The sequence below is a fragment of the Garra rufa genome, chromosome 15 (assembly GCF_049309525.1).
Source record: "Garra rufa chromosome 15, GarRuf1.0, whole genome shotgun sequence".
NCBI lineage: Eukaryota > Metazoa > Chordata > Actinopteri > Cypriniformes > Cyprinidae > Garra > Garra rufa.
Window position 1 is genome coordinate 2,783,696 of NC_133375.1, and position 135,989 is coordinate 2,919,684.

The following is a 135,989-nucleotide window of genomic DNA, read 5'->3' on the forward strand; positions in this document are numbered from 1 at the left end:
ATTAGGGGTGTGCGATACGACGATTTTTGATCATGGACGATTAAAATGTCTCCATGATCTGCTTTTGGAAAAATATCAAAGTCTTAATATACTGTACAACACAACAGATTCACTCACGGGACACTGCAGTTATTCACGATTACATAAGTATATTATTTGCACATGCTTTAAAGTTTTGCCGGTAAATGACGTTATTTTGTTTGCGCGCCGTTCTGGCGTGCGCTTCTTGAGTGCGTACACCTGAAGCATGTCCGCAAAAAGCCTGTCAAACAGCACCTGATTACTGTACTAATGCCACGTCCCAGACAACCCGTTACCTGTGTTTTTCCAACCTTCTACCAGTGAAAGTGCACTGGAACGGCAGTCAAACCCGTGACTTCCCACTCGTGAACTCGTACTAGATCGATGTTCTCCCAGTTACGAGTTCTGACGTAACATAGCCCCTGAAACAACAAAGTCAGCCCTAATGGGTGCGGTGTTTATGCAAGTGGCACACGGTGGAAAAATAGAGCTTAGGACAATATAACATTGCAATCAAATTAATAATAATAATAATAATATAAAAATAATAATAATTCATAAATGTGCCCAGGCAGTTTGCCGTGACTTGCCTGGAACGCTACAAAGTCGTGAGTCGTGGTTTGAAGTGGTGATTTACCAGTTCAAAAACCTGCCTGGAACGCAGCATAAGCTATCTTTCACGTCTGAATCACTAATACTCTCAAAACCACACAAGTATTACATATAAACCCAGTCGGTTATGTTTAAAGTCAAAGAAAACAGTTGAGAGAAAAACGGACGCGTGCAGCTCTTAAAGCGACAGAACTATACATGCACAAGGGACAGTTCACCAAAAAAATGACTCACTCACTTGTTATCCCAAACCTCTATTAATTTTTTTTCTTGTGCTGAATACAAAATAATAAATTTAGAAGAATGTGGATAACAGTACAGTAGCTGGTCCCCACTGACTTTGATAGTGGGAAAAAAATTTAATAAAATACTATGGAAGTAACTGGGGACCCAGCAACTGTTTGGTTACCCACATTCTTTAAAATAAGTTTTATGTTCAACATGTTTTATATTTAAAAAAAAAAATCGAGAGTGAGTAAAAGATGACAGAATTGTCCTTTTTGGGTGATGGTAGGCTAATAAAACACAAATCAAGGGAAATCACTCACTGCTCTTGACTGAAGAACTTTAATACAGTTGCTTAAGAGTCAGTGTATAATTTATGTATATAGTGTTTTATTTTTATATTTGTTAATTACATTTCTTGACTGCTACTACTTAATACACCCACTGTACCTGTTTAATTTGTATATTTTGTAACACTTTGTCCTTTTTTTTAATAACAAAGAATAAAATATTACAGATTTTTATCTTTGCTCAATTTGGCCTAAACATCTGCCATACTTTTTATTTTACATTTTGTTACCATGTAAGGCTTTGATTTTAAAATAGGGAAATTACTTTATTTAGTTAGCTGTACTGCTCAGACAACTTGCAAAATAGTAAAACCAATATGACAAAGAATTGTTATAAAATCATGATATTTCTGAAAAAATTGTGATCTGATATTTTTGCCGTATCACCCACCCCTAACCTGCATAGACAGCAACACAACTGACACGTTGAATGCTCAAAAAGGTGGTAAGAACATTGTTAAAATAGTCCATGTGACTATTTCAACCTTAATTTTATGATGTGAATGTGACACAGAACAGAATAAATTGTTGAATAAAGTCATTTTTGTCTGCTTTGTGCACAAATAGTATTTGCGTAGCTTTATAACATTACGGTTGAACCACTGATGTCACATGGACTATTTTAACAATGTCTTTACTGCCTTTCTGGCACTTGAAAGTGTCAGTTGTGTTGCTGTCTATGCAGGGTTCATCAAAAAAATCCTAAAGGATTCAGAACAAAAATGTACAGATAATGTACTCAGCCCTTGTCATCCAAGATGTTCATGTCTTTCTTTCTTCAGTCGTGAAGAAAAAGTTTTTTCAGGAAAACATTTCAAGATTTTTCTCCATATAATGGAATTCTATGGTGCCCCCGAGTTTGAACTTCCAAAAGCAGCTTAAATGCAGCTTCAAAGGACTAAACGATCCCAGCTGAGGAAGAAGGGTCTTATCTAGCATATTCTCAGTTATTTTCTAAGCAAATTGACAATTTAACCTCAAATGCTCATCTCGTCTCATCTCTGTGATGCGCATGCGTAGTCTGTGTGATCCGGGTCACACAGTTAGTATTGAAAACTTCAAAATTGTTTCACTAGATATAAAACCCTTCTTCCTTGGCTGGGATCGTTTAGAGTCCTTTGAAGCTGCATTTTGGAAGATCAAACTTGAGGGCACCATAGAAGTCCATTATATGGAGAGAAATCTTGAAATGTTTCAGTGTCTTTACAACTGAAGAAAGAAACGAACGTCTTGGATGACAAGGGGCTGAGTACATAATCTGTACATTTTTGCTCTGGAACTGAACTAATCCTTTAATTTGTGTTCCAAAGATGAACAAAGGTCTTATAGGTTTGGAACGACATGAGGGTGAGCAATTAATGACAGAATTTTCATTTTTAGGTGAACTATCCCTTTAAGCCCAAATTAATTCTAATCAAAACTGAAGTGCGCTTTACCATTTAGATGTCTTTTATTAATGTCATTTATCTGTAATCTGATCTGCTTTATGCGTCTCTTCTCAGCTGATGACACGGAAATCTCGTTTGACCCGGACGACGTCATTACCGGCATCGAGATGATTGATGAAGGCTGGTGGCGAGGATACGGTCCCGATGGGCATTTCGGCATGTTCCCAGCAAATTACGTGGAACTTGCCTAACGCAACTCAACATCGCCCCCCTCCCTCATCAGAGTCAGACTGAATTCATTCACCCCATGTAGATTTAAATCTCTGCTATATTTGATTTGAAAAGACTAAAACTAAAATCGTGGACCAAAAGAGTGATGATGATGTGACCAGGGGTATTCAAAGTCTGATGTTTCATACTGTATTGGTAGTTTCTGTTGTTGATTTTAAAATTTTATAAAACAATTGATTTAGTATGCAGGAAGACAGCCCAAAAGCAGGAGTGCTGGGAAACTTCATGGTTGAATTAAGTGCAAATATCCTTTTGAGACTGAACCTTTTCTTAGTGTTTTTGAAGACATTCCTTTTGAACATTTCAATGCTACTCATTATATTGTTTCAGAGATGTTTGGTGCAGGTGTTTGTAGTAGTCGGTCCTGTTTTGCCTTGGTTTTTGCCTTCTTTTCTCCACAAGACCGAGTGTGACTGCCTTGCTTTCTTGAGAAACAGCGCAGATGTTTTGCTGCAGTGGTTTGCTGAGGTCGGACTGAAATCGATCGATGGGATGAGTTTATTTGCTGTGTTCTATACGGCACGTGTTTCAAATCCAGAAAGCAGCTTGAGTCGTCGAATATTACGGTTCCTTTTAAGCTTGTATTGAGAACAGTGGGAAGTTACTTTGAGACCGCAGCTTTTCCCGTCTGCTCAGAAATGTGGAGAATATTGATACTGTGATTTTTAGGTTTCAGGGAGCCATCATTCTTTCATCATCTTGCCTTCGGGTCGCAGGTGGGATCTGGATTGTGTTTGGATGCGGAGGCTCAAAGAGAAAGATCACGTCAGGTTTATTTCGACCCGTGCATTTTTACCGTTCACACTCTTTACTGTCAGTGCTGTGCCAATATGAGAGCGAGGGGAGAAGTGTTTTTGAGGAAATGTTTGAGGTTTCATTTTGAACAAACTCGTGTGGGAAAACATCAAACATCTCCAAGTCATTCAGCAGTGGTGTAGTTCCTCTCAAGAGCTCATTGTGAATATCTAACAAGTCTGGACAACTATGTAACTTCACTTAAAAGAATAAATAAAGAGTTTTAAGACGGAGTGGAAGTTGATGCTTGGTGTTATTTGATATTCTTCCTATGCAAAACGATTGAAATTTCATGCTTTAAATTGGTCAAAAGTGACAGTAAACATATTTATAATGTCAGAAAAGATTGTTTTAAAATAAATACTGTTCTTTTGAACTATATATTCATGAAATAATCCTGAAAAAGAGTTTCAGTTTCTATGAAAATATTAAGCAGCACAAGGGGTCATGTGACACTGAAAATTTAGCTTTAACTAATTAAATATAATAAATTACATTTTAAATTATATTCAAATAGAAAACAGTTTTTTAAATGGTAAGAATCACAGTATTGCTGTTTTTACTGTATTTTTGATTAAATAATATAACTTGACTCACGTTTTGAGTTATTGCATTTTTCTTCAAGCATTTTAAATTATTTTAGAGTGATTTCACAACACGTCATCAATTGGCCATATTGACAGCACTGAACATGTTTTGCTGATTAATGCAGCTGAAAATTATTAATTATTGTCATGTTTGGGGCTTTACTAATCGTCTGACAAGGAAAAAACATTTAGAGTAATATAGACTGCCAGAAGTTATAGCAAATCAACTAGAAGAGTGCAAAAAACTGAGGAACAAAAGGCGTCTGTGGTTGGCCAAACTGAACCAGGATTTCCAGGACAAGAATCTTGACAACATTTGTGTTTGTTCTTATCATTTCCAGTCAGGTAGGTGAAATATTAGGCTTAATTAATACTGCTTGTATGTATCTTTACCACCTATTAACTTTAGTTTGTCAAAATATTGTGCCCTCTCCTGCTTACTAAGTCCTACTTTATATTATATACCAGTGTCTAAACCCTCTGTAGTGTTATTGTTATAGATTGTTTATATATATATATATATAATTATATATAATTTCAGGCTTGACTGTGTGTGTGTGTGTGTGTGTGTGTGTGTGTGTGTGTGTGTGTGTGTGTGTGTATATATATATATACACACACACACACACACAGTCAAGCCCGAAATTATTCATACCCTGGCAAATTCTGACTTAAAGTTACTTTTATTCAACCAGCAAGTTATTTTTCTGACTGGAAATGACACAGGCTTCTCCCACAAGATAATAAGGCGATTTACAAGAGGCATCATTGTGGAACAAAATATTTCTTGGCTTTTATTTCCATTTAAACAAAAAGTGGCATGTCTAAAAGTATTCATACCCTTTGTAAACTGTCACAGTCTATGAGAAAATCCAAAGTTCTATACCATTCCTAATAGTCCAATCTGTTCTAAAGCATCCTAATTACCCTGATTCATTGGGAACAGCTGTTTTAATCAACTCAGCAGGTGAAAAACAGAAGCTCTCTGCTGTTGGTTTGTGGACAGTCGTGGCTAAGACAAAGGAGCTCACTGAAGACCTGCGGCTGCGCATTGTGGCTGCTCACGAATCAGGAAAGGGCTATAAGACCATATCTAAATGTTTTGAAGTTCCAGTGGCTACAGTGCATAGTATTATTAAAAAATACAAGACGTTCCACACTGTGGAAAATCTCAGAGGACATGGTCGGAAGCCAAAAGTGACACCTGTGCTGGCCAGGAGGATAGTGAGAGAGGTAAAAAAAAAAAAAATCCAAGGATCACCACCAAGGCAGACAGTCCAACGGACACTGAACACCGCTGGGTTCCACGGACGCAGACCAAAGAGGACACCACTTCTCCAGATAAGGTACACAAAAGCCTGCTTGGCCTTTGCAAATGCTCATCTGGACAAAGGACAAGACTTCTGGTCATCTGTTTTATGGTCAGATGAAACAAATTTAGTTGTTTGGCCACAATGATGTAGCCTTCATTTGGCGTGGTAAAAAAGGAGAAGACTTCAACCCTAAGAACACCATCCCCACAGACAAACATGGTGGTGGGAACCTAATGTTTTGGGGGTGTTTTTCAGCCGGTGGACCAGGGAACCTAATTAGGGATGCACCGATCTGTATCGGCCGATCACTTGCACGTTTTGTCAGTAAAGCCGGTTCTGTAATCAGCGGTAAATGCCATCAGGTGCGTGATTTCACGTTGAGCCGTATATACTACACACAGCCGTTGTTCACTGACGAGCTGCGCACATTCACACTGATAATGAACATTGATTTGCGCAGCTCGTCGGTAAACAACGGCTGTGTGTAGTATATACGGCTCAACGTGAAATCACGCACCTGATGGCATTTACCTCTGATTACAGAACCGGCTTTACTGACAAAACGCGCAAGCATTATCGGCCGATTCTTATCGGTGCATCCCTAAACCTAATCACAGTAAACAGCAACATGAAAAAGGAGCAATACATCAAAATTCTCAACAACAACATCAGACAGTCTGCAGAGAAACTTGGCCTTAGGCACCAGTGGACATTTCAGCACAACAACGACCCAAAACACACAGCAAAAGTGGTGAAGAAATGGTTAGCAGACAAAAACATTAACGTTTTGCAGTGGCCCTCCCAGAGTCCTGACTTAAATCCAATTAAGAATCTGTGGAGGGAGCTAAAGATCAGGGTGATGGCAAGGAGACCCTCCAACCTGAAAGAGTTGGAGCTCATCGCTGAAGATGAATGGGCAAAAATACCAGTGGAGACGTGCAAAAAGCTGGTCAGCAATTATAGGAAGCGTTTGATTGCTGTAATAGCCAATAAAGGCTTTTCTATTGATAATTGAGAAGTGTATGAATAATTTTGGACATGCCACTTTTTGTTCAAATGTAAATAAAAGCTGAGTAATATTTTTTTCCCACAATGATGCCTCTTGTACATCGTCTTATTTTTTGGGAGAAGCCTGTGTCATTTCCGGTCCAAAAAAAAAAACTTGCTGGTTGAATAAAAGTAACTTTAAGTCAGCATTTGCCAGGGGTATGAATAATTTTGGGCTTGACTGTGTGTGTGTGTGTGTGTGTGTGTGTGTGTGTGTGTGTGTGTGTGTGTGTGTGTGTGTGTGTGTGTGTGTGTGTGTAAAACAGAGACAATAGATTTTCAGGTTAATTATATCAATAGCTTTAAAACAAGAAAGTAGGCTACATACAGGGCCATTTCCTCCGATGAGGCAAGAGGCAGTGTTGTGGAAAAAGGCATTGAGGCAATATTGGATGTGGGAAAAAATTGTAGGCAAATATATGATATTGAAAAAATATGATATTGAAAAAAGTGTATAAATCATTCGTTTTTCTAAAGAAACAAAGTCCAACTGCAACACCAGCAGGCAAAATTACAGTAAGAGTCCGCGCCTCTCTCAACTCCCCTGAGCCTTTTGAATTTTAACAGACCCGCTTCTATCGCAATATGACTGGATAAGACTGGTTATGTTCGGCTGTGATTGGTTCATACGATTAATCCCGCCTTTTGTGTTCGTGCTTCAGTTTGAATAAACAATGTACATTTATATATAGGCGTTAATGGGAAGACTAATTTGAATAGGAAAGTGAATAACTCCCACACTAGATATAACCACATTGTTACATCAAAATAAGACTTAAAACAGCCTGAAAACATAATCTGTGGGAGTTTTTTGTGAGTAGTCATCTTGGTGAAATTTAAAGTCAATCTCGGTGTCTGTGCCCAACATTTACTGAGCTTTGATTTCTGATGATCCGAAAAATTCAAAAAGAGTTAAAAGTTAACTATTAAAATGAATAGCTGAACATAAGTTCAAATAAAATATGTTTACTTAAAACAATTACTGCCTTGAGGTATTATGTTGGAATAAATATAAAGAATGCTTAAAAACACTAAACTGATGAGATTCATACTTGAGAAAATGTGACTGGGACGTGAATTTACATTTGACTTAAAAACGTTGAGGACTTCACCTCCTCATTTCAGAATATACCACAGAAGCAGTTTTGCATTGCTTTACAGTTTTTTCCACATTATTTTGCATTTGAAGGTAACACCTAATCAATACTAATTGTGTTCACTTTTACAGCGATAGTTCACGTGGTTCTAGCATCATTTGCTCACCCTCATGTTGTTCCAAACCCACATGACCATCTTTGTTCCGTGGAACACAAAAGGAGTTACTTTAAGTAATGCACTAAGTAAAATACAATAATATGATTGTTCTTTTCCATGCAGGTTCAGCAAATGGGCAGGGAAGCTTCCAAGCTTCAAAAAGCAGAAATAGTAAGTGAACTCTTAACTATCCAACACAAATTAGTCATTGAGGCATCTCAGATACACATCTTCCAGATCTTGAAAGTTGACACTGAAGGTCATTTACAATTCTGCGAATTCTCTGAAAACAGTTTCAGCTCTTGAAATTAATGGAAATTAAGCAATCTCAATTCTGGAAATGCAACTTCAGCTCACTTATTTTTTGGAAGGCGACAGCTTATGATGATAACTGTGGTCATGATATGTATTTCATATCCAGTGTAAACAAACACTCTTGGTTTGTTTTTCTCACCAATTTCGCCGTCATACATGACAAAAGCCACAAAAGGGTTGAGACCTGTGACCTGCATGTGTCACACTCACCGGGTTTCCTGGAATAAGCGAAATCAACATGGCCGTTTGGGGATTTTTTTTTTTTCTTCTTTAGCTTGATCACCCCCAGTTTCATTTTCAGAAGAAAAGAGACTGTACTTTTCCCCCTTCTTCAGAGATCACAATCTTCTTGTTTTTTTAACTGAAAGTCAGACTGATGTTGTAGATAACATTGAATCTATTCGCTATTAGTTTTTCCACCCATATTACTACTGTTACTTTAAGATTTGCTGAGAGGTAACTGCGGGATGTGATGTATTCTAGCACAATATTAACTTTATTTTGAAAAGGGAAGTAAGAAATGTCTTTGACGGAAAATATCGACTCACTTCTGCAAAAAAAGGGCAGCGGAAGTCTTTGCTGACCCACAGATAATGTTGGCAGTAGTTGATCGTCAGCTATATTTCCATCTGAGCACAGCTTTTTCTTTAAATAATTTTTGGAAAAACAGTTGTTTTTTTTTGTTTTTTTGTTTTCACAGGAAAAAGTTACAATATAGTTTCTAAAAATGTGTGATTTGTGACTTTTTAAAATGAATTCTGTCAGATATATTTTGTCAAAAGTAGTATTGGCTGCTTAAGGAAATGTATCGGTTTGTTTTGGGTTTGTGTTGAATTTTGGGAAATTTTTGATTTCTGAGAATTTCATGCTGAGAGAGGCGATTGTGTTCGTCCCATGAGACTTTGCAAGCAAATTTGTTCTCTGAACTGGAATACCTACTCAAAGTAAAACTCTTGACTGCAGTAATGTAACTTTTGAATCGAGTCACACAAACCACACGTAACATGAGTGCGTTCTGCGATACTCATTTGATTCCTAACATGAGCGTTATGATCTCTAGCCAATATCAGAATCATACCATCGATACTCTGATATCCCACATACGTGCAAATCTTCTCAGCGGTGAAGTATGCCTATATAAGGGAATACTTTGTAGTACATACTTCAGGCTTAAGCAAAAAATGTGTGCATACAGTAATGAAATGTATAAATAAATATGCATATGTAATTATGTACTGTAGACTAATATAGAAATCCATATCAGTCTCTTTAATCATACATAAATGTATAGTGTTTTTGGCTGTACTGTGATTGAAAAGATCATAACTTTTTTGATACACTGCCAGATCATTCATTTTTAAATGGAGGTTTAAAAAAAAAATTAAAAACTATTAAAAATGCAATTGAGCTGGGTATTTACCTTCATGAAGTTGCAAACAGTGAAATATTAAAATATCAGAAAGCTCCCGCTCAGTTTTACAAGTGAATCTTGTAAAAGGTCACATTTCCCCCCCAAAAAGATTAGATCAGATTTTACTTTTATTTTACTTAGTTTTGTTTCAAGAAAATATTTTTAAGACATTTAAGACTTTATAATTATTTGACATAACATTCATGAATATTTTGACATTATTTCATAAATATTTTTTCACAAAATATTTTTTTTTAAATGTCAAAAAATAAAGGCATCAGTTGTTATCATTATATATCAATACTTTAGAGGTTACACAGTATTTTCAGTTTGAATATATGAGAAGCAACGTTTTGCAGATGAGATTTGTATGGAATTTGTATGTGAAAAAATTGTTTTAAAATATTAAAAATAGTTTTTTATGGTGCCCGCCAGGGGACACCTTCGGTTCACTTATGTTTGTCGTGGCCACGACATATAAACTCGTGGGAACGTCATATAATGTTGTGGCCACGAGATATTAATTCGTGGGAACGTCATATTAACTTGTGGGAACGTCATATTATGTCGTGGCCACGAGATCATTTTGTCGAGGTAAGGACATCCTTATGTCGTGGCCACGAGATATTAATTCGTGGGAACGTCATATTAACTCGTGGGAACGTCATATTATGTCGTGGCCACGAGATCATTTTGTCGAGGTAAGGACATCCTTATGTCGTGGCCACGAGATATTAATTCGTGGGAACGTCATATTAACTCGTGGGAACGACATCCTTATTATATTAAACACAATATTAAATTATTATATTAACAATAGGCGATGCTGTCTGTGCGCGATGTAGAGAGCATTCAAAAGTTTATCATGAATAAATATTACAAAGTACATCAAATAAAATAGCCCTACAAGAAATATTTTATGCATCCCACAGTCTTGTCCATTAACTGATCCTATTTTTTCCGTAATATTTGTATTATTCGTTTATATTCGTTATTTCCCCCTTTGTTTCGATCTCTTTACTTAATTTTTTTTAATGTAATACTGTAAGGTTCTATGACTGGGGTTTGCACTGGAATGCAGTTTAAAGGTTGAATTTATCATCTATTGTAGCCTAATTTATTTAGTCTAATTAATAGACAAATATAGTGTTTCACTGAAGAGTGAATTATTCAAGTAGTTTAATTTATCGTCACACGTTGACATTCCTTCTATTAACTGATCGTCTTTTTTCCGTATTATTATATTATTAGCAGTAGTAGGCTAGTAGTATAATTTCTATTATGATTAGCCTATTATTATTGTATATATTTTAATTTTCGTTTATATTCGTTTTTACCCCTAATTTTGCTATCTTTACTTAACGTTCTATGTGCAAATGATTCGTTAAATGCTTGACATATAGGCTATGACTGATTTTTACTGTAATTTTAAAGTTTGAATTGAACATATATTTTATTTTGTTTCGTCTATATAGACTAGACTATATAATACTATGGTGTTTCATTGAGGAATGAATCATTCACGTAGCCTAGTTTCATTTATAAATAAAAACATTTTCGCTTATCGTCACACACGGGCAGGGGCGCCGCTAAGGGGGGGAAAGTTAGGACAAATCTAAGGGTCCACGCCATTTAGGGGCCCCAGAGATCTGCTTTTGTGTGGTAGGGGGGGCCCAACCTCATATTTTGTCATAGGGCCCAAAATTGCGAGCGGCGCCCCTGCACACGGGTGTAAATACAATCATAAAGTCAAAACTTAATTGGTAGCTACAATTGTCAGGCGTGAAAAAAAATATAGCCCTAACCAGTTATTAAAATAATAATAGCCTAATGATAATAATAATAATAATAAAAATAAATGATAAGTGACTTAGAGATATTTTTTATTTATTGTGTATCGCTTTATCTAAATTAAGTTTGTGTAGACTATATGTTATTTGCCATATATTTACAAATATTGTGAACGACAATTATGCCAATACAGTTTTGTTTTTATGATTGTGTGACCATAAACGATTTACAAATGAAACTAATGATTCACTCGTCAATAAAACACTATTTATATAGGTTATCTAGGTAATTAGACGAAATAAAATGAAATATATGTTAAATTCAACCTATAAACTGCATTCCAGTAAAAACCCCTGTCATATAGCATAATCAAAGCTTTACTGGCATGTCCAGCATTTACAGTATCATTTACATTAAGAACGCTAAGTAAAGAGATCGAAATAAAGGGGAAAATAACGAATATAAACGAATAATACAAATATTACGGAAAAAATAGGATCAGTTAATGGACAAGACTGAGGGATGCATAAAATATTTCTTGTAGGGATATTTTATTTGTAATATTTATTCATGATAAACTTTTGAATGCTCATACATCGCGCACAGACAGCATCGCCTATTGTTAATATAATAATTTAATATTGTATTAATTTCTATAATAATTGATACAATCATTTGTTAACTCAAAATAAAATATTAATAAACCTATCTAATCCTGGGTTACTATGGTCACGCAGGTTTGTTTATGTACTAAACTCGTGGCCATAAGGATGTCGTTCCCACAAGTTAATATGACGTTCCCACGAATTAATATCTCGTGGCCACGACATAATATCACGTTCCCACGAGTTTATATGTCGTGGCCACGACAAACATAAGTGAACCGAAGGTGTCCCCTGGCGGGCACCGTATTTTTTAAAGCAAAATATAATCTTTTTTTTCTATTAAATGTAATAATTATTTCTAGGTAAAACATGACTCATTTGATAAGTTTTGTGAAATTCATTCAATTCAAACATAAAAGATGTTTACAAATAGTCCACAAGACAAAATAATAGTTGAATTTATCAAATTAACTTGCTGTCTTTTTTTTTTTTTTTTGTGACAGTTGTTCATGCCTGCTTTTCTTCCTTAAAATCCTTCAGGTCCCTCAAATTCTTTGGTTTTTAGCATTTTTGTGTATTTGAACCCTTTCCAACAATAACTGTATGGTTTTGAGATCCATCTTTTCACACTGAGGACAACTGAGGGACTCATGTGCAACTATTACAGAAGGTTCAAACATGAAAAAAGGTTGCATTAAGAGGCAGGGGTGAAAACTTTGTAAATCTGAAGATCAGGGTAAATTTAACTTATTTTGTCTTCTGGGAAACATGTAAGTATTTTCTGTAGCCTCCAAAGGGCAGTACTAAATGAAAAAAAATGATATTTAGGGAAAATAAAAGAAAACTGTACACAACGCCATTCTTTTCAAAAGTTTTCACCCTCAAGCTCTTCATGCATGGTGTTTCCTTCTGAAGCATCAGTGAGTGTTTGAACCTTCTGTAATAGTTGCATATGAGTCCCTCAGTTGTCCTCAGTGTGAAAAGATGGATCTCAAAATCATACAGCCATTGTTGGAAAGGGTTCAAATACAAAAAAAATGCTGAAAAATTAAAGAATTTGTGGGATTTTTCTGTTCAGGACAAACAAGGGACTCATAAACAACTCACTAAACAAAACAAAACACAGCTGTGGATCATTCAGGTAACAACACAGTATTGAGAATCAAGTGTATGCAAACTTTTGAACAGGGTCATTTTTATAAATTCAACTATTATTTTCTCTTGTGGACTTTTATGTGAATATCCTTTTAAGGTCAGTCCAAAAAAAAAAAAAAACAATAACATTTTCATTGTATGATTCCTCTTATTTTGGTCAAATAATTAACATTGGAGGGATGTAAACTTTTGACTTCAGCTGTACCACTTTTTTTACCTTTTTTTTTATTATCTTGGCCTATCTTAACAGCAAGTTTTTTTTATGTTTTATCTTTCTTCTTTCATCTACGGTGAACTTTATTACGCTGTAAATGATTAAAATCAGATGAGCTGAAGTGGAGAAATCCGTTCTTCTGTTCCCAGGAGAATGAGTCAAATCAGCCTCCGTAGCTCTGGATCAATATGACCAACCCGTCACACTTCTTGTTAACTCTTAACGTCTTTTTCTCTGCTCGAGTGCCCCTCCACATCTCATTCTTTGTTGTTACCCCTCTTTCTGACTCTCTATCTCTCACTCTTTCTCTCTCTGACATGAATAAAGGGGGAATTTCTGTTGTCTGTAAATCTCTGATCTTCCACTCTCCTTCAAAGCTCTGACTCGAGTGTTTCTTCACTGACTCACCGATGTAAACGTTCATCTCAAACGTTCTTCTCTCATCACACTATCATCTGCCCACTCAACGTTTCACCTACGGGTTTAGATTCTAGTCACCCATCGTATAACGCCTCATACCCTTCACCCATTTAAGTACTGCAGGCTGGCCTGCATGTGATACTATAATACCATAATACATACAGTAGATCTGGACAGCGATGAGAGGTTTGTCTTTGTTCAGTTGCTGACTTGGATGTTTTGACAAAGCTGAGCGCTTTGAGCATGAGGAAAACTGTTAGTCAAGTCAATCCACTATAATGTACAACTGGGTTGCCAAATGAGAAAATATTTCCAAACTAGATTTTTCCATTTTCTGATGAAAATGTGAATGGTGCTTCCCCTAGAACACTTGCAGCAACGAAGCTAAAGTGATTTGTGCGGCTGCCAGGGCATTGCTTTGTTGCTGATGCTCTGGGTGGTTGTTGGGGTGTTGCTATTTGGTTTCCAGGGTGTTCAGTGTGGCCAGGGTATTACTGTGCAATCTCTAGAGTGTTCTAGATGGTTGCCAGGTTTATGTGGTTGCTAGAGTGTTCTGGGTGGTTGCCAAGGCATTGCTAAGCAGTTGCTAGAGTGTTCTAGTTGGTTGCCAGAATTATGTGATCGCTAGAGTGTTCTGAGTGGTTGCCTAGGTGTGGCTATGCGATATCCAGAGTGTTCTAGATGGTTGCCAGGGTTTTGTGATTGCTAGAGTGTTCTAGGTGGTTTCCAAGGCATTGCCATGAGATGTCTAGACTGTTCTGTGTGGTTGCCAAGGTTATGTGGTCATTAGAGTATTCTGGGTGGTTGCCAAGGTGTTGCTAAGAAATCTCTAGAGTGTTTTAATTGTTTCCAGGGTTATGCAATTGCTAGTGTGTTCTGGGTGGTTGCCTAGGTGTCGCTATGCAATATCTAGAATATTCTAGATGGTTGTCAGGGTTATGCAATTGCTAGAGTGTTCTGCATTAGTGATGCGCGGGTCGTCTCATAACCCGCGGGCCCCGCGGGTAACCCGCGGGTCGGGTTGGGGCGGGTAAAGAAATTGTCACTTTATTTGCGGGGCGGGTTGGGGCGGGTCATTAAAAAAAAAAAAATGTATATTGCGTGCAATTCCCTATAGCCTATATTACATATTTGGGAATATCTATTTTCATATTTTATTAAGTTCTTTAATAAGGTTATCAACACGTCACGTCACGAAAGCGCCAAGCAGCTCCCGCTGCCAGCCACAAGCGCATCAAGCGAACGCTCATTCGGCTCTGCAGGCCTGGTGCTATGCGTATTTAAATCTCCTCGGATGCGCATTATCCTGCATTAGCCAAAATCAAGACAGTCAACCACATCCAGTCATATGTGAATGAATGTAAATATTCGCTAAAAACACACAATAAAGACAGCAATGATGTAGTCAGGACCGTGGCGCCGGCTTGCTTTGATGGTGATTGCGCGTGATGCGTGCGCGCCCTAGTCATTTTAAACAGTTCATAATAACGAAAACAAATAAAAAGAAGCAGATTTTTATGATCAGAACTTCCTTAAACCAGTGAACCTGTAAACCTTTCAGTCCAAGGATCCAGTAAACGAATGCGTTCAAATAGAAAGTTCAAAACGATATTCATATATAAGCGTATACCCACTTTTTTTCCGGCACCACTAACGTGACACCACCGATTATCTTGTTATTAATATGATTTGATTTATGGTTCATATCCATAATCTTACAGTATGTTGTTGCCAGTTTAAAGGGCGATGTTTCCAAGCACTTTCGGGCAAAAAAAAAAGCTGTATTCATTTGCATTACAATGCATAGTATGTCTATTTAATGGTTGCGGGTGCGGGGCGGGGCGGGTTGTAAAAATAGACACAATAGTGCGGGGCGGGCTGGGGCGGGCCAAATAATTTCATAATTGCGGGACCCGCGGGTTGAAAAAAACCTCGACCCGCGCATCACTATTCTGCATGGTTTGCAAGGTGTTGCTTTGCAATATGTAGAGTGTTTTAGATGGTTGACAGGGTTATGTGATCACTATAATTTTCTGGGTGCTTGCCAAGGCACTGTTACACAATCTCTAGAGTGTTCTAAATAGTTGCCAGGGTTATGCAATATCTAGAGTGTTCTAAATGGTTGCCAGGGTTATGCAGCCCAGAGCCATATAAAAAGAGAGTTGCGACACTCCCATAGGCTTCCATAGGAACTGAGGAATGCGGAAGTAAAGCGTGTCATGGAGCGGTCAATAGTTCCAAACAACCAATAGCTCCTCCATTGAAGCCCATTCATTTCAGCGCTTCTCAAGCACAGTCGCAAGTATATTGAAGAAATTACTGCATTTCTTTACATTTTAACGCATCAGTTGACCTCTCGAAAAACTGGCCAATAGTGGTGTTTTATGAAGCGTGTTATAGTTAATGTTTATCGTTAAAAAATAAACAGTTAAACTGTAAATGCAGCTGGATAACGTGAGAAACACCGTAATAGCGACCATAACCAGATACTAGTTGTCATATTTTTATGTTTTTAGTCTTTCTGCAATCTTTCTCTCACTGTAGGAGGTTGAATGAGTTTCAGTAAAGACTGCATTCAAGAAACACGATAAAAATGTATGCTGAATGCAATTCGTTGCCTTGTGTTTTTTTAAAACATTATTTTCATCTTTTCTATTATGTTAAATGCCATTTTTGCTTGCCTTTTATAATATTCACTTATGTTGTATATTTGATTATCATAAAACAAGAGTAAATTACTTTTTTATTTATTTAACATTAAATCGTTAAATCGAAACATATAAAAAATGAGTGTTTGATTATGTCTAAATACACATGCAGATGTATTTAACCTTAAATATTACACTAACTGTAATATAAATACTATATTAGAAAATGTTATCTTTTAAATGGTCAGGATCATTATTGCACATATTAAGTACAAAAAAAACTCCTCAAAATATTTACTAAATAGAACTTAACTATATATATTACAGTTATTTAATTGAATAAAAGTTACACTTAAGGTGTTTGGTCACATTTGACTGCCAAAGAGTATGAGAACATATTAATTATGTCTCTTTATCACTCCCCAGAATAAAATGCGATTGTAAAGCGTATTCAGAGAAGTTATCAATACACAATCAATGCACATTATGTGTTAATAATTACTCGAAATTGCTGCAAATATAGTAAAACTGCTGTCTATCCTATTTAACTCCATTCAAACACATTGACAGCGCGGAGCTGTTTGGAACTATTGAGAGCTTCATGAACCACGTGACCGCGCGGCGGCGAGATCAAAGCGTGTCGCAACTCTCTTTTTATATGGCTCTGATGCAGCCCTAGAGTGTTCTGGGTGGTTTCCAAGGTGTTGCTATGCTATATCTAAGTGTTCTAGAGGGTTGCCAGGGTTATGCGATATCTAGAGTGTTCTAGATGGTTGTCAGGGTTATGTCATCAATAGAATGTTCTGAGTGGTTGCCAAGTTGTTGCTACACAATCTCTGGAGTGTTCTAAATGGTTGCCAGGGTTATGCAGCACTAAAGTGTTCTGTATGGTTTTCAAGGTGTTGCTTTGCAATATGTAGAGTGTTTTAGATGGTTGACAGGGTTATGTGATCACTATAATTTTCTGGGTGCTTGCCAAGGCACTGTTACACAATCTCTAGAGTGTTCTAAATAGTTGCAGGGGTTATGCAATATCTAGAGTGTTCTAAATGGTTGCCAGGGTTATGCAGCCCTAGAGTGTTCTGGGTGGTTTCCAAGGTGTTGCTACACAATCTCTGGAGTGTTCTAAATGGTTGCCAGGGTTATGCAGCACTAGAGTGTTCTGGATAGTTTCCAAGGTGTTGCTATGCGACATGCAGAGTGTTCTAGATGGTTGACAGGGTTATGTTATCACTAGAATGCTCTGATTCAGATCATCAGCTCATTAGAAGAAACTTCATGACAAATGAGAGATGCAAAGGACAAAGGAGAGATGCAAAATGTGCAGTTTTGGGGGGCCTCCAGGAACGTGGTTGGAAACCACTGTTCTAGATGGTCTGCCAGGGTAACGTTGTCACCAGACGGTTCTACGTTGGTTTCTAAGGCGTTGCCATGCAATCTCTAGAATGTTCTAGATGGTTGCAAAGGTTATGTTGTCACTAGTGTTCTGGGTGGTTGCCAAGGCATTGCTATGCAATCTCTAGAATGTTCTAGATGGTTGCCAGGGTTGTGCAATTACTAGAGTGTTCTGAGTGGTTGCCAGGGTAGTGTGTTTGTTAGAGTGTTCGGAGTGATTGCCAGGGTTGTGCGATTGCTAGAGCATTCTGAGTGCTTGCCAAGGCATTGCTATGCAATCTCTAGAGTGTTCTAAATTGTTGCCAGGGTTATATATGCTCTAAATGATTGCCAGAGTTATGCAATCGATGACCCTGGAAACCATTTACAACAACATAGAATACTCCAGAGATTGCATCACTATACTGTCATGACTGGTTGCCAAAGCGTTGCTATTTAATCTTTAGAATGCTTTAGAATCTAGAACATTCTAACGATTGCATAGAGTGTTCTAAATGATTGCTAGGTTATATGATCGCTAGAATGTTCTGGGTGGTTGCGTAGGTGTTGCTATGCAATATCCAGAGTGTTCAAGAAGGTTGTCAGGGTGATGCAATTGCTAGAGTGTTCTGGGTGATTGCCAAGGCATTGCTATGCAATCTCTAGATTGTTGTAAATGGTTTCCAGGGTTATGCATTTGCTAGAGTGATCGAAAAGGGTTGCCAGGTTATGTGATCGTTAGAATGTTTTGGTTAATTGCCAAGGTGTTGCTATGTGATCTCTAGAGTGTTCTAAATTGTTGCTAAATGATTGTAAAACTGTACAGCTCTGATTATATTCTCTTCCATAAATATGGGTTTTTGCCTGTTTAACCCTTACCAAATGAAAATCATAAATTTGGTCACTTAGCACACGTTTTATCAATATGCAGCATGACTAAGCTATCATTCATGAGATAGAAACTGTGCAGGTTAGGGATTTTTTCTAGCATAATCAACACTTATAGTGACAGAAATCACTAATAACCAACACTTACTAACATAACGGATGCCATATTACAGTAATTAACAGCAAATAGTGTAATATTTCCATGTTTCTTTAGTTTATTCAGTAGCGAGGTAGTCAAACGCATCTGTATCCGTCTGATCCAGAACAGCAGCTCTGACAAGCACCTGAGCTATTGTGAAACTCTGGTGTGATCTCAGACTGAGTAAACCCTGAACCTCTCAAATCGAATATGAAAAAACAAGTCATAAACTCCCTAATTTCCATTTCGTCTGATATCAACATAAGCAATTTCATACTCCCGAAAAGAAATTATCTTGGAGAGCCGTAAAGCACACCGGGTTATCGTGCACAGGCTGCGGTACTGTATGCACGCTTTCACTCCCAATAACAGGGAGGACGGATGTTTTGTCTAATATTTCACCTGAGAAACTCCCTCAGAGCGATTGGCTCTGGGCTGAAAACTGTTATTGTGACATTTAAAGGTTAAATATGGTTAAATGTCAGGGACTATGCGGGCAGGTGACAGAGGCCCCATCCATAAAACGACACATCCGAAACTTCGACTAGACTAGCAAGACTAGATCATGAGCGCACTAAGATATCATGCCGGTACATAACATTTGACAGCTTCAAAACAAAGACAGATTTTCACCATGGGGCTTTCCGGTGTTCTTTTTTATAGTTCATGTTCAGTATGTACAAAACATACGCACATGGTCAATTAATGACAAAACGATGGCTGTAATGGTGCTGTTCTGCATCTAGCGGGGCATTTCCCCACATTTTGACAGTAAAATTATATGTCTGTTGCGTCATGCTTAAAACACAATGTTCCTAAATCTTTTATTATTTTAACAATGGCCTCCACCTTTAATTCTCGCATTTTTCCTATCAAATATTTTCATTTGGAGAATATAGTTAATATGAGCATTCAATATTGATTACAGTAACTATGATTCCTGTAGTCTAAATGATGTAAACCATGTCTCTTTGCTAAAATTTTTAACATTCTAAATTTCATTCTATTTTGGAACCAAATGCCAGTTTATAGTTAATGTAGTGAACTTATATTTCCAGTTATTTGACAGAAAGATTTATATAATTTTTTCCTGTAATAACTTGGGTAATCAGACAGACATCCTTATGTGTTTAAATATAGCTTTATTGTTAAAACAGTAATTTAAACCAAGGGTCCAAGTGTATCTCCATCATAAACTAAAATAAAAAAACATTAAGTGCATTATGTTAAATAACTACTATTTTTTTATATGTTGCTTTGCACTACTCAGAATAGAATTAAATAAAATGGTAAAGAAGCAATTTTCATTTAGAATTAAATGATGTTGAATTAAATGTGCAATTTTAAAGTAGAAAAGCTAAAATAGTTTTTTCTTGTAAAACAATAATATGTTTTATTTACTACTTCAAAAGTATTCAGATTTTTCAGTTGTGTTCTTTTTGTATTTTCATGACTTCTCGTCTCCTTTTGCAGATGATGTGCACGGTTTTTGTTATGCTGAAATATAGTTCTGTCCCCTTTTTACAGTTTTTGAGGTTTTGCTTAGCACAATACATCTGTCCTGGTTACCATTTTCATAATAAATAGAAAGGGGAAAAACTGAGAACAGTACTTTCACCAGTGCTCTTCTGCGTCAGGGCAAACCCCTTTCTCGCGCGTTTCCAGTATGTGTCTGATGACAGCTTTTTAATCCAGCAATGTACGGGTGTTCGGCACTCTCAGAAATAAATGTACAAAAGCTGTCACTGGGACGGTACCTTTTCAAAAGCTTTTGTACCTACTAGATTTTAATATGTACATTTTAAATACTAACATGTTCCTATAAGGTACCGAAATGGACCCTTTAAGTGCAATGTGTATCTTATGAATAGAGTTTTAAACAAACAGACTTTTTACATTTCTTAGTTCTTAATCTTAAAGGAATAGGTCATACAAAATGTTTTTTTTTTTTACATTTACTCAGGTTTTTCAAGATGTAGAAGAGTTCGTTTGTACGTGGGAACACATTTGGAGATAGCATTACATCAATTGCTCTGCAGTGAATGGGTGCCGTCAGAATGAGAGTCCAAACAGGAGATAAAAACATCACAATAATCCACAAATTATCCACACCACTCCAGTCCATCAATTAATGTCTTGTGAAGTCAAAAGATGCATGTTTGTAAGAAACTAATCCATCATTAAGACATTTTTAACTTCAAACTATTGTTTCTGACTAAAATACATAAGTCCATAATCCATAATAATGCATCTTCCATTAAAAAAATGGTGCTTGATCTGTGCATATATCTTTCTCCTTTTTCACTATAAACAGCAATAATTTTTTATAGAGGACTCTATTTTGACTTTTACAAACACACAGCTTTTTGCTTCACGAGACATTAACTGATTGACTGGAGTGGTGTGAATTACTTATGGATTATTATGTTGTTTTTATCAGCTGTTTGGACTCTCATTTTGACGGCACCCATTCACTGTAGAGGATCTATTGGCAAGCAAGTGATGGAATGTTAATTTCTCCAAAACCAAGTTGTTCAGATGAAGAAACCAACTCATCTAGATCTTGGGTGACCTGAGGGTGAGTACATTTTCAGCAAATTTTTGGGTGAACTACTAATTAAATATAATCCACTATTAATGTTCAGCAGTGTATATACACATGCATCACTGGAGAATTCTGTCATTTATGTCTATTTAATTAACCTATACTGACAAAATTGTGGATCAACCAGAATATTCTGTTCAGAAGTGATGTTTGTCTTTGATTTTGTTTTCCTTTTCTTTTTCATGTTTCATATGTTTCTATCTGGTCTAAATTTGAAATAACTTTAATTTAGATTCAAAACCGTTGTTTAACTGAGAATATTGTAAATTGATAGATTTTAAAATTGAAAATCTGAGAGAAGATTAAAGATTCAGTACAAAACTGCAGTTAGACATACTGAAAACATATTAACGGAAACATCCACTCGAAGTCTGTAAACCAACTTGTTTAAAATGAAAACGTACTCTGTAAAAGAAAATCACTGACATTTACGGTAAAATACCGGCAGGTGTGGTTGCCAGAACTTTATCGTAAAAAGCATGGTAGCAACATTTTAGGTTTTACAGTCTTAACTTTAATTAACAGTATATACATATACATACATATATATATTAACGTATTTCATAAATCACTAAACCTTTGAAGTACTAATCTCTGTACCTTTGTAATACACTGTCAATCACCAAAAATAGATAGTGATGAAAATGCCACATGATGAACCAAAACTGAAAAGCAGCTTTTCCACAAGCTGAGGAGGGAAATACCTAAATATATAGTAGAAGGTGCACAGTGTCATTCAGTGAAATACTAAACACCATCACGGTAACACACATAATACTGAAATAAAGCATTCAATGTACACTTCTGAAAAGATTAAACTAAGAAGAAATGGTTATATTAATAAAAAAAAAAAATTTCACTGTAAATTATAGGGGAGTGTGGGGCACAACCTAACACTTTTTGACTTTCTCACTCAAAATCCATGTGGAGTTCAGAGTATGTTTTATCCCTTAAAATAATTTTACACTTGTCCCTTTGTTCCATAATTACAGCGTATACATCTTTTGTTATTTAACTCAAAAGAATGGAAGTGAAATGTGACAACATGCTCCATAGGTGAAAAATTTACTTCAGCCAGAAATGTACGATATATTTAAAAGAATTTTGAGTTTTGGTCCATTTTTCGCTCTATATAGTGTTGATATTGCAATTAGTAAATACTGTGAATTTGGTTATGCTAGCATGTGTGGAAATATTTAAAGCACAAGTTTTATAACTAACCCTGCATCAGTTTCTGCCCCACGCTCCTCTACAATGACTTTTCACTTCCAAAAAGCACTTTACTGTAAAATTACATGTAATAGTTACCCACCGTATAAAGTACAGAAACTTACTGTTAACCAATTAACTGTAGCATTTTTACATTTTTTTTTTTTCCTGTTAAAATCACGTAAATTGTCTTTGTCATGTGTTTCATTCAATCTTTGCCATTTCGAATTGCCATTAATGCAGCCATTAAAATAGTTACGTTTTTGGTTTTTAATGGCAAAGTGGCTATATTTCGTTTCATCTCTTTATTAAGTTAATTTAGATTTATATGTTTGTAACATTTTATGCTATCACTTGCATTCTTTTCTTAAAAACACTGGTAAATTTTGCTCATAAAGGTAAGAGTAATACATATTTTGGAACTGCAAAGGGTCTGCTTTTATTTGTGCTCACATAAAATATCAACAAAACGTTGTACTTTTGTAAAATAAAGAAAACAAACAGGATGCGCTTTCTGCCATCTCATCTTGAACAGGAGTGCTTCACAAAAATGAACCGAATCTCAGCAGATATATGCATGATAAATGTATATATAAAGTTTTAAATTACTACTTTAAAACAGAATAATTTAAAACGAAAATAAAAACTCTTTAATTATGTAATTCGTAAATATAGATTTCTCTCTAAAGGCACGGCCAATGAGGAGATGGCAAGTCAGGATCGTCAATTTCATCTTTGCGAGACAGAAAACACTAGTTTATTAATTTGGCACTATATTGCCAAAAGTATTGGGACACCCCCTTCTAATGAACAGGTTTGACAAATTTAGTCATTTCCATGAGTACAAATCTTAATGTTTAAGCAAATAATGATAGTCTAGGGAATTGTGTGCTTCTAATTTTCTGTGAAAACAACTCATGCATTTAAAAATTGTAATTCCATCTCTGTTGCAACCGTTTTGGAAGCGTCAAGAATGACTGTACTAGTGTTGCTTTCGTCAACGAAAATTATGACTAAATATGGTCGTCAACGAACCTTTATCACATGACGAAAACGAGACGAAACGAAACGAAAATGCTGGTCATGTGACGATGACTATAACAAAATGTATAATGCAATATCGTTGACGAATAAAAACGAGACTAAATGTGGTTTACAAAATAAAAACTATGCTAAAATGTCTCTTCATTTTCGGCGACGAAAACGAGACGAAACGAAATGTTATAACGTTAGATTGATGTGCGCATGCCCAGTAGCCAGAGCCTTATCCCTTCTAGCCTAAACCACAGGCGACGTCACTTTCTCAAGCCACACTCGCGGCTACAAACAAAGTTAGGTTTGACACAGAGAAAGGTTCGTCTTTGGGAGAAAAAGAAGAAACGACTCATACATTTTTTCATACTTTTTAGTAGTGATGGGAAAATTAAGCTTTCCAGCGCCAAAGCGTTCCCCTCAACTGGATCTAAAAAGCTTCATTACTCGAAGCTTTTCAACACGTTGTACACTAATGACATCTTGTGGTCAAAGGTGGAAAAAGTTTCTTTTGCGTCCCAGATGTCAAAGCGATTTTTGGACAGTTTCATAAAATGAATCAATGTGTGCTACGAAAACCATAAGAAATATTTTACTTACACAAATTAATTAATTGGTAAATAAACTTATAAAAGTACAAGCATGATTTGTGCAGCCATAGAGGATCAAATAAATTAAGGATATTGTTAAATTGACTAATATTATTAGAAGTGCTTTTGAAGCGGGAATTACTAGAAAATGAACATGCACAAAACTACACGTACATATTTATTCGTATTATGATTTATTCTTAATAAAGAAGTGAATGACACTTGAATCCTGTGCAAGGGGTTCGTGTTATTTGAATCAGAATACGAAGCAGTCAGTATTTATTTTATTTCAATTTATGTGTGTGTACTTCTAACATGTTTGGTAGGTAAAATAAATGTTGTAATTTCAAATTAGAGCTTCCATGTCTGGAATGGATGTATTCTTGAGCTTATAAGGTAAGGTTGAAATGGGTTTGGCTAAAAGAAAACATTGGTTTCGTCTATACTTCTACTTCTACTATTTTGACTGGGTTAAATAAAATTGCATTACTAAAAATAGACTAAAATACAATTTTCATTGACAAAAAATTGACTAAATGTCATCAGTTTTCGTCGACTAAAACTAGACTAAAATGTCATCAGTTTTCGTCGACTAAAACTAGACGAAAATAGTCATGGGTAATTCTGACTAAAATAAGACTAAAATGCTCAGACTTTTAGTCGACTAAAACTTGACTAGACTAAAAAGAATATGAACGTGACTAAAACTAATAAAAACTAAAAATGACAGCTTCACACAAAGACTAGACTAAAACTAAAATTAAAATCGGCCGCCAAAAACAACACTAGACTGTACCCATAGTTACAAGTCATTGGTGTTTGGTGATGAGTTTTTGGCTCAAAGTCTGCATTTAAAGTCACTCCAGAGGTGTTCAGTTGGGTTTAGGACTTTCTGCAGACCAGTCAAGTTCTTCTACACTGACTGAATCAATCATTTCTTTGTGAACCTTGCCTTCTACACAGAGGTATTGCCATGTTAGATTAGAAAAGGGTCCTGCCAAAGCTTTATGCTTAAACTTTACGATGTGTACCCATGGAAGTTACTACAGTAGTCAAACCTGTTCATTAGAACGGAGTTTCCCAATACTTTTGGCAAAATAGTGTTTCTTCTTACTATTTTCCCCCAAAACATTCATGGTAGGTTAATTATTTTTGCTGGGGTTTTGAGGCAAGCTTTAGTCTATTGCATGCATTTGAACAGGGAACTCTTCCAGCTGCGCAAACTAAATAAATAAGATAAATGGCATTATATTTTAAGAATAAAGTAAAAAAAAAATCATGTTATATTACGTAAAGCTAATGAGAAAATTCTACCAATTTTGCCAAACAAAGTCTGTGGCATCCAACCTGTCATTCTTTACAATTAATATTAAAAACAGCAATAAAACATAGGCTTGATTTATGACAACTGGCTGATTTCTGTGAATAATAATAAAACAATGCTGGCAAAGTCATATTGTTGGCTTTTCTGAGAGGCTAATGAAACGAATTAATCGATTTCATGAGATATTTTTTTTCAACATGCATTCAGATGTTTATCCACGTTTATTTCATGCTGCAAGGAGGCTATTTAAGAGGAAAAGATCATTGATTCACATGCCGCGTGAACTGAGGCGAATATAGCCTAGCTATCTCACCACAAATTAAAGCGCAATAACATATTTTTTGTTTGTCATAAAATCATTAAAATGACAGAATTAATGTGCTGAGACTTTGTGTTACAATAAAAGTATCAAAGCACAAAGCTTATTGCTATTATTGGATGGCTTGCGTGCTACAAATAGGATGATATCAGGTAAATTGGGACACTTTTTGGTTAATCGCTTGGGACACTAACAAAAAACCTTAGTTTTCTTATTATTAATAAGGACTGTTTTTAATATTTTTGTGTTGAATTGATGTAATAAGATGTAATTATTTAAGCCCTACAGGTTTGGAAACATTAGCTGCCCTACATGTTTTGAGCAGTGTTCAGGTAAAATGGGCCGGCTGATCAGCAAAAATGGGCCAGTCGAACTGCAAAGGGAAATAGAGACATTTCTGATAAAACATATTTAACATGGGTTATATCCAAACATGGGTTATGAATCATTATTTCTAAATGTACATTAGTATTTTATTGATTTATCAACCTTATTATTGAGAAGTAAGATTAATTATGTCAGGCCACTCACCTTGATTTTTTCTGGCGCGGTCTCAAAATGAGGCATTGCCTCTCCTCCCTTACCAACTAAACTTTGTCATTTAATAAAATTATTTGCTAAATGTCAATTACTGTTATGGCAACAGTTTGAAATTCTTTGAAGTCACTGGCTAATATTAACTTTTAAACAGATAAGACACTCAATCCTTTAAGGAACACACTTTTTTTTTTTGGAAATAGGCTCATTCTCGAACTCCCCCGAGTTAATATGTTGAGTTTTACCGTTTTGAAATCCATTCAGCCGTTCTCCTGTTCTGGCGATATTACTTTTAGCATAGCTTAGCATAGATCATTGAATCCTATTAGACCAATAGCATCGCGTTCAAAATGACCAATGAGTTTTGATATTTGTCCTAATTATAACTTGACTCTTTTGTAGGTATATCATGTACTAATACCAGTGGAAATGTAAAGCTGCGATTTTCTAGGCTGAATAATATAGGCGCAGTAAAATCACACAGGACATGTGCAAATGCTAACCTAACTGGGAAGTAATTTAATTTCAGGTGCTGTGTGATATTACTGCGCCTGAAATTAGTTCCCAGCTTAGCATTTGCACATGTGCTGCGTGATATTACTGCATCCGCTTCGTCCATATTAAGGCAACAAACTTCCTTGACCATTACGCCGAAATGGAAGTGTAGTTCCTAATCTTATCGGCCTAGAAAATCACAGCTTTTACATTTTCTGCTGGTATTAATACACGATATAACTACAGAAGAGTCAAGTTTTAAATAGGACAAATATCCAAACTCATTGGTCATTTTTGATCGCGATGCTATTGGTCTAATAGGATTCAATGATCTATGCTAAGCTATGCTAAAAGTGATATCGCCAGAACAGGAGAAAGGCTGAATGGATTTCAAAACGGTAAAACTCAACTTATTAACTCGGGGGGAGTTGGAGAATGAGCCTATCTCCAAACAAAGTGGATTGTTCCTTTAAATGGACCATTTTACCTGAAAGCTCAATTTGCCTGATATCACCCTAAAGGACTTGAAAACGTTAAATATAATTTTTTAAAGCACGATTTTTTTTTAATAAAAAATCTTTGAATATTCACATAACGTTATTTATTATAGAGAAATCAACAATAAGTAAAGTTAAATGAGTTGGAGCCCATAATGTTTGGAAGGGCCCATACAATTTATAGCATATGGGCCCTGGGCTGACTTGCTAGCCACTGTTCGAACCTTAGCCTAATTTAGGTGTAAATCTTTAGCCTAATTTAGGTTTAAAATTTAGGTTGCAGTGGAAATGATGCCATAACTGAGAGACATTGTAAAACGTCTAATAATTCTACTTTTTTCATATTTCAAAACTGAAACTCTGAGCGGAGATTAAAGATTCAGTACAAAACTAAAGTTAGACATACTGAAAACCTATTCACGAAAACCTGCACTTGAAGTCTGTAAACCAACTTGTTTAAAACGAAAACGTACCACTTCGAGAAGACTCAGAGTCCCATGGTTCCTGAGTGAGGAAGTTCTGTCGAAAGCGCGTGTCCAATGAGAGACAGAGCGCGCGAGCTCAGGAGCGCGTGCTGGAGAGCGAGCTGTCAATTACTGTTACACGAGACTGACAGACACACATCAATATACGCTCTCTTGATACTACAACCTGTGGACGACGGGCTTTTCTAAAATGGGTAAGCCATTATATTACTATGAATTGAGCGATAACTTTGTGATGCGTAAAACTAACATGCCTTCGCTGTCAAATAACGCTTTATATTAATGCTTTGAGTTTTTAAACAAGTCGAGTCTGTGTGAAATATTTTTCTTGACACTGAAAGTTTTCTTTGAAAACAAATGTAAAGAGCCCATTTTGATTTAAGATATAAATATTAGCTATAAATACTGTGATATCAGTAAATAAAGTGATGTTAGCACTTTTTACATTTTTGAAAGTTTTGAAAGTAACCATTTCTGAGTTATTAGTATTTCTTATCTCACTAGTCATAATTTTGGTTTTACTTGTTGTATATAATGAATAGTCAGAATAGCTATTGTATAATTCATACTAAGAAATCTTACTAAAAAAATAAAGGGATTACACTTATAATTAGGTATTGGAAGGAATTAATGTTAAGTGGCTTACCATAATAGCCATTGCTGTCATTTTTAGTAATTTGAGTGACAGTAATTAGGACTAGATATGAGTAACCATAACAGGTTTAGCTCTTTGAGGAAGTGGTTTAGAGAAATAGCAACACATTGCTGTTGAAGCGTAAAACCCCTCATCTGATACACTAACAGCAAACTGATGTGAATAGGCCAGATAAGCTTATTGACCGAACATCCCAAGACATTTCTGTTTAGGAAGCGTTATCAAATATCGTTGCTGATAACTTTCATTCCTTTGATGTACAAGTTTGTTTTGTGACATTATGACGCTATCGCAGGGTTGCATTGTGATGTTATCAGACATTAGGGCTTTATTTCTGAGACAGTCCAGGATATGACAAATTCGTGGTTTGAAAAGATCTTCTGATGTTTGCAGTGATGCTCAGTTGAAGAATACAATTGGGTTTATGTCCTCTAATCCCATCTGTCCCGTCCGGGGAAAAAAATAACACGGCAGCCAGAAACAATGCAGAAGTTGCTATCGCACCAGTGATAATATCAGTCGAACTTGTCACAATCTTTCTGCACTGTGGCTCAGAAGGGGAAGTAAAATAACAGAAGCCTGTTGAGTGCCCTGGCACAGGAAACGTCTGATCTCGAAAGCGAAGCGCTGCTGGATGTTACAGACTGAGATATGAGTGTAGAGAGCGGTGAGGAGGCTATGAGAAAGGGAAGTGGAGACTTTGAGGTAGAGGCTACCCAGAGCGAACCTATAATTCAGTGCTTGTGTGGTTTGTAAATAAGATGCTGTCAGGTGCCTGATGGTTACATTGTGCTGGTTCTATTCACACCAAATGCCTGAACAGTAGATGTCTTGATATGCTCGCCCAAGTGCGATTTTTGACCTGAAATTTGGCCACCGAAAGTTCAGTGTGATGGTAGTGTCCTCCCCTGCACCTTCTACAGAAATACAAAGCTTATAGAAATGCAATCACTGCACATTCAGGTCCACAATCCAGTTCATTAAAAACAAACAGCAGTGCTGAATTGGCTGAGCCAATGTATGAATGATAAAAGCTCATGAGATTAGTGAGTTTATACCAGATATAGATTTTATTATAATCAGAGGATGTATTAGAGTGTCAATTTTGTTAGACAGCTCACAAATGTTTATTTTTACATTCGAGCAGAGTATCACATAGCTGTGGTTTATGCATACAGACAGGAAGTAGTGTTGTAATCATGTGGTTTCATATTAGAATGTTCTCTCTCTTTCTTTCTTTCTTTCTTTCATACACACCCAGTTAATTCAATACTTGATTCAAAACTTCAGTTTATAAAGCAGATCTTGGGTAAACAGAGAGCGTTGCTTTGCTCATGCTAAATTAGCTGCCGATTTTGATATTTAATGTCATTGGGATTCCCAAAATGACTGGGGCGATATTCTTTCAAAGGGTACTAATATTTTCACTTTGGGTACAAATGTGCACTTTTAATGCAATATTATATACCTCTAATATATACAATAAGGTAAAGTGACAGTTTAACCAAAAATATAAGTTCTGTCATCATTTATTGGGCCTCTTGTTTTTCCACACCTGTTTGACTTTCTTTATTCTGTTGAATGCTAAAACAAGACATTTTGAGTTCTGTGGTGTTATTGTTAACTAAAACACAAATAAATATAGATTTTGGGTAATTGATATAAAGCTGAAATACAATCAAACATTTACTTGAAAGCTAGAATTGTTGTATTGTTATCTCATTTTGTCATGAGCCAAAGAACTGAAATTGCTAAAACTGAAATAAAAATTCTGTGTATCTATATGGAGAACCCTAAGAACTAAAAGAAGTGACAAAAACACAACAAAATGGCTAAAAAAAATCAAAACACTGTCACTGGGATGATACCCTTTCAAAAGGTACTAATATTTTCACTTTAGGTACAAACATGTACTTTTAATGCACTATTATGTACCTCTCTAAGGTACTAATATGTGCCATTTAGGGTAAATAAGATACAAAGATGTACCTTTTAGCTTGTGTAGGTATTGACAGTGTTGAGGGATGTTTATGTTGATAAAACTCATAACTCAAAAAATCATAATTTATCCACCCTCTTGTTTTTCCAAACCTGTCTGATATTTTGTCTTAGGTTGAATGCTAAAAAGACATTTTAAGTTCTGTGGTGTTATTGTTAACTAAAATGCAAACAATTATAGATTTTCGGTACTTGATATAAAGCTGAAAATACAATAAAATGTAAATATTAGATGGAAAATATAAACTTGAAATCTAGAATTGTTGTCACATTGTGGCTAAAATGAGACAAGACAAGACGTATTTCTTTTGACTAAGAACTAATATAAGTGACAAAAACATAACAAAAACCCTCAAAAACTGTCCCTAGGGTAATACCCTTTTTAAAATGTACTAATATTTTCACTTTAGGTACAAATATTTACTTTTAATGCACTATTATATACCTCTAAAGTACTAATATGTACCATTTAGGGTAAATAAGGTACAAAGATGTACCTTTTAGCTTTTGTAGGTATTGACAGAGTTGTAACTTTATTTCCTAAGCGTGTAGAGGCAAGGGATGTTTATGTAGATTTAATAAGTGTCAATACTGTTGTTAAAGGGACAGTTTAACTAAAAATGGAAATTCTGTCATCATTTATTTGCCTTCTTTTTTCTTTTCCAAACCGGTTTGATTTTCTTTCTTCTTTTGAATGCTAAAACAAGACATTTTGAGTTATGTGGTGTTATTGCCAACAAAAACTCAAACAATTATAGATTGTCAGAATTTGATATAAAGCTGAAATACTATAATATATAAATATTAGATAAAAAAACGTAAATTAAAAAAACTTGAAATCTAGAAATGTTGTCTTGGCAGTACTGAAATTACTAAATTACTATTCTGAAATAAAATAAAAAAAAATCAAATATCTATATAGAAAACTAATACAGTCAAACCAAAACTTATTTAGATATAATTTTAGATATTTTTTTACTAGTGGGTGTAGGACACTGTAGTTCATTTATGTAAATGAGGATAGCAAAATAAAGTAAAATGTGACATATTATACCCAAAAATTCTTTATACAGTGGACTACCAATAAAATTGATACTAATTTTGGACCAAAAAAATATTTAGACACTTTGACCTGACCATGAAAAAAAAAGGGAAAAAATCCTGAAAACTAATAAAAGTGAAAAAGCATGTAGCAAAATTGTTCAAACTTAAACTAAAAAATAAAAGCAAAACTGAAAATATAAAAATTAAACCTTTACAAAATACTTTAATAGTGTATAGTTAAACTTAATACTAAAATAACATTGAGGAATGGTTCAGCAGTTTTTACCAATACAATAAGTCAGCACAGCCCAAAACAACATTGGTTTTCATTTAATTTTCATTGTGTGTTTAGAACGAAATCAGGGTGAATAAATGATGACAGAATTTGCATAACAATTTCTATAAACTCTCTTATAAGTAATACTGTATTAACCCAATTGTTTTCCGAAGCATGTTGGAAATTCAAGTTCAAGTTTCTCTGGAAAAGTCAGCATTAATAAAAAGTTTTTAGATATCCTATTTAGATATCTGCTTCAACATCGACCACTGAAAAACTCAATTGGCTGAGCACCAGTAGACAGTTTCTTTTGATGTATATACATGTTTACACCTTCATTTGTGTGTAACTAGTACGCTGTTGTGGCTTTGTTGTAGTGTTGGACCCTCGAGGAGAGGTCGATGTTGGAGAAGGCGAACTAGAAGACTCTGAAAAGAAACAGCTGGAGCTGAGTTCACCAAACCAGGTTAGACAAAAAAAAAAAAATCACTCAATACTCATCCTCATGTCATTCCAAGCCTGTATTGTGTGGAAGTAGACATTGTTGAGAACACGTTTCATTAGTTCAGTTTACCAGAGGATATATCATATGATTTCAGTCATACTGACTATTTTTATGGTGGTCATTCTGTGGCAAAAGCTACGTAACACTTCTCAAAATTTCTGCTTTTGTGTTCCTCTGAAAAGGGTTTAAAGTGAACCAAGTACATGATGACAGAATTTGTATTATTTTGCGTGAACTGTCCTTTTAAGGCGAGACACTGCAGGTGTATAGGGTAAAAAATTAACTAATAGCTATCACCTTGCGTACCCAGTTGATTGATTGCATTGATAATTGCAAACATTTTTTGTATTACAAGTTTTCTAAAATCTTTTTAAATATGCAAATGAGACATTATTTAATCAAATATGTGCATACATTTCTAGTACAAAAATCTAAACACTGGACTTTTTTTTTGCCATATTAGAGTCAAATGTTTTTACAGATGGGATTTTGGGTATCTCATATTGTCACTCCATAATTCAGAAAAAAACAGACTTATTTTGGGGGGAATAAAATTAAATTTTTACCATTTTGGGGGAATAAAATGTTGTATAAAATCAAGCAAATTGCATATGAACATATCCCTCTGTAAAAACATTCAGAATATAGACAGCAATAAAAATGTAACGTTTGGTGTGTGTAAGTGTTACTGAAGTGGAGATTTTTGGCTCAGTGTAGGAGAAAAACTAATTTTGAGAAAACGGCCTTTAAAAATATGAATTGTAATTGAAATCTATTGACACAAATAGATAAAGTGCTATAAAAGAAACACTTAATAGTGTCTTTCGGGTGTTTTCTTTCCACTAGTCTGAAAAAACACTTTCTGAAACACCAAAAAGCCCAAAATCTCAAACTTGACAGGTGCATGAAAAAACAGTGTTTTTGCCTACAGTGTCTCCCCTTAAGGCATGATTATGGATCATCTCTCAAAACTGTAAACGTGAATTTGAATTTGTATGTAGTTTATGTAAATTTCACAACTGATTCTCCTAATGTGGCTGAAGTGCAAATTTAGCTTGTAAAAATAACATTTCACTTCCCCTTTCGATCTAATGACTGTTGCCAAATTGATTTCTGGTATTATTGCAGTATTTCGGTTACGGAGAATGCTGATGTCAGTAACAGTAGTTAGTCACATGAGACATGACAAGCGTTACCCTTGTGGTTAGATAGTCCATTAGACTTTCATTTTGCAAGAAAAAACTTTTTGTTCTCTGATGTGTGCTGAAAAAAATCCGTATTCCAGTATATTTACATGCATTGACTCAACAGCCTCTGGTCTCATTTATTTCGGTTACAGTTTTCGTTTCTTCATTTCGGCAGTGCGTCAGAATAACAAGTGAATGAGTGAGTTTTGAGTGTCGCATTGGTGAAACAGTCATTTCTTTATGATACGCATATAAACAATCACAGATGGCTTTTTTCTCTCACACTTCTGGTAATTGAAAACAGCGTTTGTATGCTAGTGCAAAGATGCATCATATTTCCAGGGTGGCGTCAGAAGTTGAAAGCAATGTGGTTTTGGTGGCGAGCGCTGGCCATGCCACTGCGTCTTCATCAGCATGTATAAACTCTCAGTTTGAGAGTGTTATTGACACGTCCGCTGCAGACGAACCCACGCACTTTTCCGAAATTTGAATGAGGTGGAAATTTGAGAGCTGCAGAAAGTCTCTCACACTGGGGTCTGTGCTACTTTTAGCCGCAGTTCGAGAGGGACGGGGGCACTGTTCTCAACACATAAAAAGCCCTTCCTGTTTGAAACTCAAAGGTAGCGTTTAAGAGCTAAGCTCTTCCCTATTGTGGTCTTGATATGACTGTATTAAATTATACGAGTATTCTTTTGTTTTTGTCACATATCAAGTGGCCTAGGAAAGCATGCTTCAAGCATTTTACTATGCTTAACATCTCTTCTTTGATTCAATTTCATTCGACAATGCACGAAATGGCTGTGTGATACCATTCCAAACCGATTTCTGAAAAAATACCACCTTCGTTTTTCTCAAAAACTGATTTTTCTTGATTAACAGATATTCAAATATTTATTCCAAGAACTAGTGCTAACAATCTATTCCTCAAAGCTGCTTATCAGTGTTGTCAATATAACAGGAAGTGTTTGGGTAGATGGCAATCAGATAAAACCGTAAATGAAATTTCAGTGAAGATGACTCAATTCAGGACAGAATGGAGCTCAGCACCACCCATAGAGCTGAAGACGTGATATTTTTTCTCTGTTGTATTTACGCTTGAGGCGAGGGAAAGAATGAATCAGAGTCTTTGAGATTGCCCCAGCTTTTGGGCCTACATGTGTGATATTATTCCCTTCAGAGGAGAGAGATATAAACTCAGGCCTGAACGTTTACTCATTTCAGTACAGTGAAAAAGGGCCTTCTTATCTTCTATATTACTCAGAGGCTAGAATAAAGTTCTATATGCACAATATTAGTCATTGTAGAGGCCTTATTCTGGGAAGAAGTTACCCTCTCTGAGGAACTCTATTCAGTGTGAAACTGAACATTGCTTTGGCAGCAAACGGCTGAGATCAACCACCAAAGTCATCAAATGGAAATCCAAAGCTTTCTGTGCGTAGTCACTGGGGAATTTCTCTTTGCGAGCTGTTACAAATTGTTTTTGTCTTTTTACCTTTTTGGCGGGCGAATGTGATTTAACCAAACGGTGTTTCCAACAAATTGTTTCCACAAACAATTAAGCCTGCTACAAAACCTGCTGAAACCAGTCTAAGCTTAGCTGAGAAGTCCCGAAACCAAGCAAACAGACCAAGTCACCTACACTACTTTATGCTAGGGGCATTTCCTCTGAGGAGGCAAGGGAGACAGTGTCTTCTCAAAATATTGGATGAGAAAAAAAAATTCATAAAAATAAAACAATGCCCAAAAACAACATTCGTCACTATTTAGTGAGTGATCAGCTTGGTGAAATTTATAGTAAATCTCTGTCTGTAAGCAATATTTATCTGAAAAATTAAAAAATAGTTAAAAGTGAACTATAACAAAGAATAGCTGACAAGTTCATAAATAAAATATACAGTGCCTTGTGAAAGTATTCATACCCCTTCATTTTTTTTCACATTTTGTTATGTTGCTGCCTTATGTTAAACTACTGTAAATTACTTTCTCCCACATCAATCTACACTCCCTACTCCATAATGGCAAAGCAAAAAATAGGTTTTTGACAAATTTATTGAAAATAAAAAACTGAAAAGATCCCGTTGCATAAGTATTCATACCCTTTTCTGACTTTTCTCGAAATTTAGCTCAGGAGCATTCATATTGCTTCTAGATGTTACTACACTTCGAGTGGAGTTAAACTGTGGCAAATTCATTTGAATGAGTATGATTTAGAAAGGCACACACCTCTCAGAAAAGGTCTAACAGCTGAAAATGCATATCAGAGCAAAAACCAAGTCCTGAGGTCAAGATAACTGCCTGTAGAGCTCAGTGACAGACTTGCGTTAAGGCAATGATCTAGAGAAGAGTTCAGAAAAAAAATCTGCTGCATTGAAGGTTCACAGAAGCATTATCCATAATGGAAGATGATTAGAACAACAAGGACTCTAGAAAATGTCTGCCAGCCCCCATCCAAGCTGACAGAGCTTGAGAGGTGAAAAGGTGAGGCAAAGAATGGCAGATAATTGCCAAATGCAGATGTGCAAAGCTTGTCACATCAGACCCAAAAAGACTTGAGGCTGTAAAGGTGCTTCAGCTATGTACTGCGTTAAGGGTATGAATACTTATGCAATGTACTTATTTCAGTGTTTTATTTTTAATACATTTGTAAAATGTGCAAATCTGGTTTTTGCTTTGTCATTATTATGGTGTATGGAGTGTAGATTGATGTGGGGAAAACTAATTTAAAGCAGTTTAACATAATGCTGCAACAAAACAAAATGTGAAAAAATGAAGGGGTATGAATACTTTTGCAAGGCACTGTATTGTTTAAATCATTACTGTCTTCTGGAGAAAAAAATGTAAAATGCTTAAAAACACTAACTTGATGAGATTCATACTTGTCTTTAATAAACTGAATATTGATTACATTGTTAACGTAAAAATATATAAAAATATATTTTTTCTCTTTTTTCCGATAGTGTAAGTAATGTTTAACCAGGTGATTATATAATTGGAGATACATTTGGCGTTTCATAAAGTTAAGAAAAAAATTATAATTTACAGTATCTTATTGAAAACACATTTAATTTGAGTAACTCAGTGTTTGCCAAATACAAGTTACTACATGGTAGTTTTTCAACTCTGTTATGGACAAATTAGGCAGTATGTAGAAATAACAATGAATCATAACAGGAAAAATCTGTCTTGTTTTATTAGACAAATAGTCCTTAAACCTGAGATAATATTTCACCCATGCATTCCCTAAAAATAAAAAAAAGACCTATGTCTTCACAGAAACGTCCACTTGGAGCAGTTTTTTATCTGAAAATGTATATACAATATCCAGTAAAAAAGAAACAATCGCTGAAACATTATAAGGGTGCAAAACTGCATCAGTAATGTTTAAGATATTTTTTTGGAGTATATAGTTCATAAACAGAGTTGACGCTTTAGTTAACAGAATTGTAAAGTAACATAGTTGACAGAATTGTCCGGTGGACCTTCAACTCTGTTACCACATTATCAGCATTGTCACTTGACCTTGGTAACAGAGTTTGACAGTAACAGAATTGACTATTTTATTTATCTTTTGCCTTAAAAGTCTACTTGCTAGCATAAATGCTAAGAGCACATGGCACTAATTAAATCATGATTAAAAGATTTTAAAAAAAGTTTTCCCTTTGATATTGTGTTTGATATTGTGTTTTAACACTTTATAAAATAACTCTTGGTGTAACTTTTTAGATTCAAATATTTTCTCAGAGCGAGCACATAGACTTTTCAGTGCTTCAGATTATATCAGTAAGGGAAAGTGACATAATTTTCTGTATCTTACATAGTTGTGGGAGATATTTCCACTAATTTGAAGGCAAAGTATGGTACAGTAACAGAGTTGATGCAAGATTTACGGACACACGTTTTCATAAGAAAAAGTTGTAGAATTAAGTAAATCATTGCTTTTATAAATAAAATGAATGAAATATTGACAAAAGAAAAGTACAATAAAATTGATTACACAATGATACATGATTGAAAAAATGCACTAATGCGAAAAGAAATCATGATTTTCAGCTATTTAAGACATGTTCTGCAGTAATATTATATTGTTATGGACTGTGGACAATGAGTAACACATTATTAAAATAATATAACCATTCGAAGAAACCAGAAGAAATAATGACTTCGGACACCAAATGTAGGCTACTTCTAATTATAAAATCACCCAACCAAGAAAATGTGACAAGGACATTCATTTACATTTGATTACAAAACAAGGGCCACTTTATTCCAGTGACCCTTTAAACCGCCAGTTGGCCAAACATACATCAAGTCACAATGTATACTAGCTGTCCATAAGCAGTTTTTGTCCTACTTTGCTTACATTAACTTGTTTTCTAGGGTTTACCAACATTTCTAGCCCCCTTCCTATATAAGTCATGTGTGTTGTTTCTGAGTGGGCAATCCTGTGATGGCTGGTGTTCATTTCTGCAAGCCTTCACTCTTTCATTTCTCACTTGCGGCCTGTCTGCAGCACTGTGGGTCATTGTCCTGTTTGCTTGCGAGCTAGTTTGCTAGCAGTTCCACTTTGGCCCGATCAGCTTATAGCATTTTGCCACTCAGGGTGAATATGCTGTTTTTCGCTAGATAACGTTCACTTACTTCCTTCTTTCAACAGGGCTTCTTCCTTCCTTGCTATGCAAGAACGTCTACAAGGTGCTGATTGTCTATGCTTACTTGTTATTTGCAACGTTTGCTGAAACGAGCGCATTAGTGTGTAATTTATTCTGAACTGTGTGTGCTAAAAAAAATTGACGATAACGCAAATCATGACAAAAAGGTGTTTCTAAGATATCAGACCTACGCATTTCAAATTTCAGATGATTACACTGCAAAAAATGCTTTTCTTACTTAGATTTTTTGTCTTGTTTCCAGCCAAAATATCAAAAAATTCTTGAATCAGGGAGGATTTTCTAGACAAGTAAAAATTATTTTCTTGTTTTTAGTAAAAAGTCAAAATTAAGTGAGGTTTTGCTTAAAATAAGCTAAATAATCTGCCAATGGGGTAAGAAAAAAAAATCTTATTTCAAGCAGACAGCTAGATTATTTTTCTTACCCCATTGGCAGATTATTTTGCTTGTCTAAAGCAAAAATTCACTTAATTTTGACTTGTTTTTACTAAAAACAAGACAACATTTTTTACTTGTCTAGAAAATCCTTCCTAATTCAAGACTTTTTAGGTATTTTGGCTGGAAACAAGACAAAAAATCTTAAGTACGAAAAGCATTTTTTGCAGTGTAAACAGGCAAAAATCTATAAAAGTACACTGAAGGAGGGATCCAAGCCATTTTATAAACTTAAAATAGCCGGTAGGAAGCGCTGATTATGTAGTAATCTATATTAAGTAATCAGATTTCAAAAATTAAGGACTTGTAATTAGGTTATATTAAACTCTAAAGTGCTCATAATCAGATTACAGTTACTTTTTCATAGATTACATGAGTACATATAGTTTGCATAATGACAGTAAATGCCCATAATTTCCTCTTTTAAATTTTTCTTTTGAAAATCCTACAGCTTATATACAGTTGAAGTCAAAAGTTTACATACCATTGTTTGACCAAAATAAGGGGGATCATACAAAATGAATGTTTTTTTTTTTTTGTTTAATGTTGACCTGAATTAGATATTTCACATAAAAGATGTTCACATAGTCCACAAGAGAAAATAATAGTTGAATTTATAAAAATGACCCTGTTCACTTGACTTTTAATACTGTGTTGTTACCTGAATGATCCACAGCTGTTTTTTTTTTGTTTTTTTGTTGAGTGATAGTTGTTCATGAGTCCCTTGTTTGTCCTGAACAGTTTAACTGTCTGCTGTTCTTCAGAAAAATCCTTCAGGTCCCACAAATTCTGTTTTTTCAGCATTTTTGTGTATTTGAACCCTTTTCTAAAAATAGACTGTATGATTTTGAGATCTATCTTTTCACACTGAGGACAACTGAGGGACTCATATGCAACTATTACAGAAGGTTCAAACACTCACTGATTCTTCAGAAGGAAACACGATGCATTAAGAGCCAGGGGGTGAAAACTTTTGAACAGAATAAAGATGTACATTTTTCTTATCTTGTCTAAATATCATATTTTTTCATTTAGTACTGCCCTTCAGAAGTTACAGAAGATACTTACATGTTTCCCAGAAGACAAAATAAGTTACATTTTTGGCTTTTAACGCATCGTGTTTCCTTCTGGAGCATCAGTGAGCGTTTGAACCTACTGTAATAGTTGCATATGAGTCCCTCAGTTGTCCTCAGTGTGAAAAGATGGATCTCAAAATCATACAGTCATTGATGGAAGTAGTTCAAATACACAAAAATGTTGAAAAACCAAAGAATTTGTGGGACCTGAAGGATTTTTCTGAAGAACAGCAGGCAGTTTAACTGTTCAAGACAAACAAGGAACTCATGAACAACTATCACTAAACAAAAAAACACAGCTGTGGATCATTCAAGTAAAAAACACTGTATTAAGAATCAAGTGTGTGTAAACTTTTGAACAGGGTCATATTTATAAATGAAGTACACTTTTTAAAGTACACTTAATTAGCCTTTTTTAATTAATATCGCAGTGTCTGCAAGTACAGTTTAATATACTTTAAAGATACAAAAACATTCACATGCAGTACACTAAAGCACACTTCTTTTTCACGTCGGCTGATAGTGAGATTTCTGTGGTCCGTAGCGTGAGCCGTGTGTGTGTGTGGTCCATAAAGATAACTATATTAGTGCCCACAATAATGCATGATAAAATGTTGTTTATTCTAAGCGTGTGCCGCAGTTTTGTCATCAGCTGGAAAAAAAATCATCAACGTTGTCTTTCCTCTGGATCGTTATTGTTATAATTGCGGTGTGAACTTTTAAAACTATTAAAGCCCTTTATTCTGGAGTTCAGCATCTTCCACAAGGCCTTTGATTAAAGTGTGCGAAAGTGTGAAGTGAGGAACATATCTCATAATCCCACTTCGCTTTTTTAGTATCATACAGATAAGGAAGGCTACATTCATGCTCTTGCGTTCAGCTGAAAAATCACAAGATTTGTGGACAGCCGTCTCCCGCCCTCTTGCAGTAACTGCAAAGTTTCTCATGTTTGCACCACTTGTGTCTTTATCACAGCGTGGAGTACAGCACTAGTGCAGCTTTCCTTTGTGAAAACCCCACCAGTGGTTCGGTTTCCCTTCAAACAGGATGTCTGGTTACTTATTGAAAGTGGTGGTGAAAGCCAAAGCTGTTGTGTTTTCAGTCTCACACTCTGAATATGACTGGTCTCGGAACGGAGTTGCATGAACACCTATATCACCTGCGATTTTGCATGAGGCTTTGACTAAATGAATCAGTGAGAAGATTTATCAGCCTATTTGTGTGAAAGTGAAATTCGAAGGTTGTTCGAAGCACAGTTACGCTGCTTCCTGTAAACGACACAAACTCACCCACATGCATTCATATATTGCCTATATCGCGTACAGTGCACATTCATACTGTAGATTTATTGCTTATCCAACTGTTATGTTGGGAATTTCTGGTTATACATTTGTTTATTTTGCATTGTGACCATTTCATTACCCCTCTTTTTTATCTGTATCTGGAAGTTTTAACTTTTTTGTAAGTGCCATTATTCTTAATGGTGACTTTTTAAATTCTTATTACATAAAAACAAATATTTGTAGTTAAATTTTACAAGAAATACTACCATAATCTAAACTGATTATTATTATTTAAATGAAAATAATACATTTTTTTTTATCACGGTGTAATAGTACAGTTCTTTTTTCAAGTAAAAGCACAACTTTGGACAACTATACTAATTTTCTGTCTAATTGTTTCCATTTTTTTTTTCAATAGACCACCAGGGAGATGGAGAACATAGTGTCCACCAATAGCAGCGAGGAAGGTTCCCGAACCGAACAATCTGAGAGTGAGGAGAGGACCTTTGTGACCAATCTCTACTGTTTCATGAAGGATAGAGGCACGCCTATAGAGAGAATTCCACATCTTGGCTTTAAACAGAGTGAGTCTGAATACTGTTGCATGTAATATCACATTTAAATCAGTGGTTTTCAGATGGTTTTGCTTCGAGATGTCGATTTCACATTGAACATCATGTGGCGACCCAACACAAAAACCTCAAATACTCTCAAAATCATGCAAATGTATTGTAATTCAATAAATGTAATATGCAACGTTTTAGTTTAAAGCTCTTCGCAGCCATAATGCACTTCACCAAAACACACTGTGGCCACAAACCAAGTGAAACCCGTGTTTAGTGTTGTCTCAGGCTCATGTTTTGTTTTCCTTCTATAGTTTTGTTCATGGTTTTTGAGCATGAGGGCATATTACACAACATGTCCGTGTTGGAATCTGTCTTTTTATAAGAGAAAGATCAGATGCAAAGTTAAAGGTTTTCCTCTTTCCTTTCCCCTGCATTTTATTACTTACATTTAGCATGATTTTTCATAACAGAACACAACTGCAATCAATGTTTGCACCCATTAAACCACTAATATTAAAAAAACAACAAGATGCTGACTAAATCGTGTACTATATTTACCACTTTCCAAGAATGTGGTACACTTTGGTGTGCCATGAGCCAGAAATCACACTATTTTTGTTGTGAGAACTGTTAAATAAACTGTTATGCAAAAAAATCTAAAATTAACTAATTAATGAAGCTATTATTCAATTAAATTCAATTATTTCTTAAACTCATATTTAATTATTGTATTAAAAAGCTATTTTCATGTAAGTTAATTAAATTATAATGGAACAGAAAGGCAATAAATCTAATTCCATTTGTGACCCTGGACCACAAAACCAGGTTACATTTTTTTTTTAATTCAGATTTATACATCATCTGAAAGCTGATGTATGGATGTTAGGATAGGACAAGATTTGGTCAAGATACAACTAATTGAAAATTTGGAATCTGAGGATGTAAAATATTGAGAAAACCGTCTTAAAGTTGGCCAGATGAAGTTCTTAGTGATGCATATTACTTATTAAAAATTAAGTTTTGATATATTTAAAGTAGAAAATTTACAAAATATTTTCATGGAACATGATCTTTACTTAATATCCTAATAATTGTTGGCTTAAAAGAAAAATAGATAATTTGGACCTCTACAATGTATTGTTGGCTATTGGCTTATGACTGGTTTTGTGATCCAGAGTCACATTTTGTCCATTTTTACAAATGTTGTTGTGTAAAACATTGAAAGAATGGTAATTAATGACTACAAACCAACATCTGCTACCAAACTAGGTAGCCTAGTTTGCTAAATTTGCAACAATGTTAACATTTCTGGCATTGTTTGTTTTTTTAAACTGTATTTCAAAATGTCCCAGTATGTACGTATTTACTTCATATAAAATAAATAGACTTCCTGGAGATGAAGAACACCTCATTTCACTCAAGCCCAGTTTTGATGAGAAATGCCATCTACATCTCATAACTTGATTTTTACGATTGTGTATTTGATACAATCATGTCTCTGTCTTTTTTACAGTCAACCTGTGGAAAATCTACAAAGCTGTGGAGACGCTTGGAGGATATGATGCAGTAAGTATCCTCACGCAACTTTGAGCAAAACAAACCTCCAGACAGACCTTTCACAACCTGGTGTTGGTCTATCTCCCCCATCTCTCATTCACACCCCTGATAGCATTATCTTGTCGATATATTGTGCAAGTATGCCAACTGCCCAAGGCTTCCGCAACTTATAAGGAAGTTGAGAAGCAGGTCATGCACTTGCCACTTGCTCTTGCACAGTGGAAACTATGATGGCTTTAGGCCACATCATACATACAACAGTGACCGTTATGACCACAATGAGAACGGGGGTCCATCTTCCCCCTAGCTCTTTCTGCCCAAACCCGTTGCTTCAAAGCTTTGTTCTCTCACACTTAAAGTTTCCACTCACTTCAAGGTGCTAAAGTGTTTGTCTTTTTAATGAGTGTGCGTGTGGTCAGTAAAACCGATGTTTGACAAAACAATGTCTGTCTGTCTGTATATAATTTTAGTCTTGGTCAAAGAGGGTCTTATGCATGTGTGTGAATTGGGTCTGGGAGTGGAAAGTCTGACCTTATACTCTGCAACGAGTCTTGCTAAAAAAATGCCATTATTGCATCAGTCAATTTTTTTTCCAGTCACACAACTAAACTGAACATGCTTGCTGTCACTAAACAAAAGTCAGAGGACTGACACCTGTAAATAAATAAAAGTACCTCTGTCATTAATTGATTTAGCAATGTGTCAGGCAGTAAAGGTGGTAGTACCATTTTAAAGGTGAAACCTTTATCAGCCTGTGAAAATAAATTTGGGGTATGCACTTAGACACATATGAGGCAACCTCTGAAACTAACTAGTGACTAATCATGAAGTTCCACTATGACAAGACCTGATCAGACTGATAATGGAGTGCATGCAATACACGCACTGTCAGTCCGAGAAAACAAAATGCAAGCATAGATGCTAATTTAGAAATGCACAATAAACTCCTTAAGGCACGGTCACATTAGTGTAACTCTGTGGGCAAAGATCTATTGTCCATTGTCAGTAGTGATGCCTGAAGCACCATTTACTCAAAGTCAGTTCCCAATTATACAGCTTTATATTGGTAAACAAGTTGAACAAACAAATTCGAAACAAAATTCACTTTGGGAACGCATCCCAAGTGGGAGAGAGAGAGACAGGGGACAGGATCGGGAAAGGTCCACAAGGCAGTATTCGAACTCGGGACACCCGAAGCACAGCTGCACCATATGTCAGCGGACTGCCCAAAAGGTTATCAGCACTCTTAGAACACCAAAATATATATATATATTTTTTGTCATAGGACAGATGAGATATGACAGAAAGCAATTGGGAGAGAGAGAGGGGGACGGGATCAGGAAAGGTCCACGTGGCAGGATTCGAATTTGGGACATCCGAAGCGCAATTGCGCCATATGTCGCCACGCTGTCCACAAGGCTATCGACACCAAAAGAACAACAAACAATTTTTTTTGCATTTATCATAATAGAACAGTTGAGATATGACAGAAAGCAAGTGGGAGAGAGAGAAGGGGATGGGATCAGGAAAGGTCCACGAGGAGGGATTCGAACTCGGGACACCCAAAGCGCAACCGTGCTCCCCTCAAAGCTACTGGTGTATTTGCATTTCTCGTGATGGGACAGTTGAGATATGACAGGAAGCAATTGGGAAAGAGGGGGGACAGGTCGGGAAAGGTCCACACGGTGGGATTCAAACTCGGAACACCTGAAGCTCAACTGCGGCATATGTCAGCATGCTGCCCACAAGGCTACCGTTGCCGACAGAACACCAAACAATTTTTTGGGTGTTTTTGCATTTTTTGTGATAGGACAGTTGAGATATGACAGGAAGCAAGTGGGAGAAAAATAGGGGGACAGCATTGGGAAAAGTCCACAAGGTAGTAATCAAACTCGGGACACCTGAAGCTCAACTGCGGCATATGTCTGCACGCTGCCCACAAGGCTATTGCTGCTGACAGAACTCCAAACTATTTTTTTTTTTTTTTGCATTTTTTGTAATAGGACAGTTGATATGACAGGAAGCAATTGGGAGAGAGAGAAGGATAGGATCAGGAAGGTCCACGAGGCGGGAATGATGTTTTATTAAAGATGTGGAGGAGCACGTTTAGATAATCAACTTAATTAGCACAACAGTATATACAACTTACCTCTGTCCCACAACAGTTTTCCAGCATCCCTCCTCTATCTCAACTCCTAACTATTCCTATCCCAATTCTTGTGAATTAGTCATTAACATCTGGGTTTGTAATTTAATCATTGCCAAAGAAGTAGCTATATACCAGGGGTGCCCAAACTCGGTCCTGGAGGGCCATTGTCCTGCAGAATTTAGCTCCAACTTGCATCAACCTACCTGCCTGGATGTTTCTAGCATGCCTAGTAAGAGCTTGATTAGCTGGTTCAGGTGTGTATTAACTGGGGTTGGAGCTAAACTGTGCAGGACACCGGCCCTCCAGGACCAAGATTGGGCACCCCTACTATATACAGTAGATAGTTAAGTTCTGTTTTCTTCTCTATGTATAATAATGTTGTGTTTGCTCACAGGTGACAGCACGGAGGCTATGGAAGAATGTGTACGACGAGCTGGGTGGTAGTCCAGGCAGTACAAGTGCAGCCACCTGCACACGCAGACACTACGAAAGGTAAACTCAATTGTAAACTGTACGAACCAGACAGAGTCGGATCAGTCAAACTCACATTGCCCACATGAACACCGCTCAGTTGAGGTTTCAAAGAATGCGCACTGACCACTAAGCCATGACTCCAACAGTAAAACTCTTTCTTTGTGCAGGTTGGTGTTGCCCTTTGAGCGTCAACTGAGAGGGGAGGAGGATAAACCACTACCACCCTCCAAACCTCGAAAACAGTACAAAAGAAGCCCTGAGATCAGGGGAAGTAAGCCAGAGGGAAAGAAGAAGAGGAAGATGGACAGAGAAGACTGCGAGGTGAGCAGGAAGAATATGCACTTGGATCAAAGAAACTCTTTGTCAAATGTACAGTTAGGGTTGGGCGATATGGCTGTGAGAACTTCAGCTTTTTGGTGGTATGTTTTCAAGTATTGATGCAAACAGATGGTTAAATTGATTCATTGAAATGGACCATTTGAATCGCCCATCCATTATTTAAACAGTTTGTCCTATGTAGTGATAGGAACATGCTTCAAGAGTTTGACAACCCTGGCCTAAATCAGGGGTCTACAAACTCAATCCTGGGGGGCTGGTGTCCTGCAGATTTTACCTCCATCTTGCCTTAACACACCTGCCTCGAAGCTTCTAGAATGCCTAGTAGAACCTTGATTAGCTGGTTCAGGTGTGTTTAATTAGGGTTAGAGCTAAGTTCTGCAGGACACCAGCCCTTCTAGACCGATTTTGGAGACCCCTGACCTAGCCCTACATATAATATTACATACAACAATATAAATCTAAATGATGTATAGTATATATCTCCAAATTTCCTATGTGTGGAAATGTATCTGTGTGCTCCTTGTCCTGAAGCATGTTCCTTTATTCTCAGGAAAAAATGGGATCGGATCATCACTGTGACAGAGGCATGTGTTCCCATCACAGTCCATGGTTGGCATCCTCCGATCGCTTAGACTCTGAGCAATCATCTGCGGTTTCTATCCACGGTCCTCACCATGGCACCTGCTCCAGAGAGATCCCTCTCCTTCATATTCCCACCTCGACTGAGGTGATCTCTCCTTTGGAGAAAAAGAAGCGTCTTGCACAGGCTAGTCTGAACATCCCCGCCTCTGGCGCTTTAGAGGATGGTGCAGAACTGGAGAGACCCTCTGTCATTCAGCTATCCCACTCTTCCCAATCTCCCATGTGTCCTTCCTCTACTCGCACCCGCCATTCTTCCGACGGCTCACCCCTTCCCGTCTCCTCTCCATCTGGCTCCTTGTCTCGTAGCCCCTCTCCTTACTCTGTCTCCTCTGAGGACTGCATAGCCGTGACGATCCAGAAGTCTCCTTCCAAAGAACCCGAAAGTAGGACACCTTCTCGATTGTCCACTCTCCCTACATCCAAGGCTGCTAGCACCGGAGTTTGTAAGCCTCTCGGATGTTACCCGGGAAGTAAAGATTTTGCCAACTATCACCGCTACCATTATAGGGATTACATGCAAGTTGGCCTGACCCATCCCGAAAAGACCCAGAGGAGTCTTTCGCCATGGATCTTGGATAAATCTGGGAACAGATTTGCATCCCACAGGCTGACTTCACCTGCATACACCAAACCCTACTGGGTCAATGACTCCAGCTTTTCCAAGGTCTTACCACGAGATCTCTGTAGACCTGTGTCACTACAGCCCACTTTTAAACCACACATGTCCTACCCCCAACACCTCCTAAAGAGGCCCACCATGGAAGAAGCCTACTTGAAGAAGATACCAATAGCCTCTCCACTTCGCATTATGGACAGGAAAGAGAAACCAAAGACAGGGTTGCCCAAGCCTATGCCTACCCAGCAGTTCCTATTCCACCCCCATACCGGTCTAACAATGCCCTACATGCCAACCTTAGAGAGACGGGCAGATATATCCGAACAGTTGAAGGCTTTTCAACCTATACTTCTTCCGCCTAATCTAATACCTCCTGCTCAGACCCACTCTATGCATTGCCCGCCAGTGGGCAACTCCTTTTCTGGGTCTTACGAGGCTGCTTTGCCCTCTTACCCTTACCAGTTACCGATCTGGCATCCACCCAATGGGTACAACATGGCAGGCCTGCAGCCATACTGAACTATTATGAAACAACTGGTCCTTACCATCTAGAGTTCTGTTATTATTCAGGTCTGTAGGTCAACGTGAAACCAAAATTGATGAGTTTACTTTGTCAAAACAGACTTTATTTACTATAAACTCTGATACTGAAGGATCAAGTTTCAGGATTAAGTAAAATGGGTTGCAAAGTGTTTCCTGTCGATTTTGAAGACTAATGCCAACTGAAAGACTGTTACATACAAGTTGGTATTCCGTGGCACTTGCAACTGGAAAGTTTTGGAATCAATTCCCAATACTGATCAAATGTAGCAGTGAATGCACTGTCAATCACTTTGGATGAAAGCCAAATGCTGTTAAAAATGTAAATGCTACATGTTGATATGTTCTGTGTATCTATATTTGTAAAAGAGAACAGCCGCCTTGTTGATACGGAATAAGCAAAAACAATCTTTTTAATGCAAATCTAATGAATACAAATTACTTTGTGGTACGATTCAGGGTCCAGCGTAACTAAATCATTTCCTGAGCTAGTCTGGCTCAAATGGAAAGAGGTTCATCAACATTTTTTTCTTTTTTTTAACATTTGTATTACAGTTTCAAGGCCCTTGACAAGATCAATGCATTTGACAATGCACCAACAATGTGAAAAATGTCTAATGTATGGACGTACGGAATGTAAAAAATATTTTTGTATAAAATAAATTTGTCAAGATCATTTCAGGCCTTCATGTGAATCAAACGCCAAGATTCCAGCAATGAGATGCACACAAGTCACGTCATACATGTTCAAACACCACATTTATTGAAAGAATAGTATTCAATCTCAAGACTTTCAAAGTAAATGGAACATATTTTGAGTCCCACAGAATTGGGAATGTATTATCTTTGTCTAGACACTGAAAAATCAAAGACAGTGTCTATAGACATTATCTCTTGCAAGAATGTGCAAACTTTTGTAATGCTTTTAGATTTTAAGTAACAGCTCATTTTGTAACTAAACAAGGAATGCATTGCATTTCTAAGGACAATTTGGAATGTTTAAACAGCTAATACTGTGCTTGAGGTTAATTCACTTCTGCTTATGTGAAGCAACTAACTAACTATGCCCCTTTAAAGTGCAATTCTATTTTTCAGAACAGGGATTAGTGAAGGAGATTGTGCACAAGTCAGAGTATCTATGGTGTTTGAGTCAGTATGGGAGTGTTTAGGCCGCTGGTGCGGTGAAGTGTATATTTCAGTGGGGTAACTCATGTGGAACAAGTTTGTAGTAAGCACCACAGGATGGGCAACGCTGGGCCTCACCCTGATGCAACCAAAACCAAACCACTGCAGTGTTGTCCTCTTCACCTTCAAAAAACAAAGACCCATAGGTTAATAGGCTTGACCAAAGATCATTAGGTTGTTAAGATAGCTCACACTGATAATATACGACTATACGAGGAGACTAGATAGCATTGACCTTTATTTGCAGACGCGTTAAGTATGCATCTTAAATGTTTAAAGAGTCATTATTTATTTATCAGAGATCAAAATGGTAGTTAAACTATACTGTGACTTACAAACACAGCCAACAATCCTCTTGTTGGTTATGGAGGGGACGATATGAGGGTCTTGTTTGGAGCCTGCATACTCCTTCGGTTTTAAGATGTTGTATGGATCCTAGTGAAGAAGACTGCATTGATTGTTTTGAACTCACACAGCGCTCTTCATTTCACAAGAAGCCACAACAGAACAAAAGAACACATTATAAGACACTTACAGTTCCTTTCTTGGACGCCTCCAACACAATCTTCTCCAGACCGGTGGCCTGCTCGTCATCTGTGGGAATGCCTGAACACAATATTATTACAGATCATGATTGCGAGGTGTTTTGATGTTCCACAAACATTTTATTTCTGTTGCTCTCCACAATTGTTTTGCAAATCTTTCAGCTTAAACTACTTAAAAGTACTGTTAGAAAACATTCCAGCCGCATAATGAAAAAGGAAATAGTTATGAAATAAATTGAATGTATGTCATACCAAGATATAATTATCATTATGACATTCGCCAAAAATTATGTCAAAAATAGTTATGACATAAAACGAACTCTTTGGACATAATTGTCAAGTTATCATAATTGTGCTTTTTATTTCTTTGACTAGAATTATATTGTTATAATTGGTCTATATTGTATAGTTATGATGATAATGTTATGAAAAAAATATTTTTTAAAAAGATTAACGTTTTGTTCATCCCATAATTATGAATTTATAAAAACCTTGTCATAATTATGACAAAAAATTAAGAGCTTATTTTATAATTTCGACCTAATGACTGCTGTTTTCTGTCATTTTAATTTAGCTTAATCTTACAATTATGATATACGGAATCATTTTAGCTTATGTGGCAGAAACTGGCATCTTTTTGTCATGAAACGCAAACTATTTTTCCCTGTCATGACTGTTCGTTTGCAACAAACATGTCTATTTCCTGCAAGTGTGACTACATAGGATGACAGAGAGTAATTGGATTAGACTTATAAGTACGAATTCACTAACAACTCTTCGAGGAGGAAGAAACGATAAAGTTATAGCGACAGGAATTACATAACAGTTGCATTCAAGCCCGTGTATAACGTTATAGATTAATGTAAATTATATTTGAGGTGGTGTGGGTGAGTAACGTTAACGTTAATGCTGTTGTTACTCAAATAGGTGATATCACTTTCGATCTAAGCGGTATTTTCCAGCCAAACCGCCAAAACACGCACACAAAATAAAGCCAATGATCACCCAGTACCTCCAGACGCCAGGCCCCTAACTACAGCTTGAGCTGGCAGAAGCTGACGGCTGTAAACAGCAGCAGCACTTCGTGTCGTTGATCTCAAGAGAAGCCTGGCTGCCATTCTTACGGAGAAACTGCGCATGCGCCACAGCTGCTGTGCGCTTCATATGAAGAGCAGCGCTAAAAAGCACAATGGCGACATCTTGCGATCTGGACGACTAAAACGCTAAAGGGAAAGAGAGAAACTTCATATTTGTCAGAAATGTTTAACCCTTGTGCGACCTTATGGACGTTTTTGTCCATTTCAGTTTTATTTTTTGTTATAAGTGTGCCTGTGTTAATGCCAACTGCATAAATCTTGGCTCAGGTGTGTATTTTTATTTAAATTTTAATATTCCACCCTTTTACCCTCCATACAAAAAATACTCACGCTCAGGACCTTAAAGGAACACTCCACTTTTTTTGGAAATAGGCTCATTCTCCAACTCCCCCAGAGTTAATAAGTTGATTTTTACCGTTTTGAAATCCATTCAGCCGTTCTCCTGTTCTGGCGATATCACTTTTAGCATAGCTTAGCATAGATCATTGAATCCTATTAGACCAATAGCATCACGTTCAAAAATGACCAACGAGTTTCGATATTTGTCCTATTTAAAACTTGACTCTTCTGTAGTTATATCGTGTACTAAGACCGGTGGAAATGCAAAGCTGCGAGTTTCTAGGCTGATAAGATTAGGAACTACACTCCCATTCCGGCGTAATAGTCAAGGAAGTTTGCTGCTGTAATAAGGCTGAAGCAGGAGCAGTAATACCACGCAGCACATGTGCAAATGCTAAACTAGCTGGGAACTCATTTCTGATAATACTCCGCCTGCTTCGGCCATATTACGGCAGCAAACTTCCTTGATTATTACGCCGGAATGGAAGTGTAGTTCCTAATCTTGTCAGCCTAGAAACTCGCAGCTTTGCATTTCCGCTGGTCTTAGTACACGATATAACTACAGAAGAGTCAAGTTTTAAATAGGACAAATATGGAAACTCGTTAGTCATTTTTGAACGCAATGCTATTGGTCTAATAGGATTCAATGATCTATGCTAAGCTATGCTAAAAGTGATATCTCCAGAACAGGAGAACGGCTGAATGGATTTCAAAATGGTAAAAATCAACTTATTAACTCAGGGGGAGTTGGAGAATGAGCCTATTTCCAAAAAAGTGGAGTGTTCCTTTAAGGACAAAAATGTCCACATTGAAACCCATTAAAACTGCAATTTTTTTAACCCAGGGCCATTTGACTATAAAATGATGCAATATTTGCTAATAGGCATTCATTCTGTCGGCAAGGCTTCACATTTTTAATTTTTACTATTTTTTACTAGCCTGGGTTTCCCCATGCTGCCTTGCGCGCAGCACAATTTTAATCATGCTGCTAGGCTTTTTTTTTTTTTTTTTTCACAATTATGTACACATTAATACAAATACATCTCACAACAGAATAGAAAAAATGGGTATACAGACAGAGAGAAAAAATTACAAATAATATTCAATTAATCAAATTAAAACGACATAGTGCATCAAAGGTTTTCTCAGCTTTTCTGTTTCTAATATTTTTTAAAGTAGTGCCATATGTTTTTCATGCTGCTAGGCAGCCTGGAAACCATGGACCAAATTTTCACCTCAGATAGGGAACCAATCACAGAACGGGGAGGGAGCAGCAAGACGATGACGCCTTCTATGCGACTCACCGAAGTTTTGCAGTTTGTTTATAAATAAGGACGCAAAGTTCGGACTTGCATCCTGGCTGAGGTCTGACGTGAGGTCGGTGTTGGAAGGAGGACGCGTCGCTGTGGAGGCTGACTTTACGGGCGGGAACTTCAAAACAGCGTTTGGTGATTCCTGGAAATTACCCCAGTGATCTCAATACAAATTCTTGTGGACATAAGACGGACTGAAATACGAGGTAGTGGTGAGTCGAGTGGGGAGTGGTGTGGGGCGCATTGGCCGACGGCCTGTATAGGTCCGGTAGCGGTGTTGCCCCGCGGCCTCTTTGTCGGCTAACCCTATCAACATTAGCAAATGGCGGGGAGGAATGTGGATTGTATGGAATTTAGTGATCGGGAGGGGATTGAGAGTGATGAGAGAAGAGAGAGTGAGTGGGAAGAAGTAGGGAGAGGAAACCGATCAAAACAAGGGGTAGGTTGTAAAAGAAAGAAAAAAAGTAGAGCTAGTTCAAATGAAACAGGAAGTGAAGGAAGGGAGGATGAAGGGGAGAGACTGCAAGAGAGATTGTTTAATGTTGTGATACGATTTGAAGGAGAGGGGGGAGTAAAGAGAATGGATCCACTTAAGTTAACATACATAATAAGAGGACAAATTGGAGAAGTGAAATATGCAAGAATATTGGGAGATGGAAACTTACTCATAGGCTGTAATAATGAGGTACAGGTGGGAAAAGCAATGAAGATGAGCTGCATAGGAAAAATTAAGGTAGACAAAGTAATAAGAGTGGGGGAAAGGAAAATAAATGGTGGTAAGGGAGTGATATATGGAATTCCAGTCACAATAAATATGAAAGCTCTAGTTGAGAATATGAGGGCACAAAACAGTTCGGTTAAGAGTGCTGTAAGAATGACAAGGGGATTTGAGAAAACAGAAACAGAATCTGTTTTGATTGAGTTTGATTCAAAGGATGTCCCAAAAGAGGTCTATTATGGATTCATGAGGTATAGAGTAAGGGAATATATTCCTAAACCAATGAGGTGCTATAAATGTCAAGAATTTGGACATATGGCTAAACTATGCAAGGGAAAAAGGAGATGTGCCAGATGTGGCGGGGATCATGATTATGGAGAGTGTGGGGAAGGAGTAAAGCCAAGATGTTGCAGCTGTGGGGGGAATCACAGTGTTGCTTTTTGGGGATGTGAAGTAATGAAAAAAGAGGTGAAGATACAGCAGATAAGAGTGAAGGAAAACATCTCCTATGCTGAGGCTGCCAAAAGATCTGTAGGGGAAAAGGAAAACCCGGAAAGGGAATATAGGAATAGAGAGACAAGAGAAGTTCAGCAGGTATATAAAGAAAAATGGGAGGAAAAGAAGAAAATGGTGACGTTTATAGCAGGAGTGATTAATGCTACAGCTGAAATCAGATCTAAAACAGAAAGAATTCAGATAATTGTTAAAGCAGCAATACATCATTTAGATATGGCAGGTTTGAAATGGGAAGAAGTACGGGATGAGCTAAGTGTACAGTCGAGTCAAGAGATAACATGTGTGGGCTAATATTTTTAATAATGTTGCTCCTTCAATGGAATGCAAGGAGCCTGGTCGCAAATGGACAAGAGTTTAAACAGTTTATTGCAAGTAGGGAAAACAAACCAGATGTCATTTGTGTCCAGGAGTCCTGGCTAAAGCCCAATCTGGATTTTGTTATAATTGGGTATGTAGCAGTTCGGCAAGATAGGGTAAATGGGAGTGGAGGGGGATGTGTTACTTTTGTGAAACAAGGAATTCCATATAGAGAGTTAAATATAGGGATGATAGGGAGTGAATATGAATATGTAGTAGTTGAAGTATGGGGGGTAGGGAAGAAATTCATAGTCATTAATTTTTATAATCCATGTAGAAGGCTGCAACTAAGTCAGCTTGAGCAGATGGGCGGGCAGGATAGCAGTAATATTGTATGGTGTGGAGACTTCAATGCGCATAATACATTGTGGGGAAGTGGAAAAATAGACGCTAATGGGCAAGTAATAGAAGAGCTATTAGAGGAGAAAAACTTGGTTTGTCTAAATGATGGAACTAAAACAAGGATAGAGGTTAATACTGGTAGGGAGTCTGTAATTGATCTCACGCTGGTGACCAGTACTATGGCAGCAAAATGTTCTTGGAGTGTATATAAAGAAGGTACAGTAGGAAGTGATCATTATCCAGTTCTGTGTAAAATTAATATAAGCCTATCACAAAATACTGAAGGAAAAGGAGGTAGATGGGTGTTTGAAAAGGCTGACTGGGGGAAATTTCAGAAAGAAAGTGATCAGTATTTGAATTGTATTGAATATAATTGTGATATTGAAACTTTTGGAGACAAAGTGAGACAGGGTATAATTGCAGCAGCATTAGAATCTATTCCAAAAAGTCAAGGTAGTAAGAAAAAGAAAGAAGTACCATGGTGGAATGATGAATGTAAAAAAGCAATCCAGAATCGAAATAAAACATTCAAGGTAATGAAAAAAACGCATAATTTTCTACATATGATTCAGTATAAATATGCTCAAGCAGCAGCAAGGAGAGTAATAAGACAAGCGAAAAGAACATTTTGGAGAAATTATTGCAGTTCAATTGGGAATACAACTCAGATAGGGGAAGTGTGGACCATGATTAAAAAATGGGAGGAGAAAGGAGAGACTGGAACTACCCAGTTTTAACAAATGAGAATGAGGTTGCAGTAACAAATAAAGAAAAGGCGGAAATGTTGGTAAATACATTTGTTAAGGTACATAGTTCAAATAATTTATCTGAGGAAGGAAAGAGGGGTAGAGATAAAACTAGATCTGAAAATTTAGAAGCACTGAGAGGGGTAGGATGTGATGAACGTGATCAAAATGTACCTTTTAATATGGGAGAATTAACTAGGGCATTGGCAAAAACTGGGATGACTGCTCCAGGGATAGATGGGGTATGCTATAGCATGTTGAAGCAGTTAAGTGAAGAGGGGAAGAAGAAACTATTGATGCTGTTCAATAAAGTATGGGAAGAAGGAAAAATGCCAAAGAGCTGGAAAGAAGCAGTTATTGTTCCAATAAGAAAGCCTGGGAAGGACTCTAGTAAGCCAATAAATTATAGACCTATAGCTCTGACTTCTCATATATGCAAACTAATGGAGAGAATGGTAAATGAGAGATTAATGTATATCTTGGAGAAGCAAGGTTTGTTGAATGAGTACCAAAGTGGATTTAGGAGAGGAAGGGGTACTATGGATGCAGTGTTATGTTTAGAAGATGAAATAAGAAAAGCGCAAATAAGTAAAGAAATAGTAGTAGCAGTATTCTTTGACATTGAAAAGGCGTATGATATGCTATGGAGAGAGGGGCTATTGATTAAGATGTACAGAATGGGAATTAGAGGGAGAATTTTTAACTGGGTTAAAGATTTTCTGAAAGGAAGAACAATTCAGGTTAAGATAGGCTCAGTTTTGTCAAGCAAGCATGTTGCAGAGAATGGGACACCTCAGGGGAGTGTAGTTAGTCCCACACTTTTCTCAATAATGATAAATGACATATATGTAAATGTATCAGCAGACATGGGAAGATCATTGTTTGCGGATGATGGGGCATTATGGAAAAGAGGGAGAAATGTAGAATACACAGTTAAGAAGGTGCAGGATAGTATAAAGCAAGTTGAGAGGTGGGGATTAAACTGGGGTTTTAAATTTTCAGTCGAAAAAACCAAGGTAATGTTTTTTACAAGGAGGAAAATTAGTGAAGGTATGATTTTAAAATTATATGGAAATAATCTAGAGAAGGTTAATACATTTTGTTTCTTAGGAGTACATTTTGATCCAAGGTTAACATGGGTAGGACATATAAGGAAAGTGGAGGATAAATGTAAAAAAGTACTGAATATAATGAGATGTGTAACAGGATTAGAGTGGGGTGCTGACTATCAATCACTAAAATACATATATGTAAGTTTGATAAGATCAAGAATAGATTATGGGAGTGTGGCGTATGGATCAGCAGCCAAAACGGTACTTGCAAGACTCGATGTAATACAGGCTAAAGCATTAAGACTATGCTTAGGAGCAGTAAAAACATCACCAGTATGTGCTCTGCAAGTGGAAGCAGGAGAAATGCCATTGAACATTCGACGTAAACAATTACTTGTAAATTATTGGATCAATTTAAAGGGACACAGAGATGGCCATCCTACCAAGAAAGTACTGCAAGCTAGCTGGGAAAAGGAAAGGGGACAAAAGTTTAGTTTTGGATGGATAGGAGATGAGGCAGCTAGAGGTTTGGGGATGAGCGGGAAAGAGTTCTGCCCAACTGTTATATGGCCTGATTGTCCAGTATGGGAAATTGATACTATGGAAGTTGATTTTAAGTTGCATCAAACCAAAATATTAAACAGTAATGTGGACCTTATAGCCGAATATTATAGATATGTGGAAAATAAATACAGGGAGTATATTCAGATCTATACAGATGGATCAAAAGATCCTGAAACAGGAAGGACTGGATCCGCAATTTTCATAATTAGCCAAGAAAGGGGGGAATGCAAAAGAACCACAAACGATTTAAATGTATATACAGTTGAGCTATATGCTGTACTTATGGCATTGGAATGGATTAATAAGTATATAGGTAATAATATAAGTAAGGTCCTTATTGGTAGTGACTCAATGTCAACGCTATACAATCTCAGAACAGGTATATCCAAAAGTCGCCAGGACCTGTTGTATACAACATTGATAACATATAAGAGAATAAAAGAAAAGGGAATTGTGATTCAAATGATTTGGGTCCCAGCGCACATAGGTATCTTGGGAAATGAGAAGGTAGATAATTTAGCCAAACAAGCAATTAAAAAGGGAAATGTTGAAGTAAATATAAAATTGTCGAAAGCCGAAGGGAAAAGTATAGGGTGGAAGGGAGCTTTGGAAGAGTGGCAAGGACAATGGGACAGAGAAGTTAAAGGGAGACACCTGTATACTATACAAAATAAAGTTGGCTCTGTGAGGAGATGGGGAGGGTCTAGAAGAGAAGAAATAGTAATGACTAGATTAAGAATTGGGCATAGTAATTTGAATAGCACATTATACATTATAGGGAAGCATCCTTCTGGGTACTGTGAGAGGTGTGGGGTGGAAGAAACTATTGAGCATGTCATTTTAAATTGCAGAGGATATGATGAACAGAGAAGGAAACTTATGGAGGAGCTAAAGAAAGATGGGGTGGCAGGAACGGGTATGAAAGATATACTACATAAAAATGTGATCGGGCAAACCAAGAAAAGTCTGTGTAATTTCTTATGGGAAACTGGGCTTATGAATAGAATATGATGAGAAGAGAGCGGGAGTAAAGAAACTGGAGTAACAGAGGAAATCAGCCAGAAGATGGCGGTAGTGCAACGATCGTGGATGCAAGCCGCCTATAAACCCCAAAGAAGAAGAAGAAGAAGAGGACTTGCATCCTTGGAAGTTTGACTTGGGAGTACTAACTCCTGAGGACGTGAGGATGCAAGTCCTGCAATTCTGCAAATGGAACAGCAGTGTACTTGATTCAGTCAGCTCGCCTTTTCTACTCCGGTTATCTTCACTGCTTCACTGTCATACCTGTCAAGTATCCCGTTTTGGCCGGGAAAGTCCCGTATTTTACCCTACGTTCCCGCCATCCTCCCGTAATAGTATTTTCCCGTGAATCTCCCGTATTTTAACTAGTGATGTGTCGTTCGCGAACGAGTCGGCTCTAAGAGCCGATTCTTTGTAGCGAATGAGAAGAACCGACTCCCGTCGGGGAGAGCCGAATCTTCCGCCGTAAGTAGGGGCGGGATCGTACCATTATGAGAAAGAAGGAAAGGGGGTGCGTGTTTAAAGATAGCGAGTGTAGTGGAACAGGCCAGGTACACAGAGCGACAGAGAGAAGCGGGAGAGACGGCATTAAATGCGAGTACATTGGGAGAAAGTGAAAAAATTAGTGAAAAACGAAAAAGCAGCAGCATCTGGCTGCATTTCAATGATGTTGGAGAATGCAAAGCTGAGTGCAGATGCCTGGTTAAGGTAATGGTAGGAAGACATGCATTGTTGCAACATTGGTGCCCTCAGAGAGTCTTCTCAAAAACAGGACAAATAATTACAGAGAGGAGAAATCGCATCAGCCCATCAAAGCTGAGGCATCTCATATTTCTCAATGCCAATCTGCACTAAAGACAAAAGTGTTTTGTTATATGTTTATTATATATGTTAAGACTTTTCCCTTTATTTAGGTTATGCTGTGGTTGAGTTCAATTAAAGTTTTATTAAAATGTTAAATAATAGTAACTGTATTTTTTAAAATGAAAAATTAGGAAATAAAAAGTTGCTTACCAATACACAAAACATTCACAATTGACAAATTGGGCTAAAATAGAAGGCTCTGAGTGATACTAAATAAAGAGCCATTTGGTAGCCGTAAGAGCCGGCTCTTTTAAGGGAGCCGAGCCAAAAGAGCCGAATCTTTGAAAAGAGCCGAACTTCCCATCACTAATTTTAACCTGCGTTATTTAAAAAAAAAAAAAAAAACGCCCTCCCCCCAACGTCACTAGCCTCACGATAACTGCCTACCAATGTTAAATGAACAAAAAATATGCTAATTAGACTTTAAATAAATGCTCTTTAAATATACCCTTTTGTGTTTTCATTTAGCCTATGAATGCTCACAGCATGTCAATGTCAACAAAGGTAGGCCTATCATTGGCTTTATGCACAGCTGCACTACTCCCTGAACTTCAGCCAGCTCCTTTGTTTCCTGTCTGCCATTATTGGACAAACTGATCACCTGGATTAAACAGTTTGTTCAATAATGGCAGACAGGAAACAAAGGTGATGCCTGAAGTTAAGGAAGTAGTGCAGCTGTGCATAAAGCCAATTGTAGCTCAGTTTATAAGTGGCTGACAAGTGGTGATTTTAGCTGTCTTGTCACCTGATTAAAAAATGTAAGGGATACAGGAGCTGGGTTGGGAAGGTGGGACTGCTTGCGGCAGGCGCCGGAAAATTTCCCTTATTTTCAAATCCAAAACTTGACAGGTATGTTCACTGTATGTATTTACAATAAGACGAAATATGATATCAACCTCCTCTGCCTCTTTTCGTTTTCATTTAAACATATTAATAGCTGCAAAAACGTTGTTCAGGGAATGTACAACATTACAGTGAAACGAAATATTATATCAAACAGCATTGCCTCTTTTCCATTTCATTTAACGTTAAACATATTAATAGCGACAAAAATGTGGTTCATGCAACGCGTTACAAAACATTAGGTGCATTCGACTTCATGCGGCGCCGAAAGAAATCGGCTCCCGCCTTAAAAACAATGCATTCTGGTAAGATCATTTGTCCGACTTTGATCGGCGCTGCAGCCGCCTTTCGATCACGTGTGCCATCAAAGTACCGTGAGAGCAAAATGAGACCAGCCGCAGAGGTCAGGCGCTGCAGTTGCTTAAAATCGTCTGCAAAAGCCTTGATGACGACACAATTTATTCTCATTGGTCAGATTATGCGACGACAAGACTACGTGTGCTGCGTGTTTTTTCTTAAAAAACTTCCTGTATGTAATCAATCTTTATATCGAATATCTGATATTCAAACAAAACAATAATGATGAAAATGAAGATTAGGCGATATGGTAAATATATATTCTTATTGTATAAGAGTTAAAGTTTGAAAAAAAAAAACCAACAACTGGTCAACCAGAGGCCGTTTTTTAATGGATGTTGTGAGAGGCTTCGATCACTACACCGAATAAACTGCTTATAAAAATTGAAAAATGTCCTATAACTACCTATAGCTAACTACAAATCCAAGATACAAATAGTAAACGTCATATTGCATTACATTAAAGTAACTCACTTATTATAGAATAAATGATAGGGTAACTTTTATCTTTTATTTATTTATCTTATGTAGTTTCATTTCTTCTTTTTCTTTATTCCTTTTTTTGTGTTTGTGTGTGTGTGTGTGTGTGTGTGTGTGTGTGTGTATGTTTGGAATACAGTTTCATCCTCTATAAGTGTCCGACTTGACGGCCGTCTCTTTACTCCTCCCCCGACTGCAAGCGGCTGCTCTCGGCTAGTGTAGTGCATCTCGAACACACCTAATAATTACAATAAAAGGAAGTGATATCAAACACCTTTTTGTTTTCTTCAAAATATAAACCACAACTCTCTCTTTTCGTACTCATTTTAGAATTAATAAAACATTAATATGTGATCTAAGCTATATGTGCACTGTGTATAATACATCTTTACTCTATGCATAATAAAATGAAGCATGACAAGCACAACTCTGCCTTTTTTGTTAAATGTCAGTTTTAATGAACAATATTAGCCATTATAAAAGTATAAGTATAAAGTATAAGAGACTCATGTAATCGGAAATAAAGACAAAAGCAGACAATTCGGTCAAATGCATACTAAAAAGTCAGCGTTGAATTACGATTGATAAATAATTTATGAAACATAACTCCTCAGTCAAAACTCTTCTTCTTCTTCCTTGTCGAATTTCTGTCGCTCTATGTACGTCGTCTGGAATAATTAAAACGACTGGCTATGAGCTACGCACAGGCGCATTTGATAGACATTCGTAGCGCCCAATAAACGGCACTGGGCATTCGTAAACCACGCCTCAAATACGAGAAAATAGGCTCGTTTGAGATGGGCAAAATCTGCGCAGAATCGATCACCGGTGATCCTATTGAGAAAATATGGTCGGCATCTAATAAATTTTTACTGCCAAATAAGGTAAAGGAAATACATTTTAAGATATTGCACAGGTAGCCTACTATCCTTGTAACATTTTTATTAACAAGTTTAAAAAAGATGTCTCACCTATATGTTCATTTTGTAATTTAGAAAATGAAACACTTACACACTTATTTTGTAACTGTAAATATTCTGAAGACTTTTGGAAAAAGGTATCTATCTTGGTTTTTGATATATTTTACAAAATAGTAAAAATTGATGAATCTATGATCCTTTTTTTAAATTGCAATACTGGATCAGAGGAAGTTGATAACGCTTTAAAGGTGTTCTTTGGGAAGTTTCATATACATAAAACAAAAATAATGTCTATTACTCCCTCTTTTAATTTTTTCTGTAAAGACCTTAATACATTTTATGACTCATTGGTTAAAATTACTAGAAACAAGAAATGTATAAAAACATCTCAAATATTAAAAAATGTTATTTGTAAATTGTAATGTTTTACCCTCCACTTTTGTTTGTGTTCTGTATTGTGTTCTGTGCTGATGTTATGTACCATTGTTTGTTTTTTGAAAGAGAAAAAAAAAACTTTAAGCAACTGTAAAAAAAAAAAAAAAAAAGGAGATTGTTGCAAGCATCCACGCATTATAAATGTTAACATTTACAAAGCCTGTGCATACTGTATTTCACCAACGCATAAAATTATGTATGAATAAAAACTGCGTTGTAAAAAAAAAAAAAAACGCAAGATGCATGCCGGTTTGAAAAGTGTCCGAGTTACGTCCGCCTTGCTCTGACATGATCTGTTCCGCTTCCAGAGCTCAGAACTGTCCGTCTTGACTGCGCTAATTTCACTCCTCCCTTCACTGCAGCCGCCTACTCTCGTCTATTTTTCAGGCGAGGCTAGGCGCATCTCAAACAAGCCTAATGAACATGTGGTTCCCAGACCACTAATCATGACGTTGTCATGACGTGGTTTGGCGTTAGCCAGGCTAATTTTTTACTAGATTGTGTAATTTTTTCAAATTTGGCATATAGACGGTTTCATCGGGCGCACGCGCCTGGACCTAAGTTAACTTCCGGTCTGTGTTTGTTTATCTGTCTGGTTCGTGTCGCGGGCTACAAACGCAGCTAATAATGAGTAATGAAGTTGGTCTCAGGTTATTGTGCTGTGGTATGTGTTTCCCAAACATTTATTTATTTGTGGCGACCTGCCACGATATAAAAACAGACTGATTTTCCAATTGGAAATAATAGACTAATTCATTAATCTGTTAATAGACTTCGTTGAATAAACGTAATACACGTTTAAAAATCAAACCCAGGCGTGGGTGTTTTTATATCACTGTATTTCTGAAGAAAGACTGTCTTTAGAAAATGTCATTTTCATTTCATCCTGCATAAGGCAGCGTTTTTAAATTAAGCTTGTAGCCATTACCGGGGAAACCTCGTTTCTCGTGCTTAAAGCACCTCCTACTGGGAAGTAATGAGTTTGCATTTTTAATAAATCAGTCTAATTTACGCAGCCAACATATTTCGCTTGTTATTAAAAAAATAATCTACTCTAGAAGGACTTAGCTGTTGTTATTGATTCTATTTGGATGTATACCGGAAGTTAAGTTTGGGCCACAAAAGCGCTCATGCGCAGTAACGTTTGTTTATGTTGTTGCCGTTGAAACCGTCTATAAAAGAAATACTCACTTTTTTGTGTTTTCTGCTTATGCATATTATAGTCTATTATAGAGTCAATTGGAAAAATAATGCAGCTATAATTGTGTGGGTATGTTGGTAAGGATGTCAGAGTGTGGTTTGCATGTGTTCACTGAAAATTTTATGGGTGTAATTAGTTTGAAAGAAATGATATTGTACTGGCAATCAAAAATCCCACTCCATGTATTTGAGTCACACCCTTGGCAGGGTCATAGGGCCATATCAAAACTAGGAATAAGGTCAAAGAAGCTTAATGAGCTTTGAGGATTTTTCTTTTTCACCCAAACACACATTTTAATCCTTGATTGCACTTTTTTATTTGTTATTGTTTTTGCACAGAGATAAAAGGTGAGCTTGAATTTGATGTAGAAGTTCAGAAGCCACAAAGCAAAACCTATACATATTTGGTGCTTGAGGGCTTGGTCATTTCATTGCTTGAAGAGACGTTACTCAGCAGAGGAAGCTCTGGAGCTAGTGTTGCCCACTGACAGTGAGCATTATGTAAAGAAACCATTACAATTCTGAAAATGAATGAATGTTTGGTAATTATGAATAGAAGAGATGCTGAAAAAAAAAACAGTCAGTGACAGTAGAAAAATATTAATATATACCATTTCTATTAAAGTTTTTTGACATGGACATTTTTGTCCATTATGGGCCTTAGTGTTTTTTTTTTAATCTGATACTACATAAAAAATATAAATGCCTCAAAATTAATGTTGTTGTTCTTCAGTGACACACCCAAGAAGCTAATAAGCAAAGAAAAAAATTCTGCTTATCATTATATGGAAAAAACTACTATTTTTCATTTTTTTCATAAAAAAACACCTGTGGCATTATGTAAACAAACCAGCATTTAAAGGGTTAAAATTCTGAAAATGAATGAATGTTTGGTATCTATGGATAGAACAGATGCTGGTTAAAAAATCAACATCAGTGAAATTGGGGAAAAAAATATTAATAAATGATATTTTTATGGCAGTTTTTGGAAACTGACATTTTTGTCCATTTTGCACCTATGTGTAACTTTTTTTTTTTGAACGCAAAAGAGTTAAAATGTGGGGGAAAAAAAGTTCAAAATGTGTCCATTTTGTATTAGTTGTAGTAGTAGTAGTAAGAATATTAAGCTGGCTTGAAAAATTCTATTTAGGCTATCTCTCTATGAAGGTTTTTGCAAAATCAGCTAGTTTTGACTGGTTTTTAACTGGTTGTAGCCAAGGATTTTTGCTAAATCAGTTGGTTTTAGCCAGTCTTTCTTTTTTTTTTCGCTAATTCAACTGGTTTTAGCTGGCTTTTTTGTTGAAACAGCTGGTTTATACCTGGTTTCATTTTGCTATATAATCCGGTTTTAGTTTTTGGCTAAATCAGCTGTTTTTAACTATTCCTAAATCAAGTGGTTTTAGCTGTATTTCCTTAAATTAGCTGGTTTTTGGTAAATTGCCTGATATTTTAACTGGTTTTTAGCTGGTTTTACTAAATCAGTTGATTTTAAGCTGTTTCTAAGATTGGTTTTTAACTGGCCTTTTTCTTAAAGCAGCTGTTTTACCTGGTTTTAGCAGGGTTTTTTTTTTTGCAAAATCACCTGGTTTTAGCTGTTTTTTCTAAATCAGCTGGTTTTAGCTTGGTTTTTAGCTGGCCATTTCCTAGAACAACAGTTTTTAGTTTGGTTTAGCTAGTTTTACCTATTTTTAGGTGGTTTTTAGTTGTTTGAGCGATTTTTGGCTAAATCAGCTGGGTTTTAACTGTATTTCTAAAGCATGTTGTTTTAGCTGTATTTCCTTAAATGAGCTGGATCAGTTGGTTCTAAGCTGGTTTTTGCTAAATCAGCTGGTTTTAACTGATTTTAGCTGTTTTTGCTATATCAGCTAGTTTTAACTAGCCTATTTTTGCTAAATCCACTGGTTTTAGCTAGGTTTTCAGTTGGCTTTTTTATTGAAACAGCTGATTTTAGCTGAGTTTATACCTGCTTTTTTAACTGATCATTTTGCTATATGATCCGGCTTTAGATTTTGGCTAAATTAGCTTTTTTTTTTTGTTTGTTTGTTTTTTTTACTATTTATAAATCAAGTGGTTTTTAGCTGTATTTCCTTAAATTAGCTGTTTTTTGTGTTGTTGTTTTTTTTTTTTTGCTAAATTGCCTGATTTTTTAAAAACTGTTTTTAGCTGTTTTTACTAAATCCATTGGTTTTAAGCTGTTTAAGCTTTTTTTTTTATTTTTTTATTTTTTTTTTTTTTGCTAAATCAGCTGTATTTAGCTGTTTTTGTCACTAAATCATCTGGTTTTAGCCTGGTTTCCAGCCTTTTTCTTAATGCAGCTGTTTTACCTGGTTTTAGCAGTTTTTTGCTAAATCAACTGGTTTTAGCAGCTTTTTCTAAATCAAGGGATTTAGTAGATTTTAGTGGCTTTTATACTGAATCAGCTGGTTTAAACAGTTTTTTTTGCTAAAACAACTGATTTTAGCTGGCTTTTTGTTGAAACAGCTGGTTTTAGCTGAGTTTACACCTATTTTTTAACTGATCATTTTTTTCTAAATTATCCGTATTTAGTTGTTTTAGCACTTTTTTGGCTAAATCAGCTGGTTTTTAACTGTATTTCAAAATCAAGTGGTTTTAGCTGGTTTTAACTTGTGTAGCCAAGGATTTTTGCTAAATCAAATGAGCTAGTTTTTTTTTTTTTTTTTGCTAAATCAACTGGTTTTAGCTAAGTTTTTAGTTGGCTTTTTTGTTGAAACAGCTGGTTTCAGCTTAGTTTAAACCTGGTTTTTAACTGATCATTTTTCTATATGATCCGGTTTTAGCTTTTTCAGCGATTTTTGGTAAAATCAGCTGATTTTTAACTGTATTTCTAAATCAAGTGGTTTTCCTTAAAGGAGTCATCAGATGCAAAACTAACTTTTACATGTTGTTTGAACATAAATGTGTGTTGGTAGTTTGTGTACACAACCACCCTACAATGATAAAAATCCACCCAGTGGTATTTTTTAATCTTTAAATGATATTGCCAATGATATTGCCTTCGGGATTTAGGTTGAAGCCAATCAAGAGCAGCTTTTATCTGTTTGTAATGAATCAGTTGGTTTTGAGCTGTTTTAGCTTTTAAAAACTAGTAAATGAAACCATAAGTATATCAAACTGAAAACCTTTAAACCTCAATATTTTAAAACTCATCTTTAAAACTTTCTGGCTATAGGCTTTTGAAAGCCAACTTAAAGTTTGTCGACAAACTTTATCAAGTTATTATTATTATGCTATTTAATTAAATGTTTAATTAAATCTTGGGTTACAGTCAAAAATACACCCAATCTTTATTTTGGTGAGTTTTGCATGCACAGACGACTTCTTTTGGAGTTTTACCTTCTAAATCTACGTTTTTAAGTATGTCATTAAAGTATTATATGTTGTATAATGATTCAAGCTATTATTCAACAGAGTTTTAGTATTTCAGAGTGCAGTATTCAACAGAGTTGTAATATTTTCTATCCCCATTTCTTTTAATTCTTCCAACAGAAGCGCTCTTTCATGATCATAAGCAAAACAATGCAATAGAACATGCTCTACGGTTTCTGGTGATCCACACAAACTACAGTTCCCAGACTCATACTTATTCTGCGCAGACTTGCGCGCCTTTAACCATCTTGAGGACACGGTGATGTCACGACGGTGTCATGTTGTTGTTTTTTGGCGCGAAATTCCTCACCGGAAGGTTCCGTAGTGAACGCGCATGAGAATAAGAATGTAAACAGCGCTGAGTTTAGAATTTAACTTCGTGTTTTGTGACTTTTGCACTGCAGTTTGACTTTCAGGAGTGCTGTAGTAGTCGAGCTGATTCCCCGACTTTGTTAAAGTGTCTCTGCGGACTCCAGAGTGTGTCAGAATGGCAGACGGACTGTCAGACGCCAGTGATCTGAGCGGAGGAGAGGAGAGCCAGGAGGATGTGATGACCCCAGCAGAGCTCATCAACAAACTGGAGGAGGTCAGACATCTAACGTGTGTTCAAATCGACGATAACACTGCATACTGTACTAACAGTCAAATGTGTTTTCATACACGCTCACGGTCACCAGTTTAAACATGAATGTAGCTTCCATATAGTGAATAAACTCTTAAGTATACAGCACCAGTCAAAGGTTTGGACACATGTTTACATATTACATTTAAAGGAGCAGTTCACTTTCAGAGCAAAAATGACCCCGTTGTCATCCAAGATGTTCATGTCTTTCTTTCTTCAGTCGTAAGGAAATGTTTTTAGAAAATAACTGATCGTTTCGCTAGATAAGACCCTTCTTTTCTCAGCTGGGATCGTTTAGAGCCATTTGAAACTGCGTTTTGGAACTTCAAACTCGGGGGCACCATAGAAGTCCACTATATGGAGAGAAATCCTGAAATGTTTTTCTCAAAAAACACAATTTCCTTAAGACTGAAGAAAGAAAGACATGAACCTCTTGGATGACAAGGGGGTGAGTATATTATCTGTACATTTTTGTTCTGAAAGTGAACTACTCCTTTAAGGCGAGTCACTGCACTGAATAGGGTAAAAAAAAAAATAATAATAATAGTTATCACCTTACTTACCCAGTTGATTGATTACATTGATAATATTAAACATTTTTTGTATTAAAAGTTTTTTTTTAAATGTTAGGTTTAAATATGCACATGAGTTTGCAAATTACTTTATATTTAATGAAATATGTGCTAATTTGCATACATTTCTAGAACAAAAATCTAAACACTGGATGAATTCTTGTCTAATTTTTAAACATATGTGTCAAAATTTTAGGTATCTAATTTTGTCACTCCATAATTCCAAATAAACTTAGGAAACTTTTTTTGTTTTGTTTTTTTTTTTTACCATTTTTGGAGGAATAAAATGTTGTATAAAATCAAGCAAATTATATATGAACAAATCATTGCTGATAATTTTTCATTGGTGCTCGGTTATAAATAATCATTTTTATCAAATCTATGTTAAAAACAGGTTCTGTTGCTTAATATTTTGCGTAAACGTTTTTTTCATGATTCATTGATGAACACAAGGTTTAAAAGAACAGCAGAAAAAGAACTGAAAAATATTTATATGTAGACACATTTTTGTAAAAGTTACCCTGGACCATAAAACCAGTCTTAAGTAGCATGGGTATATTTGTAGGAGTAGCCAAAAATGCACTGTATGGGTCAAAATGATCGATTTATATGGCAGAAGTCATTAGGATATTAAGTAAAGATTGGGTTCCATGAAAATATTTTGTGGTCCAGGGTCACAAAAGTGTAAAAATGTGTTTGTTTTTCCTCTACAAAACCTATTTTAAGGATTTAAAAATAAATTAAAATAAAATGTCTCCTTTGTTTCAGGCTTGGCTGAATGAGAAGTTTTCTCCAGAACTGTTGGAGAACAAGTCAGAGTTGGTGGAGTGTGTGATGGAGCAGCTCACGCACATGGTATGGATCTGTGTTCAGTGTGTCTCAATTTATCTTACATTTAGGTAGCTGACAGATAAAAATGACTTTTTTCAATATCAAGGTTTTAAATTAAAGGGAAAGAATATGTTATAAATGGAAACCTAATTCTTTTATGCTGTTTAATTATTTTATTTTTAAGATACCTTTTAGTCACTTCACTGAAATAGGTTTTCCAGTTAAAAATAAATAGCAAGAAAAACATAAAACTGCATGTGTAATAAATAATTATACAAGAATTATAAATATATATGCTCAATAATAATAATAAAAATAATCACATAATTCACCCTCAGCATTTTTATTATAAAACAGATTTTGAAAAACACTTTGTAAATTGTGAATATACTTCAGCTGTGTGAGGTCAGTTTTAGGTTTTCAAAATAAGGCAAGACACTGCAGGTGAACATTTCTAGTACAACAATCTAAACACTGGTTGAAGTCAGTTTCAAAATTCTTTTTTTTTTTTTTTGACCTATTAGAAAAGTTTTTACAGAGGAATTTTCATTTTTGTCTCCTGATAATTCAGAAAACACTGTATTTAAAATTTTTTGGGGGAATAAAATGTTGTATATAAATCAGGCAAACTATAAATTAACAAATCCCTCTGTAAAAACCGTCAGGATATAAAAAGGAATAAAAATGTAAAGTTTAGTGTAAGTTTTATTGAAGTGGAGATTTATGGCTCAGTGTAGGAGAAACAACTCATTTTGAGAAAATGGCCTTTAAAAATATGGATTGTAATTGAAATCTATTGACACAAATTGATTTTTTGGATGTTCTTTTTCCACTAAATGAAAATATTGAACAGCATGTGTAATAAATTATGTTATGCAAGAATTAGAAAATGTAGAATAGTAGGGCTGGGCGATATGGCAATATCACAATTTTTTTTTCATATCAATGGATAATTATCACGATAAATGTCTAATCTTTATATCTATCAATTTTAAAGGCAGATTTTTACTCCTGAATGAAAGAAAAACCAGACAGTTAATTATTATTTATGGCTTGTTGTCAGAACATGACAAATACTTTCCAAACAATGATCAACTGAGGAAGAATACAGATTAGAATATTACTAGTAAAATCAACATCAATAGAATACAATATTATTAATATTAATAGAATATATATATATAAAACGTTTTTATAAAAAAATAAGAACTGTAATATGATACAACACTTGTAACATGGTTCTGACTGTAAATGTAGAGTGATTTTTAATGATATTTATTCAACAAAAATAAGAATAGACAAATTTTTTCAGCATGCCAATCCCTTTGTGTAGCTGATTTAACACATTTTGTATAAATATAAAAATATAAATATAAATAAAAAAACAATGGCTCAGACCTCGACGCTTTTCTTGTAAGGAGCACTTTATAAACAATAATCAAAACTCTGAAAAAAAATTTGCCTTCCTATAACGAGGTGATATTGACTCCTCAAAGTGATTTACAGGGGAATTTAGTTTTTTACCTTTGTTTTTACCTTTTCAAATGTTTAATGAGGCTCAGAGGTGACATGAGTGCAATCAAAATCATAAATTCATGTTTTAAATAAAAAATTTTGAATACAGAAATATTAAAGATTTAAATAACTGAACAGATCTGCCAGCAGGTGGCAGGAAGACACTGATTTAATTAATGAATCATATCATTCATTTGATTCGTTCGAACAGATGGTTCATTCGGGAATAAAGCAAGTGACTGTCTTAATGAATGGGAAATTGAATCATTTCACTAGATTCGTTTAAAAATGCACGTTTCATTCATAAACGAAACACCGCTGTGTTTGAGTGGAGATGCGCGCAGTTGTGGCTTGTTTCAGATTACTTTTATGACGAAATAAAGCAAAATCAGGCAATAGTGTTATAGTCAGACAATGTAAGTCACTTAATAATAACTTCTTGTTTATTTAACTGCTGTATTAGATCAATATCTCATTTATAAACTCCCTTAAAAATGATTAAAAGCTGTCTCTCATCTTAGTTCGCGATATCACAAAGCTCTATTATAAACAATGACACTCTCTTTACTGCACAATCAGTCTCTTATTTACACTCTCTCTACACTTTATTTATGAAAGGATTGGTGAGATATGTCTGTGATACATTACTCAACATTGCAAAAACACTAGAAACCTTTGTAGCTCCGCTGAGCGCAAACACAAATATGCTGATCGGGTCAGTCGCACATGGTGCTCCTAAATATTTTTTTTACAGTCGCACCTACAAATTTTTAGTCGCAAATGCGAGTGGAATGGTCGCACTCTAGAGCCCTGTGGCTGTAAACTAAATACTGCGTGCCGCATCCGGAAGTGCAGGCTGCAAAATGCCTGCGCAGTGCGTTAAAATTATCGAGCGCTTATCGAACTGTCATTATCGTTTTATCGGGAAAAAAACAAAACAAAACTAAATCGTGATAATTATCGTTATGGAATTATCGCCCAGCCCTATATAATAGTAGTAACTTGAACTCAATTTTAGAAGTGTAAAAAGAGTGTTATTTAAAATATTACTGGATGAAGTATAGCATGCAATTTTGTATCAGTTAGTCATTTATGTTTGTGTATGCAGGAAGAAAATCTGCAGCGGGTGAGGAAAGGTGATGTGAAGGCCAGTGTGCATCGCATGGAGATCGATCGCATCCGCTTTGTTCTGAGCAGCTACCTGCGCTCAAGACTCCAGAAGGTATCCTGAACCTGTTTTCAATGTCATTTAGCTGTTGCTTTTATTCAAAGTGACTTAAAATGATAGACTCACCCTCATGCTTTGCAAATTCGTTCATCTTTGGAACACAAATTAAGATATTTTTGATGAAATCTGTGAGCTTTCTGACCCTATATACAGTCATGGCCAAAAGTTTTGAGAATTACATAAATATTGGAAATTGGAAAAGTTGCTGCTATTTATAATAGCAATTTGCATATACTCCAGAATGTTATGAAGAGTGATCAGATGAATTGCATAGTCCTTCTTTGCCATGAAAATTAACTTAATCCCGAAAAAAACTTTCCACTGCATTTCATTGCTGTCATTAAAGGACCTGCTGAGATCATTTCAGTAATCATCTTGTTAACTCAGGTGAGAATGTTGATGAGCACAAGGCTGGAGATCATTATGTCAGGATGATTGGGTTAGAATGGCAAACTTGACATGTTAAAAGGAGGGTGATGCTTGAAATCATTGTTCTTCCATTGTTAACCATGGTGACCTGCAAAGAAACGCGTGCAGCCATCATTGCGTTGCATAAAAATGGCTTCACAGGCAAGGATATTGTGGCTACTAAGATTGCACCTGAATCAACAATTTATAGGATCATCAAGAACTTCAAGGAAAGAGGTTCAATTCTTGTTAAGAAGGCTTCAGGGCGTCTAAGAAAGTCCAGCAAGCGCCAGGATGGTCTCCTAAAGAGGATTCAGCTGCGGGATCGGAGTGCCACCAGTGCAGAGCTTGCTCAGGAATGGCAGCAGGCAGGTGTGAGCGCATCTGGACACAGTGAGGCCAAGACTTTTGGAAGATGGCCTGGTGTAGAAAAGGGCAGCAAAGAAGCCACTTCTCTCCAAAAGAAACATCAGGGACAGATTGATCTTCTGCAAAAAGTATGACGAATGGACTGCTGAGGACTGGGGCAAAGTCATATTCTCTGATGGAGCCTCTTTCCGATTGTTTGGGGCATCTGGAAAAAGGCTTGTCCGGAGAAGAAAAGGTGAGCGCTACCATCAGTCCTGTGTCATGCCAACAGTAAAGCATCCTGAGACCATTCATGTGTGGGGTTGCTTCTCATCCAAGGGAGTGGGCTCACTCATAATTTTGCCCAAAAACACAGCCATGAATAAAGAATGGTACCAAAACACCCTCCAACAGCAACTTCTTCCAACAATCCAACAACAGTTTGGTGAAGAACAATGCATTTTCCAGCACGATGGAGCACCGTGCCATAAGGCAAAAGTGAGAACTAAGTGGCTCGGGGACCAAAACGTTGAAATTTTGGGTCCATGGCCTGGAAACTCCCCAGATCTTAATCCCATTGAGAACTTGTGGACAATCCTCAAGAGGCGGGTGGACAAACAAAAACCCACTAATTCTGACAAACTCCAAGAAGTGATTATGAAAGAATGGGTTGCTATCAGTCAGGATTTGGCCCAGAAGTTGATTGAGAGCATGCCCAGTCGAATTGCAGAGGTCCTGAAAAAGAAGGGCCAACACTGCAAATACTGACTCTTTGCATAAATGTCATGTAATTGTCGATAAAAGCCTTTGAAACTAGGGATGCACGATATGTATCGGTCAATAACTTGCGCGTTTTGTCAGTAAAGCCGGTTCTGTAATCAGCGGTAAATGCCATCAGGTGCGTGATTTCACGTTGAGCCGTATATACTACACACAGCCGTTGTTTACAGACGAGCTGCGCACATTCACACTGATAATGAACATTGCTATGCGCAGCTCGTCGGTAAACAACGGCTGTGTGTAGTATATACGGCTCAACGTGAAATCACGCACCTGATGGCATTTACCGCTGATTACAGAACCGGCTTTACTGACAAAACGCGCAAGCTTTATCGACCGATTGGTATCGGTGCATCCCTATTTGAAACGTATGAAGTGCTTGTAATTATATTTCAGTACTTCACAGAAACAACTGAAACAAAGATCTAAAAGCAGTTCAGCAGCAAACTTTGTGAAAACTGATATTTGTGTCATTCTCAAAACTTTTGGCCACGACTGTAGACAGGCCAGGAATGGTGAGTAATTACTGACTGAATTTAAATTTTGGGTGAACTATCCCTTTAAACTAAACATTTTTTGGCACCGATAGCCTTGTGTCCTAGGTTGTGAATTACATGACTCTAGACCTTGAAAGTTACCTGTCTAGAAATATCTAGCTTTACGCTTACTTTTCTTTATAGGGGCACTTGTGAACTTGGCTTAAAAAAAAAAAAAATAGGAGCACAGTTAAAACTTCAGGAGCACCAAATCAATAATCAAACAATCTGATAAAAAATTAGCCTTCCCATTACAAGGTGATATTTTACTCAAAGTGATATACAGGGAAATGTTTTTTTGTAATGGCATTTTTGGCAACATTATTAAAATTATGTCAGTTTTATGTCAATTTTAAAAAATATATATTTTAAGCTTTTTAAAATTTAATTAAAACAATAGAATAACAAGTAGAATAAGAATAGTTTAACAATTAAAAATGAAACTAAATCTGCCAGTAGGTGGCGGCAAGTCACTGATTTAATTACTGAATCATATCATTCATTTGAATGGCTGATTCATTTAAGAATAAAGCAAGTGACTGTCTTTATGAATGGGAAATTAAATAATTTCACTAGATTCGTTTAAAAACGCACACTCATTCATAAACGAAACACCGCTGTGTTTAAATGGAGATGCGCAGCGGCTCGATTGTGACTTGTTTCAGTTCATTTTTGACGACGGAACAGAGCAAAATCAGGCATAGTGTTACAGTCAGACAATGTAAGTCACTTTATAATAACTTCTCGTTTAACTGTTGTATTAAATCAATATCTCATTTACAAACTACTTTAAAAATGATTAAAAACTGTCACTCATCTTAGTTCATCGAGATCTCACAAATCTCTATTATAATCAACAAAGCTCTTTACACAGCACAAGATTCTCTCTATACTTTGTTTAATAAAAGGGTTCATCACATATGTCTGTGATACATTACTTAACATTGCAAAAACATAGAAAACTTAGAAGCTCCCCTGCACACAAACACAAATATGCTGATCCTGCATCCTGTGTTCTTTGAGTTAAAGCAATGGTAAATTGTTTTGTATGGATGTTATCTGAAACTGTATATACATACTGTATATGGTTGTTGTCTCATCTGCAGATTGAAAGGTTTTTCCCTCATGTTTTGGAGAAAGAAAAGTCACGTTCTGATGGAGATCCTTCATTTCTCTCTCCTGAAGAGTTTGCCTTCGCTAAAGAGTGAGTTCAGACAAATCCAAAATGCTCTTTTTACTTTTATGAGAATGTTTTGGCCAGAGTTTTAAGTCTTACTTGGCATTACGTGTGAGTCGTCTAATTCACGATATATAATGTATGTTGTATGTTTAGGTATCTGGCCAACACAGAGGTGTACCTCCGAAACGTGGCTCTGAAACACATGCCTCCAAACCTGCAGAGCATTGACATGCTGAAGGCCGGTGAGAAACATTTGATTGTTTTAAATGTGTATTTTAAGAATCACAGACAGTTAACCCCCTGGGGTCCAAACACGCGTATACGCGTTTTGTGGCAGTTTCCCAAAAGGAACTTCAATTACTCGGTCATTTCTGATTGTACAGATAAAAGCAGTACATCAATCGAATCTGTAAAGGGTCTACTTTTATTTGTATATACTCACAAAACCAAAAAAATATTGTGATTTTACAAAATAAAGAAAACAAAAAGGGTGTGCTGTCTGCCGCGTTGATCTCCGTGATCTTCATTCAGAAACGCGTCATTAAAATAGACTATAACTCAGCCAATACACAACACAGAGACATGAGCAATATGTCTAGAGGAAGCTTGATATCTATACTTTCAAATAAAGTAATGTTTATTGAAATCAAATATTCTGTGATAAAGTAATCCGTATGAAACCAACACGATGTCCAGTCTCTCTTGTCTGCTTCATTAGTTTTAATTAGATCACGCCCAAGAGCGATTCCAGTCTTTCATATTCAAATCGTCCACGTGAGGGCGCCGCGCCAAAAGTAGACGCCCACATCACAGTAAACAAAGGAGAAAGCAGTTTCTTTTCTTTCAAGTTAGTCCTTTTTGGAAGAAGACGGGCTGTCAGGAATAAAACTTACTTCAGAAGATGAACATTAAATGAGACATGGCTTGAACCAGCAGATGAGATATTTACACAAGTAAGTTTTTTTCTTTTATATTTGTAAGTTGTTACTGTGACAGAATGTGCACACATTTTACCAGTTAAGACTTTTTGCCAACTGTATTTCCTGACTACAGCAAGTGAAACATTATAAAGTATGTTTCATTTCACTGCATCTAAATGTCTCATGATGACAGGATGTTTCAACTTTGGTCGAAAAACGCGCTGGCGCATTTGAGGCACGCTTTTGTAATAACTCCGAAAAGAATGTAAAATTCTCCGTCAGTTTTGATCGTACAAATACAACCAATACATCATTCGAAACTGTAGAGTGTATATTTTTATTTGTATACACTGTGCTTTTATGAAAATAAGAAAACAGACAGGGCACGCGCTCTGCCTTCACTGTCTGTTATATCTTTTCACAGACACATAAATGAAACTAACGTGCATGAAACCTAAATCTAAGTGATTACGTGCCTCACAGACATAATGCATTTACTTGTAGAAAGCTTGAAATGTTTACTTTTACATAAACCAATTCAAATAAAAAACTACTATTCTCTTTTTAAGTAATCTGTATGAAAGGTAGAAGATGTATGGTTTCTCCTGTATCACTTCATTACAAACCTTACACCTGTATTTATCTCACACTGTTTTATTTGCACCTAACTGTTATACGCCTATGCTATACACTACCAGTCAAAGGTACTTTTTTAAAGAAAAATAATTATCTAATTTTGTGAAATAGGTTTACTATGTAAAAAAAACTGCTCACTTAAAAAAAAAAAAAACTTTTAATAATAAAAAGTTTGGCTGGTAGTGTATGTGTTTTCTCCATGTTAGCTCTGTCTTTGTCAGATCATTGTGTTGCTCACATCTACTTGTTTTCTTTGCAGTTTCTGCTGTTCCCCGTTTTCCTGTGTTCAAGTTTCCTGCAAGTGATTTGGATATTGCACCCTCGACATCTTGACTTCTGTGTTTATTACTTTTGTTCCTAATAAAAAGTTTAACTGCACTCACAAGTGAAAGACAAGTTATTTTGTGTGATAGTTAAATATATTCAAAATACGCTTCAAACTAAATATATATGTATTTTGTCCTTTCATTTTTCCTTTATTCTTTCTGTTGTTTCCTCTCAGTCAACATCCGACTGAATGGCTCATTATGCGGCTCATTATGCAGGTCTTTGTCTTCTCAGGTGTAAATCACAGCATTATTCATGATCATTCACGCCTTCTCGCATACAGCCACTCTAAACAAAAAGTGTCTTCAAAAATTTAAATCTATATACTGTTTTGTGAAAACAAGTGAACTAGATGATTTTCACATCATTTGGTAGAAAAAAACCAAGCCTACCACATCCAATTCTCGAAAGTCCCGAGAATAAATATTCTGTATGTGTTAGATGACCTTATTTCAGTGACTTCAAAAATTTAGTTTTTCAAAATGCACGCATAAACATTGTTTTCTCAAAAACTTAAAAGTGTACATTCATGTTGCTTACATATTTTTGTAGTCCAATTTGTGCTAAATACAATGTATTTAGATTTAGGATATTAATATGTTTTTAACATACTGAAAAAAGCACAAATGTCAAGGCATGTCAAAACTTCTTCAGGGCCCCAAAACACCCCTGGGCCCCAGAGGGTTAAAGTGATAGTTTGCCCAAAAATGAAAATGACCACATCCCTCAAGCCATCCTAGGTGTGTATGACTGTCTTCTTTCAGACAAATAAAATCAGAGTTATATTAAAAATGTCCTGGCTCTTCCAAGCTTTATAACGGCAGTGAATGGATGTTGAAATTTTAAAGCCTAAAACAGTGCATCCATCCATCATAAAAAAGTGCTCCACATGGATTCAGGGGCTGATAAAGGCCTTCTGAAGCTAATTTGTTTTAAGAAAAAAAATCCATATTTAAAACTTTACAAACTAGAATCTCTGTCTTTTGCTAACTGTATTCATAATCTTGGGTTTTTTTATTATTAATGTTGCAGCCCTGAATATCCAAATGTTTTGAACCAGGTTTGGCAGCCTTTGATTAATTGGTGTATGTGTTTGTTTGTGTGAAGTTCCTGAGCCGTGTCTGGACTCGTTTGTGTTCCTGAGAGTGAAAGAGAGGCAGGAGAATATCCTGGTGGAGCCTGAGACAGATGATCAGAGGTATTAACACCATTTCATTCAACTCAAAGCAGTCACACACAAAGTTTGGGAATCCATCCACTCAAAAACCCATATTGGTTGATCACTAATCTGATAATCCACTAATCAGGTTACAGCCTAGTTAGGAGGGCAGTGGATGAAAGGGATCCGCACTAGTTTCTGGAACAAAGCTCTCTGTCTAAATGATAAAAATAATAAAATGCCCTGGATTTTCTCATCAAAATTCACTATGTCCTATAGGGGGCAGCATTCCTGTTCATTTTAGTTGAGATAAGGCAATATACAGTGCTGTAAAGTTTGTGAACATTTTAGAATGTTCCCTGTTTCTGCATAAATATGACCCAACACCTCATCAGATTTTCATATATGTCCTGAAAGTAGACAAAGAGAACCTAATCAAACAAGTGAGAGAAAAATATTTTCTTTGTCATTTATTTATTGAGAAAAATTTGTCTTATTGCAAAAATATGTGCCTTCAGTATCTGGTGTGAGCCCCTTTTGCTGCAGTAACTGAAGGTAAAGTTTCTTGTAAATGCTGATCAGTCCTGCACAACAACATTTAGGAGTTTTAGCCCGTTCCTCAGTGCAGAACCACTTAAACTCTGTGATGTTGGTGGATTTCCTCCTATAAACTGCTTGCTTGGTTCCTTCCATAACATTTAAATTGGATTAAGGTCTGAACTTTGACTCAGCCATTCCAAAACATTAACTTTTCTCTTCTTTAAACATTCTTTGGTAGAATGACTCATGTGCTTGGGGTTGTTGTCTTCCTGCATGATCTACGCTCTTTTGAGACTCTGTTCTTAAATGGATGTCCTGATGTTTTCCTTTAGAATTTGCTGGTATAATTCAGAATTCATTGCTCCATCAATGATGGCAGGCTGTCCGCCAAGATGCAGCAAAACAGCCCCAAGCCATGATACTACCACCACCATGTTTCACAGATGGGATAAGATTCTTAAGCTGGAATGCAGTGTGTTCTTTTCTCTGAAAATAATAGCTTCTCATTTAAACCAATAAGTTCAATTTTGTTTTCATCCACCCATTAAACCATTCTCCAATAGTCCTCTGACTTGTCCACATGATCTTTAGCAAACAATTTTCTTTTTAAGAGAACAGTGGCTTTCTTCTTACAACTCTGCCATGTGCACCATTGGTTGCTCAGTGTTCTCCTGATGATGGACTCATGAACATTAATATTAGCCAAAGTGAGAAAGATCTTTAGTTGCTTAGAAGTTACCCTGAGAACTTTTGCAACCTCGCAGACTATTACACGTTCTGCTTTGGAGTGATCTTTGTTGGTCCACCACTTCTCAGGAAGGTAACAGTAGTCTTGAATTTCCTCCATTTGTACACAATCAGTCTGACCGTGGATTTGTGGAGTCCACACTCTTTAAAGATAGTTTTGTAACCCTTTCTATCCTGATGAGCATCATCAACTCTTTTTCCGAGGTTCTCAGTAATCTCCTTTGTTCATGACATGATTCACTTCCACAAACATGATTCCAAAGACTTTGATAGATCCCTGTTCTATAAATAAAACAGGTCACGTACTGACATTTGATAGTCATTGCACTGACTGAAAACACATCTGCACAGATGGACTCTAATTTCAGCTTTAAATTAACTGCTAATCAAAGAGATTCACATACTTTTGCAACACACAGATATGTAACACTGGATATTTTTTCTCAATAAATAAATGACAAAGAAAATATTTTTCTCTTGCTTGTTTGATTGGGTTCTCAGTCTACTTTCAGGACTTAAATGAAAGTCTGATGATGTTTTAGGTCATATTTATGCAGAAATATATAACATTTCTAAAGGGTTCACAAACTTTCAAGCAGCACTGTAAGTAAATTCATAAACAGTATTTATTTGAACATCTTTGCTGTTTTCTCTCTCAGGGAGTATGTTGTGGACTTGGATGAAGGGTCACAGCACCTGATGCGTTACCGCACTATAGCGCCTCTAGTGTCCAGCGGTGCAGTGCAACTTATTTAAACCTGTTCCTGAGTCTCAGGAACAGAATGAAGATGCCACAGAGGAACACATCGTCTGTGTACTACACCCTTACATACTAGATGGCCAACATCCATCTGCTTCCCAGCACCATCTACATCCTGTTCATATGTTTGAATCGAAAAGCATTTATATTTTAAAATGGCTTGTTCTCATCATGAAACTGACATGAAAGCAATATGGATTGTTATTATAGAGTTTGAAAGTAAGAACAAAATACTAATCTATGAAGACAAACAATCTTCAGTGTATTCTGACAAATGGATGTGTAACAAAACAGTATTGTACTCTTAAAGTAAGACAGTCAGAGTGGATGTTTATCTGGATTGTCGCAACCTGCAATATTTCATCACAAATTGATGGCTCTGTTATTGCATTCTCTGATCAGAAACTGGTAAACCTGACGGTCTTGCTCTGAAGCGGAAGCTGTGGTTTTCTCTGTAAGTGGGAAGTTGCTGGTTTGGATGTATGTGGTCGTTGAAACGGTCATTGGGGTTTTGCTGGTGTGTTAGAATAAAATAGTATTATTTATGTTTCTATATTGGTCCACTGTGTTTTCGTCTGTGTGTTGTCAAGCATTTTAGCTAGCCACTAAAATGATCTGATTACTGACATCTCTTAAACTCTTCAAGTGCAAAGGATCTATGGCACAACATAAAATTTAGTTCCTCAGTTTCTGAAAAACACATTTATAGTGACATTGGAATGTAAACAGTCAGCAATGTGTTTATTATTATTATTATTATTATTATTATTATAGGAGTTATTCAGTTAAAAATCCAAAATTCTGTCATACAATGCATTAAAGAGCAGGGGGTGAAAACTTTTTTAATTTGAAGATCAGGGTCAATTTTACTTATTTTGTCTTCAGGGAAACATGCAAGTATCTTCTGTAGCTTCTGATAGGCAGTACTCAATGAAAAGAAAACATGATATTTAGGAAAAATAAGAAAAATGTACACATCTTCATTCTGTTCAAAAGTTTTCACCCCCTAGCTCTTAACACATCGTGTTTCCTTCTGTAATAGTTGCATATGAGTCCCTCAGTTGTCCTCAGTGTGAAAAGATGGATCTCAAAATCACACAGTCATTGTTGGAAAGGGTTCAAATACACAAACATGCTGAACAACCAAAGAATTTGTGGGACTTGAAGGACTTTTCAGTCCATGCAATTTGTATGATCTCCCTTATTTTGGTAAAATAATGACCATTTTGCAGATTCCGCAAGGTGTATATAAACTTTTGACCCTTAACTGTGTATAAGGCATTGCAGGGTTAAACATTTTAGTGGGTCCAAAAGTACAACTTAAAATTCTGTGATATTATTCATCAGTTCTCATGAAACCAAACATCTGTTTAATGTCTGAGGTGCATAAAACCCACCACGCCCTGCGTTCACTTTGTGGCCTGACTCAGCAGATAACATTGCCTAATCTCACTCTTCCACCCTCTTATTCCACCTTGAGAAATGCACCTATTGCTCCATATCCTGTTCTGACCCTTTTTAACACTCTAGTGTTGATCATTCCTCAGCCTATACGTACATAATACACCTGTGGTTATATGTGGTGGCTTCACATGTTGAAACATCTGCCTACAGGCTTCAACCAGCATTGAAAGTATTTTTATTGTAGTTCCAGTATTATGAAATGTGTGATTCACTGAAGCCTGATACACAGATAGGAATGATTCACATCAAGATTAACCTCTGAATCCCTGAAATGTGGGCAACTAAGTACTAAAGCATGTGTAAGCTGAAATTTTAGGCAGAATCTGTCCGTCAGCACTGATAATGCAATGTAAACCGGTTGTTAGGAGCAGCAGTCACATTAGCAGTATTATCATTCAGTTTTGCAAAAGTCTACTGTCAGTTGTCAATAGTGTAGTGATGTATGAAGCACAGCTCACACAAAAATAACTCATTTCTGTTGCTCAATATGGCAGATTCAGAAAACAAACTTGAACACAAAAATAACTAATTCCCTAATGAACTGTTTGCCTAAGACAGGGGTTTTCAAACCTGTCCTGGAGCCTCCCCTGCCCTGCACATTTTGTATGTCTCCCTTATTAGGCACACCCAATTCAGGTCTTGCAGTCTCTACTAATGAGCTGATGATTTGAATCAGGTGTATTAGATGAGAGAGACAAGCAAAATGTGCAGGGCAGGGGAGGCTCCAGGACAGGTTTGAAAACCCCTGGCCTAAGACATTCTGAACATTCTGGGAATGTTAGAATAACATTCTAAAAACCAAAAACGAATGGTCTGGGAACATTAGAGTAACGTTCTAAAGACCAAACACTAACTTTCTGGGAATGTTAAAATAGTGTTAGAATAACATTCTACAAACCAACAACTAATGTTCTGACAACATTATATTACCATTCTACAAACCAAGAAAATAACTTTCTAGAAACCAAAAAACGAATATTCTGGGAACATTAGAATAACATTCTTAAAACAAAAAATGAACATTCTTGGAACATTAGCATAACATTCTAAAAACCAAAAACGAATGGTCTTTGAACATTAGAATAATGTTCTAAAGACCAAACACTAACTTTCTGGAAACCAAAAACCAATGTCTGGGAACATTATAACAACATTCTACAAACCAAAAACTAATTTTATGGAAACCAAAAACTACTGTTCTTGGAATGTTAAAATAACATTCTAAAAACCAAACATTAACTTTCTGGAAACCAAAAACTAACGTTCTGGGAATGTTAAAATAGTGTTAGAATAACATTCTAAAAACCAAAAACGAATGCTCTAGGAACTTTAGAGTAACGTTCTAAATACCAAACACTAACTTTCTGGGAATGTTAAAATAGTGTTAGAATAACATTCTACAAACCAACAACTAATGTTCTGACAACATTATAATAACATTCTACAAACCAAAAAAATAACTTTCTAGAAACCAAAAACGAATATTCTGGGAACATTAGAATAACATTCTTAAAACAAAAAATGAACATTCTTGGAACATTAGCATAACATTCTAAAAACCAAAAACGAATGGTCTTTGAACATTAGAATAATGTTCTAAAGACCAAACACTAACTTTCTGGAAACCAAAAACCAATGTCTGGGAACATTATAACAACATTCTACAAACCAAAAACTAATTTTATGGAAACCAAAAACTACTGTTCTTGGAATGTTAAAATAACATTCTAAAAACCAAACATTAACTTTCTGGAAACCAAAAACTAACGTTCTGGGAATGTTAGAATAATGTTAGAATAACATTCTACAAACCAAAAACTAACTTTATGGTAACCAAAAACTAATGTTCTGGGAATAACGTTCTGGGAACAAAACAAAACAAACAAAAAAAACATTTTGGGAACATTAGAATAATGTTCAACAAGCAAAAAAAAAATAATCTTGGAATGTTATAATAGCGTTCTACAAACTAAAAACTAACGTTCTGGGAACGTAAGAATAATGTTCTAAAAAAGATTAACATTCTGAGAACAAAAAAATTAAGTACTGGGAACAATTATAATAACATTTCACAAACTAAAAACTAATGTTCTTGGAGCATTAGAACAACTTTCTAAAAACCAAAAACTAGCATTCTGGGAACGTTAGAATAACATTCTACAAACCTAAAACTAACATTCTGTTAATGTTCTGGGAAACCTGTATGAAAAGTTGAAAATATAATGAAACTCAATGCAAAAAACCTTTTATACTGCTTTGTCAACATGTAAATGATGACAGAATTTAAATGAGTAGGGGGGCATTTAATAAGAATCACACATTCATCAGCTACTTTTGTCACAGTCACACCCAGAGGTCATTGACGTCAGTTAACATAATTCTTGGTAATGTGGGTTTTTTGTAAACTCTCAACGATAGCTTATTGGCCTCTGTCACAGCTTCCGATTTCACAGTGACTTCCTTTCACCCCTTGAGCGACAGGAAGCCCACACTGTCCATCATCAGTTCTGGCAGAAATCATCGAGAACTGTTCATTGGTTTTCACAAACTAGGTCACAATCCAGCTATTGGCTAATGCATTGTGCAAATACTGGAATGAATAGTAGTCTTTTGTTATGAGGCACAGGAAGTGCACACATCGACCAATGAGGAAACAAACAAGACATCTGTGAACTTGCATTATGGACATAAAACATCACTTTTGTTCTTCAAAAAGTATCATAAAAATGAGACTGCGCTTCAGCGTTTCAAAGAGTTGCACTGCAGTGCATTTCTGCCAAATTCATTATGCATTTTCATCTTAAAAAAAACAAGTCAGACATGTCACATCCAGAGTTGTCTCTCATTCAAACTCTGTAATGTTTTTAGTTTGATGCTTTCACAAATGACACCCCAAGAATCTACATGTCTGATCATGTCACTGTGATTTTACACAGACTATTTATGACTCTTCCGTGTGAAATACTGCAATGTTTATGCCAATATCTGCTTCTTTAGTATACAGCTGTGTTTTTGTTCAGTGATAGTTGTTCATTAGCCCCTTGTTTGTCTTGAACAGTTAAACTGCCTGCTGTTTTCAGAAAAATCCTTCAGGTCCCACACATTCTCTGGTTTTTCAGCATTTTTGTGTATTTGAACCCTTTCCATCAATGACTGTATGATTTGGAGATCCATCTTTTCACAGAGAGAACAACTGAGGGACTCATATACAACTATTACAGAAGGTTCAAACACTCACTGATGCTCCAGAAGGAAAAACAATGCATTAAGAGCCGGAGGTTGAAAACTTTTGAACAGAATGAAGATGTGTACATTTTTCTTATTTTGCCTAAATATAATGTGTTTTCATTTAGTACTGCCCTTATGAAGCTAAGGAAGATACTTACATGTTTCCCAGAAGACAAAATAAGTTACATTTATCCTGATCTTCAAATTAAAAAAAAGTTTTCACCCCCTTAATGCATCATTTTTACTTCTGAAGCATCAGTGTGCATCTTTTTTTTTTTTTTTTTTTTTTATGCCAGTTGTGAATGTGACAATATTACACCAAACATATAACACGTAACAAAAACGAATTAAATAAACGAGATGTTGCAAGTTGTGAATGTGACAGTATTACACTAAACATATAACACGTAACAAAAACAGAATAATTAAATTAAAAAAGAATGACATTATTTAGATAAAGAAGCCAGATACACACTCAATTTCAACATATATAGTGATATCCAATATTATAAGTGCATCCATATAACAGTGCATGTATTTCTATATCTGTGAACAATTATGATCATGTGTGTATGTGAATGCCTGCGCATGTGAGCCAGTTATTGCAACTTGAGGTGGGAGAGGTAGTACCTAGGTGAAATAATGTCTAACAGATTAATAATAATAATAATAATAATAATAATAATAATAGTAGTAGTAATAATAGTAATAACAGATAAAAAAAAAAAAAAAAGGAAGCCCTTGAAGATATCAGATATTAATAGCAATAATAATATCCATAATTACTATAACAACAATAACAACAACAATAATAATAAAAAATGACAATAATAATAACAACAAGTAGGAGATTTATGGAGATCTGGAAAGGGTGGAGGACAATCAGAAAGGCAAGTAATATTATAATTTTGTATTGAATTATAACTTTAAAAAATAAGAATGAGAATAAATAATAATAATAATAACAATAATAATAACAATAATATTGATTTTCTTTTTTTCTTTTTTCCTCCCCCTCTTTCTCCTTCTTCCCCTTCCTTCTCCCTTTTTCCCTTCCCCTCTTGCCTTTTCCTTCCCCTGGCTTGCCTCTGATCCCCCCCATGGCCACCACACGCCACGTATGAACTTTAGTGCCGGAGGGAAAAAGCAGCAGGGCCCAAAGGCCCCCCACCCGTCCCTCAAAACCCTAGCCATCCCGTCAGCATCTACATGCCTCACCTTCCTTATATGTTTGTAATTTATAGAGATTTATTTATTTACTATTATTTTTAATATATATATATATGTATATATATATATAATAATTATTAAGTGTGTAGATGTGTAGAGGATTATGTGTTTCGGCTAATTTGTGATGCATTAAAAAGGCAAGATGTGAGGGCAGCCCAGGCCAAGGACCTGACCCACCCACACAGCCCACCTACCCTATATGTATGTGTATATATTCGCACATTTTTTCTTTTTTCTTTATAGTCCTACTTTTATATAAATATATAAAATCTAAATTGAGCATTCCAATAGGTGTGTTTGTATTACAGCTAATAGATGGTGCATTAAAATAGTGAGACATGCAGGCCAGAACCAGCCAGGGAAAGAGGTCCCTGAGACGCAAGCTCAGGTGAAAAGGAGCGGGGATACACGCCCCCGGCCCCCACCCACCCATATTTCAAATTCACCACATTAGTCATGGACCTGGATGACGTAGCCCTGCGGTGACCAGATCCCCCCCCCCCAAAAAAAAAAAAAAAACAGAGGAGGAGAAAAAAAAAAAATATATATATATATTAGGGCCGGGACTTTAACGCGTTAATTTAGATTAATTAATTACACAAAAATAACGCGTTAAATTTTTTTAACGCATTTTAATCGCACTAAGTTTTGCACCGTGGAACGTTTCTCACAGGATGAGTTTCGGCGGACCGATTATACTGGAGCACAAACTAGCGTTCAGACAAGCCAAAGAACTTATACCAAAGAAGCTGCGTCCGTCCTAAATAGTATTGTTTGTCCTAAATCGTAGTATGTTTAAAAAGTATTCCATAGATTCCCGGATGGTCTACTACTTAACGATCAATGCACACTCTTAACTGTTAATATTGCCCGCAACACACTGCGCCCTGAACGAGGATTCGATTAGAACTACAAACACGCATAAAAAGTGTTAAAAAACTACAAACATGGAGGATATACGCGACCAACGGATAGGTAGAGAAAGGGGTTTGAGTGATAAATAATCAGTGTGTAATCTGATAAAAACTATTTTTTAAATGTTAAATGCCTTATATTCCATGTGCAGCAACATTTATAATGATAGGTTTGGTGTTTGGTCATTAACGTTTAAATGCATAATTAAGCAAACACAAGAGTTCTCGGAATGAAAGACTGGTTAAAGAACGTGCCTCTTGTTACACATAATGGCAATCTTGCACTGGTCTGTTGGACTTGGTTGAACAAAAATAAACAATATTTTGTTGCTTAAGCTTATGTATTCAGTCATTATTCAACGGTATACTAAAAATCCATGTAAAAATCTTAATTCTCACTGTTCTCAGGTCAAATATTTACATGCGATTAAAATGCGATTAATTTCGATTAATTAATTACAAAGCCTCTAATTAATTAGATTAAATTTTTTAATCGAGTCCCGGCCCTAATATATATATATATATATATACATACATACACATACATACATACATACACATACACATACATATACATATATATATACATACATACATACATACACATATACATACACACACATATACATATACATACATACACACATATATATATACACACATACATACACACATACATCTAACTATAAATAATAATAATAATAATAATAATAATAATAATAATAATAATAATAATAGTAATATTAGGCGGGTATATGTATACACATACATACACATACTCACATATATATATATACATACATACACCCAAGCCCATACACACACATATTCATATACGCATACCTGCACGCATATACACATAATTATTAATTGGTTAACCTTGCTGTTGTCCTCCACTTATCCCAAAAACACTCAAATATTAATATTCAAATTAACACAGATAGGTGATGATGCTTTTTAGGGGTTGGTCTCAGACAAAGAAGGTCAACAGATTTATGACTGTTGGAGGGTAAGGAGAGATGACCAAAAGGGGTGTAATTCATCTGTAGTACTGTAAAATGAACTGGAAAGATTTTCCATCGAAATGTAATCAATTAATAAATTCTTCCAGGATGCGATATGTATGGAACTTCTTGATTTCCAGTTCATGAGGATAGTTTTCTTGGCGATAGCTAGTGCCACTAGGAGTAATTGACTGTTAACATTATTTAAACTGATTACAGATATATCGCCTAGTAAACAGAGTGATGGAGAAACTGGGATGTGACATCCCATAGTGATGGATAGTGATTCAATGACATTTTCCCAAAATATTTTAATTGGAGTACAATTCCAAAGGGCGTGTATATATGTGTCTGGGTTATTTTGGGTGCAATGTGAACATGTTTCTGAAGAGAATCCCATTTTAAACAATTTTTGTCCGGTTAGGTGAGATCTGTGAAGTACCTTGTACTGTATAAGTTGCAAATTGGGATTTTTTGTCATGAAATAGATATTTTTGCAAATCTGTGTCCAGAAATCAGCATCAGGAGTGATAGATAGGTCTGATTCCCATTTCGTATTTGGTAGACTTATTGTGTTGTCTGATTTTATTATTATTTTAGATATTTTGGAGAGAAGCTTTTTTGAGGATGAAATATTAATTAATTCTAAAATCGATGGTGAAAGGTCAAGATTGACAGTCCGAATATTGATTTTTGATTGGATAGATGATTTGAGTTGTAGATATTCCAGAAAACTATCACTCCTGATGCCATATCTCTGGACCAAGTGTGAAAAGGAAGCCAGATTATTACTTTGAAAGATGTGCTGAAGTTGTGTGATGCCCTTCTCAGCCCATGTGCGCATGTTAAGTGGCTTTTTATTAATTGTAAAATCTGGGTTATTCCAAATGGGGGTGAATTTTGATGATGCAAGTGGAGTGTTTGTTAACTGGTGAAATTTCCACCAGGCTGTCAGAGCTGTTGCTATAGTTGGTGATTTAAAACAGGAGTGTTTTTTGATTGTCTGAGTCATAAATGGTAAATCTGAAGTGCTAATGTCTTTACAAATTGTTTGCTCAATATCTAGCCATGTGCATTCTAATGTATTTGGGTGAATCCATTTATATATATATTGAAGCTGATTAGCCAGAAAGTAGTGGTAGAAGTGTGGTGCTTCCAATCCTCCTTGTGTTTTGGGTTTCTGTAGAGTAGTCAATTTAATTCTAGGGGTCTTATTTTTCCAGTAAAATTTGGTAATGATTGAGTCCAGAGATTTAAACCAGATGAGGGTGGGTTGTATTGGAATCATTGAAAATAAGTAGTTTATTTTAGGGAGTATAGTAATTTTTATTGCTGATATTCTGCCCATAATGGATAGTGGTAAATTCATCCAACGTTGAAGATCGTCATTTATTTTCTTGAGTAATGGGGTGAAATTAAGACTAACTAGGTCTGACAGCCTAGGGGAAATATTAATACCTAAATATGTGATGTGATTGGTGCAGAAAGGGATAGGTGATATTTGAGATGTCACATCCAAGCTTTTATGGTTTAAAGAGAGAATAGATGATTTACTCCAGTTGACCGAGTATTCGGAAATATGAGAGAATGAATCAATAAGCTTAATTGTTTCTTGTAATGATGATGGAGGATCTTGTAAATATAATAGTATGTCATCTGCGTAAAGGCTGATTTTGTGCTGTATGTTTAATGTTTGAATTCCTTTAATGTAACTGTTTTGACGGATGGCTGCTGCCAGTGGTTCAATAAAAATGGTAAATAATGAGGGGGAAAGTGGGCATCCTTGTCTAGTACCCCGGTGCAGTGTGAAGCTACGTGATGTTAGTCCATTGGTGATAACAGTGGCTGAAGGTGATGTATATAAAATTTTGATCCAATTAATGAATGACTCCCCGAAACCAAACCTCTCTAATGTGGAAAACAGGAATTTCCAGTTTACCCTATCAAATGCCTTCTCTGCGTCTAAAGTGACTATGATGGTTTTTTCTTTATGATTTGAAGAATAATGCATTAAGTCGAATAGTCTGCGTGTATTGGTGGATGCTAGTCTTCCTTTAATGAAACCGGTTTGATCTGGATGTATTATAGATGATATGACCTTTTCAATTCTGTAGGCTAATACTTTAGTGATGATTTTAATGTCAGCATTGATCAGAGAGATGGGACGGTAGCTTGATGGTAATTTGGGATCTTTATTTGGTTTGAGGAGAAGTGAAATTGTAGCTGTATTCATGCTTGTTGGTAGTTTTAATTTTTGTTGTGACTCAATTAACATTCTGAAAAAGAGTGGTGATAAAGTGGACCAAAAGTGTTTGTAGAATTCAGCAGGGAATCCATCAGGACCTGGTGCTTTATTATTAGGCATATGTTGCAATGCTGTATGAAGTTCATGTTGTGTTATGGGAGATTCAAGGCTATTTTTTTGGTGTTCATTCAGTTGTGGCAGAGTGATACTATTGAGAAAAGAGTTGATGTCATTCTGATTTGGGTCTTTTTCTGCTGAGTATAATTTGCTGTAGAAATTTTGAAAGATATGCTTGATTTCATCAGGTGAGTTGGTAGATTTCCCTGCTGAGTCTACAATAACTGAAATGGTTGCTTTTTCCTTGTTTTGTTTAAGTTGATTTGCCAAATATTTGCCAGATTTGTTACTATGATGAAATTCTTCTTGCCTAAGCCTATGAATCAAAAATTGAGTGTGTTTGTTAATTATTGAATTTAGTTTTAATTTGTATTCTCTTAATTTGTTTTGCGTTTCTTCTGTTGGATTGTTTATATTGATATTTTGAAGTTGTTTTATTTTTTGTTCCAATTCTGCTTCTTGTTCTTTTTCCTTTTTTTTTTTGTAAACGGAATATGAAATTATTTTCCCTCTAAGTACTGCTTTTCCTGTTTCCCACAAAAGGGAGGGAGATGATTCAGAGAAGTCATTCATTTCTAGAAAGAAAGCCCACTCCCTTTTAAAATAACTGTCAAAATCTGGATCTTTCAGGAGAGATATGTTAAACCGCCATCTGGTAATAGGGTTATGAGATTCAGTTCTGTTCCATTTTAATGTTACTGGGGCATGGTCACTAATGACAATAGGATGGATTTTTGATTCTGAAATATTTGATAAGAGAGAATTACTAGTGAGAAAAAAATCAATACGGGAATATGTATGATGGACCGGTGAGAAAAACGAGTATTCTTTAACATTTGGATGTTGTAATCGCCAACTATCGCCAAGACCAAAATCACTCATGAACTGTTTTATGATTTCTGCTGACTGGCAAAGGCGTCTATTACTTGAATTATTTGATCGGTCTATTGCTGGGTTAAGAACTGTATTGAAATCCCCTGCTATTATGACTGGACAATTAGAAAGATTTGAAATGGTGGAAAAGAAGTTTTGAAAAAAAGATGGGTCGTCTGAGTTTGGGCCATATAGATTGCCAATTGTAACTGGTCTATTATTGATTGAGATGTTTATGATAATAAATCGTCCCTCTGGGTCTATAACAGTGGTATTATGAACAAATGGGATTTTTTTATTTATTAGAATGCATACTCCTCTTTGTTTTGTATTGTAGTGAGCTGAGAATAACTGATTGTATTCGGATGATTTGATTTTATCTTGATCTGAATCTGATAGATGTGTTTCCTGTAAAAGGCATATGTCAGCTTGTAGTTTATTTAAGTGATTCAAGACTTTGACCTTCTTTGATTGAGAGCCAATTCCACGGACATTCCAGGTTAGAAAATTGATAGACATGTTATGAAATTGAAATTACTGTAAAGATGTATGAGTGGTGTGTGTAGCTGAGTGTGCATATAATAGAGTGTATACATTTACCGTGTGTACATGTGTGTGCATGACATTTTGATGTTGTTGACAAGCTAATGTAACTGAAGAAACCCAAATGACAGTGTGTATGTAGCAAAATAACAATAACAACCACAACAACAACAACAACAACAACAGCAGCAAAACAAAGACCATAAAAAAAAAAAAAAAACAGTGTGAGATAAGGTAAATAGGTTCGGGGGGCGTGAGATCTAGGTGCAATATATATTACATTAAATGATATAAAATGAAAGGTGGAGACTGATGGAAGGAGAAGAGGGAGGAGGAGGAGGAGGAGAAGGAAGAGAGAGGGATACTGGGGAGTGAGGTAAGGATAGATTATTTATAATCATCAGTTATTTGCTAGTTCTGAAATGGGGATGAAAAAAAAGAAAAGAAAAATCAGAAAAGCCAGGGAGTAATGCCTCTGTCACGATATAACTGTCCATTTATGTAAAGTTTGTCCACAGAGATGATTGCCTTTTTTCCTTCATTCATCATTTGTTTTCTGATTGGGAAGAGGTGTTTGCGACGTTCCAGTATGTCCCTTGGGTATTGATCATTGAGTCCGTAGTTTGTGCCTTTGAGTTGTTTGCCTTGCCTCTGAACCAGTTCTTTTTGTTTGTAATGTTCGAATTTTGCGATGATTGGACGTGGGCGATTGTTATTGTTTTGAGATCTGATCCGATGCACGCGGTGAAAAGTGATGTTCTGTACAGTATCGGCTGGTAACTTGAGTTGTTTAATCATGAAGTCCTTTACTGATTTTTCGGGATCGTCTGGGGTTTGTTCCGGGATGCCTGTAAAAACTAAATTGTCCCTCATGCTACGTGATTGTAAGTCCAGAATGCTTTCTTTCATCGCTTTGTTTTGTGAAACCACGGAGGTGAGTTCGGCTGTAAGAGTGTGAACGGAGTCCTTTAAAAAGTTATTTTCCTTGGTGAGAGTGTCTATCTGTTCTTGACTGAATTCTAAACTGTGCCGTAGTTCTTGAAAATCCTTATGTATTACTTCTATTAGCGCGATCCTTGCATCGAGTCCGGAAAGTTTATTTTCAATGGAGAGTAAAATGTCGCTTACCTCAGTGCAGCACGGCGGTTTTGGTGATGTGGATGGTGTACCTGTGCTGGAAAGTGAGCTGGGACGGGGTCTCTTGTAGTTTGGAGTGAGGTTGCCTTTACTTTTTTTGTTGTCATCTGCGTTATCCTTGTTCATGGTGCTGTAAAGTTTGTTATAGTGCGTGTCGATGTATTCCTCAAGGTAATCCAGATTGCAAAAACGTTATGGTCCAGTTTAGAAACGGGATGTAAATACGGTATGGTCCGGTTTTCAAAACGGGAGAGAAAGGGAAAAAAAAAAAGAGAGATAGAGGGAGAGGAACGACCAAAAAAGAGAGAGGGGAAAAAGTTGTTTGCTGAATGTCTAGCAGCAGTGGGCCGCCATCTTAGATTATGCACCTGGTCTCGTAGATTCTCGCGTTACTCAGCCATCAACTACCAGCGCGCCACATTTCATCAGTGTGCATCTTAACCTACAGTCTTTAGCTGCATTTCCATTACCCTTTAATTTGCGAAATTGAAGTTGCGAATTGAAAATATGCCTAATAGAAACCTGTCAACTGCACAAAAACTCCCATATATCGCAAAAAAGTTTTTACGCTCGCATAAGGTGGTTTTTCAGGCAATTTAAAAAATAAGTATTTCGCAAAACAGCAATGAAAACTTTTTTTTTTTCGCATTTACAGGTCACATTCGATTAAATATAGCCAAAATCCAACTAAAATCTGTTGCCATGACTTATCGCAAGAGGAAAAAAATAAGTTTTAGTGGCATAACATCGGTTAATGGAAACGCCGTCATTTCGCAATACTTTTTAATCGACTTTTGTAAACATTGCCAACGTTTTATGAATCTGTAAATACGCCTAGTTTTGGAAAGGGTTCAAATACACAAAAATGCTGAAAAACCAAAGAATTTGTGGGACCTAAAGTATATTTCTGAAGAACAGCAGGCAGTTTAACTGTTCAGGACAAACAAGAGACTCATGAACAACTATCACTAAACAAAAAAACACAGCTGTGGATCATTCAAGTGACAACACAGTATTAAGAATCAAGTGTATGTAAACTTTTTATGAATGTAACTATTATTTTCTCTTGTGGACTATATGTAAACATCTTTTATGTAAATATCTTATTCAGGTCAGTACTAAATAAAAAATAACATGCATTTTGCATGATCCCTCTTATTTTGGTAAAACAATTAACATTTTGCAGATTCTGCAAGATGTAAACTTTTGACCTCAACTATATTATACCATTTTCTTTCTTTACAAGTGCATCATTTGCATTGCTTTCCATTACTAAGTTATTTCTGCTTTTAACTAGAATTAGTTAAGCAAACCGTCACTGAGTCAGTTTGGCATTTCTGTATTTGAGGCTGTGATTGGCAAGGGTTCAAACCACATTTATGTGCGCTACGTGCCAAACTACAGGTCTGATATGGCAGCAATGGTAATGTTCTCTCTTGCTTTATGTCTTTGTTAAAGAACCTCAAGCATGAAAAATGAAAGCCTAATGAGGGTAAAAATCATGCTCACTGGGTTGTTTTATGGGTAGATGGCCTTGAGGAGTTTTTAGTTTTCAAGCTTTTCCTCCCTGTCCTAAGGCATAATTATGTTGATTTCACCATTACATAAATCACATCAAATAGAAATAGCATCACTGTCTTTGCAAATAAAATTTCTGCAAAATAAAATGCGCCATGATTTTTTTCAATTTTTCAGATTGCTACTAGTATTGTTCTGTGATCATTATTTTTTTTTTTACTATATATATAAATATATATATATATATATATATATATATACACACTTATTTATTTTTATTTTTTTTGCATAGTGTGAATGGTGGGAGCAAAAAACAGCAATTTTGAACTTATTTATTTAGGTTATAAATCAAATTTAAGTAGTTAAGTTTTGCTATTTTCATGTGTGTTTATACCTTAAAAAAAATTAATTAATTTGTCACGCTGGACTATTTAGGAGTACTTAAGTCACCTGCAAAATGCAAAAGAATAAAATATAATAAATATTTTAACAATTTTAAATTTAAAGGAAACTGCAATATAGCTGTTTTCCCCAAGCATTCATATGAATGCTAACCTAAAATCCTAATGATTTTTAAATTTTTGTTCCTGATATTTGTCAAGTATTCTAATGTATTTGCCCTAGGATTTAATCTCCTACTCTTTAGCCCACAGATCAGGTCATAAATAGCTGGTTAAGTCCTATCCGGTCTTTGCAAATCTCATTGGCCCGAGTTTGGAGGAGGGCTCAAGCTACTATAAAAGATGAAGTGATGTAAGCTTTCACACAATGCTTCCTGCAGCTCAGCTGAGCAGGTAGTCCAAGACATCACAAACTTGTGTCCTTCAATACAATTAAACAAAAAAAGTTTCTAAGCATTTCATCGGATATTCCCATGCTCAAAATGAAAGCACAGTAAGATTTTTTTGTATTTCAAATTTTATTAAAAAAAGATTGATTTACTAACTTGTGTAAAATTGTTAAAACCACCTATGTCTGTGTTTTACAGCATCAGCTGAATTTAAAGCGTGTGACTACTTTGGAAGAGAAGAAAATAATTCTGAAGGACGGTTTTACAATTATATGCTGAAGATGACTTGTGCAAAGTAAGTTTATTGTCTGATTAAGATAAAGGGTTAACCACAGTCACTGAAAACCTGGAAATACTGAATAACAATGAAGAAGTGTGGTTTCAAGGTCTGGATAAGTCATGGAAAGTGTTAGAATCAACAATATTTCTGAAAAAAACAGCTGTTCTGAAACATGTTTCTGACTAGAAAGTACTGTTTGTAAGTGTAAACATTACAAACGGCTGAAAAGCTAATGGAAAACTTGAATTAAGTGGTGTAAAATGAAACCATAAAGTAAAAACAAACATGAAAATCATGATTTCTTCATATTTCTGTACCTCCAGTGTGATGTCGAGGTTTGCCCCACCTGTGAGGTCCGTGGACATGAGCGTGAGTTTCAGGTGTAGAGGATCCCCAAACATCAACCACCTGCTCGGCGTGTCTTCCCCCAAACCCCTGCGGCCCTGCATCTCCCATCAGCCGGTGTTTGGGTACAGACACTCCCCTTCGACAGGCCTCATCACCGCCAAAAGCAGCCGCAGAGAAAAACGCGTCGCGTTCGCAGACGCCAAAGGACTTTCCCTCATCACGGTGCGGCTGTTCTCCGAGAAAGAGGACAAAATCCCAAGAGAACCGGTGAAGATACCAAGACTGAAGAAGTTGGGCTGCACTAAGGAGGTTGTTAATAATACTTCAAGGTTGAGACTCGGCTTCGAACAGCCTTGTAGAGATTTCCAAGCGTTCAGAAGTCGGCTTCAGGATCACATGGTGGTGTTGGAGAGCTGTAATGTCACCAAATGCTGCATTTTGGGCACCGTGCGCGTTAAGAACATTTGTTTTGAGAAAGCGGTGCAAATCCGTATAACTTTCGACACCTGGCGCAGTTACAAGGATGTGCCGTGTACTTATCTGGAGCAGAGTTACGGGGAACCTGGAACTGATGTGTTTGAGTTTAACATCGGCGTCCCTGAGCTGATAGATCCGGGCGAGCGCATCGAGTTCTGCGTGTCTTTCTTACCTGCTGCGTTCGGTGCTGCTCACTGGGACAATAACAATGGAGAAAACTACTGTATTCATGTTTGTGAGGTGTGACTGGGTGTGCTGTTTTCTAATAACTGGCTGTACAAACCCTAAAACTATAAACTTTGCACTTTGTCATTAGCTTGCTGACCTGTTTGGCACGTACTGACTGAAAAAAAAACTGTGCCACGATCACAGAGTGGTCTCAATGTATTTTATAAACTTATTTGTAATACTTGGCAAATCAACACACATACTGTGGACATGTTAAGTTATCTTAGGAATGTGCTATTTATTTTTGTAAGGTTGAGCACTTTAGCATGTTTATAAAACACTTTCATACTGTGGGTAACTTTAAAGTTTTTAAAGTAAATATTTTATTATATAAAATAAAGAATAATGAACTTGCTTCCTACTGGTTATTTTCTCTTGCGTTTATCTATTGCTGTTTTGTCTCAAAGAAGGTTTCTGTGGTTGAGAACAGCCTAAAATAGTATAACATGTGTTTTATTATTTGTGACCCTGGACCACAGAACCAGTCATAAGTAGCACAGGTATATTTGTAGCTATAGTCATAAATACATTTTATGGGTCAAAATGATCAATTTTTCTTTTATGCCAAAAATCATTAGGATATTAAGTAAAGATCATGTTCCATGAAGATATTTTGTAAGTTTACTTCCATAAATATATCAAAAGGTAGTTTTTGATTAGTAATATGCATTGCTAAGAACTGCATTTGGACAACTTTTAAAGGTGATTTTCTCAATGTTTAAATAGTTTTCCACCCTCAGATTGCAGATTTTCAAACAGTTGTACACTCTTAACAATAAAGGTGCTTCACCATGCCATAGAAGAACCTTTTAGTCTAAATGGTTCCATAAAGAACCTTTAACATCTGAAGAACCTTTCTGTTTCACAAAAGGTTCTTTGTGGCAAAAGATTGTTCTTCAGATTATAAAAAGATAATAAATAGACGGTTCACTGAATAGTTCTTTGTGGAACCAAAAATGTTTCTTGTATGGCATTGCTGTGAAAAACCTTTTAAAGAACCTTTATTTTTGAGAGTGTATCTCAGCCAAATAATGTCCTATCTTAACAAACCATCAATGGAAAGCTTATTTATTCATCTTTTAGGTGATGTGTAAATCTCTTATTTTTATATTTATTTATTTTTTTGATTATGACTGGTTTTGTGGTCCAGCATCACATTTATGGTGTCCAGTTGGGTGACAAATGCTAGCTAAAACCATTTCATACAGGACACAAACTAGGATCAAGGAGGTTCATTCAAATCCCAGGACGTTTCTGTCTTGCCCACTAAGTATAATCCATTTAAATCTATTAATTCCCTGGATTGGTACCTGACATAGGCCTTTGGATTGACGTGGGAACCCTTGATTGGAAACGTTTATGCAGTTTGAGAGGTTTGTTCATTTATGCATGTTTTAGATTTGTGGCTACCATTGCATTTTAAGTGGAAAACTAACCGCAACTGATATCTTTAATTTGACCTCCAGGACACACTGCTGTGCAAAATGCTTTGCAGAAGCCGTAAAGAAATCATTGCTGCTGGTAGGGAAATTGAGAGCTTGTGTTGTAAATGATTTATCTCTGTGAAAGTGTTAAGGACGTGCCGGGCTGCAGCACAGATAAATCCTGCGCTCTCAGCTGCAGACAGACAGACAGAGAGATCAGCGCTTGTTCAGTCTGATTATGAATGGCCTGTTCATAATCAGCCCTGATCAGATTATGTTAGATGCAGACATTGGATATTACCACAGAGGTTTGTCAATCTGTAACAGTAATTTAAAGCGATAGTTTGCCCAAAAATGAAAATTACCTAATGATTTAGTCACCCCCAAGCCGTCCAAGGTGTATATGACTTTTTCCTTTCAGACAAATACAATCAGAGTTATTTTTAAAAATGTATCTCTTCCAAGCTTTATAATGGCAGTGAATGGGTGTTGAGATTTTGAAGGCCAAAATAGTGGATCCATCCATCATATTAAGTGCTCCACATGGCTCCGGAGGGTTAATAAAGACCTTCTGAAGCGAATCGATGCATTTGTGTATGAAAAATATCCATATTTAAAACTTTATAAACCGTAATCTCTATAAACTGTAAACAATTTCGATTTATGCCAAGAGGAGATTGGTTTTCCTTTGCTGTAAACAAACCTTGGTTCTCACGTTACCAGCAATTTCTCAAAAAGAGCTTTTGCTACTTGCCCCTCTCTCGTGAACCTGCATAAGACAGTTGCCGTAAGCTAGAGATTATGGTTTGTAAAGTTCTAAATATGGATATTTTTCTTACACAAATGCATCGATTCACTTCTGAAGGCCTTTATTAATACCCTGAAGCCGTGTGGAGCACTTTTTATGATGGATAGATGCACTTTACTGGACTTCAAAATCTCAACACCCATTCACTGCCATTATAAAGCTTGAAAGAGCCAGGACATTTTTTTATATAACTCCAATTATATTCGACTAAAAGAAGAAAGTCATACACATCTAGGATGGCTTGAGGGTGAGTAAATCATGATGTAATTTTTATTTTTGGGTCAACTATACCTATAATGGCTGCTATGTGCTCTGTGACTTAGTGACATCACTTATATTATTTGAAAATTTCAATGCATTGAAATACTGAAAAACTGAAGATACATAAAATAACATAAAACTTGCATAAATGCATAAAACTAGTTCAGAGCTGGACTGAAATCTAATTTTCACACAAACAACCTACAAAAGTAACATGCAGATACACTCAGAAGTGTTTTATTGTTTGTTAAAGCATTCTGTACAATTAATTTAACATACATACATAAATATATATAATTCCGACACAAAGACAAATGAAATTCATACTGATTACAGGTGATATCTCAAATGACTTAAAGGGATAGTTGACCCAAAAATGAAAATTCTGTCATTAATTACTCACCCTCATGTTTTTCCAAACCTGTAAGACCTTCGTTCATCTTCAGAACACAAATTAAGATATTTTTGATGAAATCCGAGAGCTTTCTGACCCTGTGTAGACAGCAATGCAACTGACACGTTCAAGGCAGTCAAAGACTAACGAAGGAAGAGAAAAAATGTTGAATAAAGTCATTATTTTTGTTTTCTTTGTGCACAAGAAGTATCCTCGTGGCTTAATAACATTATGGTTGAACCACTGATGTCACATGGACTATTTTAACAATGTCCTTACTACCTTTCTGGGTCTTAAACGTGTCAGTTGACTTGCTGTCTATGCAGAGTCAGAAAGCTCGGATTTCATCAAAAATAGCTTAATTTGTGTTCTGAAGATGAACGAAGGTCTTACAAGTTTAGAACGACATGATGGTGTGTAATTAATGACAGAATTTTCATTTTTGGGTCAACTAACCCTTAAAAAAAGAACTAAATGAATTACAATCAACTCAATAATGTTATCACTAAATATGATTTATATATACTCTTAAAGAAGCTGATTTACAGTACACGAACATGAGGAGAATGAGGGCTGAGACTGACTCAAACAAGTTATCATATGGCTTCAGAAGTCTTTCAAAATAGAACACTAGTCACACAGACCACTTTTAAGTTGCATTTCCTCCTTATTGTAATACCACAGGTTTTAAAAGACAGTGATGAAATATTTTTGGGTGAACTGTCTCTTTAAGATCTGAATAGTTGACTCACAGATCATATGGCTTGGTGTCAACAAGTGGCTAGACTAATAGCCAGACTATCATGACCTCATTCATTTTTCATGTTCTTGCTATTTTTTCGTGCCTCTTTTGTGCAATGCCTTTGGCGTATTTTAAAATTTCCAAATACCACCTTTTTTAATATTTATTCAGATTCTCAGATTCTCAGACCAGTGGTTCTCATGGTCTGGTTTCCAGGTGCACTTCCAGTGACAGCTGTCATTGACACTTCAGCGGCCCACGCTGATGTTGCACACCTTACAGCTTGGGTCTTTTTTGGCGTTTGCAGTGGAAAGGCTCATGAGCTGGTGGCGGCCGCTGATCTGAGCGAGTATGCCGTGCTCCAAAAGCAATGGCTCGGTGTACAACACTTCCAGAATGATGTCACTGGCGTGACAGAAGACCGGTACGTCTCCGGGCGTGTACGTCAGGAAGGGATTGGTTGACAGGTCCAGTCGCGGAAGGTGGCTCTTGCAAAAGCTATCCCCCTCCGATCCAGCAGGGGCCAGCACCAGCACTACATAATGGTATGCTGTGTACATGCAGTAGAAGTCAGCAAAGTAGAGGTTTGTATTCGGATTCAGGAGGCGATCGGCGGAAATTTGGAAGCGCAGAGGGCCATACGGGGAGTCTTTGGGAGGGAGGCCTGTGTCAAACTCTGTGTTGCAGCTGAGGAAAACGCCGTGTAGCTTTCCGTTGATGGGAGAACCGTGACTTCCACTGTTGTCTTTGAAAGATGGGAGCATTGCACCTCCACACTCTGATCTATGTAGAGACATGTAGAGTAATCAATATTTTTACATTTTATTTTTTTTTAAAGACAGACTATATAGGATTTTTGATTCATTTATTCAGAAACTAAACACAGCTGTGTTGCTCGGAGATGGCGCAACAATTCTGCTATGGCTTAAAGGTAATATGTTCTCTGCAATTTGAGAAAAAAACACATAATACTGTGTTTAAAATATAACACAATATCAACTTATTAATCACATTTAAGATCAGGACAAAATCAGCACTAGTGTAATATTGTTCTTGCTGCCCATGTGATATGTGATATATATGAATATGAGACAAATCATAGGCTACAGGGCCATATTTTGCACGAATATCTTGAATTTTAGGTCTTAATTGCATTAATATTCAATATTCAAGATTCAAGAAATATATATAAGACGATGTGGAGGTCTGAGCTGCCCTCCAAAGGCAAAGTGCAGTAACTATGCGAACACTGAACCTGAGAAAAATGCCTTTACAAAAGTTTTTACAACAGCTAGTCAAACATGTTGCCACTCTCGTTTCTCTGAAACGGGACAAAATTGAACCAGGAGACTTTGCCACAAGACAAAACAGTTGTCACAAAGTCCATTTTAAGCCTTAACTCAATTTTGATAAATGTGTAGTAACTGCGCTTTGCCTTTGGAGAGCAGTGAGGGCGGGGCCAGTGTGTTGACCGCTTTAAAATATTTTAATTAAGTTAACGCATTAAACTGCCAGCCCTAATATTTTGCTGACTTGTGTACTTACATTATCCCAAATGTTGCTAAGAATGTTTAAATCCAGAGAAATAAGCAATTGTACTGGGTAGAAAACATGGACCCCAAAGACACTTTAAGATGTTATGCTTCTAAGATGTATTTTATTAGACAGGCTTCATAACAGAACTTTCAACACACTCAAATGTATCTAGTATGATAAAACAGCGCTGCTTTTCTTACATACGCAGGACCAGAAAAAGCGGAAGCGGTCGACTTTGGCCTAATAAAAGCTCTGCTGCTTTCGAGCCGCATATCGCATTTAACCTTCATTAGCATTCGCTCCAGTGTCCTCTTTTCACTTTCACGACTTCCAGCCTCATCCTGCTTCATACTACAATGACCTTAACAAGTCTTTAATACATTAGCTCATCCATTGACATGATTTCTACCCAAGTCCTGTCGGATTGCATCGGCTGTGGGGATGAAGACAGCAACTCCCATGATTCCACACTCAATCACGGCATCATCAAACTACGCCTTTGTTTATTTGTTTGTTTTGAATATGCACCCTCTAACAGTGAAAACTTACATATTGTGCATTTAATCCCCTAAAAACCTACACTGTTTCAATTATCAAGCCGTTTTGATTTTCTGAGCAGTATGAAATCATATTGCACAAGCCCCGCCCACAACCGCTGATGGACTGTCCTGTCTTTGCATATTTCTCTCAGCCAGTTGTACATTGTCCGCTATTTTCTCTGCGCTCGAGCAGCTGTCGTGATGAAAATGTCTTGTAAGCAATGCAGGTGTTTTGTATTTAAATGTAGAAGTGAACATAAAAGTTTTCATTTTCTCCCGACATCGGCGCCACTAGATGCAGTGGATTAGTTTTGTTTCTGATGGTAACACGCCACCGAATGCACATAGATGGGAAAAAAATGGAAGAGAGGGGCGGTGTGAGCTAGGGTTGTTCCGATTCCGATACTAGTATCGGAAATGCCGCCGATACCACAAAACAATCTAGCATCGGAATCGGCGAGTACTTGAAGCCACGTACCGATCCGATACCATTTTCTTAAGATATAAGTTATTCCCGCTAGCAAATCAGAAGCCAGTTCTTCTTCGCGGCTCAGAATGCAAACAGTGTTGCCACAAGCAACCACTGTTTAGAGCAGCGAAGAAGAAATACAAATGTGCTAGCAGTTTGTCCGCTAAAAGGGCGGCATGTCTCATATGTAGGGCTTTATGATTTCTGCGATGCCGAAAACACGGACGGAATCGCGGAATCCAGTCAAAATGGAATTTACAGTTTAACGCGGAACGTCACGGAATTTGTCAAAGTTTGATGCATTAATCAAAGGTAGTTCATTACACTTAAATCAAATCGTGATATGGACTAATATTAAGTCAAAACCGACTGTTTAAATATGAATTAATGCGTGGTTCTGTGTTAATGAATTGTACAGGCGCGTGGTTTGTTTACTCCTTGTACTGAAGCGTGCGGGACACTTGCGGTAATATTAAAGGGCTCCAGACTGTGACCAATTTTTCTGCCAGTGTTACTAATTTTCGTGAGCGGTCACACTGGCGCGACCACCGCGTTGTTCAACTCATAAGCTCTGCCATTTCTGTCTCAGATGAGAAACATAAAATGGAACGCGAAACGAAAGTGAAACTAACACGACACGTTTGAGCTGCTCAGCGCTGACCGTTTATCAGCTTGGACTGCAATGCAAACAAACTTGCACAAACCCCGAACAGCTTTATTCGGGAGTCAACGTTGATTTTTCAACACTGTTACTGCTGCGAGATGCAGTGAGGAGCATTTGAAAATGCCGCACAATGAATAAGGTTGCTGCGAGATCTAGTGAGAATCTTTCAAATTCTGGCCAAAATTTTCTCTGTTATAAACAGGGCTGATGTACGTCAGAAAACCAGATTAGTAGCCTAATACTAACTATATGAAAAAATATTACTGTCAAATGTATGTCATATAATAAAAATACTCTAGTTCACTGTATATATCACTGTATATTTGTTTTATTAAGGAATAAGTCTGAAGCACACAATAAAATAATTTATTAGTATTATCTACAGCTGTATATACAATTACACACCCAGGTATCGGATTAGTACTCGGTATCGGCCGATACCCCGAGCCCAGGTATCGGAATCGGTATCGGGAAGGAAAAAAGGGTATCGGAACATCTCTAGTGTGAGCAGTAGCTCATAATCATTTAAAGAGCCTTGCACCGAAACGGGTCGCTGTGAACAGGGCTGTTTTTGACAAGGTACAAAGGGTGTTGTTTTACACGACCATTGAGGAATGGTCAGCCGATGTCAAGGAAAGTGAATATATATGTGTGTGTGTGTGTAGAGAGCAGCAGAGAGACTAAGGATGACAGATGACACTAACCTGACATGATGGAAGTATTCAGGACTCTGATTGCGGTAGAAGACGGAGAACCTCAGCATCCTCCCAGCAGCAGCCTGAGCTTTATCTAACAGTTGCTGGAGATGCTCCATGGCATAATCTGCAGAAAAGAACGCATTTTAAACCACTACTAGTGAATATAAAACATAAGTGCTTCCTATAAAGCACTTATGACATTGAACATGATACTGAAGGCAAGAAAAAGGAAGATGTGTCTTCAATCCAGGATTATTCTCCATTTAGTGACACTTCTATGGGGATCAGTGGGTTGAAGGTTCAAACGTTTCAGTGCAGCTTCAAAGTGCTCTTCACGATCCCAGCCAAGGAATAAGGGCCTTATCTAGTAAAATGATAGGCCGTTTTGTAAAAAAATTAATTCTATACTTTAGGGGTGGGCGGTACACCGGTGTCATAGTCATCACCGGTGTGAGATTGCGCCACGACATGGATTTTCTAATACCGTCAATACCGGTATATTTAAAACATTAAATTTTCTTCAAACGTTCAGTTGTGGTCTGAATACCTGTCCTTATACTATATATCTTGTTGTAAATAAAAAAGTAAAACATATTCGTATCAGCTTTGCAGGTGGTAAAAGGGGAGTGGCCATTAAACGACTGGTGAAACATCGTGAAAGGTCGGCCCTGTAGCCTATACCAGGGGCGGAGTGGCAATCGGGACGACCGGGACTTTTCCCGGTCGGCCGGCAAAAGGATTTACACAGCGGATCACAAATTGAGCAGGCGCGAGGCGAACGCGACCGGCCTGTTTACTTTTACTTTCGATTTTGTAAAGGGAGCAGCACGTCTTATAATAGATAGTTGTCACTGAGTACAAGATTGCAACAAATCCTCCAGTCTATTTTTGTCATCTCTCTTTACTTTCGACCCGTGATCATTCAAATCTAAAGGTCATTGTACACTGAGTCCGATTTTCGTATGCGTTTTTTTTTTTTTTTTTAGTTTTCTCATATTCGCCATCCTTATCAAAATGCTTATTATGGATGTGAAAATGCAGAAAATCAAACACGATCCAAATTTTATGACGGACGAAAGTTTCAGAGGCAGTGTGTAAACTCTATTAACATAACCTGTATTTTTTTTAACGTGCAAAAATGTCGGACGAAAATTTCGTACTCATGTGTGCAAAGACATTAACTCCAGCAGCTCTTGTTGGATGCAGGGTTGCCAAGTCTGCGTTTTTCCCCACAGAATTGGTCTACTTTTAAACTGTTGCCATGGGTTGATTTCCCCCAGTTATTTAAAGGTTGTAAATATTGCAGAAATTAAATTTCAATAAAAAATATTTTTTTGTTTTGTTGTACACTGTTAAGTAAGATCTTTAGGTTTTTTGCAAAATAAATATGTTGAGAATGCATAATACTCTCCCATGTCTCTTTTTGATAAGGATACCTACCATATACTTATTATATTATGAAAATATTAACTTTATTCACATACTAAATGGACAGGACAGGCTACTCCTCCGAAAATGTACCAAAAAAAGTAATACCGTGATATTATACCGGCACCGTTCAAAAGATGAAAAATACCGTGATATTAATTTTAGGTCATATCGCCCACCCCTACTATACTTATTAACCACACATGCTCAACTTCACGCATTATGAATCACACGCATGTGACGTACTGTAAACGGAAGTACGGACCCAGTGCTAACAAAGTGAACGTGCAAAGGCAGTCAAACGGCCTTTACAAAAAAGGTAAAGCAACAATGTTGGACGATTTTTAGGTTGGAGGAGAAAAGGACAGAGTTTTTAACCCTACCCTACCTTTTTGAACTAAAGTATACAGACAAAGAACTAACAGCTTGTTTATGTAATACGTAATACGTCACAGAACTAGTGCAAGACAAGCATTTGTGGTAAAAGTATAGAATTTTCCTTTTTTTTTTTTTTTTCGAAAAAGACCGGTCGTTTTGCTAGATAAGACCCTTATTTCTTGGCTGGGATCATGTAGAGCTTTTTGAAGCTGCATTGAAACTAGACCTTCAACCCAGAGGTTGCATTAACCGAAAATTGTCTGTCATTTTTTTTAGTAGTGACAGAAAAATCTGAAGGCCGTCCTTCACTGACAGATTACACTGAGGGCGATCTATTGTAATTTGTAGCTGTAATTCCCACCCCTGTCCAGTTAGTGGCGAGTGTGCTCCAGTAAGGCAGCAGAGCACTGGATCCAGAACAAAAACGAAACTGTCATGAATCTTTTGTTTTTTGCGTTTGATTACGCACAGAAGCTACAACAATCTATCATGCCACATTAAAGAGCACCAAAACGGTATTTATTGCTTGAATTTCCTAAAGAACTTGGAACTTTGTGTCATTGCGATTTATGGGAGGCGCACTTTGTAGCTACAGTTCATTCATCAATGGAAAACAGCGTAGACCAAAAGATTGACTGGGATTTACGAATCGATATTGGTCATAAAAATTTAGAATATATTAAAACAGATGTCACTGCAGGGTGTGGTGTTGAACATGAAAAGTTATGCAGTCTTCAAACTCTTCAAACTATTCTCTTCAAAATATATAAATGCATAAGCCTATATCACCCTGTAGGTAATAATTAAAAATGAAAATGTAAACAAAAATTAATGCAATTAAATGTGTTATTATAATTAAAATCTGAAAATTAAAATGACGGGTAATAATCCGCAGATTAATGTTAAAATCTAACGCAACCTCTGCACTTCAACCTGGTGATCCCCATTGAAGTCCACTATATGGAGAAAAAGAAATGTTTTTTCTCAAAAACCCTACTTTCTTTTCAACTGAAGAAGAAAGACATGAACATCTTGGATGACATGGGGGTGAGTAAATTATCAGGAAATTATTTTTCTAGAAGTGAACTTCTTCTTTAAAGGGACAGTTCACCCAAAAATGAAAATTTTATGTTTATCTGCTTACCCCCAGGGCATCCAAGATGTAGGTGACTTTGTTTCTTCAGCAGAACACAAACGAAGAGTTTTAACTTTTAAAAAGATTTAAAAAAAACGGTGCAGTCTGTCAGTCATATAATGGCAGTGGATGGGCACCAAACCTTTTAAAGTAAAAAAAACAAAACAAGCACAGACAAATCCAAATTACACCCTGCAGCTTGTGACGATACACTGAAGTCCTAAGACATGAAACAATCGTTTTTTGTGCTCAGGACAGTTGAACGTGGCTATGTATCAAAGGTAAAAAAAATGATATAAATACGGTTCAGTTTTTGTTGCAAAGAACAATCGTTTCTTGTCTTAGGACAACAATGTATCGTCACAAGCCACAGGGTGTAATTTGGTTTTGTCTGTGCATGTTTTTTTTTACTTTTAAAGGTTTGGTGGCCATCCACTGCCATTATATGGCTGACAGACTGCACCGGTTTTAGTTAAAAATCTTTGTTTGTATTATACTGAAGAAACAAAGTCAGATATACATCAAATTTTCATTTTTGGGTGAACTATCCCTTGAAGTTAAGATACTGTAATCATGACACTTTATTACAGCGTGTTGTAGTGTGTAATTCCTGTGCCAAGAAGTGCAGAAATGATGGTTGTATCTGAACAGGTTTCCTCGAACAGTCCTCCTGTTCGCTACTGGTTGGACAAAACCAGCCCCTCCCCCAAAACTCAAACTATTGGTTGAGCCTGTTGCTATGTTGGGCTGCTTAAACAAACAGACCAATGATTTGATAGAGCCACTGTGTTTACTCCTTTTTTAAAGGAATTAGCTTGCGGATATCTTTTTGTCAGTTGTCTTGGCATATTAAGCTGGTATAGGAAGAAGTATTTCAACACTGAAAACGCATTTAAATCTCTGTTACTCTGCCTCTGCTTACCTCCAGTGCAGAACTCCACCACTTGACTCCATTCAGACACCTGATAGTCTCCATCCGGCTGTCTGATGGCGGTCTGCACAGCAACACAGTATTCTGTTCGAGGACTCAGGAACCAGTGGCCTCTCACAGCCATTGGCAGAGGTCCTGCTTTTGCCACTAGCTTGGTGGGGACATCCTGAAAAGCCAAACAGCAGAGGGCACTGATAGTTAATTGTTGGCTTACAGAGTGTTTGTTCTGCCTGTTGAAAAAACAGCATGTGCTGGTTAGGTATGTTTCGAAGCATGGTAGCTGGTTTGAGCTGGTTTAAGATGGTCATGTGTTGGTCCTAAGCAACTAGCTACTATAACCAGCTTATAAACAGCTACCATGCTTCAAAACATACCTAACCAGCATATTCTGTTTTTTTCAACAGGGTTAAAATCGGTTCAGGTTTTAAAAGCCATTTGGTCTATTCCAGTGTTTTTATATATAGTTTTTACAGCTAATGTTATAATGGAACAAAAAAAAAAAAAAGAGATCTGATTGAAACTGAACAGACTGCACCCCAGAAATGTCTAAATTAAGCTAAGACCGTGAGATGATATTTGAATGCCTGATGTTAACGCCTCAGTAGTTTGATGATGATTGTCTTGGCTAACAGTCCACTGTGGTTAAATAAAGTGTGTTGAGAAGAAAAGGTGCAAAAACTGTGAAAGGCTTGCCAGGATTTAATTGTGAAGCAACCCTTTAGCCTCCTGTCAGCAGAACTGTCACTTGCTCGGAGTAGGAGGTGTCAGGTTGTCAGAATCTTTGCTAAGGTAAGGAAAGCTAAAAACAACTCTCACTTAATAAAAACCACAAGCTGAAACATCGGCCAAAAACATACTTCAAGAATGATTTTTTTTTTAAAGGTTTCATGGACGGTGTTTAATGATCCACATGGTGGGACTATGGCTGAAATCATTACTCCAGTCACATGATCCTTCAGAAATCATTCTAATATTCTGATTTGCTGCTCAAAAAATATTTATTATTATTATTGTTGAAAACAGCTGAGTAGAATTTTTTCAGGTTTCTATCATGAAAAGAAAGTTCAGAAGAATAGCATTTAACTGAAATATAATTTTTTTAAAACATAAAAATGTCTTTATCATCACTTTTGATCAATTTAAAGCATCCTTGCTAAATTAAGGTATACATTTTTATAATATTTTTTTCCATTAAAAAATATACTGACTCCAAGCTTTTGAATGGTATAGTGTATAATGTTACAAAAGCTTTTTATTTCAGATAAATGCTGATCTTTCTGTTCATCAAAACATCCTGAAAAAATTTACTTAACTGTTTAAAATATTGATAATAATAAAAATAAATGTTTCTTGAACAGCAAATCAGCATATTATGTTTATATCATATAATGATTCCTGAAGGATCATGTGACACTGAAGACTGAAGTAATGATGCTAAAAATGTATCTTTGATCACAGAAATAAATTACATTTTAAAATATATTCAAATAAAAATTTAAAAAATTTCAGAATATCACCGCTGTATTTTGGATCAAATAAATGCAGGTTTGATGAGCAGAAGACACTTCTTTAAAAAACATGAAAAATCTTACTGTTCAAAAACCTTTGACTAGTAGTGTACATAATATTAAAGTTAAGTTAGTTGGACGTTTTTGAGTTGAAAAAGAACTAAATAAAATTAGATGTTGTTAAAAACAACAGTAGTTGACCGCTGTGCTTTTAGAAAACCATTCTAAAAAAGACTAGATTAATATTAAACAATATAGACCTCAACGCAACAAATTTAGTTGTAGTGGAACGAGCATTCCAGGGCCCAGTTTATGGCAAGGGCCCCTCCCTGGCCACAATAGTGGACAAAGGTTTGCTACATTTTGATTGGATCTTGGTGGACTAACATAAGCAAACTGTCCAACGCCATCAGATATGGATGCCAGGACAACTGCCAGACACCTCTTAGAGGGCAAGAAGAGACCTTTGGGACAAAAACCCGGGAAGGACAGAACTTCCTATTGGTCAAGACGCAGTTTCTGCCCTTCACCCACCTTGAGACTGTTCTAAGGTTTGGTCCTGTGACGGTCATAAAAATTCCTTAGGATCTCCAGACGCAGCAGCAATGGGTGAAACAAAGAGAGATCACAAAGATACATCCAAATCCATTCATAACTATGTTTTCAAACCTTGAACTGATGCAAACCATAACACACACATCTTATACTTATTCAGAGAAATAAGTATTCTCACTGACAGCGATGTGTAGTGCAACATCTTACACAAACTCAGCTGTTAATGGACAAATGAATGCATGCATGACAGTTCAATCTTCTCCCATCATGTTTGGACTTAATGTGTTCATTACATGACCAAATGTTTTCTGATTGTGTTTTGGAAAGTGAGAAATGCACCAGTAAAACATTATTGACACTTTTCTAACTTTGTGTTTGGACTATGCAAATGACTTCCACAAGAGGAAAGAAGGGTGGGCTACCCCATGTCCCCCCGCTCTGATGGAACCAGCCAATCACAGCATGGAAATGGAGAAGCACCAAATTGCAATCTCCTCCTCATCGGAAAGTTATAAAGGTACCTCTCCAAAAGACACTCCTTGTACTGAGTCTGACCTGCAAGGGTGAGACAATAACAGCTACACCTCCATTCTGAGTCTGCAGCCTGTGAAGGAAGAGACACTAACAGAGCACCAAAGTTCTGAGTCTGCTGCCCATTACAGGGAAGGCAGCAACAGATAATCGTTCTGAGTCTGCGACCCGTTACAGGGAAGGCAGCAACAGATAACTAAGTACTGAGTCTGAGTCCCGTCGGGGAAAGACATAACAGTTACACCATGTTCTGAGTCTTAGGCCGCAAGGGTGAGACAGTAACAGATCAAACTTCTTTCTGAGTCTGCGGCCCGTTACTGGGAAGGCAGCTACAGATACCTCCATTCTGAGTCTCTAGCTCCACAAGAGAGAGACACTAACAGACACAACCATTCTGAGCCTACTGTCCAGAGAGACAGAAACAGACGCTCCACGCTTCGAGTCTCCAGCTTTGAGGCAGCAGCAGATACGACCACGTTCTGTCTGTGAAGAAAGAGATATTTTCCACGTTCAGAGTCTTCGTCCAGCGAGGCAACCACAGATGCAGCACGTCCTAAGTCTCCATCCGAGAGAGACAAAGCGGATTGACCAAGTTCTGAGTCTCTAGTCCAGAGAGGCAGAAGACCAACAGACATTTGCAACAAGGTTGAGCTCCAGCAAGCAAACCTTCACTTCAGGTACCTTTGCTTGCGTGTTCCAAGCTAAGGGCCTTCAGCACCTACACCAGGGCCACATCTGCGTGTTCCAGATCTTAGGACCCTTTGGTGCTCCAGGAGATCAGCATCCTACAGCGCTTCATGCTCAAGGCTGTCGAAACGGATTCCTGCTCCTTTTCCCACTGACTGCTCCCAGCACAACCAGTGGAAGAATTCACCGCCACCGGACTGCTCAATCAACCACAGAGAACGTAAATATCACTTCCAATCCTCTTCCAGAGACCTTGGCATTGTTGTGTACTATCAGTATATGATTTTTCTAATTTACATTAGATATTGTATAGCTGATTGCAGTTGATAACAAATAATAGCTCATTTATTTGTTTGATGCATAATAAGGTTCTTTACCTTATTTGTTTCAGAGTAGCAACAGTTTATCTTTCCATAAGATAACATAGCTCTGACATAGTAACACCCAACTGAATCACATTTTATGCATCTTATGCACTTTATTCCCTTTGCATTTATTGTATTCATTTAGTAGTTGTTGATTACTCTTGTCTATCTTTTGTTAATAAAATCTATTTTATTACACTTGTGTCTTCCTTGTGTTGATAATACAGTGAGAGGTTCTACAAGCTAGATATCCCACCAATCTTTCTTATGTGATGTACTCATTACCACACATTAAGTGACATGTGATCCAAGAATCATTACGTCATCTGTGACGCGAGTACCCATCACTACACTATTTCGCTTTTCTAGTGGGCGAAAGCAGAACTCACTACATAATTGGCGTCCCTATGTGGGCCAAGTTAAAATGAGATGAGTCTCCTGTAAAATTCACTACATAGTTTTTTGCTTATTATTTGTTAATTAAACTGTATATAATTTAAAGCTGACATATTATAAGTTTAAGTGCTATAATTGAGTCCCCAGTGCATCTAACAACCCAGAAAATGTGAAAAATGTGAAAAAGGACAACCCAGTGAATTTGTTTTGGTAAACCTTTCTCTCTTATTATAATATTACCTCCCCTTAATCTGCATGTTTCCATTCACAGCACCGCCATTTAGTTTTTGCAAGCGACAACGGTGTACCAGTTCTAATACCATGGCAAAAGTTTGATCAAAGCATGCTAACTGTTCTGTCATTGGCTGCACTGTTGAGCACAGAACACTATTTAGAGTCCCAGCCTCAAGGAGACAAGAGAGCAGTGGATTTATTAATTTATTTACTGTATATAACGCTGCTGCCACACAGATCTAATATAAACATGCCATTTCTTTCCCAGCTGTTTACCTTAACAGACACGGCTGTTTTTGTAACATATGTGTGTTTTTAACACAAACTTTGACAGTGTATTTGACAGTTTAAGTGCAATAAGACATGAAAGAGAACTTAGTTCAGTACACACATGCTGTGTAACAGCCACTTTCCGTGCACTTAGAAAACCCTCTATCAGAAGTTTAACTAATACGGTTTAAAAGTGCATGATTTTAGCACGATAGACATGATAATCAAACCCAAACAGATGTTTGTTTTTTATTTTTTATCAGAGTATCTGAGGCAAGGGCACAGCAAGTCAGCCGTGGGCCCATATGCAAAAAATGTGTCCAGGCCCCGCAATCATTATGGGCTCCAACTTGGTTAACTTGTTGATTTTTCTTAAGTACATAATGTTATGTGAGTATTCACAAGCTGTTTTATTCATGGTAAATGCTTGGAAATAATATTAAAAGTCCGTTTTCAAGTCCATTCATTATTTGTAGCACGAAAGTCTCAGCCTATAAATTCAGTCAATCTTATGATAAAATACAAACAATAAATGTGTTTTTATGCTCTTTAATCTGTAGTTCGATAACTATATTCGCCTCAGATCAAGCGGTATGTGAATAAATCATCTTTTCCTCTTTAATATTTGCAGCACGAAATAAACATGAAAAAGTATTTGAATGCATGTTAAAAATATTATAAAAATGATAGTCATAGCCTAATAGTAGAAACATAACATTTAGCCTATCTCAGAAAAGCCAACAAGCCTATAACTTTGCCAATGTTGTTTTATTTTTCTCATAAATCAGCCAGTTAACTGAGTTGAAGTCTATGTTATTATTGCTGTAAATGTGAAGACAGGTTGGCTTTTTTTTTGTAGGTGGAATTTTCACATTAACTTTACGCAATATAACATGATTTTATTAGATTAATTATTTCATTTTAAAGTAGTAATTTAGCATTCTATAGATATATTTATCATGTCTGTGACTATTCGATACGTTTCGGGTCATTTTGGTGAGGCGCTCCCCCTAAAGACAGAGACGGCAGAAAGCGCATGTTTGTTTTCTTTAGCTATTTTACGAAAGCACAATGTTTTGTTGATATTGTGAGTGTACACAAATAAAAGTAGACATTTTGCAGTTCCGAATGATGCATTACTTTATGAGCAAAAATGACGGCGTACTTTAGGTTTCCACTGTTATTAAGAAAAAATAAGTGCTCGCGCAGGCGCTTCCATGTTCCAAGCTTTCCCATCTCTGCACGAACGATTGGATTAATTAAATTAATATTGTGAAATGCCTCAAGTGTTTTATGTCTATAGATTTTGTTTTGGGCAAGTTGTGTTGATTTAAGAAGGCTAAATTGATCAAACATGCTCAACTCATTGCCGCTGGGGGGCAGGGAGCAGCAGCTCATTTGCATTTAAAGAGGCATGCACAAAAACAGCATGTTTCTGCTTCCACTCAAAATAGCCATTTTCAAAATGATATAATAAATGTTCTGTGAGGTATTTTCAGCACAGATACATTTTGGGGACACCTGAGACTTATATTACATTTTGTACATTTTTGTATTTACCTAATAATGTATTTATACATTATACACTATAGTATTATACAAGAAAGTTTGTGGTTCACTGATAACATCTGATGTGTCTACCAGTAAAATGAATCATGGGAAAGACTAATTGCCTGATAATTATGCATGCAGCCTAATCAGTGAGACAATATGATCTCTGAGCAGTTAATATCCGTATCCGTATCTGTATGTAACATCCAGTGCAGTAATCTTACGCCTGTTATCTCTTTGATGACTCTTCTTCCTGAAAGGTGAAAGACATTTTCAAACTTCACTAAAGCGTAACGTATTTCCTCTCAGATATAATAGCTCGATCACAGATAATTAGTCTTGTTGTGGAGGCTCGAGTTTCTGACAAGCAGAACCAATTATGAAATGCTCAGAGGGGCGTAACCATAGCAACCCCCTCAGCAAGTCCTTCTCTTTCACCCGCAAATGCAGTATTAGAGCCGAGGATAAATCAGATGTAATTTCAGCAGCATTTAGCAAGCAGTTCATGCCTGTATTATTTTTGGCAACCAGTGAGTGCAAAAGACAGACTGGTAATGCTCCTACATTATATAGCTTTATTTGGTCAGGAAGACTTCTGAAAACTGAACACATTTATTCAGCTCTGATTATCTCATCAATATCCTCTCAACTTTTATAAATAGCACACTAAATTGGCAATTAAGTTTTCCATGTGTCTTTTCAGATTTTACAGTCAAGCAGACTTTGAATGCAGCTTTCAAGAAAGTTAGCTGGACTGGATAATTAAGTTACACAATTATTTAAAGTGCTGCTGCAGATTTTCACATGCAAGTGGAAAGGACTCCATCTCAAAAATAAAATAAAATAAATAATTTTTAAAGGGATTTTTGGCCTGACCAAAATTGCTAGTGTATTTATTTATTTATTTATTTACTTTAAAGCAATATCTACATTTTCATGAGTGAGTGGCAAAGACTAATTAATTTTACTAACTAAAATGAATGAATTAATTAATTAATCAGTCAATTAATTAATTTAAATAATAATAGTAATTTAAATATAAATAAATTAATTATTCAATTTTAATAAATTAAATGTAAAAATTAATAATAATTAATACAATATTAATTAATTAATTACTAAAAGACCTTCAAATGAATAAATAAATAAAACGGGGGCATGATGACCAAAGTTACTAGTGTACTAAATTCATCTATTTATTTATTGCAAAGCAATATCTAAATTTTCATAAGTGGCGAGGACTCTAACTAATTAACTAACTAAAATTATTTAATTAATTATTTAAAATAAAAATAATAATAAATAAACTGCTTAAAATAAATAAATAAATAAATAGGTGCATGATTACCAAAATTACTAGTGTAATAGAAGTATTTATTTATTTATATATTACATATTATGTATAATACATCTTTACTCTATGCATAATAAAATGAAACATGACAAGCACAACTCTGCCTTTTTTGTTAAATGTCAGTTTTAATGAACAATATTAGCCATAATAAAAGTATAAGAGACTTATGTAATCGGAAATAAAGACAAAAGCAGACAATTCGGTCAAATGCATGCTAAAAAATCAGCGTTGAATTGCGATTGATAAATAATTTATGAAGCATAACTCCACAGTCAAAATGATGTGACCTGGAATAAATAATAGATTCACAAGACCAAAAATTAGCTGTTAGATTTACCCAAAACAAATTATACCTCTGGTTTAACCACTACAGAGACATCAGGACCAGCGGCAAACGTCAGAAGGACGAGCCGTGGTGAGGCTCTCTCTGCGGGATACATGACCACTGAGCACCCGGTGTTCGCCTGGAACTCGCATCTCCGAGATCGGCAAAACAAATTTTCAAATAGGCGCTGTCTTTGTAAATAAACCGCAGATTTGAGTTTTAAACAACTACATTCTCGATAACAGTAATATTTTGAAAATCATGCGGGTTTTCTCCTTCGCCATTAACGCTCGCTGATTGGTGCGAAATGCATTCTGGGATACATGGCTGCCTCAAGTTCGCACAAGTCTCCTCTTGATGCATCCTTGATAAAAGGGGTGGAGCAAGAACACATCCGGGGATTTGAACTGTACTTGCTAGATGTGAACTTTAAATTGGAACAGTACTTGGGCGACAACTGATGACGTTTCACAAGTCCACAAGAACACAAGTACAGATAAGAACGCATATTGAGAAACGGCTACTGTTAGCACTCGCGTTAGCATTCGCGCTAATGTTGTTAGCACTACACTGACGATGCACAACTTAAAAACGACATGACAATTCTCACAAACGAGGTAACAACGGCGTGTTCTTGAAGAAAATGGACTGAAAGTTTAACTGTTAGTATAGACGATGCTGCCAGTCACCTTTGAGAGAGGCACAGACTTGAGAAAGGTAATTTATGATCTTAAACTAGACTCTCACCCTCTCTCTTTCTGTCTGTCTGCCTGTCTGTCGGTCTGTCTAAACTTCATTATTAACTGCATTAGTTTGCTATCAACGGCTCAAGCATCGTTACTAGGTTTAAAATGACGTTTTGGAACTAGCAACAAAGGGTTGGATGAAATTAATCCTACTCACAGTAGCATTTTAAGGATAAAATGGGACGAATGTCTTGAAATATATCATCTGATCGATGTCTTTAAGTGTGGTAACCGTAGTATAAGCGGAATAATTGACTTCGGTCCGTAGAATTCTACGAAAATAATGCACACCACTCCGCTTTGTGTCGTGACCGCATCACCACCTCGGGTGTGCATTATTTTCGTAGAATTCTACGGTTTTATTTTAATAATTAAAATAAAACTTAATTAATAAAACCCTTAAAATAAATAAATAAAAAAAATCAGTGCATGATGGCCAAAATTACTAGTGTACTGAATTTATTTATTTATTTATTGCACAGCAATATCAAAATTTCTATGAGTAAGTGGCGAGGACTCCAACTAATTAACTAACTAAATTATTAATTAATTAATTAAAAGAATTAGAAAATAAATAAATAAATAAATAAATAAAACACTTAAAAAAATAAATACATAGGTGCATGATGACCAAAATTACTGGTTTACAAAATTTTCTAAATCTAAATTTTCCTGAGTAAGTAACTAAAATGAATTAATTTCATAAGTAATAATAATAATTGTAATTAAAATATAAATGAATTAATAAAACCCTTTAAGTAAATAAATAAATAAAATAAATAAATAAATAAAACAAGTGCATGATGACCAAAATTACTAGTGTACTAAATTAATTAATTAATTAGTTAGTTAGTTTGTTTATTGCAAAGCAATATCTAAATCTTCATGAGTAAGTGGCGAGGACTCTAACTAAATATAATTAATTAATAATAATATGAATAATAATTAAAATAAAATAAAAATAAAAAGTAATTAATAATTCCCTTTAAATAAATAAATAAATAAATGGTGCATGATTTTACTAGTTACATGAAATGCATGAAATTGTACAAAATTTGTTTATTTATTTATTTATTTATTTATTCATTAATTCCAAGGAATATCTATATTTTCAAAAATATTTGAAGATTTTCATTGAGATAACTTAAAAACAAACAAATAGGTGCATGATTGCACAAATTCCTAGTGTAGTTTTAGGTTTTATTGTTTTCTAAAGGGGAAGTTGTGCTGAAGACTGGGACACAATTATTTTACATAAAAACTTTGTTTCTGTAAAAAAAACTGTTGTGGTTTTTAATGTCCTTGTGGGAATGTTTTGCTAAAAAAAAGAATAAGCAGTGCATGATGCCCCAAACTGCTGGTTTTGCAAAACAATATCCTAATGTTAAGTGGTTTTCGGCCTAGGATTGGAGACAAAATAATTTTAGCTAAACAGTTTTTCATGTGCAAGTGGCAAGGACTGCTGCTAACTAACTAAATAAATACACAATGCCCCAAATCACTAGCGTACTAAATTAGTTTTTTTTTTCAAAGCAATATCCTACTTGGCTTGAGTTTGATGATTTTATGTGTTTCTTGGGAAGGAAACATGTCCTGGTGAGTCATTAACCGCTCAAAGCAGTTTTGCTCAAGTTTCTCGTGCTTCTCTATTAGAAGTGACATGAGCATCCCAGTGGCCCTGAAGGGCTGCCCTGCGCCGGCCTGTCAGATGCGCTCATTACCAACACACCTACAGCCACCTATTACACCCCCATCCTGCTCCCCATCCCGCCATCTGCCTCTCCAGTATCTGCTTTATTCTCTCTGTCCTTAATTTAACCTTTACTCAGAATAGCAGGGGATGTTCAGTATAGAGAAATATAACATGAAAACAGATTAAAGACATGTATTAACCCTTATATGTAACCCTGAACCACAAAACCAGTCATAAGTGTCAATTTTGCGAAATTGAGATGCATAGGGTACGACGGGGCATTGATATGTGATATTACTTTCCTCTAAACCACTAGATGGCAGAAAAACATGCACTTTTCCAAAACATCTGCTTTTCAAGATACACGTGCAAATTTGGCTGATGCTTGACGTGATCGCAGGCAGCAGCGCAAATTTGATCCTGTGCTTACTAGATCTAATATTTGGTGTTCTTAAAAATGTTGTAGATTTAAAGGAGTCATCGGATGCCCATTTTCCACAAGTTTATATGATTCTTTAGGGTCTTAATGAAAAGTCTCTAATATACTTTGGTTAAAAATTCTCAATAGTAGTGTAAAAAAAACACCCTTTTACTTTTCAAAATCTGCTCTGCAAAATATCAGCTCATTTTATTGCATGGGCCCTTTAAATGCAAATGAGCTCTGCTCGTCCCGCCCCTCTCTGCTGAGGGATTACGAGCTGTAGTGTTTACTTTAGCCACTTTTAGCTGCATTTATCTGCATTTAGCCACATTTATCGGCGAACTTGCCAACAAGCATATTATTAAGAAAGGCCATTTTCAAAGATGCATAAAAAAAAACCTTATACTCACTTGTGCTGTGGTTGAAGCTGTATCACGAATGATTCACACGACCATAAATGCATATGTAGATCAGGATTGACGCTTTTTGCTTTTAAAAACGAAAGTAACGTTGTCCTCTACCTCTTAAGCGGCTCAGATGTCAGGAGCAAATGACTACAGCTATGTTCATTACATCCAACAACAGAACACCTCAATCGCTCAATTAGAGACTTCCTCTGAGTCACCTGAGTCACACAATGGCGATCGTATTCGGACTGTTTCAGCTCGGTGAGGGCGGGTCTAAGGTAAGGCGCTCATGTCAATCAACTATCGTGCTAGCCTTGAGCCCTGTTGTACTCTACATCTTCTGAAAGCTGAATAAATAACCTTTCCATTGATGCATGGTTTGTTAGGATACGCTTATACAACTAATTGAAAATCTGGAATCTGAGGGTGCAAAAAAATCTAAATATTGCCAAAATCACCTTTAGAGTTGTCCAAATGAAGTTCGTAGGAAATGTACAAAATGGTTTCATGGAACATGATGTTTACATAATATCATAATGATTTTTGGCATAAAAGAAAAATGTATAATATTGACCCATACAATGTACTGTATTGTTGGCTATTGCTACAAATATACCCGTGCTACTTAAGACTGGTTTTGTGGTCCAGGGTCACATATTACATTGAGTACACATGACAGGCTCCAGTGTTGTGAACCACAAGTTCTCACTATTGTGTCCTTGTTTAACCCCAGACTGTTCTGAAGGGGATCATCCTGTAATAAGTAATAATAATAAATTCACAACTTTCGCTGGCACTCGTGTGACACTAAATTAGAGCTGTATTTTATCCTGTGAGATCAACAGGGAGCGCAGTGGAGCGGAACAGATCTAAACAACATAATATCAGCGTGTACTGACTCTGTGCTTGAAGCGGTTGTGCTCGCTGCCCTCTTTGCGGCTCAAGTCAATGAAGTAATGCGTCACTCGGGACGGGTCCTCATGGGCCATTTCCCAGGTGATCCGGAACGAGTCGCAGGTCACATCGCTGATCTGAATATTATGGGGTGTGGAGAGAAGCTCCACCTCAGCCATCACCTGCAGGAACACAACATGAGAAACCGTCAAATGAAGGTAAGTGGAAAAAAAATAACCTACTGTCCTGACGAAATTCAATTAACCTGTGAATAGATGAGACTTCAGCTGAATAAGAGAGATAACCTTCTCCTTACATAAAACACTGCCTTCAGTTGAAATTAATTCATTTATAAATGAGCAAATTAAGTTAGAAATGTTCATTTTTCAACTTGATTTCTGTTTAATAAGCACTGTAGTTTTTAAATATGTGCTTAGTTTGCTGTGAAGCTCATTTGAGTTTGATGTCATTAAATGAGCCGGTCTGAAACCAGTTTCCTCAGGATGTCATAATAGTCTGTGTAGTCACTGACTGAGTAGACAGCACAGCTGTAGGTTTCAGATACAGCCGACTGAATTACTCATCATTTATTCATTAACCACTTTGTTTCTACACAAAAACGACAAATGAAGAAAATGCGCTTATGTTATGCTTGGAAAATTATGACGTTCTAGCAATGTTCATATGGATGCAAGGGATGCATTTTTGTCACACTTTAATGTTTCAGATCATCAAACAAATTTAAATATTAATCAAAGATAACACAAGTAAACACAACATGCAGTTTTTGAATGAAGTTTTTTATTATGAAGGGAAAACAAAATCCAAACCCACATGGCCCTGTGTGAAAAAGTGTTTGCCCCTTAAACTTAATAACTGGTTAATAACTTAATAACAACACTTTTTCACACCACTGTATTTTTATTTATTTAATTTTTTATCAAGATTATGCTTCAGCTGTGTTGTCCTTGTAAATAGGCTAGCAGTTTCAATATCTATATACACTACCATTCAAAAGTCCTGTTTAAATGAATGCATTTTTCCAACAAGGATGTGCTGCATTGTTCAAAAGTGACAGTAAGTACACTACCAGTCAAATGTTTTTGGGCAGTAATATTACAGTATACTATACTATAATATATAATACATTTTTAGAGAAGTCTCTTTTGCCCACCAAGCCTGCATTTTTTTATCCAAAGTGCAGCAAAAACAGTACAATTTTTAAATATTTTTACTATTTAAAATACAATACACAGCATAAATGAGTAAACCTTCTCTGAAACTTAACAAATTCAGCAATTACTCTTTACTTAGAAGACATGTTAGGGTTCTTTAGAGATATAATATTCCATCAAGTCTGCTTGATCAGTTACCAAAGAAGACTGTTAAAATTATTCAGGAAAATACAATCTTCTTATCAAAGTGATAAAATGTTGCAATGTTGCAAAAATGAGTACACCCTCCTGAAATGTACTAAATAAAACAAAATAAAAAGGTTAAGACAAATTCTGATTAGCAGGTAAGTATGTTGAACCAAAACTGTTCAAGATAAGTCATTTCTTGACAAATAAAAGTGTAATATAGCCCACTGAATCATACTCAGACTTAATGCTGACAACAATGAAACCACTTGAGAGAACTGTCAGGAGATTTATTTCTGATAAACTATGCTGTATTTACCTAAATAAATTCAATTTGTCTCATATTTTTGTCCATGTGTGTTCTTGCATAATAATAAGTGTTCATCTTTTAATTATTGCTGTTGCGTCTACAATTCAGTGTGTGAATTTTAATTTCCAGCCCATTTTAAGCCAGCAATATAATAATTTTTAAACAATAGTTGACTTAAATAAAACAACTTAGCATGTTGGGTAAAAACATTTAACCCAACCAGCTGGGTCAAAATAACCCAGCTTGTATTACACTGTCACAATCACCAGCTGGAGTGCCCGTCATCTCCAGTAGAGGGCACTCCATCCCGGACTCTGTTTATGTTGTGTTCACTCAACCCACCATGCTTTGTCCTTATGTGTCATGTTCTTATTGGTTCTTCTGCATCCATGTGTCCATTCCCCATTGGTTGTTTCTGTCATGTGATCCCTTGTGTTTGGTATAAAGCCTTCCCTTCCCCCTCTGTCTGTGCTGATCGTTGTTTAGTGTTTCACCATCCTAGTTCCTAGTGTTTCTGTGTTTTTGATCTTGGACTGTTTCTACGTTTTTTGAATCTTGTCGCCTGCCCTGACCTTCACGCCTGTTTATTGGATTATTCTCTCGGATTACCCTTGTTGTTTCTGTTTGCTGGTGTTCAACCCCTGCCTGTCTTGACTACGACTTCTAATAAAGCTTGCATATGGATCCACACTTCAGTCTCCAGACCCCCACTGTAACAGAACGATCAGCCACCCCGGATCCAGCGGCTTTACTCACCAGCAGACCAACCGACCAGAGGATGGATCTAGCAGGAGATTCATTCAACCCCGTAAGTGTGCTCTGTACCATTTTTCAAGATGGCCGACCCATCGAGTGTTATGTCGAGGAGTTCCTCACATATTGTATTCTGGCACCTTGTGATGAGATAATGTTAAAGGAATGTTTTTGGAGCGGACTTGACCCAGAAATCAGTCTTAACTTACCTGATGAGGACCCTAATTGGACCCTCGCACAGTTTATCAATTTCGTCTTGTCGTTTTGCACATCTCCTGTTACTGTGGGTGAGGGTGACTCCGCTCACAAGATGTCTGCCAGTCCAGAGCCCCTTCACACGCAGGCTGCCATCCCAAAGCCCGTTCACAAGATGGCCGCCATCTCAAAGCCTGTTCACAAGATGGCTGCCTTTCCCGAGTCTGCTCACAAGAGGACCGCCCTTCCAGAGACAGTTCCCAAGATGGCCGCCCTTCCCGAGTCTGTTCACAAGATGGCCTCCGTTCCTGAGTTCCCGGCCAAGATGGCCACCACGCCAGAGCTACTGCAGAAGATGGCCGCCACGCCAGAGCCTGTTGCAAAGATGGCCGCCACGCCAGAGCTACTGCACAAGATGGCCGCCACGCCAGAGCCTACACCCAAAATGGCCGCCACGCCAGAGCCTGCACCCAAAATGGCCACCACACCAGAGCCTGCACCCAAGATGGCCGCCACGCCAGAGCCTGTCGCAAAGATGGCCGCCACGCCGGACCCACGTCAAGCCATAATCCTGATGCCAACGCCTGCTAATGTTACGTCAGCCAAGCCAGCATCTGCTAAAGCCACGTCAGCCAAGCCAGCACCTGCCAGCATCACATCAGCCAAGCCATAGCCTGTTCAGGACATGTCTGCTGTTCCTGTCAAGTCAAGTCATGTCACAGCTGCTGTTTCTACAAAGTCAAATCATATTACTGCAGCCGTTCCAGCTAAGCCAAGTCAAGTCACCGTTTGCTCCATCAAGGTCAAGCAAGATCACACGCTTACCCGAGCGTCCAAAGCCAAGTCATGTCTCGCCTGAGCGTCCTGAGCCACGCCACGCCTCGTCTGATCTGCCAGAGCCTCGGCATGTCTTGATTGCCAACGTCTTGGACCCTCCTCTGATGTCAGTGCGGGCTGCGGGCAAACCGGTAGAACCAACGCTCCCAAGCCACGCAGAGCCAACGCTCCCAAGCCACACGCTCACAAACCCGATGGGCCTCCCATTAACCACCGTACTGCCCACGATGGCCATCGCCATTTTGAGTGTGTGGTCTGCACACTGCCCTCTTGAAGCCTCGCCAGCCAAAGAATCCGCTTTGCCAATGCCTCTCGTCGAGGCGGCGTTCATAGCGTAACTCCCTGCTCTGCCTGCACCGCCAAGACTCCCTGCTCTGCCAGCACCGCCAAGGCTCCCTGGCCTGCCTGCTCCGCCAAGGCTCCCTGCTCTGCCTGCTCCGCCAAGGCTCCCTGCTCTGCCAGCACCGCCAAGGCTCCCTGGCCTGCCTGCATGGAGGCGGCCTGGCTATGGAGGCGGCGTTCTCCCATGAACTCTCTGCTTCTCTCCTTGCTCTGTCTGCCTCCTCTGTCTCTGCTCTCCCCAGGTCTCAGTCCATGTCGCGGCTGCCTGCCTCGCCCTGGAGGGCTCCTGCGCCTCCTGTTCCGCCCTGGAGGGCTCCTGTGCCTCCTTAAGGGGGGGGGCTATGTCACAATCACCAGCTGGAGTGCCCGTCATCTCCAGTAGAGGGCACTCCATCCCGGATTCTGTTTATGTTGTGTTCACTCAACCCACCATGCTTTGTCCTTATGTGTCATGTTCTTATTGGTTCTTCTGCATCCATGTGTCCATTCCCCATTGGTTGTTTCTGTCATGTGATCCCTTGTGTTTGGTATAAAGCCTTCCCTTCCCCCTCTGTCTGTGCTGATCGTTGTTTAGTGTTTCACCATCCTAGTTCCTAGTTCCTAGTGTTTCTGTGTTTTTGATCTTGGACTGTTTCTACGTTTTTTGAATCTTGTCGCCTGCCCTGACCTTCACGCCTGTTTATTGGATTATTCTCTCGGAGTACCCTTGTTGTTTCTGTTTGCTGGTGTTCAACCCCTGCCTGTCTTGACTACGACTTCTAATAAAGCTTGCATATGGATCCACACTTCAGTCTCCAGACCCCCACTGTAACATATACAATACAGCAAAAACAGTAAAAATTTTTAATATTTTTACACTGTTACATTCATGTCTGTTTTGTCATTGGTTTCTCCCGTTGTCTCCCCCTGTTGATCTGTGTAATTTGGTTTAGCCCTCGTTAGTGTTATTCCCTTCACCTGTCTGTAATCAGTTCTCACCCTTTATAAGTCAGTCTTTGTTTTCAGTCTCTTGTCGGTCCTTAATGTTATCACAACGTGTGTGGAAGTTCTGTGTTCCTGAATCCTGCCTGTTTCATCTTGAAGATTTATATTAAATATATTGTTTGTTTTTGTATCTCGGCTCACGTCTTGTTCGTCCAGCACGCTACCTTAACAAACTTAACAAATTCAGCAATTACTCTTTACTTAGATATGTTAGGGTTCTTTAAAGATATAATATTCCAGCAAGTCTGCTTGATCAGTTACCAAAGAAGAATATTAAAATTATTTTAAAAAAATTAAAATTTTCTTATAAAAGTGATAATGTTGTGTTGCAAAAATGAGTACACCCTCCTGAAATGTACTAAATAAAACAAAATAAAAAGTTTAAGACAAATTCTGCATAGCAAGTAAGTATGTTGAACCAAAACTGTTCAAGATAAGTAATTTCTTGACAAATAAAAGTGTAATATAGCCCACTGAATCATACTCAGACTTAATGCTGACAACAATGAAACCTCTTGAGAGAACTGTCAGGAGATTTATTTCTTGGCACAATGGTACAAGATGAATGCCAAATTATTGTTTATGTGTGAAAGCACAGCATAAGTAACACAGAAATTCAAAAACAATGGACTTGTGAAAAGGCCCCTGAAATAATTAGGTCTTCACTTTCAGTTTTCATTTAGTGATGAGTGAGTTTTTGCTAGAAAAAGAGCAGGAGAAACAACAAGAAAGTGTCTCAGAGTCAGAAAAAGCTACGAAAAGAATGACATTTTATCTCACAGAGTAAGATGCAGCCTGCAGAAGTGACATGCGTGGTTGTTAATCCACATCAGAACTACCCACTGTAGCCAAAGCACAAAAAAAATTAAATTAGCTTTTTCCAAGGCACATATTTACAAAATATAGACTTCTGGGAATCCATACTCTGGTCTCAAGAGAACAAACCAATCATTTCGGATCTAATTAATCTTAAATTAAAATGCTACTTTTAAATGTTGCATTTTTTCTAAAATAAATGTTAAATGAGTTGTAAACTTTGCTGTATTCACCTAAATAAATTCAATTTGTCTTATATTTTTGTCCATGGGTAATATTTCATAACAATAAGTGTTCATCTTTTGATTATTGTTGTTGCATCTACAATGCAGTGTGTGTTTTTAATTTTAAGCCAGCAATATTATAATTTTAAAACAATAGTTGACTTAAATAAAACAACTTAGCCTGTTGGGTATAAATAAATGGGTCTAATGGGCTGAAATAACCCAGCTTTTATTATGTCCAATATTTACCCATGGGTAGGGTTGCCAAATAACCCAAGTTGGTTTGTTTTTAACCCAGCATTTTTTAAGTGTGCATTCATGACCTCAAGACTGGACTATTGTAATGCAGTGCTAGGTGGTTGTCCTGCATCTTCAATACAGTAGCTACAGGTAGTCCAAAAAATATGAGCATACCACCCCAAATTTACAGTCTCTGCACTGGCTACCTATAAGTTCTGTATCAGTTAAGGCCCTGGACTGTTGGAATACCTAGGATAGCAAAGTCCACTAAATGAGGTAGAGCAGTTTTGAATTTGACTCCCAAACACTAGAATAGCCTTCCTGATAATGTCTGGGGTTCAGAAAGATTCTTTCTGTTTAAACAGAATAGACACATCTCTTTACAATCTCATAACCTTGTACTTCACCTACAGTCAAGCCTGAAATTATTCATACCCCTGGCAAATTCTGACTTAAAGTTACTTTTATTCTAACAGCAGAGAGCTTCTGTTTTTCACCTGTTGAGTTGATTAAAACAGCTGTTCCCAATGAATCAGGGTAATTAGGATGCTTTAGAACAGCTTGGACTATTTGGAATGGTACAGAACTTTGGATTTTCCCATAGACTCTGACAGTTTGCAAAGGGTGTGAATAATTTTGCACATGCAACTTTTTGTTCAAATGTAAATAAAAGGTGAGAAATATTTTTTTTCCACAATGATGCCTCTTGTACATCGTCTTATTATCTTTTGGGAGAAGCCTGTGTCATTTCCGGTGAAAAAAAACTTGCTGGTTGAATAAAAGTAACTTTAAGTCAGAATTTGCCAGGGGTATGAATAATTTTGGGTTTGACTGTATATCTGATCAAATGCATATTATCATTCTTTGCTTGTTTTTTTCTGCCATGAGACCGAACACCTGAGAAAAGATGATGAGAAAAGATGATGGCAAACTCTCAGAGGACCTCAACATACAAAACTACCAGATTTTGCTATAAGTTTGATTGCAACATTTAATCATTGCTGTTAATGTTCACCATTTGTTTGAATATATGTCATTTACTAACTGCATATTTTTTACTGTTCATTTCTGCCATGATGGGCATTACCTTGACATCACCATTGATAAAAACTTTTGATAAAAACGTGGAAACTTTTGTGGAAATCATTTTCTGTGAAGGTGCTTTGCAGTGATTTGTATTGTGAAAAGTGCTATACAAATAAGTGAATTAAACTGAAACCCAATTCTGTTGCCATCCACCTGGTTTCATTTAATGAGGGCATATTTATGTCCCTAAATGAAATAATAAAATATACTAATTTAGCTGGAGATGTCACAATCGAGTCTGTTAACAGATAAACACATTATTTAGCCGATTATCTAATCAGACCGGTAAAGGCCGGTTTCACAGAATGACCCGACTGCTGGCTCTCAGAGGAGAGATAATAAAGCCGCCGTGTGATGTGTTCTGCTGAAGTGCGGGTGTGAGTAATGCTCTGCTCTCCTCCAGTGTGTGATTACTGCCATGAGTACGTGTGAAGTGCAGTGAATGAGGCCTTGTGTTTGATTAGCTGTCATTTTCTGCTCCTGTGACCACTGACCCTAGAGTAATATGAAGTCACACAATCTATTATCTGCCCTTGTGCTCCGAGAAACACCCATAACTCTGAGAGAGAAAGACGGCGGGGTGATTTATAAGCACATCTCTTTCTTGTTCTCCCTTCGCTGCCTTCACATTACTCACGGTCCTTTTCCCATATCAGTTGTTCTGTAATTTGCTCTTTGGCTTTTACTTTTATACATGTTTTCACCATTCTTAAAAGATTAGTTCACTTGCAGAATTAAAATTTCTGGATAATTTATAATCACCCCAATGTCATCCAAGATGTTAATGTCTTTCTTTCTTTAGTCAAAAAGAAATGTTTTTGAAGGAAACATTCCAGGATTTTTCTCCAAATAGTAGACTTCAATGGGGATCAATGGGTTGAAGATCCGAACTGCAGTTTCAATGCAGTTTCAAAGGGCTCTACACGATCCCAGCCGAGGAATAAGTGTCTTATCTAGTGAAAATCAGTCATTTTTTAAATGTTTTTTTAACCGCAAATGCTCGTCTTGCACAAGCTTGACCTCACGCATTACTTAATTACTAGGGCTGCAACTAACGATTATTTTGATAATTGATTAGTTGGTCAATTATTTTTTCAATTAATCAATTAATTGGCTTTAAAATCCTTTTTTTTATTGACAAATATCACACTATGCCACATTCTGCCCAATGTCCTTCAAACAAATGTGCCAACTGAAAGCTATGAAAACACAGTTCTTAACAATTTACTAGACCACCTGTCTTAATAAATAGAAAAGACAAATATCTGAAGAAAAACACTATAAAGTGCTTGACTCTTTTTTTTTTTATAGATAACCGCAATAATTATAGCATTAGAAATAGCCTACTGTTACTAAAAATCGTATGCATATTGGAGGACTAACCAATACAGAAAGCTAAAAAATGATTTTGGTAATCACCAATACTGTTAGTTTTGAGCAGCGGTGGCACAAACCTTACATAATTTGTTAAACACCATACATAAATTAGTTTTATTAAATTTGTTAAGCACTATATAAAGTGAACAAAGTTTAAATCTCTACATTAAAATGAAAAGAATAGCCTAACACAGATAATAAAGATGAAGAAAATCAAACTCTGTGTTAACCAACATGTGAGAGGAATGTTCTGCAGGAACACGCGTTCACTTTGATCAAAGTCATGTTTACGGTCATTTCTTTATATAAAAGGCGGCTATGAAGCGTCTGATATTTATATATAAGATAATTACACGCTTTTATCCCTTTACAGTCCCTACTCTTCATAAATATGTGCACTCTATGTTGTCTTTTTAATAATATTTCAGCACAATGAATGTTTTTGTGATGAGTATTAATTGTCTCCCTCTCTGTGTTCCGGCTGTCTGACGCTCATTCAGTGAAGATTTAAACTTAAAACAGACTGGGAGGACAGACTTCTATGCAAAAATGGAAATGCTCGTGCGAATTTGTGACATTTACAGATAAGGATATGACCGTAAACTGAAAGTTTTCATGCTGAGGATGCAAACGAATCTGTCAGAGCGCCTCACAGGGCAAGCTATTATGCTATTGGCTTAAAATAAAGAATGCTCATGTTTTGGGCAGCTTGGATCAAGTAACTCTCCTGCAGCATCTCATTCTGTTTCCTCCACTATTTTTAGATGCATTTTGTCCATAGAAATGCGTCATTCAGTGCTGAAATTTGACAAAACCCTCTGAAGTTGTATGTGCACTGTGGGCGGACCCAGTTAATCCATAATGACAATCGTTGTCGATGATTTTCATTATCTATAATAATCAATTTTATCGATTAGTTGTTGCAGCCCTAGTAATTACGCACACGTGATGTAGGCGGAAGTACCGACCCAGTGTTTACAAAGCGAACGTGCAAAGAAAGTCAAGCACCCTTTAAAAAAAAAAAGGTAAAACAACAATGTTGGATGATTTTGAAGTTGGAGAAAATGAAATTGAGTTTTCCCCCTTACCGTACCTTTTTTAACCGAAGTAATGTGTGAAGTCGTAGACATGCATCACAATGCTAGTGAAAGATGAGCATTTGTGGTTAAAAAGTATATAAATTTGTATTTTTTTAGACAATGACTGATTGTTTCACTAGATAAGACACTTGTTCCTCGGCTGGGATCGTTTAGAGCCCTTTGAAGCTGCATTGAAACTGCAATTTGGACCTTCAACCCGTTGATCCCCATTGAAGTCCTCTAAATGGAGAAAAATCCTGGAATGTTTTTCTCAAAAACCCTTAATTTCTTTACGGCTGAGGAAAGAAAGATATGAACATCTTGAATGACATGGGAATTCTGGAAGTGAACAAATCCTTTAAGTGTCCAAATACATTTAGGGGTCAGTTGTCAAATGTAAAATGCACATGTAAGCTAAAATGTCACAAATTTGGTGTATTTCGGTATAAATCTCCCATATGGACAGTATGCTGAGGCAGCGCAATGCCAGGAGACTGGCATGAAAATGCTGGATGGCACAAATGTGTGCATGCCAGAAAACGAAAATATGTTTTACAGCAAGTACTTCACACATGAATGCTTTGGCTCAGAGACATATGGCATCCCTTGTGATAGAGAAATACACTTTAGCATTTTAAATGAGAATTTATTAAGAAATATTATAATTTAAAGAACTGAATTAATGTTTTTGGACTCTTAACTGCATGTTATTTGCAATTATAGTTAATATTATTGTTAAAAGCAGTTATTGAACTTTTTTGCTTTTTGAGCTATGATTTATGTACATTTTTATGTGTGATTTAATAATTACTTCTGTTGTTTTTTAAATATAGTGTATAGTGTAACTGCTAAATGTACTGTCAAGCATTTATGGTGAACTAAACCAGTCTTAAGTAGCACGGGTATGTTTGTAGCAATAGCCAAAAATGCATTGTATGGGTCAAAATGATCAATTTTTCTTTTATGCCAAAAATCATTAGGATATAAAGTAAAGATCATGTTTCATGAAGATATTTTGTAAATTTCCTACCATAAATATATCAAAACGTAATTTTTGATTAGTAATATGCATTACTAAGAATTTATTTTGGACAACTTTGAAGGTGATTTTCCCAATATTTTGATATTTTTGCACCCTCAGATTCAAAATTTTCAAATAGTTGTATCTTGACCAAATATTGTTCTGTCCTAACAAAACCATACATCAATAGAAATCTTATCTATTCAGCTTTATGCATGATTTATAAATCTCAATTTCAAAAAATTGCCCCTTATGACTGATTTTGTGGTCCAGGGTCCACATATACTTTAATGTAATTTCTATTCTATTCACACTTTTATGCCATGCATTTAAATATACCTGTAATTACACATTTGTAATGATAATTTGCAGTTTAGTACATTTAACATATATTAACTTGAGATGTAATATCAAATAACACACTATTTAAAAATTATAATCAAGTACTTTATGTGTGCTTTGTTAGTCAATGCATTAAAATAAGTGTACATCTTTAAATATGACAAGAGTATTAAAACATAACGATTTAAACAAAATGCTAATAGTTAAATAAACCTGTTATTTTTTATTTCTTTGTGCACAATAAATATTCTCATAACTTCATAAAATTACTGTTGAAAAAAATGATGTAACATTATTATTTTATCGATGTCCTTACTACCTTTCCAGGCCCTGAACATTTTAGTTGTGTTGCTGTCTATGCAGGGTCAGAAAGCTCTCGGATTTCATCAAAAATATCTTAATTTGTGTTTCAAAGATGAACGAAGGTCTTACTGGTTTTGAACGACATGAGGGTGAGTAATTATGACAGAATTTTAATTTTTGGGCGAACTATCCCTTTGAGATTTGAAGAACACTATGAGTGCACATTCATTGCAATTAAACACACTTCTTTTTTTCCCCACAGTGGACATATGTTTGTGTGTGTGGCCCGAAGTGATCATCTGCTTTGCCTCATGATGGAACATAATTTAAAACATTAATTTAAATTAACGAACTGTGAGTTTTCAAATATCAGGCCTCCTTCTCTGCATACGCTATTATAGCAGTGGGGATAGAGGCAGAAACTGCCATAATGTCATGGAGACACATCAGCTCCCCAGACTGCTGCCTTTCATTCAAAGGGAATGTAGGCCATGATAAACATCCTCACAGGACTTGCATCAAAGCTGCAAAACACACACACACACACATACAGTACTGCGGTTTGCTTACTATTTTAGAAAAACCTTTGAACATTTTTGAGTTTTGCTCTAGTGCTCAGGAAAAAATCAAGATGCTGCATGCTGTGTGCTATGAAATAAGCCTCAAAACATGGCAAGAAAATCTTATGAATACATGTTCAGGTCACATTCTATCCCATAATTGATGAAAAATACATATTTCGCATATAGAATATAAAGCAAAAAGTATTTGCATTGTGAATTTTTTTCATGACAATTAAAAGTTATTTTCCCGAAGTCTCATTACTGTAATGCAGCCAGTCATTTTACTTAGGGGTTTGTTTGTTTGTGTGTAATTCCCATTTTTCTTAGTAATGATTCTCATTAAATTCTCATTAATGTCATAGTAATGTTTCATGCAATAGTGATTGTATAAATCACTAAAAAAAGCAATAGATGAGGAAAAAAGTCTGTAAGATGAATATAACTATTTTTTTAAAAGAATTACATTCTCATTAAAGCTGATTTAATAATTTATTTAAAATTTTTAACTGTAGTCTGTTATTTGATATTACTGTGACGCAGAGTCAGAGGCGTGCAGATCCATTTGCAGCAGATTTATTTAGGACAATAACAAACACACAGGGGCAAGCAGTATCGTAGTCCTATAAACAGGTGAAAAGGTCGGGGCAGGCAGCGTTACTCAGAGTCCAAAAAACAGGCGGGAAGGTCGGGGCAGGTGGCTAGAGTCAAACATGATAAGACAGTCCAAGAATAGATAACAAAAGGCTAACAAGGAAAAACGCTCGGAATTGATCACCGTGGCAAATCAAGACTTCGCACAGACTAACAGGAAGCCAGCCTCTTTATAGAAAGGGGGTGATAGGCTAGAGGTAAGAGGTCAGTCCTAGGTACGGGGCACATGGGTAATGAAGTCTGAATTAGATGGTTAGTACTCAGGTGAAGGCTCCCTCTGATGGCGCGAGAGAGAAGACGGATAGGTGATGATTGGCCTGTTCTTCCTGACGTCTCACAGCTCGTTGCAGATGTATGTGCGCACGGTTCCAAGTTTCCTCGCTGCGTCATGGCCATTCGTTAACTGATGGGAGGTCTGACGGTTCACCTGACCAGGGGAATAAAGGTGGCTGGTACCCTAGCATGCACTTGAAGGGAGTTAGACCTGTAGCTGGTTTTTGAAGGGAGTTTTGGGCATACTCAGCCCACATTAAGTACCGGCTCCAATCTGCTTGGTAATAATGGCAGTAGGTGCGAAGAAAGCTAGTCAATTCCTGGTTGAGCCTCTCTATCTGGCCGTTAGCTTGTGGGTGGTACCCAGAGGTGAGACTGACATTTACGTTGAGGAGGCCGAAGAAGGCAGCCCAGACGCGGGAGGTAAATTGAGGGCCTTGGTCGGACAGGATATCTTCGGGGAGGCCGTAGAAGCAAAACACAAAGTTGCAGAGGATTTCGGCAGTTTCGAGGGCTGTGGGAAGCATGGGTAGGGAAATAAGACGGCAAGACTTGGAGAAACTGTCTACAACTGTTAGTAAGGTGGTCTTACCCTGCGAGCTGGGTAAATCTGTTACGAAATCAATAGCAATGTGGGACCATGGGCGTTGTGGTATGGGTAATGGTTGGAGTAAACCGGGAGCTGGCGAAAGGGTTTGCAGGTGTTGCAGGCTGTACAGTTCTAAACAAATGTGACGTTGAGAAAGTATTGCCCCGATGCCAGTACTTGATGCATTGACCTCCACGATAAAGGGGAGAGAAGGGTCTGGGTGATGAAGTATGGGGGCTGTTGTGAATCTGGATTTGAGGTCAGCGAACGCCTGAATGGCCGCAGCAGTCCAGGTGAGGTGTGGTGAGTTTCGCTTAGTCATGGAGGATAGAGGTGCCGCAATGATGCTATATCCCCTGATGAAGCGTTGATAGAAATTAGCGAACCCCAGGAATCGCTGTAGCTCCTTCAAAGTTCAGGGTTGTGGCCATTCAGTCACTGCGTGAACCTTTGCTTCATCCATCGACACCCCTTAATGACTAATGATGTACCCTAGGAATGAAGTGGACGTCTGGTGAAACTCACACTTCTCTGCCTTGGCGTTGAGCTGATATTTAATTAGTCGTTTGAGGACTGTGCGGACGTGGTGAATGTGTTCTTGAAGGGAGCTTGAATAAATAAGGATATCGTCAATGTATACGATTACCCAGCGGTCCAGCATGTCTCTGAAGTTGTCGTTGATAAATGACTGAAATACAGAGGGGCTGTTTGCTAGCCCAAAGGGCATAACACAGTACTCGTACTGGCTAGAAGAGGTAGAGAAAGCCGTTTTCTATTCATCGCCCTCACGGATCCTGATGAGATTATAAGCTGTGCGGAGGTCAAGTTTAGTGAAGTATTTGGCCTGATGTAGCTGTTCTAAGGCGGCTGGAACCAGGGGGAGAGGATATCTCTACCCTCTTCCAGGAAATATATGGTTTGTGTTGTCGTAGCCAGGCTAGTCCTAATATGAGCGGATGATTGGGGGAATGTATAACATAAAACTTGAGAATCTCTGAGTGCAGCGGGCCGTCGAGCGCCTCCACTGCCAAATGAGAAGTGCTTGGTGTTAATGTGAGATGGTGTTTAATAAGACGGGCTGCCCCGGAGTCAATTAGTGCATTTACTGTAACCGGCTCTTGATTTATTGTTAACTGCACAGGTATGCTAACACATGAAGCAGAGTAACAATGCTGAAAACCAGAACTCACCGTCTTGAGGCTCGACGAGCTGGGTCGGATGGGGCAGGAGGATCTGAGATGCCCTGGTTTTCCGCAGTACAGGCATAGATGGAGCTGCATGCGGTGTTCCCGTTCCTCCTGGGTGAGGCGAGTGTAGCCGAGCTGCATGGGTTCCGAATGGGCCGTTGTTGGTGATACGCTGGGGAAGTTGAGCATGCTGAACCGCGTTTAACGGCGACACTGAATCAAATTGTCAATATGAATGGCCAATTCAATGAATTCCCCTAAGCTCCTCCCCTCGTCGCGACATGCAAGCTCCGTCTGCAAATCAATGTTCAGTCGGCGGCGAAAAAGCAGTTTTAAAGTGTCACCCAGATCATTTGTGCGGCTAGGATACGCAAATTTAAAGCGAACTCAGCAGCAGTCTATTTCTTTGCGATAGAGCTAATAGTTGTTCCCCAGCGTTCCTCCCACCGGTCAGGTGATCGAACACTTCCCGGAATCGTTGGAGAAAGTGGGGAAAACAGCTCCGTCAGAGCCCCAGACCGCCGTTGCCCAATCTAAAGCTTTACCGGTGAGTAGCGAACATACGAAAGAAATCCTGCTAGCCTCAGTGGGATATAATGCGGGCTGTTGATTGACAAAGATTGAGCATTGGAGCAGAAAACCTTTACTTTCAGCAGGATTGCCATCAAACTTATCAGGAAATGCCAAACAAGGGCTTACGGTGGCTGGCAGCGGTGAAGGTGGGCTTACTGGTGTAGGAGAGACTGCCGCGGCTGGTGGTGCGGGCGTGAGATTTCGTAGCGCTTTCACAAGCTCCTCCGTTAGCGTGGTTAGCCGCTCCAAATGATGTTGATGAAGCGCTAGCTGATTAGCTTGGGCCGATAGCTCGGATGAAAGCTGCACGGATTGCTGCTGGATCCTGGTCCGGCAAAGTCTTCTGTGACACAGAGTCAGAGGCGTGCAGATCCATTTGCAGCAGATTTATTAAGGACAATAACAAACATACAGGGGCAAGCAGTATCATAGTCCTATAAATAGGCGAAAAGGTCGGGGCAGGCGGCGTTACTCAGAGTCCAAAAACAGGCGGGTAGGTCGGGGCAGGTGGCTAGATTCAAACACGATAAGACAGTCCAAAAACAGACAACAAAAGGAAAAACGCTCGGAATTGATCACCGTGGCAAATCAAGACTTTGCACAGACTAACAGGAAGCCGGCCTCTTTATAGAAAGTGGGTGATCGGCTAGAGGTAAGAGGTCAGTCATATAAAATGATATAGAATTATGTAGAATTATATCATTATTAACAATATATCTACATTATAATAATATCAACAAATGCATTATAAGTATAATAATATTATAAAAACTTCAGGAAAAATGAATGTAATTATTTTAAGAATTAATCAATTAATATTTGATTCTCATTAAGGCTGATTTAATCATTTATTTCAAAATTTTAGATCAAGTTTTTAACAATTTTAACTAAGTTAAAATCAAAATTGTAAATAAAATGTTTACTGTAATATGATAGAAAATGTTACATTAAAATGACTGTAATACAATATATACAGTATATCATTTTATATTTTAAATAATAATAATAAACAGTACAACAATACGGATATTTTGTGTGAAATGATACAGAATTATCTAGAATTATATCATTAACAATATATCTGCATTATAATAATATCAACAAATGCATTGTAGTTATAATATTATTATTAAAAAGTCAGCAAAAATGAATGTAATTATTATTTAAATTAATGAATTAATATTTGATTCTCATTAAAACTGATTTAATAATTTATTTAAAAATTTTAGATCGAGTTTTTAACTATTTAAAATCAAGTTAAAATCAAAATTGTAAATAAAATGTTTACTGCAATATGATAAAAAAAAAGTTACATTAAAATGACTGTAATAAAATGTAAATAATTTGAAGACAGTACAACAAATATTCCATGGAAAAATCTTAGAATTGTCTAGAATTATATCATCTTATATCATATTTAAAATTTTTAAATAAAATTTTAAAAAATAATTTAACTGTAGTGTTATTCGATATTAAATTTTAAGTTAATATATCGTAAATATAAAAACAATTTTAAAAAACATTATTTAAAATGGTAAATAAATATTTACTGTAATATGAAACAAGTTACATTAAAATAAATGAAAATAAAATGAAAAGTAATTGTATATTTTATATAATAATAAACCATACAGCAAATAATTTATGTAAAACAAATGATCGAGAATTATCTCGATTTATATAATTATTAATATTATAAAATTATAATGAATGCATTATATATTTTTTTTTAAGTCAGCAAAAATGAATGCAATTATTTTAAGATTAAAAAGAATTATATTTGATTCTCATTAAGGCTGATTTAATAA

The 135,989-nt window shown here is 36.7% G+C and overlaps 6 protein-coding genes across 12 annotated transcripts in view; 4 read left to right on the plus strand and 2 right to left on the minus strand.

The window, feature by feature from the left end:
• Positions 1 to 3,921, plus strand: part of dbnlb (drebrin-like b) — a 44,606-nt gene extending 40,685 nt beyond the window's left edge. For all 7 annotated transcript variants that reach the window (XM_073818680.1, XM_073818682.1, XM_073818683.1 and 4 more), the window contains one exon: positions 2,711 to 3,921. In XM_073818680.1, the coding sequence (XP_073674781.1) occupies positions 2,711 to 2,847 (137 nt within the window). In that variant the 3' untranslated portion in view covers positions 2,848 to 3,921. The remainder of the gene's footprint in view (positions 1 to 2,710) is intronic.
• Positions 3,922 to 28,055: 24,134 nt separating this feature from the next.
• Positions 28,056 to 48,622, plus strand: arid5a (AT-rich interactive domain 5A). Its single transcript, XM_073819001.1, has 7 exons — positions 28,056 to 28,130; positions 32,288 to 32,376; positions 41,482 to 41,647; positions 43,143 to 43,195; positions 45,730 to 45,827; positions 45,977 to 46,130; positions 46,699 to 48,622. Exons 1-7 carry the CDS (start codon positions 28,127 to 28,129, stop codon positions 47,923 to 47,925), a joined length of 1,791 nt encoding a protein of 596 aa, XP_073675102.1. The 5' UTR covers positions 28,056 to 28,126; the 3' UTR covers positions 47,926 to 48,622.
• Positions 48,623 to 48,686: 64 nt separating this feature from the next.
• On the minus strand, positions 48,687 to 50,846 carry cox5bb (cytochrome c oxidase subunit 5Bb). Its single transcript, XM_073819002.1, has 4 exons — positions 50,689 to 50,846; positions 49,667 to 49,737; positions 49,467 to 49,566; positions 48,687 to 49,254 (listed from the first exon to the last, which is right to left on the minus strand). Exons 1-4 carry the CDS (start codon positions 50,813 to 50,815, stop codon positions 49,142 to 49,144), a joined length of 411 nt encoding a protein of 136 aa, XP_073675103.1. The 5' UTR covers positions 50,816 to 50,846; the 3' UTR covers positions 48,687 to 49,141.
• A 1,677-nt stretch (positions 50,847 to 52,523) lies between these two features.
• Positions 52,524 to 79,888, plus strand: gins4 (GINS complex subunit 4 (Sld5 homolog)). The gene is made up of 8 exons (XM_073819580.1): positions 52,524 to 52,637; positions 66,631 to 66,812; positions 68,189 to 68,275; positions 70,875 to 70,988; positions 74,173 to 74,270; positions 74,400 to 74,488; positions 77,237 to 77,327; positions 79,235 to 79,888. The coding sequence occupies exons 2-8, from the start codon at positions 66,714 to 66,716 to the stop codon at positions 79,329 to 79,331; spliced, it is 675 nt and encodes a 224-aa protein (XP_073675681.1). The 5' UTR covers positions 52,524 to 52,637; positions 66,631 to 66,713; the 3' UTR covers positions 79,332 to 79,888.
• Positions 79,889 to 94,384: 14,496 nt separating this feature from the next.
• ppp1r3c2b (protein phosphatase 1 regulatory subunit 3C2, duplicate b) lies at positions 94,385 to 96,086 on the plus strand. The gene is made up of 3 exons (XM_073819760.1): positions 94,385 to 94,502; positions 94,597 to 94,693; positions 95,002 to 96,086. The coding sequence occupies exons 2-3, from the start codon at positions 94,671 to 94,673 to the stop codon at positions 95,747 to 95,749; spliced, it is 771 nt and encodes a 256-aa protein (XP_073675861.1). The 5' UTR covers positions 94,385 to 94,502; positions 94,597 to 94,670; the 3' UTR covers positions 95,750 to 96,086.
• A 2,353-nt stretch (positions 96,087 to 98,439) lies between these two features.
• LOC141286937 (phytanoyl-CoA hydroxylase-interacting protein) lies at positions 98,440 to 119,254 on the minus strand. The gene is made up of 4 exons (XM_073819066.1): positions 119,081 to 119,254; positions 107,130 to 107,304; positions 103,273 to 103,390; positions 98,440 to 100,143 (listed from the first exon to the last, which is right to left on the minus strand). The coding sequence occupies exons 1-4, from the start codon at positions 119,252 to 119,254 to the stop codon at positions 99,609 to 99,611; spliced, it is 1,002 nt and encodes a 333-aa protein (XP_073675167.1). The 3' UTR covers positions 98,440 to 99,608.
• Between the last annotated feature and the right edge of the window lie 16,735 nt (positions 119,255 to 135,989).

What these genes read in the sequence shown, in the direction of transcription:
- cox5bb (XM_073819002.1), bottom strand. Translation starts at nt 50,815, where the DNA reads ATGCGCAGTTTCTCCGTAAGAATGGCAGCCAGGCTTCTCTTGAGATCA. An exon ending in TAGGGGCCTGGCGTCTGGAG is followed by an intron (nt 49,738 to 50,688) that starts GTACTGGGTGAT and finishes TATTGTGTTCAG; the next exon opens with GCATTCCCACAGATGACGAG. An exon ending in AGGCGTCCAAGAAAGGAACT is followed by an intron (nt 49,567 to 49,666) that starts GTAAGTGTCTTA and finishes CTTCTTCACTAG; the next exon opens with GATCCATACAACATCTTAAA.
- gins4 (XM_073819580.1), top strand. Translation starts at nt 66,714, where the DNA reads ATGGCAGACGGACTGTCAGACGCCAGTGATCTGAGCGGAGGAGAGGAG. An exon ending in TGCGCTCAAGACTCCAGAAG is followed by an intron (nt 70,989 to 74,172) that starts GTATCCTGAACC and finishes TCTCATCTGCAG; the next exon opens with ATTGAAAGGTTTTTCCCTCA. An exon ending in CCTGAGACAGATGATCAGAG is followed by an intron (nt 77,328 to 79,234) that starts GTATTAACACCA and finishes TTTCTCTCTCAG; the next exon opens with GGAGTATGTTGTGGACTTGG.
- LOC141286937 (XM_073819066.1), bottom strand. Translation starts at nt 119,254, where the DNA reads ATGGCTGAGGTGGAGCTTCTCTCCACACCCCATAATATTCAGATCAGC. An exon ending in GGTGGAGTTCTGCACTGGAG is followed by an intron (nt 103,391 to 107,129) that starts GTAAGCAGAGGC and finishes TCTTTTCTGCAG; the next exon opens with ATTATGCCATGGAGCATCTC. An exon ending in GAATACTTCCATCATGTCAG is followed by an intron (nt 100,144 to 103,272) that starts GTTAGTGTCATC and finishes GTCTCTACATAG; the next exon opens with ATCAGAGTGTGGAGGTGCAA.
- arid5a (XM_073819001.1), top strand. An exon ending in ACACGCAGACACTACGAAAG is followed by an intron (nt 45,828 to 45,976) that starts GTAAACTCAATT and finishes TTCTTTGTGCAG; the next exon opens with GTTGGTGTTGCCCTTTGAGC. An exon ending in TGGACAGAGAAGACTGCGAG is followed by an intron (nt 46,131 to 46,698) that starts GTGAGCAGGAAG and finishes CTTTATTCTCAG; the next exon opens with GAAAAAATGGGATCGGATCA.
- ppp1r3c2b (XM_073819760.1), top strand. Translation starts at nt 94,671, where the DNA reads ATGCTGAAGATGACTTGTGCAAA. An exon ending in CTGAAGATGACTTGTGCAAA is followed by an intron (nt 94,694 to 95,001) that starts GTAAGTTTATTG and finishes CTGTACCTCCAG; the next exon opens with TGTGATGTCGAGGTTTGCCC.